Raw genomic sequence first — 143,437 nt, forward strand, 5'->3', positions numbered from 1 at the left:
ATACAATTTCCTGTAGTACAGAGCCAAAACAACACAACACAACACTGTGCTGCTGCCCAATTACTTACAGACTATAGCTGTTTCTGTGATTCAATCTAATGCAGGGCAGATGGAGAGGGAGACAAATGTTACGCTAAACATGCTGCATTTCGAAAAACATGTGTAATTACTCCTTATATACCCTAATATTATCATGTTCACTGTGTATATCATTACTACCCAAAATTAGGCTGATTAACAGAGACATGTTTAATGTTTAAAGTTTGCTTTTTGAGTTTTGAACATGAGCTATGTGGCTAATCTTGCTAATAAGTATGAGAAGCTGCAGTTTAGCATCATGCAAACTTCATGCTTAAATCATCACACACAATGTGGTTTCTGACACTTTTTGAGACACATTTTTCTATTTAAAAAAAAAAAGTTAAAAAGGGCATTGAACGGCTAAACACATTAGCAGCAGACGTGACCCTGGGATTGCTTTTTTTAAATCTCAGAACCTAACAGGAAAAACTTTGAAGTTTAAATATGATAGAATTGAACCAAATGATTATATAGTTCAAATGTTATTAATTTTTTTATTTCTAAAAATTAAATTTTTTAATGCAGACTCACTCTCCTATGTGATGAAACTGCTATTTTATCCATGCGACAATGTCTTTTCAGGTAAATGCGTGTTTATTTAGGTATGCTGTCTATACAATGCTAATGTGGAGGCTATAAATGTTTTTCATTACTTGTTAGCTATATTGGGAGGGGGTACAGTGGCTTAGTGGTTATCACGTTTGCCTTGCACCTCTGGGGTTGCGCATTTGATTCCTGCCTCCGCCCCACGTGCGTGGAGCCTGTGTGTTCTCCCTGCGCTTTGGAGGTTTCCTCCAGGTACTCCAGTTTCCTCCCCCAGTCCAAAGACATGCACTGTAGGCTGATTGGCAACTCTAAATTGTCCATAGTGTGCAATTGGGCCCTGCAATGGGTTGGCACCCTGTCCAGGGTGTCCCTCGCCTTGTGCCCTGAGTCCCCTGGGATAGTCTCCAGGCTCCCCACAGCCCTGTGTAGGATAAGCGGCACAGAAAATGGATGGATGGATGTTAGCTATATTAGCCTTGTAGTTCCAGTTTGTCTTACCTGATTGATTACATGTGTGGTAATGGAAAAAGTGTGTAAATGGTTTTGGCTATTGCTTTGAACTATTCCTTCAAAGATATCAACTTAAAAAATCACCACAAATTCTTAACTTTGTCTGGAATAAATGGATGATATGATGCTTTCTGTCAATTATGGTGTAGGTCTCCATTCCAAACTGCTTTTCTAGTGATAGTGTAAAGCTAGTTTTTGTACTGACAGACTTCCTGTTGCACTCAGTAATCAGATTTCCTTTGTCTTAAATAAAGAATAGATAAAGTAGCTGTCAGATGAAGCTAATTTGTGCTGTGCAAAGACATTCTGTCAGGAAAGAAATGTTTCTGGATAAGAAAATGAAAAGGTTCTTGAATCATTTTTCTTTCTGGTGCTCAGAGCTGTCTCACCACAACATGCAAAACTGGGTGCCAAATCTTTTTCTGCCCATATGGCTTTGATGAGCGATTAGTTTTCACTCACTTTCTCTCTCTCTTCCTCTTTCTCTCTTTCCCCCTTTTTTCTTTTCTCTTCATCTATCATCTGTTATATACATTATCTTCTACTATCGTGTCCTCATGTGCTCCATATAATCAGATTTACACAGACCACAATTTTTTATTATTATTATTTTTATTATTATAATTATTATTATTATTATACGTGGGTGTCATTATAGGCCACTACGTAAAATTCTCCTCTGTAATAACATAATGGGATATATGACAATTATCAGGAACAGTAACACAAAAACAGTTAGGAGTTTCTTAAGTTTATATCGCTGTTTCCTGAGAGTGAGTGTTAGTTACACATAAGGGAATTAATCATATGCTAGAATACAATGTAAGCAATTTGATCGCTCGCTTTGTTTTGAACCCTGCGTGTGTTCTCGCACTTTTTGGAAAAGCGGATGGAAAAGTGTTTGATTATGGCCTTTTACTGATCAAACAAAAGATATTACAATGCCAAAAGAGATAAAAACATACCAGCACCCTGTAACAAAGTCATTAGGAATAACTTCAGCCTTTCAGATTTCCAGGTGTCTGACTGCTCACCCTCATTACTCTCTCTGTGCAGTCTGTCAGAGCTCATGCATTTAAATGAGAGCAGCTAGCATTTCTTAGAATAAATCATGCCTTGAAGCAAAAAAATCAGTTTCCTGCTATATTGAAAAGTAGCTCAGTTGAACCTAACCACCAGGGGGCGATGAGAATCACCTGGATACCTTGTGCATGTGTGCATACCATGACCTTCAACATAGCCATGATGTATTGTTTGATATAAATACTGTTGTTATACTGCAATTGTTCCTTTTCTTCTTCTTGCCTTGGACCATCATGTGGGATTGATAAATGCTTGATAAACTCGTATACCATAATGATAAACTCCTCTACCATAATAACTCCTATAACATGCTGTTAGCTCATAATGGCTGCAGTGAGTGTATTCCTTGTATTGGTCGCTGTGGCTACTAGCTTGAGTAGGGTTCCGTTGTTAGCTTACTAACCTTGTTATCTATCACTCTTGTGCTTTCTGTGAGTTAGCTATGAACTGTTGTCTTCTTCAGTATGATACTCACCTCCCAGACCTTCGCGTCTTCCTTCGACAATTTTTTTTTTCCAGTGAGTTTTTTTCACATTACCCACTGTCTAACAACATGCACGTGTCACTAGTGTGCTTGAGTGGTCCTCCTACACCAATGATTTCATTCATTCTAACAGACTCTAATTTGATTAACATTTCGTCATCGTTGATGCTTGATGAAACCAGGTGTTGTGTGTATTGTTGTGTAAACAGAGCATATGATGAATGAGTTCCAGCCCTTGTTCTACACAATTTTAACAGCTGTAAGCGCTGTATATTTCAGGCTTGTAAAGCTCTAATGAAAGACACGGCCAAATGAGTAAAACCTTCACAATGACTGCACACATAAATCAGATTCTTTCTGTTTCTTATCATTTTCTCATCTAGTAAAGTGTACACAGACTTATGGAGCTGTTATACAGTTGGTGTTTATTTAGGTATGTTAATTGGGTGCCTATGCTGAGATTTATTTTTATAGAATAGTTTTAATGGTAGAGCCTTTTCTATGACCTTCACAGCATTAAGGGTGTAACCCAGTGCCAGTAACTGTATCTGCATCTGTTTAATGCTTCATATACACTCACTGGCCACTTTAATAGGAACACCTGTACACCTGCTTGTTCATGGCATTATCCACTCAGCCAATCATGTGGCTGAAGAGCAGTGCATAAATTCATACAGATACAGGTCAAGAGCTTCAGTTAATGTTCACATCAAACATCAGAATGGAGAAATAATGTGATCTTAGTTAGCATGGCATGGTTGTTGGTGACAGATCGGCTGGCTAGAGTATTTCAGGAACTGTTTATTATCTATTGTGTGCGAAAAAAAAAAAATCTACTGGTATTTTCATGCACAGCTGTCTCTAGAGTTGACCTAGAATGGTGCACAAAAGCAAAAAACATCTAGTAAGCATCGGTTCTGCAGGTGGAAACACTAATGAGAGAGGTCAGAGGTGACTGGTTTGAGCTGACAGGAAGGCTACGGTGACTCAAATAACTGCTCTGTACAATTGTGGTGAGCAGAAAAGCACCTCAAATTGCACAATATGTCAAAGGTGGATGGAGGCGGATGGGCTACAACAGCAGAAGACCACATCAGCTTCCACTCCTGTCAGCCAAGAAAAGGAATCTGAGGCTACACTGGATGCAGGCTTGCTGAAACTGGACAGTTGAAGATTGGAAAAAGATCAGGTGATATTTTGTCCAGTGTCGGTCAGCCTGTGCCCACTGTGTCCTCAGATTCCTGTTCTTTTCTGACAGGACTAGACAAAACTGCAGGCAAAACTGCGTTGTGAGTTCCAATACTCCAAATTACTGTATTCACGTAGCATCTTATACTGTGTGTCAGTGAACTGATATGATAATTCCCATAGCTATTCTATATTTTTGGCAATAAATATATTTTATATGAGACCGTTTTAGGACCACAGTCAAAGATCTATTTAGGGAACTATTTAGCATATTTTAATACTGCTTCATTAAAAAATATATTGTATAACATTAATGAATATTACAACACAATGATGGCTGTGGAATTTATACAGACCTGGCAACTCTGCCTATAGGGGAAATGGACTGAGAGGTAAGATTTAAGGCTCCTGCAGGCATTTTAACACGTCGGGTTCAAAAATATTTTCCGCTCACCATGATACGGAGTTACACATTTATCATACTGTGAATTTAACATCTGTCTATACTCATACCTATGCCTGTTCATGCACCACACACACTCCCTTGCTACATATTTATGCTCACACACCCACATTCATTCATCTACATTCATACACAATTTCATTCCACACACAGACACACACTCTCAGTGCAGGATAGGAACAAGAGAACACAATTAATAAGAAAAAGATGAGAGATGAGGAGTGCCGAGGGCAGCTGCAGTGAGTGTATGTGCACACACCCTCGCTCCGTGAGCACACGCACACACAGCAGGTTTGTATTATACACATATAAACACAGACCTCACAGGCATTCATATTGTAGTTTATGCCTTGTCATTCTTTTGTGCTCATTTCCGCAATAAGCTTCTGTCAGATGACAGATACTGCCATGAAGGACTTGGATCTGATAAAAAAAGATTAAAACGCTTAAAGTCAAATCAACCAAAATAGCTGCATTACATTTACTACTATCTGAGATCAACTTGTTTGAAGATATGAGGCACATGGGAGCACAAACAAACAGTGGGGGTTTGGAAGCTTTCCATGAATTATCATTATCTTAATGGGATGTCCCCGTTGGGTGCGTGGAGTTGCTTTGTGTTCAGGATTTTGGACGCAGCTGTGTCCGTGTCCCCAAACGTCCCCTCCCACCCATATCCACCCCAAAACAGTTTGATGATTCAACCAAGCATTGCTACCTCACAGCTCCAGGGTCCAGGGTTCGAGCTGGGTTTTTCCGGTTTCCCCCATCTCTCAAAAACATGCTGGTAGGTGGATTAGCTACTCTGAATTTCCCCTGCGTGTGTTCATGTCTTCTCCAGTTCCATACAGGCTCCGGATCTGCCATGAACCTGACCAGAGTTAAGCAGTGGATCATTCTGGTCATTTTTACTCATTTATGTAATCTTATCAATTAAAAATATCAATGTTTAATTGATTAATTGACTTTCTTTAGGTGTTTCCTGCTTGAAATGCGAAAGAAGCAAAATTACCTACCAAGCAATAAGATAATGACTCAATAAGATTTTTTAGAATGAGTAAAAATGTCTAGCTTCTTCTTATTTTATAATAAAATGTATCGCATTGGCTAATATGTTAATAATTTTTATTTTAATAATTAGATTATAAAAAAATTAATAATTATTAATCATTTACTAATTAATAATCTGATTTATTATTTTTATTCATTATTAATACATAATCACATTATAACATTATAATATATAATGTGCATTTATTTTATTTTATTTTATTTTATTTTATTTTATTTTATTTTATTTTATTGTATTTTATTTTATTTTAAGGTGTAAGTGATACCTTTGGGGGAAAAAAATACTGTATATATAAAAATATCTTAGAAGGTGGTTGGCCACCACAAGCCATAACGTGACCAAGAAAAGTGTTAAATAAGTCAAAACTATTTTATATTTTACATTCTTAACAGTATTCCTGATGAAACTTGGCACACCCTTTGTACCATCTCAACCAGCTTCATGAGCAAGCGTCACCTAAGAGGCTTGTCATAAAATTCCCAAATAATCTGAGCTCCTTATTAAAATCTCTTAAAATCTAAATGAAAACTTGCTTGTAATCAAAACCTACTTGTTTAAAGTAAAAACGTCAAAAACAGAACGTCTTTAAGAGACAGGGTGTGAGCTGTTTTGTGTTTATATATTTACCAGCCTCGTTGTTTTCATTTGCTGACATATAATTTATGCAGTGTTATAATGTTTAAGTATGTGTGTATGAATGAATAGAATACTAAGATTCACAATAAAGATGTTTTATTCTAATAACTCCATGTATGTGGCCACCTCAGACCTTTTTCTGGCCTGATACTTTATAGTGTTTGCGGATTTTAGATGTGTGTACCATTACGTCACTACCAAACAGCTCATATATCTCTCTCCACTAATTTAACAGCGGCTTTTTCTACACTCAGTGTTTTGTTGAAAATAGTCTCAGCCCTGGAATCTGTCCACAGCTCATGGAGCATCTGAAGCTTCTTGTACACTTATCTGGCAACAAGCTTCAGAATCTTGAAGGTTGCAGCTATCCACGCTTCTGTATATACACACTTCTGCAAGGTCAGGATTGAAAATAGTCACTAGATTGAAAAAAAAAATCATACTACCTCATTTGAGTTTTGTTTGAAACAGTGGTGAATAAACATGATTGGATGGTTGCCTTATTTTTATACATTTTTTTTCCTGAAAGAGAGGGAGGGCTTAGCCTTGCTAGCCCTTTTATACCAGTCGGCTGTGGAGTTTTCTTGTTAGCCTATTCATATTGGTGCACTACAAATGAAAGTTGGCATTTTTGGTTCCCTAAAGACTAAAGAACTAAAGAATAATTTCCGATCATAAAAATGTTTACTTTATTTCGATTAGGCTAAAACACATTGCGCTGAAACCTACTTCACTAAACAATGGTTCTTCTATTGCAATGCTCTCAGGAACCATTTCTGGCACCTTTGTTTAAGTGTGTGTGTTACACTGAGGCTGCAGTTTAGTTGGAAACTTCAGCAGGTTATTCTGTATGAATCCCACACACACCGCTGCATTTCCACCGACACCCTGCTGAATCTCCTTACTTCGTCACTCCCGAATCTCTCCATTGTTCTGAACTATTGTTCTTCATCCACATCCCTTTTTTCTCCCCCTGGTTCTTTAACTCCAGGCCACATCTGCATGACAGATGTTTGAGCTTATGAGTAAGCTCTCTCTCTCTCTTTTGGAACACGAGAGCAGTATTAATCCCTCTCTCCTCCACCTTGCACGGACCACCCACATGAGCAGCCCTGCCTCAGCTGGACACCATGAAATCTCTCTCTCTCTCTCTCTCTGTCTCTCTCTCACACACACACACACACACACACACACACACACACACACACTGCACACACACCATGCACCCTCCACAGGGCTGTGTGGTGGACTGAGACAGAACTGCACCTATGAGGTGCATGTAGTAATTATACTGGAACACCAGCTTCAGGTCAGTATTTTTAACCTTCGTTTTTAACCTTTGTGAAAGGCGGCCTACTCTTCTTCACCCTCTGTGCCATCTATTACACAGGAACAAATGCCCCACTGACCCAAAGCAGCTCTTTAGATTTTATAGCAATACAATTTTATTTCTTTCTAAATACCTAATCAGTCTCAGAGCAAAGTCATGGTACAGGTATGCCTTTGTTCCTCTATGTACAAACAATTAAAATATACCTTAAAAGTATAGCAGTGGACTTGAAAGTCAAAGTTTGTGTCTCTAACTCAAGGTACAAAAATATCTATCTAACCTTTAACTTATTTATTAGCAAGATAATCAACTTTTATTAAAACAGACACACAAATGCTCTTCCCATACTAGGAGATTCTCCTGATGCTGCTGCTGTGTGTGCATGTGTGTGTGTGTGTGTGTGTGTTAGGGGTGTAATGAAATGACACTCTATCTGTATCCATTTATTGCTCCAACTATCTGTATTTGTACTTGGATTTAAACCCAAAGTGGATGTGGCCTGAACCTAGAAGGCTTTATTTAATTTATTACATAAGAACCCTACCACAGTGCCCCCGGAAACACTGGAAAAATGTCAGCATGCTGTATGAATTCTGTCTCTGACAGTTCCTCAGCCTCAGCTACATCACTCAAGTTCATAATTGCTTTCAAATTGTGATGTGTGTGGGACTGTTTTTACATTCTGCTCGCACTGTTATTAATTTTTTTGTACATGCTTGTAATATATTTCTAACAAATTTAGTTGGTTCTGTTTCCCAACATATGAACAAACTATTAGCCTCATTTAAACCACTGCAACCTGACCAGGCAGTTACTAAGGAGGAATGACTGAATAATGCTGCACATTCATATTAATGAACTTGGTCTTTCTTTGTCCCTCGAGCTTCATATCATGTCACTCACTTGCATCATGTGAAAGCAAAAAAACTTTTTTGTTATGTCCCACAGAATCCCAGTCCTGATGTACACTTCTACTCACCACCAGGTGCCCTGTGAACTTTTCTGGCAAACATTTAAAAAAAAGGATTAGTGCTCTTCCTATTCATATCTGTTTAGAACACATTATGTGTTCATTCCAAATAATGTATTCATATCTGATTACATCCCTAGTGTGCTTGTTTGTTTGCTATTTTTTTGTGAGGACCAAAATGTCCTTAGGTTTAGGAAAATCAGTAACAAACAGGGATAAACTATACAGTCCTGAAAACATAAAGTGTTTTTTTTTGTGTTATGTGCTGCTTTTTTTCCAATCTGAAAGGGTAAATTTATTTCTTTGTAGATACTGAGGTTAACATTAGGGTGAGATTTAGGATCAGATGTAGAAATTATTACATATAGAATTACATACATCCAACAGATACATTACTTATGTATAATCCATGTCCCAAATGTCACAGGAACAAACTGATAGTCATTTGTAGTATATTTCTTTCATCTTTTTTACACTTACGTCCTAAATGGGTCAAATGGGATAAATAAATAAATAGATAAAGACTATACTATACTATACTATACTATACTATACAAATTTTCCCTCAGATCAAATCTAGCTTATCTTGCTTCCCAGCTTCTTTTCACATCAGTTTTAATGCTAGTGTTTAAAAAAGTTTAATAAAATTAAATCCCCAAATAGAATTCGATTATGTTTTCTCTTCTTGTCAAATAGGTGTTACAAGTTACAGCACCTCTAGCAGAGAACCCCACCTGAGGTCCTGTTTGTCCATTACAGTGTGATTTCCTCCTCTAACACACCTATTAAACCTGCTTATGAACTTCACTGAGTCAAATGAGGTGTGCATGAGCAGGAACGTCAGCAAACTGTGCTGTACACTGACCAGACAGGCTCTCACACACACGCACACTCAGACTCACACACACGCAGACACACACACACGTTCGTTCCTGTGACTTAGTGTTATGTAGTGAACTTTGTAGTTTAACTACATTATATTAAATTTATTGTACTAACAGTCGTAAACTTCAAAGCAGTACTATATAATATAACCAGAGATATACTGTATCATTCACAGTTATTTCCTCGAACATCAAATAAGCCTATAAAGCATATTCAATATACATGAAAAGTGTATTTAATTTATTTTACAGAGATAGAGTCTAATCAGCAACAGTATCAAATAACCAGCAATTAAAAACACAGTCATAAAGCATAGAAGAGTTCAATATAACACCAACATAAAGTATCTTTAGGCCACCACGAGCCTCCAGAATAATTTGTGCTCTCTGGCATAGATTCAACAAGTTTTCAGAATGATACTAGAGAGATGAACATCAATTTTCCGAAAGACATTCCGTCAGTGGGTGTTTTGATGACAATGGTACAGAGCATAGCTGCTCCAAAATCTCCCATAGGTGTTTAATTCTGAATGAGATCTGGTTTGCATCAGCTTCATTTTCAGATCATTTTCATCCAAATCATTCAGTGAGTCCATGTGTCCCGTGGATGGGGGTGGGGTCATCCATGAGACCACGCCCATCAGGATGGTAATGTTTCATCGTATGATAAAAGTGATCAGTCAGAAGAACTTTAGATTGATTTGCAGTGTTGCCGTCAAGTTTGCAGCGATGAATGAGGACTCACAATGCTTTTTTTTTTTTTTTTACTCTAACTAACTTTAGCTTTTGCTTGTCAGTCTTCATACATGATGTCATTTTCTTCAAGCTGCACAGTTTCATTTTTTGACACCTTAAACTGATGTTGCAGATGAAAGTATTTATACACCAGCATTTACAAATCACAGAAACCACTCAGGAAATTTGGGTCATTTATCATTAGGCACAGAATGAAAGTATTTTACCCCATTTCTAAATTTCAGCTCAGAAGCTAAAAACAAATTGAAGAAGTGAAGCTTTCCAGAGATCACACTGATATCAGTTAGCATTAAATTTAATGTTATTAATATTCCATTATTCCTTTATTGTCCTTATCGGTGGTAGGAAAGTATGAAGTTTGAAAAATTGACAGTTATGTAAGGAATAAAACACAATGGAGTATGTTCCTGCTATAGGAAAATAATCAAACACAAAGTAGTGTGATCCATTTTGGGTCGTTACCACCCTAAAGTTGATTATTTTCTTTTAACGACACATCTGGAAGGTTTTTTTCATTAAATTTCATTTAAAACCACAGCAACTTGCCACCTATTACAATATTATTAAAGGAATTAAAGAACAACGTCATACTGTTTTATCTGTTTATAGGTGCATTTGATATTGTAGTCTGCTAAAAAAAAATCATTTCTGTTATCAATTATGTTAAAGCAGCTATAAACACTCATTCCCTCACAAGCCTCTCTTTTTTTTCTTTATCTTGAAATTAAAACTGCAAAGCCCGATGTCCTTAAGAAGGTCAGAAAACTTAAAGTTACAGCTTTACCTGTTACAAAGCACTGACACTGGAGACTCCTTCCAATGCTAAATAAACATCTCCATACAGAAAGCTTCGCAAATTTAAACAATTACAAATCTTTTTAATCAGTTTATGTGGAGCATATGCCATTCAAATCTCGTGAGTTGTTACTATAGAAATGCCAACGTATTACAATGAGTGCATTAATACAAACCTTGCAGCTGGAACTACTCTCAGAGATGCTATTAAAGAAAATTAATCAACAACTTCTGATGGTATAAATCACTGTAGGTGTTTTTAATGAAAACTATGAGTGCATTCAACATCTGACATTAAGATCATATGAGCCGATATTATTGGTTCACAGATTTTTTTTTTTTAAATTAAAATCGATATCAGAATCAGATCAGAATCAATGACAAATTTTTCATTTTACTCAGGCTCTAGCAAATGGTATATCAGTGCTAAATGATATACGAAGTGTTGGCGTGACTAAAGCCCAGATCAGATTAAATACAACTCTGTTTCTCCATCTAGTGGCACTTTGAGAGAAATGCAATATTTACTGTCAGTGTTTGCACAGAGGAGTGAACAATTTCAATCGTTTATATTAAAATGGGTTTATGTAAAATTAGTACCATTTCTAAACCTCTAAAATTCACATTAATGGCCACCAGGAAACCACAGAGAGAAAGAGATAAAGAATGAAGATGTGGTGAGAGTGATGCGCACATGGAAAGAATGAATGTGTGACACTATAGAGTAGAGAGTGGAAAAAAGCAGAAAGAGTTGAGTGATATGAAGCTATTTCCTGTCCTATCACACAATCTGGGAAAGTCCATCGCCTTTCCAGCTCTTATTATGAAAGACAGATTCTTGGGTAATGAACATTAGCGATGTGAAAGGAGGGCAGGAACGGCTACTGTTGTTTTTTCACCATGACACTCTGACCTGAGAAGCATGACAAAGCTTTAGAACGGCACCCCTCCATCCTGATTCCCCAGCAGGTCATTGTGTTCCTCGCTGGGAAATATTTGGAATTGTGGGGAAGTGGTTTATGAGGAGTGTCTGAGAAGTCCATGAGGAGTCGTAAAAACTAGCACGTACTGCAAAGAGATATGAGAGATTGCCAAAGGCTCTGTGGGAGAGAAGGAGTACAAGTATTCCTCACTGACTGACACTGTGGCCTCTGATGCTGATAGACTCAATTAGTTGCCTGCCATTAGGTACGAGGAAATCTGATTGGTCAGAAGGTGTTGATAAATTTTCTAAAACAGCAGCTCTGTGCTGGCTGTAACTATATCTCAAATTTTATATTAAACTGTTCGTCTTATTTCTATATATATTATCATTTCATGGCGGAGGCTCTACATATATACTTTTCTTTTTTGGGGAAAAAATGACTAGATATTGAAATCTGTTGTGTTTTTTTTTGTCACCTGAGATTATCTGTTTGTTTATAAAAGTTGGTGAGGACGACACGATTGTTATCTACGTCCTGAAAAATAAAAACATAGAATTGAAGGAGGGTGTACTTTTTTTTTCCTGTGTATATATGACTGTTCACTTGCTGCCTAATATATCCCACCCTTTGACAGGTGCCACTGTAACAAGATAATCAATGTTATTCACTTCCCCTGTCAGTGGTTTTAATGTTATGGCTGATCAGTGTGTCTTTCACACACACAGACAATTTTCATAATGGATTTGAAATGAAGCATTTTACATCTTACATAAATCGTCTTCATAGCAACGAAAATAATAAATTTAATAATTTTATATATATACAATCAGATTTTTTTCACAGGCTCAAAAGTAATTGGACAAACTAATATAATCATAAATATTATGACTGTTTTTAATACTTGGATGCAAATTCTTTGCTCCACTTTGAAACCGTCATAAAACTTTCCACCATGGGAAAGGACTTTGCACTTCTCTGTAACATGAAAAATTGAGATTTTTTGTCTTAGAAAGAGAGAGAAAATAGAGAGCCTGGTGAGGGAGAGACACTTTTGCAGTGTTTTATTCATTACATTCATTTGGCCACTCTTTCTTGAAGTGAAACAAACCATATAGATGTTTTAGGTTTATAACAATATCAAAAATCTCAGAACGAAGGGTTGTAATAACATCGTAAAACATGACCATAGCCACCTTTTATGGTAATTATGGTTACAATAATCTGTTAGCATTATTAAACCCAGCACAGTGTCTATATTTAGAGATAAATTACTCTTTATGGAAATTATGAGGCGTAATACATCATTTTTGTTATTTTTCAGCAAATACATATCTAGTATTTAGATTTCTCTTAGAATTGGCCACTCTGTTCATTAATAAAGCAGTTCGTGAACAAGTCATCTCCTTGACATCCTATATTTCCTGGGACAATCCTGTATTAAAGCTTTGTTTTAGGTGTCTTGACTTGTTCCCATGTATTGATGTCCTGTATTTAAAATAAAAACACATTTATACACAATATACATATATCATAGATCAGGAAATCTTTACACATCAGGACCGTCATTAGTAATACATTTTTTTTTGCATTAATTAATTTAATATGTGACCACAGTGGTGTTAATTCATTCATTCATCTTTATTTACTGTATTTTTATTTACTGTGTTATTTATTGCATAATAAACACAATGCAGAAATTCAGGAGGTGGTAAGTAATAAAGAGGCAAAACCAATAATCATAATTTGTATTATCAGTAACTTTAGGTGAATTTGAAAAAAACAACAATAACAAAAACAAACATGAAATACTACTGAACAATTTGAACAATTCTGAGCCATTTGGGAGCCAGAAAAAGTGGATGCTTAATAGTGCACCAAGACAGTTGTCCAGAATTCACCTCACGAGAATAAATCGGCTTGACTGAGGTCTTGTGGTCTTTGCTTGAGGTCTTTGAACCTTAACCACATATTTAGCCATTTTCACCACATCTGCTGAGGTTAGTGTTGTACAAACAGGACATGAATTCATTCTAGTTCTTCGGTTAAAGTACTTTAGAACTGCCAGCTATGCACATCATTCACCATGACCTCGGCAGCACAAGGCCATAAAATCCATCCAAGGTCAGGCTCATCAAAAGCATCCCCAATGGAGCGTCCCTCATTACAGACAAGTGGAGTGAAATTTATGCACATTTTAAAGGAAGAGGACTTCAAATGGTCTGCTACTGTCAGTGCACTGAGCTCTTCTGCTGGATAGTGAATTTGGTTACAGATAAGAGAGGACTTCCTCTGAACACACACACACCCCCTCCCCCCTGCTGCTCCACACTCCTAATTGGAAGTATGGGCCCCTCAGTGTCACGTATTAAGAAATCACTTATGAATTATGAGCGTTTGTGAGCTCACACCTGCGACTGCGGCTGAGATATCCTGTTTGGAAATGGACGCTGGCCTCGCCAACGGCCCCCCACTACACCCCTTCCACTGCTTTCTCCCCCTCAGCTTGAACAGGAAGTGTGGACAGGAAACAGCTGTCCCCAACATCCGCCTTGCGCTTCTCAGGTGCATCCTGGGTACTCGAAGCCTGCAACAGATACACAATTTTATGTATCTGAATCTTTTTCTTATGAGACTCAGCATGTAAAAGATGTTGTTGATATTTTCAGTCTGGAACAAGGGCTGATTTTGACACAGAAAACCTCCACTGTGGAAAAATCCTATGAATTCCCACTGGATTCAGTCATTTACATGAATACTGAATGCATGCAGTGTAATATAGGTACAATACATTACTCATAATGTGAAAGTTAAACCATAATTGCACTAAAAGTGCAAACACCGTGCCTCTTTTTTAACACTATTCTGAAGCCGCATGCTTCATGTTTCAGATATGAAGCTAGTCGGAAAAACAAGACTGAATGCAAGTGATGTAGCTGAGGTTGAGGAATTGTAACAGCCAGAGTTCACGTCATGCTGACAGTGCTGCCATTTCTACCTCTGGGTTTTTCTCCCTACTGTTTTCCAGGGACAACGTAGTAGGAGTCGTTCAGAAAAAAGAAATAAAAGAACAAGCCCACTTTTGTTTTAAATCTGAATATAGATACAGGTACAAATATTTCATGCACTAAAGCGATACGGATACAGATACAGATAGTGGCATTGTGTTACACTCCTACTGGATATGAACTATTTCATTCATTTTCAGATCTCTGGGAGCTTTGCCTTTTATGGAGTTTTGTGGGTGTCACAAAAGTAAATAATGTAATAAGCTGTGCTGTGAACTCACTTTGTAATTTACAGTCAGTCCTCAACATTCATGAGTCAGAGGAAAATGAGCGTTACCAAAACTTTTGTATCTGATGGGACTTCAGTTTGGTATACGAAACAATTTACACAGAACTTAAGTAAATGATGAATAAATGAGGCCCATTGTATAAAAGGTTCCATTTACCACCCTTAATGTTTCTTTAGTGTGTCTCTCTGAGGTCTGAGAAAATTAGGGCATTGGACCTTATCAGCAAAGAGCCAGTGTGGCTTCAGGTTTTCATTCCAACAAAACAGGAGCTACCACCTGATTCCTACCTCAGAGGGTTTCCAGTTACGGAACCCCTATGGAACTTCTGAAGAACACTTCTTTTCTTAGAGTGTAGTAATTGCAGGCACCGTACGCCCCCTGTTGGAGTTTTTCCAAATAAACACCAACTCCTGAATGGCATATGTTTCTATGAACCTTTTTATTTAACTGAATGTCACATTTTTAAATGTTTAAATATCATACAACTATGGGTGTAACAATACACTCCGGTCACAGTTCGATTCAATGGCTTCACAAATCAATTCAATTCGATTCTCAGACATCTTTTTTTTAACAAAATTTGAATTAAGAAAAATTATGACTGAAAAGACTCCTTTTTAATTTCTGAATCAGAAACAATGCAAACAATGTCTATTTTAGTCTGTATAAAACAATATAATATAAAAATACAAAACAAATAAAATACAAAATTGCTATGAACAGGGGTTTAATATTTTAAACAAAATGTACGACAGGGTCACCATATCTTAAATTAAATAAATAAATTTAGAAATTCTCCCAAAAATTTGATCTGTAAAATTTGTAAGTCTCTTACCTGTGGAAAAATGATTAATTGAAACATAAGGAGCCCCAAAGCAGCATCATTTTACCTGGAAATAGAGCTCCAAAGTTGGCTAAAATGGCCATCCTCCACTATTGACTTCCTGAATTCTGTGTCATTTGAAAGCTATTGAAGAGCTCTTTTTAACATTTATAACATGGTTGTGTAACCATATGACTTATAATGCGTGTTGGCCATTGTGATCCAGATCACAGTGCATCGTTACGACCCTACAAAGTACAGCTTTGTATTTGATGAATGCACAGAGTAAGTGAGTCAGCTGCTTGGATACATGTGCACACACTATTTTTGCCACCATAATAAAATTTACAAGCTGCCAGATTTCTATTGTTATCCTGTAATATGTCTCAAATTGTGCACTGTGCTCTATATTCTTAGTACTTTTCATAGGGGAGTGATGTCTCAAAATCAAGGTTTTCCAAAAATTTAACATGTGTCATACCTAATGCATACTCAAGCACCAGAATACCCTCTGCAAGAACAACAACACATTTAAAACCAAAAATGCACTCATTCATCTTCAGTAACCACTTAATCCTGGTCAAGGTCTGTCCTGGGAACACTGAGTGTGAGGCAGGAATACACCCTGAATGGGATCCAGTCCATTACAGGGCACCATGCACACACACATTAACATATACAGGCAATTGAGAGTCAGCAATCCTTGTACCAGTACGCTTTTATGGAGGTGGGCAGAAACCGGAGAACCCAGAGGAAACCCATGACAACAACTCCAACTGGGAGCTTGGTACAACAGACATTTTGAAAATTTTGATGGCGCCTTCCTTTGTGCTACATATGCTCACAGAAAAGGTTGTTCCTCTGAGGAAAGTCTTAAAAGTTCTATGTAAAACCCTTCCAAGGCATCCAAGTAGAGCCTCTTTAGCAAGTTAATCTAACTGTCCAAAGAACCCTTCAGGAACCATTGTTTCTAAGACTATAGAACAAACTGTGACTGCTGAGCATCCAACTTTCCAAACTTGATTTTTTGGCAATCCTACTGCATTATCCGGGTATTAAAGGGCATTTTTGGCAAAATGCAAACTGTAACCATTGACATATTTGTTGTAAACATGCCTAGACACCTCGCCGTCTCCAGAGGGAGAATTTCCGGTAGGAATACTGGGAAAATCCCTTCTTGATGATACATCTTGGAGCCACAGGACGTATCTTTATAATGCCTGCTAGGTATGAAACATGAAACTTGTGAATTCTAACAAAAATGACGAATCTGAGAAATGCAATAGAACACTGTATAATTCTATATAATATAAAAACAATATATTAAGCACTAGCTTCATAGAAGAATGCCCATTTAACACTATACCTAAAACTGTACACTATACTATGTCATTGAATTTCCCACTGTGAACACAATATTTGGACTAAATACACATGGAGAAGATGATTTGAATGATCAGCTGCTGCCTTTTAAGATCTGCCTTTAATAACACACACGCGATGATGCACGTGCACACACACTTGTCTGTGCTGGCATGCTGTAGTGTTTGTCACTTTCCCTACAAAATAGACTGCTCTTATTGCTCTAAACAATTAGCCTCTCTGATCCCTATCACAAAACTCTCACAATAGTGTTTACATGGGCCGCAGGAAACGTGTCCATGGAGACTTTTTAGTCTGTGTGTGTGTGTGTGTGTGTGTGTGTGTTTGCAAGGACTTTCTATTTTAAAGAAAATTGTATTAAAGGTAGGGTATATGAACCTTAATGTTGATTTAGCAGAATTGTATAGATACTCCTTATTAAATACGCCACTCGATTATTGTTTTACCTTAGAGCTGTTAAATTTTTAATTCATTTATAGTATGTATACATGTACTATTGTGGAACCCTACATGGTACAGGCTCCTCTAAGAGTTCTTTAGATGGTTAATGGTTCCAGCATTCTAAAGATGTTCTACTTGGAACCTTATCCTGTTAGTTCCTGGAAATCCTTTTATCATTTCCATTATAGTAACTATGAAGTCATTCTGAAGACTGAAAAAATTGCAACTTGTCATCTTACTGACAAACTGCTAAATACTATAAAAGACTTTATTGATAAAAGTTTTACTTATAAAGGCCGCTGTCCTGAGAGAACTTCCCCATGGCCGAAAACGTAAAGGTGCAATAGTTGTTTTTTTTTTCATACTATTACAAATAACCTGGGAAATATGTAGAATATGATAAAAAAAAAATAATAATGGTTTAAGCAATGGCCTCAGAATGCATTATGTTGCTGAGAAAAAAAACATTAAAACTGTAGGTCATGCTTGTTTGTGCTTACATGGGCCTCTTTTTATAGACATGCCCCCTACACACTTTTACTCCGCCTCTTCTCAATTTGTTCTGAAAGAAAAAAACATGACTGAAACCGGTAAGAGCCCAGAGCAGCCAAATAATTTTCCTGTGATAAAAAAGCATGCTGTGCTTCAAAAGAACTGAATGACAGGAAATACAATAAAATCATAATAAACACTGGCAATGCTTTTCCAAGATTATTCCTGTAATTTATTTCTGGTGAAAGGGATTTAGCTGGATGCAGATTTAGTGACATTGCTCCTGGACATGTATATAAACACACTCTGTATAAAGCTTTGAAGTGTTAAGTGGCAGCTTTGCATAATGAATCAAGTAGATACATTATTTTTTATTAATTAGAAAGCCAGGTCAAGGAAAGCTTCATATGAACCATCTGCATAGAAATGTACGTAAAGCTAGCTAACTACAATGCAGCTAATGATGCTAACACCAGAGGTTAAAAGCTCATTACAAAGAAAAACAGGACAGTGAAGGTACTCTTTCCCTTTTTCATAAATCAACATGAGCTGAATTTTGTGAGTTTATAGTGTTAGAACTTTCAAGCAGTTGATAGGCTGAGTGTGCTTGAGAGCAATGTTATGACAGTCCTTGCCAGTGCTAACTCTAGTTGAACTCTATGATCCACTTTAGGTTCTGGGGTGGAGGTTTGTGTACATGGGTGGGAATGGGATGTAGATTCAAGGAGTAAAAAAATATTCAAATGTTGTTAAACCCACCTACTTAACCACTGGAGACCTAATCTTGAATCTTTTTGGCTAATCATGCATAATGCTCTTTAAAATAAGAGCTCTACCTCTGCTGTAGAGTTTCCTTCTATGAAGTATGTGAGCACCAACCATACAAATCCCTCTGACCAATCAGATTTGAGAATTCAACAGTGGTGTGCTATAAATCACTATTATAAAATGTTAAGAGACCCAAAATCAGGTGGATGCCCATTCCATTTTAGGAGACAATTTAACCTAAATCTATGCTAAGCTGGCTTTAGTATTTTGTTGTTACAGCCTGATGTCTTTCGCCAACAAGATGTTGAGTATCATCCCATGTTGATGCTCTGCCAGGCCTGTAGTCCAGCCATTTTTATTTCCTGCTTGCTTTTGAGTGTTTTTTGTGTCTTGCCTTTTTATTCAGGTTGGGTGACTGACATGGCCTGTAAAGAACATTTCACATTTTGGGCCTAAAAGTCTACAAAGATGTTTAGTACCATGCCTCAAGCCATTTTCCTGCTGTAAGCTGAAACCCAGTCACATGGTTTTGAGGAAGTTGGTTCTGTCTGTGCAATTATGATGCTACTCTTCACTTCAGAATTCATCAATAAAGATGAGTGATCCAGATCCAGCCATACACGCCCATGCCACCATGTTTCATAGATGAGATGATAGACTTTGGGCCTATTTACTATTCTCTGTCTGTCACTCTAATACACTTTAATCTTTGTTTCATCTGACATCATTGAGGCTTATATTTATCTACTAAACGTCTGATCTTATGCTGAACCTTTCTCATTAATGTCATCCTTCTCACATCATCCTGAAGGTGAAGGTGAGTCATTTAGCCTTTGTTACTCTTAAAAATTAATCTATACAAATACACAAAATGTGGTTAACTAGCATCCATGCTAATGGCATTGGGACATTAAAAACATTCTAAAAATATACTTAAAATTATTAATTTTTGTTATTAATTATGATCTATAATCATTGAAAATAAAAAAAAAAAGAATGAGTGAACCAATGTTCTTTGGGCAAACCCTTCTGCCATATGAGCCACACACACTCTGCCCCTGCCTGGTCAGCATTAGCTGGCTAGCCTGGGAAAGCAACTCTTAGCAACATTGCTATGCTAACAGGGTTTAAAGGGTGATTGTCAGAGGTATTGAACAATTCACATGGCTTGCTATGCACATAGCTAAGGTTGCTAGCTAGTGTTCTTTATAGTTGAATTTGTGTGGGAGTGGGACTGTGTCCATTTTGATGTGTGATTCAAAAAACAAGAAAAATGCAATGCTGTCATGAGAGTCTTGTGTAGTTGTGGCTGGTACAAATTGCCCTGCAGTTATCTGTCAGTTACTTCAGTTGACAAACTTTTAATACATATTTTTGTGTCTCAGTTCTGCACAGGTTTAATTTTTTCTGCATGGGAGCATCATCAGAAGTGTGCAACCACGCATGTGTTCAGCTAAGAGGGAACCTTGGAATGAACTTACTTTTCTTCTACTCATTAATCGAAGGAAATTCAGATGATGCAACTTCCTGTTGAAAATGTGACTTGGAATATTCCAAATTTCTTGGAATGTATTTAGGTGGCAGGGTTGAGTGAATGAATTAAAATGTTTTTCAGAATCTATAATGTATGACTCATGGAACAGCATATTTCAAGCATGAGGTGTTAAATGGATTCACGCTTTAATGCAAAATGCTTTGATTTTGCATCAATTAATTAATAAATACTTTAATTCATTTTTAAAGCATTTAAATGATGATATTTTAAGGTAAAGTGTAGTTACAGATTTGTTGTAATAAGGTTGTCATTTATTAATCTGAAAAAAAAAACTTTGCCTACACTTTTGCTGTAGACTTTTTGTTAGTGCTCTTGTGCATAAATAATTATGCAGTAAAAAAGCTGGCCGAGAAACATCTGAGCAACCAATTGCATAACTCCTTACAAGAAGGATGTGTGAAATGGGCTGTAATAACAAACATTACCTGATGTGCAGATAATAAAACTGATATTTTGCACTTTAACTTCTAGGTTTATTTTTCTTTAATAATGTGATGTAGTAGGCCTGCAACAACATAATGGCACGACTGTCTCTACATGCCAGAATAATTTAGTGTATCTCAGCTTCATTTGGCCTTATAATTAGAATCAGTTTCCTCCAGGTGTTGCTGCTTGGTCCATTGGGAATTGAAGACTATACACATGCAAAGGTCTATTGAAACCCTGCGGGCAGGCTGCTGGTCTGACCTGGGCGTTAGAGAGTCTATTATACGCCTCAAGCAGGTTATATTTAGAAATGGAGAAATGCACCTCTCAGTGGAATTGCACTTTGAGACGCTCTCATAGGCTTAATTTAACACGTAGGCAAATTCGCAGAGACGCGAAGCCACTGCACTGCAGCGTGCACTCAGCTGGAACCACAGGTGTTTAAGACCCAGCAGAAGATCAGAAATATGTGAAACCTGGTCCTCGAGTAACAGACAATAATATCAAATCAATTTAATTTTGAATCAAATGTAAAAAATGTTAAGGAATGAAAATAAATGACATTTGAAATGTAATTTAGTTTTAATAAAGCGAGAGAAAGCTCTTCTGCCCTCTGACCCTGGGGATCTCATCCGTGCAGAACCCTATAACAAGCGGTTTCCATTATAGAAATGATTCCAGGTAGAATGGCTTTAGGAAACTAGAACCACTATCACGTTTCAATGAGATCCTGATGCAAATCCTTTTAAATGTAGGTGGTTTAATGTGGAACAAATCTACACGATGAAATGAATTTCTGTAGAGGCTTATCTGGAGGCCAGGAAAGTGATCATTTTAGGTTCATTTAATGATTTTAGTAAAATAATTTTTAAATAATTGAAGATGTTTTAAAATAGAAGTTAACAAGTAACATGCTGATTCCCTAACAATTAATAATAATTAATTAAATTAAATGTCATTGATATTTTTTTTAATTTATGCACGTAGATGTATAAAAATAATTATAATATTTCATGTGTGTGTGCATTTGTGTGTGTGTGCTTGCGGGTGCATGGGCATGTTTCATATCTTGGTGGGGAACAAATACTCCCACAAAGATAGAAATGTCTGACAGTGTTGCCCTTGTGGGGACATTTGGCTGGTCCCTTTTTTCCTTTTTTTGACAAAACTGCAGCTTTTATTTAAAAAAAAAATAAATTAATAAAAAAATTTAAAAAAAAAAAATTAAAAAGCCAAAATGTTTCTTTTGGTTACTGAGGTTAAGGTTAGGGTTATGTTTAGCTGTAGCATAGCATTAAATAGCTGCCTTAATAATTATGTCAGTGGAAGGTCCTCACAAGAATACTAAGACAAACGTGTGTGTGTGTGTGTGTTTGGTGTGTGTGTGTGTGTGTTCGGTGTGTGCGGCCATCTTTGGTCTTATTCAATTGTGATGTAAAGCCAGCTTCCTTCTAGCTGTGATCCAAGAACCTCTGGAGTCCAGGACTGACCAGGGAGAGATGTGTGTGTATGTGTGTGTGTGTGTATGTGTTGGAGGGTATAACGGGGGGGCATGTTTCCTTATCTAAGGTCCGCAGGAGGTTTTTGAGTCCCTTATCAGCACTCACCATATTGTGTGAGTACATCCTCCTGTCCAGCAGAGAGCGGAAAACTGTTCCCTCTCTCCCTCCCTTCTCTCTCTCTCTCTCTGTCTGTGTCTCTCTCTCTCTGTCTGTCTCGCTCTCTCTCTCCCATCACTCTCACTGTCTCTCTCTCCCTTTTTCTGTAAAGTCCAATACATTCTCATCCAATGGAAACCAACTGGAGCACCATGTCTGCTGTGGGATTAGAAGGTAAGGGAAAGAAAGAGAAAGGAAAGAGTGAGGAACGGACAGAGCGAGAGAACAGTGACTGGAAGCTAAATCCATCACCTGCATTTACACAATAGGTTCTCAGTGACACACCAGAATACATAGAACCTTAACCAATTTCATGTTTCTTTTTGATTTGTACCTAGCCACTGATGTGACACCAGTCGTTCATTTTAGTATATTAGCACTCATTCCATTTTTGTTTTAAGGACAGGAAGGTGAACATACGAAAACTGAGAGAGAGAGAGAGAGAGAGAGAGAGTGAGACAGCAAGAGAGAGAGAGAGAGAGAGAGAGAGCGAGACTGCGAGAGACAGAGAGAGAGAGAGAGAAAGAGAGCGAGACTGCGAGAGAGAGAGAGAGAGAGAGAGAGAGAGAGAGAAAGTTAGTGAGGAGGGAATGGAAGGCGTGATGGAATAGGACATTGCGTTTATCGCCCAGAAAACAGGCGCTTGAGGACATGAGGGGACACACCAATAGTGGAGAGTCCAACGTGAGTGTGTGTGAAGGTGTGATCAACATTCTATCCACAAACATGGTAAGTACCTTAAGGAAGCTGTCAATGAGGCTATTAAGGAAGTTGACTTTATCGACATTGGTCTGTTGTTAGACAGCTATAGAACTGAACTATTTCATTTTTTATTAAATAAATTCATATTTTTACATGTGACAACCTAAAACCTTAAGTGGATGGTGCAGTGACCACATTTATCACGTAAATGGACAAGTACATGCTGAGTTGCCAGTTTATTAGGGACTACATAGTGTTCAAGGGAATGCAAGCTCTATAGATGTTTTTAAATCCAGATTAAAACACACTTTGTCACTTTAGTCATATAAGGTTCTATCTGACTTAAGAATAAACGGAAGATAGAAATTTCTAATACTAAGATCATGACTTATTCATAGTTTTTGGGCCTTTTATGTTGTTAAATATAGTTTTACTAAATATGTACTAAATATTTTATTTATGCACTTCAATATAATAATAATAATAATAATAATAATAATAATAATAATAATATAGACAGGCATTGGTAATACTAATTAGAAAAAAGTACTTGAGGTGTAGTAAACTACACACTCTTTTATACATTAAATCTTCATTAATTCATATATACAGGTTGAATCTATGCAATATTCAATCTCTATACGAATCCAGGCATGAAGGGTATTTAATTTCACTGTTAGTAGACTTTCAGTAATAAATACTTATTAACTCTGTATGTGTCAGGAGATTATTAAGTTATGATATTGTTAAATCGTGAGAATCTTTTATTACTTTATAGCTGCAGTCCTGAAAACAATCAGCATATTATAATGTAGTGTTGATACTGAAAATATCATCCCAAATTTAAAGAATTACATGAACAGATATAACCTAGGATAATCTTAGCATTAACATCAGCAGAGACTCTATAATTGATTAAATACCTGTAATGATTAATTTAGAGACTTAATTCTATGTAACAGCAAATAATTCTATAATAATTAGCAGTGAATTTAATGTTATGATGGTAAATAAATGCACCGGCATACAGATCCATTGCCTAATGTAAATGATTTGAATGTTTATAGTGTAAGTTCGAATATGACATCTTAAATCATGGTGACCTTCCTTACACACACATTTACAGTTTTATGCATAACTAAAAACCACATAATAATAAGGAATATATTTATAAGTTTAAACAGAAAGGGGAAACGCACTCAGTGAATGGAAGTAGGCATCTGAGAAAGACGACGAGGGAGGAAAAAGGGGAAGGATCTAGATTGCAAAAGCAAATCATGAATCATTCAAGGCCGGGCGAATTTATCTGTCACCAGTCCTCGCATATTTATTCTCTCCAAAACAGATGTCATCAGTAGCACATTGTTTTATTTTTCACTGGTGAAAAAAGTGAATAACTCACTTTTCCTTGATTTAAATGTGATGCCTTATTTTCACATTCATCATGGAATGTAGATTAGTACTAAATCGATCTTACTAATCAGCATATGTCCATATATATAATATAATACCAGCATATATCAGCATATGTAGCTTGCCTTGTCTCTTGATTTGTCAAAATATTAAAATAAGTTTGCAAATGATTTGACAAAATCGGGATCATACATGCAAAAATCTCCACTAGTACAAAATTTTGCTCTTGTTACACGACAAGAATTCGGAGGATTGATTAAGCATGCATGTAAGACCCAAATACTAATATACTATACTAATAATACTGTTATAGGGTGATATAACAAATAAACTGGATAAGTATTCATAAAGGATTATTTATGAAAGGATTATTACCATTTCAGTGTAAAAATATATATAGTGAATATAATAGATAACAAATTAATTAAAAATTAGACAAATGTGTACTGTGATGTTTATTTATTTATTGATGGCTTTAGATCCTGATCTTTCCCCATATAGAACCCTAACCCAAAAATTACACTGTGAAATATAGATATGAAATATTTGTATCAAATTAACGGCACTTCTGCTGTTTTATTACAATTGCAATTTACACAGATTCATGTTTACATATATGCAGATTCATATGTATACTCAAGCAGTCAAGACACTAATAGTTAGAAATGACAATTTTGGATAAATTGCATCTACTTCAACTGTAGTAATAAAAATCCCAAAATTGAACAATAATAAGTTTATTTCACTGGTTTTGTCTACTTTCGACCAAGGAATTGTCTGAATTTTAACAATTTATTTATTTCATGGTCTGAATTTGTGATATTTTGTATTCCTATATACATATTTATAGCTTATTATAGAGGAGTTGATCAAAATGTTGATAATTGCTGGACTTGTGATAGATTTTCAGTTTAATAAAAGTATGCAAATGTATGTATATTAAATTAAACAAAGCTGTATTTGCATAAAAATATTTATGAGAATATCAGCAATCCAGTGGCTAAGATTGATTGTGATAGTGTTTTTTAAAAAATTACCCTATTCAACTGTAATATAAATATAAAAATAACTATAGTAGTAGATAATGATCTACAATAATAAAACCACAGACGCATGTCTTCACTCCTGCAGGCCATGGACGCCAATTTAAGAACTACGGTCTCACATTTCTGCAACTTCTTTTGCATTTGTTTAGACCCTCTGAGTGGCGTTTGAACTGAAAATAAAACTAAATGCACCCTGGTGAGACTGACAACAAGGGATCAGCAGACTAAACATCGCAGATTCCCTGACTGAGGCATCTGATTGAGTATTCACAGGGAAGAATAAGCAAAGCTTCTGAAAGATGTCATCAACATGCACTGATCCACACAAGCCAAGACAAAAAGACGTTTAACACTTTAGAGTGTGTGATGGCAATGAACACACCTGAAGCCGAGAATTAGAGCTCTGTAGCTAGAGAGAGACAGAGAGAAGAAGACCATGATGGAGAAGTTGGAGCCCACTGTATCCCCCTCCCCTGCTCTGTCAATAACTGACCCCTTAACTCCTCCACACACTCACTCTCCGTGCACCAGCAGCCCTACAGCTAACGAGGCTAATGGCACAGAGAGTGGCGCGAGTACAAACCCCAGCAGTCCTGCTACATTGCAACTTACTGAGGCGGTCAATGTAGAGGAGAAAGTGACAGCAGCTAAACCTGCTACCTCACCCCCAAACACAAGCCTCCCTTCCGTTTCCACTTCCACATCCATGTCCAATTCCACTTCCACCATCGTCCTCTCCTCTCCTCCTTCTTCATCCCCTGCTCCACTGCCCCCTAACATCCCCGTGATCAGTCTGGCTCACAGTAAACCCCCTCTGCCCCCGATCCCGATACCTGCTGCTCAGCTCACCGCCCTCCACCCCATACCTACAGTGCCACACGGACCTGGGGAACTCCGACTGGCACAGCTAGCTGCCCTCTCTGGAGGTCCGACAGCCAGTGTGCCTCCACCTAGAGCTCTACTGCCTCACCAATACCTGCCTGGACACCCTTTACTCAACAGGTAAGAGCTCATAGTGCTATACTTTCAGATTATGTCTTATTTTATATGTCATAATATCACATGACCCAAATGTAGTCAGTCAGCCAAGACTGATATTTGGCTTCTTTAGTAAAGGAAGCATAAAGCTGTCATGGTTTGTACTGTGCAGACCTAATAATCACACGATGCTCAATCTAAAATCTATGGTTCCTGATGTTATAATCTATGGTTTGTTAAAAGTAATTAGAGGTGTGTAGTACACCATTAATAATTATGTGTCACAGAACAGTGATTGTGCATGCCTTTTTCTATGTTTGGTGAGTGTTTTGGAATTGCATGACTCCTGAATGCAGAAGAAAAACAGTAAAGAGAGTTACAGCATATCAGTTATCTTAGTTCTTGAATCTTTATTTTAATATAAAGGCTGTAATGTGTGTTATAACCTCAGTATTTACTTTTCTTGCACTTAGCTTACACTTATGTTATAATCTGTCATCAAAGAAGTCATTATAATATTCCAATTAAACACTATGGGCCAAATGTACATACATCATGGGTCACAGCACAAAGCACAACTTCTGTGGATTAATTAACATTCAGTTTTCACTTGGTTTTGGGAGGCAAGCAAAATCACGAGCAAAACTGGCCAACGCAAAATTCCGTAAACTGTAATCAGTCACACTTTCCATTTCTCCATTCTTTTTTTTTTTTGCACCGACTTTCCACTTTCCACTTTTTACAAGATCCTTCCACTTATTTGTAAGAGAAGGAGGAGCGCTTGAACATGAGTGTTTGCACATAAGATTTCACACAAGATTTTTCACACACAGAATAATTATGCTAAGAAACAGGCATAAACAGCCTAATAAATCTGGAGGCATTTTGTACAGGTACATAGTAAATAGCCAAATTGTAGAATAGAATAGAATAGAATAGTGCATTTTGTGCATTTTATCATGTGATTACAATGAAATTAGGTTTGCATAGTACATTGTTATAAAAATAGAGAATCTGTATTTCATAGAAATAATAGAATACTGTAAATAATAGGAAGAAATGTGCAATAAACAACTGTATGTATGAGTTATTAGCAGTCATACGTTATCAATCACATATTACAAAAATAGGCTTATGTTGAGACTAACATGTGTATACTAAAAATTATGAGTGCACATATTAGACACAATCATGGATACACAAAGGCTTTAAAATTCGTCTTATGAGCAGGTGAGAAAATGTTTATTGCTAGTAAGTCTTTAGCTAAAACAGCTGAGGGCATGATATTAGCTTGTAGCTTTTTCCCAGGTGTTTCATGTATGTATAGCATTATTATATCAGATTGTCATGCCAATAGTAGAGGATGTAAGCATATAACCATTTAAGCAATGCAGTGTCACATGATCAAATACCCATGAAGACCCTAAAAGAAGAATATTGCTATTGTGGACTGAATCAATGCTAAGGACTAAAATGAACATCGACTATGAACTAGCATTATTTAATTTGCTTAGTCCTAACCTACGCCTACTTTTCATCTGTTATAGTGCATTTAGGGTATCTGGAAGCATTTCTTTAACCATTTAGCACCTATGAAATTAAATAGAGGACTGCCGCTCACCAAAATTTACTCTTGTACTGATGCTGTGTGACAAAACCAAGGCAGTCTGCTTGCCTGTTACAATCAAGTTCAGTTCAAATTGACTTCAAATGTTATTGACGAAGCCTCATTTATTGACATCACCCGATAAACATGGCGGGAACAGATTAGACTGGTGTTGATCCAGCATTAGCTGTTTATAGAGGTGCCAAATTGGCTTTTCAGCATTCAGAATGATGTTCCCTTATCTTCGTGCTAAAAGTGTTTTCGGGAAATTAGGGGAAAAAAAACAGCGAACGATTACTACAACAGCAACCCATGACTTATTGCACAAGCATTTGTCTGTCTTCTTTTGTTCCCTTGCAGTGCCATGCTATCAACTTCTTTGTACTGCTGTTAGGTAAATACTGAAATTTTATTATACAATTTCTATATTGTGCAAGAGCAGTGTGCAAGCTGATTGAAAGACCATCGAGTCCAACCATATATACATACATGTATATGTGTGTGTGTATATATATATATATACACACACACACACACACACAAAACAAAAAAAAAGTACCACACTTACACTCACCATCCACTTTATAAGGAATACCTGTAGACCTGCACATTCATGTGGCATTAGCGCAATGTATAAAATCATGCAAATACAGTTAAAGAGCTTCAGTAAACATCAGAATGGGAAAAAATATGATTTCAGTGACTTCTTGGTGCCAGACGGGCTGGTTTGAGTATTTCAGAAACTGCTGATCTCCTGGGATTTTACACACAACAGGCTCTAGAGTTTCCACAGAATGGTGCACAAAACAAAAAACGTCCATTGAGCAGAAACACCTTGTTGATGAGAGAGATGAGAGGAGCTGACAGGAAGGCTAATGATGACTCAAATAAGCACCCTTTACAACCGTGGTGAGCAGATAAGCATCACAAAAGCTATGCAACAACTTGATCAAAGCATGACATTTACTATGTGAAGAAATCACACTTAGCTAGCAATATTTTCTCCTTACACAACATGATATAAAAAAAATAATAGGCAGAAAACCCCAATTTTTCTTCTGTCAGTGACATCTGATAGGTTTCCCAGCCTTCAGAAATGACAACTATATGTAGATGTAGTAAAAATTAAGCATACTTCAAAAAGTTATATGTGTATATATATATATATATATATATATATACACACGAACAAGTGCTACATAAAGTGCGTCTGAAGCATCTGAAGATTTTTAACTCTTGGACATTTGCATGTTTGGGCAAACTTATGAATATATGATCTCTATAGTCTCAGTTACTAGTCATAATAAGGCCAAGTTCCTCAAAACACTTCAAGGAAAACAGATATGTAGAAAAGGTTTAAATTTAACAAGCAGCCTGAATTTCGCAAACTGGTGCATGGTCCTTTGTCTGGAACGGGTAAAGATCTACATCGACTCTCAATCATTCACTGTACAGGTGTAATGAAGTCAGGTCCTGACTGGTCACATCATCTCAATCAAAACACAGGAACTCACACAGGAACTCATCCAACCCCAGATAATTGCTTTTTATGGATTTCTTTCCCCTCCATGAAATGGTGGTTGAACCTATGTAATCAGCCTGTTTTTTGTTTCTTGGGAGCAGATTAGAAGATTACAAATGTCCACATTAATGACAATCTTTAAAATATGGTTGGGTTTCAAATAAAATGTGCCTTTTTTGTTTTGTTAATTTAATCTGTCTTGTCTTTCTGTCTTGCAGCTCTTTTCTTAGTCCCTCCAGTAGTTATGGTTTCTTCAGCAACAACCGTGTTAAGAGAAGACCATCATCCCACTTTGAGTTGGATCTCACTGACTGTAAGTTAAAACATTGCACTGGCCTCTCTAGGGTCTGGGGAACACCAGGGGTCCGTGAAGCATAACCAAGGGGTCAACTATGATTTTTTTCAAATTTTGTTACAGTGTTGAGAAACACCACTATTATGGTTATAAATAACTGCATTACTTACATTACAGTTCCATTTACAACTGCTCTCTAAGGAGAATCTGAATCAGTTCTATGGGTGGAAAGTTCAGATATGTTTTTAATTAACCTTCCACAGAACCCATTTTTAACTCTCTGGCTCCAATAAATAGTCAAAAAGTATTGTACATCTTTAAATAATGTGTGTAATTTTTGAACCAGATTGTAAAATACATCTGTAATGACAGGGTCCGTAAATGTTTTTTTCCTTGATTGTAAAAAAGTTTGAGAACCCCGGCTCTAATCAACTTTAATGTTCATGTTGTCGTTAATGGATGAGATTAAAGTGACAGTTGGACTTGGTGAAAATAGAAATAAGATATCCAATGGAAAGAATGAAAGTCCAAAGAAATACCTTACGCTCATTAGAATTCATACAAAATTTTGCCATGATATTAAATGAATATTTAATGCACAGTGTCAGGGTGGTGGTTTTAGTCTTGGTCCAAGCTGATTCTTAGGTATAAAATTTGATTCGGTTCCACCACCAGAATGCTGCCTCATTTGGAACCGGCATCTTTCAGTTCTGTGGCACATCACACACTTAGAAGTGGTGTTATTTTGTCACCATGAAATTGACACTTGAGCAACTTAAGTGTTTTTTTTATAACCGCTATTAAAATGACAATATGTGAGTTTGAAAGATAGTTGATAAACACTTTTGAATCAGTGGTCTGAAGAAGGAAGTGTTAACTTTGATGAGTCTCAAAGTCTGAAAGTCAGCTTGTACAATCAATCATCCATCACATTTTTGTTTTTGCTCTGTCCATTACTGACACATGTAATTACGTAAGGGTTCAGAGCTTAAACTCGTAGAAACATAGCTCAGTTCTTAAAAAGGTTTACTGTTTCACTGAATCAGCACTGGCTTCAGCACCAACACTGTTTCAGTGGAAAATCAGTGGAATGGTACTTCCCTCCACTTGTACAGTTTCACAATCACTCTGCTTACCACTGTTGGCTGAAGTACGTAGTCTGTATGCACTGACAGCAGGTTAAGATATTAAATGGAAGGCTAAAATCTAATATCTAATATTAGAGTTATTGGAACTATTAGAGTTGAGCAATGCATGAAATCACAAGCTCAAATTGATGGCACAATAAGAATGATGTGGGGCAAACTATTATTGATGTCAAAAAATGAAACCTTCTGTCTATTCATGTCTTTTTTATCTTTGAACGATAGCTCGTTTAGACTGGCAGTTCCTGGCTGCATGTGTGTCATGGTTTTGATCATGTTTTGATTATGGTTTGATCATCACACAACTACACTGTATGTCATGTTTCTGTGGATTATGTATACCATGTATACCATAGCTGTTCACTGCTGTTATGTGACATGTGTTTGTGGTTCTCTATCAGGTCCTCCTCAGAAGCTGGCCAGGCGTGTTTTCACGAACAGCCGTGAACGCTGGCGTCAGCAGAATGTGAATGGTGCTTTCTCAGAGCTCCGAAAGCTGATCCCCACACACCCACCAGACAAGAAGCTGAGCAAGAATGAGATCCTGCGGCTTGCTATGAAGTACATCAACTTTCTGGTGAAGCTGTTGAATGACCAGGCCAACGACAGCACCGCATGCAGCCTAACGGACAGCACTGAGGAGGACAAGAGCAAGATGAAAGGCGCAAACGAAACGATGGGCAATGGCGACAGAGACTGCAGTCATGTCCTGCACCCAGCATGTTCCTCAGACAGCACCTTGCCGTCTCAGATCACACCGCCACATCCTGCAGTTCGCCTGGCGTTAGTCACTTCCCACCGTAACAGAGACTCCACTGATTCAGTCATCGCTTTGACCATGTCACCTGGCTCCAGTTGCTATGGCGACACGGATAGTGAGGAGACTTTAGGCTCACAGAATTCAGGGATTCTTAAGACGAGTGTTAGTGAAGGGATGGTGGAAAAAATGAAGGAACAGATACAGACTGTTATGGCAGGCGGGTACCACCGGTGACATCACCTGTGACATCATTTTCAAACACTGGAGAACAAACTGACAAAAAGAGGAACAACTGGTCAAAATATATATAGTGCCATATGTGTATGTGTGTGTGGTTTTTTTTTTTTTTTTTTTTTTTTTTTTTTTTTTTTTGCGGAATTGTTCTATTATTATTATTACTATTATTATTATTATTATGTATGAATTTAGATGTTGGTTACTTCCCTCCATAACAGTGTTTAAATTGAGACATTTTAATATTTTAATTGTTTTATTGTGTGCAGATTAATTATTAGCATCTGAGAGGTAATCATGTTTGACTCACACACACTGTCGTTGTAATATTGTGGCACTTTGAAGTTCTCTATATGGGTTCCCTTTAAGGAAAAATAAACATGCTCTGTATTTCGAGACCTTTCTACTATCGTGTTTCACAGACAGCATGAACAAATAGAAATTATGTGAAGAATCTGAAGAACTTTTTTTTTTTTTAATTGGTGAAATTATATAGATTTCTAATCAGGCTTGTAAAAATCTTTGGAAGGTCTACATCAAGCTTAGATAGCAAAGGGGTGAAGATTTAGTGCATTTACCACTTCCGAGGCACCAAAACCTTCAGTCACTTTTGACCAGAAGTCAAAGTCTTGGTTGAAATTGAGCCATTTCCAAAATGCCTACCTAACCCTAACCCAACCTCCTCATCACCAGATTTAAAACCAATATTTAGTGCTGATAATAATAAAGCTAATAAACATAGAAAGCTAGGCTAGGTAGTTAACTGATACTGATACTACCTAGGACTGGCATTGTTATGGCTACCCCCAACACTTTTTCTGTAAAAATAAAACCCCAAGTGTGAAACCACCCTTAAAAATTCCACTCTCCTGGCATAAGTTACAAGTGAGTTTATCATGTCATAAGTGTGATTCATACACTATGTTTAAATGCAAGGGAATTTCCCAGCATTCAGTATCTCAGAAATACCTAAGAAGACTAGTTAGCACCCACAAGCTATCATTCACTAAAAAAATTAGCATCTGGAGTGAGGAATCTTTATAGCACCAATTGGAAATCCATTATTCTTAAAAAGAGAGGCAAGAAACTCCAGGAACACAAGACATGTGGGAAATTCCTGGTATGATGATTGGTTCTTTTTCTGGTATTTCATGGTATTTGCTTACAAGTTCAAATTTGTAAAGAAGGAATTACAATGCACCAACAGCAAAAAGGAATTATTCGGTTAGAAAAGGTGTTGAAATAGTTTTTTTAACAACTGTCTTGTTAAAAGGATTGCTTTTAGGCTTTAGTCAGATCATAACAATGCAGAAGTACTATTTCCTGTGAATAATGAATCCTTTCTATTTCCCTTAGTAAATCTTGCAACATATTTATGACAGTTTTGAAATTTTTGCATCACATTTCAGGAGTGTGAGGACCAAAGTAACATGCTCTATATTTGAAGTTAGCTTCTTGCTTAATTGGACTTTGTTCTGAAGGGCTAAACTAGCTAATATCTACCATAAAATAATGCTAATAGCTGATGATATAAGATGAGAGTTCCATGGAATAAAAATGATGAGTAATTTTAAGACTCGGTTAGGTTGGGGATGCAGAGCTGAAAGTGAACAGGTGCATTACGTCAAGATTCATTTTCTGGAAATTTCCACTGCAACCAGAACAAGTAAAAGAAATCAACTGCAACAGCAAGAAAGTTTTTGGCCACATTTAACTTCATTAATAACTTAGTTGAAATTATATTTCTGCATTGTCTAAACATGGTTTAGGCATGTTTATGTGTAGTTTGGCTTGATAGCATGACGTTAGCCTGCTGACAAAAAATGCTAGCTAAGATTATCTGAGCAGAAAATATGGCCGAAGCTATCTTCTTGTAATAAATACGACAAATTAGTTTTGTATGACAATCTAGATTAAATTCAGACACAATTACAGTATATTTAGAGTTAACATTAAGTTACCTAATTTTTTTTTTTGGCTGCTACCTAAGTATTAATGTTACTTTTAGCTAGTTAAAAATTACCTTGTGTTTTCTCTGTAACATTATCTTTATCTCAACTCTGTAACGTTATCATTATCAACTAGTACTGGAGTCTACAGCCCCGAAATGTAATCATTTTTACCCGCAGGTTGGGTTAAAAAAATAAATAAATAAAAAATAAAAAATCGTAACCCAACCTTGCACAGTTAACACAACCCATGGATTATTCCATTTTTTTCTTTGCTATATTTGTACTATTTTTAGAGTATGCAAATTTCTTTATACATATTTTAGGTTTATGGAGGAATTTAGGTTACTACCTTTAACTTCGGGGTTATTGTTTAGGCATTCTTATTTTAGGCCAAAGGTCATAGGCCATCCAAGATGGCTGCCTGTCTAGATCTATGTACATGGTAAGTTTTTAATCTTCAAAATATCTCTTAAGTGGATAACAATCGACCTTCATTTCTTGATATTTTCATTATTTCATAGTCTTTTAACTTTTTTGCTACTATTATTTAAAATTCTGAGGTGAGTTATTTTAGTTATAGTTATTTTTGTGTCACAACTAAGAGAATGGGAGCAATTTTGTTGCTTTCTGACCTCTGGTAAGATTGACTCTTTAAGATTGTAAGATTTTTCTTTGTAGCACTTGTAATCCATGATTGTGGAAGCCTAGCTCATATCTTTATTAGTGATGGGTCTTGGGAGTTTAGGGTGTTAAAGTTTAACAATAATATATTTATTAGAGGTGGAAAAAACAGTGAGGCAGATGGTAAAGGAAGCAGGCTAAATTGTTTCAGGCTAGATGAAGCCAGTTCTACAGTCACGTGCACAAGACTACTTTGAAGATGTCTGTCTTTTTTTTTTTTTAAATAAATGTTAACACTTTGCTAACACTTCACATCGTAATCACACTCCAGCTCCCAAACAAATTCCTCCAGCAGTTATTTTTATTGACCTGAAGAGCTAATTAAATTTTGAATAAAATCCTTGCACTGTGGCAGAGTAAGGTAGTCGTGTACAGCGTTGTACGGAAGAGTGCTTTCGGAGCCGTGGGTTGCACATCACTATCCACTCCCACTCAGCTAGTTTAGAATCAGATCAGCGATGCAAAGCAGCTCAAAGAGGTGATGAACCAGATGCATTTTCAGACTGTACTGAAGCAGGAGTTGAAGATGGCAGAAAAACCTGCCATCCATCAGTAAGCTATAAGGAGCTTCTGTGTTATTAATTGAGATGTGTGTTATTTATTTATTCATTCATTCATTCATTCATTTAGCTAGCTGCTCAAATAAAACAGCCAAAAAGTAGTGATGTCCTGAAATGGAAAAGATGACTATTTTTAAATAAGTAGTCATGCAACCAGGGGGCATGGTGGCTCAGTGGTTAGTGCTGTTGCCTTGCACCTTGGTGGTTGGGGGTTTGAGTCCCATCTTTGTCCTGTGTGTGCCAATTTTGCATGTTTTCCCCATTCTTCTCTCCAGGTACTCTGGTTTCCTTTCCCAGTCAAAAGACATGCATTGTAGGCTGATTGGCATTTTCAAATTGTCTGTTGTGTGTGCGTGTGTGATTATGCCCTGTGGTAGCTGGCCCCCTGTCCAGGGTGCCTGTCTTTCCCCCGAGTTCCCTGGGATAGGCTCCAGGCTCCCTGTGACCCTGTGTGGGATAAGCGGTGTAGAAAATGGGTGGATGGATGGATAGTCATGCAACCCCTAATATGGTTAATGGTGTAGTATAAAATCATACAAGTATATTGTCACACCCCTAATTCATCTTTCTCAAAGCAAGCAGCATGCATGCTATTGTGTTTGGCAGATGAGATACGGGCGTTGAGTGACTAGTTGAAAGATTTATTGCTGTAAACTGCCAAACTTAAAAAAACAACAGGGAAATTAGCAACCTGAGAGTGAAAGATGAGTAGGAGGAAATCACTAGACGGCGTCCTGGAACCGGACATAGTTTATCCATGACAGTGCTGTGAGAATCGGACACGACTGGGAAAAAAAAAAACAGTTTTTGAGGCTGTGGTTTTTTCACATGGCTGCTAGGAGTCACGGTTGTGGTCAGGTACCCTGGGAGGTCAGCAAAAGTTACACAACTATACTGGTGACTGTACTAGTGTTCCTTACTGCCCTTTCTTCTCCTCTATCAGGTGTCCAGGAAGCGGTGTTCAGTTGGTGCTGTCTCATCAGCAGCCAGCCCACTTCCTGACACAGATCATGGGAAGGAGCTTACGGAAAAAAAAATTAAAAATGAAAATCACCACCAAGCGGTTTCTCTGACAACACACACCACATCCCACAAGGAAAGGAAGCTTGCATAAGTGTGTAACATAGGCCGCAAGAGAGCCACAGCCTCTGTTTCTCATCCTGAGTATCATTTTAGATGGGATGTTATCATTTTAGCTCAGTTGTTAGGTAAGCATCATGGACAGCGTGTAACCCTCCATCTCTAGACTCTGATATGAGAAGCCCTAGGGGGGCTGTAGTGGGGGCGGCAGAGTGGTCTGTACCGCAGAGATAAACCTCCCTGCTGGTGCCCTCTGTGCCCTGGAGCAAAGCATTATGGGCACCACACCCTCGTTGCTGGCACAGTGCTGGGCCACCTGCTACATTTCATCATTCCTGCTGTGGTTACCGCAGTTACGACATCCCTGATGACACGGAGCACTTCCTCTGGCCAGGGTCACATGCCACAAAGAGCCACACACACACACACACACACACACACACAAACATAGCGCTACATTGGAAAAACACAGTCAAACAGAGCTGGAAAACAGGGTCAAAAGGTCAGCTGTTTGTGTTTAATACGTTGCATCCCAAACAACATAAATGATATAAAATGCATATGGTACATGTTCAGCAGTCCTATATTCAGTGTATCTGAAGATATATTTAAAGCAAAATCGACCACTGAATCTGATATGACTTAGAGCTGTTTAAGTACAAAAATGCAATACATTGTAAAGGCAGGAATCTCTAATCTCTGGAGACTTGAGTGCAAAATTGTTTGTGGCTATTGCTGTCCTAAAGCTACCATAGCAATTGTAGTCCTAAGCCATCATTGCATAACTGTTCATATGTGGTACAAAGCCATCTTCATGGTTTTTAAGTGGTACCATCCTCAGTATTCTCAATGATCTTTAGGTTGTCCATGTGGGGACATCCTCAGCAGCAGCAAGTGATTTCCAATTGATGAGAACTCCAACCAGAAGGGTTAGGGTTAGGGTTCAGGATGGATCAGTCAGGTCTGGAGAGGGGAAGGGGTCAGGATCACTGGTATCTCAGGAGAAGCATGTGTAGCTCGACAGAGACAGGAAGAGAGGGGGACCATTATGTTAACCATTATGTATCATCATGTTGGTCCATTTTTGGTTAACAGTTTCCTACATTACCCACAATGCTGTCATCTCATAAATTCCCTTGGCCTTGACTGAAAATCGATGGTATATTTTAACATAGATCTCAAGTAGAAAATCAAGCTAAATATCAGTACCAAGAAAACCATCTTGTGGGCAAATAAATATACACAAATATGAATTATTGAAGTTTATGATAAAATTATGTAGATTAAGATGATGTCTCCTTAGCATCATATAGTATTTGCTTAAGCAAGCAACACAGTTTTCCACTGTCAACTAACACACTGTAGCGCTACTGCTGATAGTCTTTCTGTCTGTGGCAGTATAATATTATGGGCTTATTAATAATTAGATGGATTTAAATACTAACTTTTGCCTTTAGTGTTTATTTTTCATAATAATTTTAATAAAGTAGAGAGAATCATAATGCATCTCAAATACAACAGGATTCAGTGGTGTGCAAGTAGTTTAGACTTACTCAGGAAAAAAAAACAACAAAAGTAAGGTTCAGAGTTTCAAGTGATCATAGGGCACAATTTCAAGAGTTTCAAGTGAACATAGGGCACAATTTCCAATCTCTCCCCAAATTCTTTCTTAAAATAGTAAGCACAAAGATATGAACTAGCTGCTTTGTTTGATGTTGATAGGAGCCCATGTTATAACTAACTGGTTTATAATTATTCACAGGTGATTGTTAGTCAAAAGGTTTGTGCAGTACAACGCATGGCACTTTAAAGGATAGTTATCAAGCATTTACTTATAGAACATTATTAGAGCTTTGAGGCATTATTAGAGTTTATAAAAATGCATTACCAACTTGCACTGAATTATAATAATAGTTATAATGATTTATGAATGAGCTTCATAGAAAGTGTGACCTGTGTTTTTAATACATAATTGGAGGATGGAGAAGAGACAAAGTTGTTGTAGGATCAAAAAGGATGTACATTTAGGAGCCCAATCAAGACAGTGTCTTCAACCAGGCAGGCTTAATAAGATATTCTTGAATGTCTCTAGCAGAGACAGAGACACACCTCATTCACTAGGACTGACAGGCATAGAGGACACACCACCTTCACTGAGGCAGATCGGCATAGAGGACACACCTCCTTCACCGTGGCAGATAGGCACAGAAGATACACTTGTGCATGATACACTCATGCATTGAGACTCTGTTCTGGCACCAAGGTGGTGGAATGAACTTCCCTTAGATGTCCGAACAGCTGAGTCACTGGCAGTCTTCAAACTATGTCTGAAGACTTACCTCTTCCTAAAGTACTTAAGTTAGCACTTACAAAACCAAAAAAAAAGTATTGTCTGAGCTTGTCTGTTACCTCCCCAACAGAGTTTTTGGACTGATGGTATTCCTAGTTTGTGACCTAGTGAGCCAATATCAGAATGTAATTTGGTAGACTTCAAATCACTTGTAAGTCGCTCTGGATGAGGGCGTCTGCCAAATGCTGTAAATGTATACACCTCCTTCACTGAGGCAGATAGGCATAGAGGATACACCTCCTTCACTGAGGCAGATAGGCATAGAGGATACACCTCCTTCACTGAGGCAGATAGGTACAGAGGCCACACCTCATTCATTGGGATTGACAGGCATAGAGGACACACCTCCTTTGCTGAGGCAGATAAGTACAGAGGCCACACCTCCTTCACTGGGATTGACAGGCATAGAGGACACACCTCCTTCGCTGGGACTGATAGGCATAGAGGATACACCTCCTTCGCTGAGGCAGATGGGCATAGATGACACACCTCCTTCACTGAGGCAGATAGGTACAGAGGCCATACCTCCTTCACTGTGGCAGATAGGCATAGAGGATACACCTCCTTCACTGAGGCAGATAGGTACAGAGGCCACACCTCATTCACTGGGATTGACAGGCATAGAGGACACACCTCCTTTGCTGAGGCAGATAAGTACAGAGGCCACACCTCCTTCACTGGGATTGACAGGCATAGAGGACACACCTCCTTCGCTGGGACTGATAGGCATAGAGGATACACCTCCTTCGCTGAGGCAGATGGGCATAGATGACACACCTCCTTCACTGAGGCAGATAGGTACAGAGGCCATACCTCCTTCACTGTGGCAGATAGGTACAGAGGCCACACCTCATTCACTGGGATTGACAGGCATAGAGGCCACACCTCCTTCACTGAGGCAGATATGCATAGAGGACACACCTCCTTCATAGGGACTGACAGGCATAGAGGCCACACCTCCTTCACTGAGGCAGATAGGCATAGATGACACACCTCCTTTGCTGAGGCAGATAGGCATAGAGGACACACCTCCTTCACTGAGAAAGATAGCAAAGAGGACACACCTCCTTCACTGGGACTGATATGCATAGAGGACACAGCTCCTTCACTGAGAAAGATAGCAAAGAGGACACACCTGCTTCACTGGGACTGATATGCATAGAGGATACACCTCCTTCACTGTGGCAGATAGGCATAGCAGACACACCTCCTTCACAGGGACGGACACGCATAGAGGACACACCTCCTTCCCTGGAACTGATATGCATAGAGGACACACCTCCTTCACAGGGATGGACAGGCATAGAGGACACACCTCCTTCACTGGGACTGATATGTATAGAGGACACACCTCCTTCACTGGAACTGATATACATAGAGGACACACCTCCTTCACAGGGACGGACACGCATAGAGGACACACCTCCTTCCCTGGAACTGATATGCATAGAGGACACACCTCCTTCACAGGGACGGACAGGCATAGAGGACACACCTCCTTCACTGGGACTGATATGCATAGAGGACACACCTTCACTTGGATTGAAAGGCACAGAGAAGCATCAAGAGAGAGTATGTCAAAAGAAATTAATTTTATGAAGTTACTATTCTAAATAATAAAACCTACCAAATACTGTAAAGTAGCCTACTCATGCACAAGAAAAAAATGCATCGAGAAAAAAATTGCAGCTCAGCTCAAAATTTGAGGAACCCAGATTTTGTTTTGAAATAAAATGAGACTTGTCTGTTAGTATTTTTATTTTTTATTTTTTGCTCATTTTTTTCCCCCCTCATATGAGAATTTTTCTCTTATTGATATGGTATACCATTCTATGAATATGAGCTTCATAGAAAGTGTCACCCAAGTTTTTTAATACCTACACATACAGTATTTTGAGGATGGAGAATAGACATGATAGCTGTAGTTTGACAACAAAATTAATCTGGAACAAAAAATGATGTACATTTAGGGGCCAGATCAAGACAGACAAGGACCAGCCTAAAATGGACCAGAGACAATGTCTTCATAATTCAGACCAGGCAAACCTAGTAGCGCTAGTAATCTGTAGTCAGTTTTGATGCCTAGTGGGAATACTTCCATCACTAGAACTGGCAGGTACAGAGACCACACCTCCTTCAGTGGGACTGAGAGACAGAGGCCACACCTCTTATGCTGGGACTGACAGGCACAGAGACCATACCTTCTTCACTAAGAACAATAGGTACAGAGGCCACGCTGCCTTCACTGGGACTGACAAGCCCAGAGGCCACGCCCTCTTTACTGGGTCTTAATTGTACAGAGAAGCATCGAAAGAGAGTACATAATGTGAAAAGAAATTCACTGATAGTTACTATTCTGAATATTAAACTAATAATAAAAGAGATGCATTTTAGAAATTACTATTGCATTCACGACTGCATCTCAACTTACCAAATACTGTAATGTAATCTACTCCTGCACAAGATTACACAATTAATTGAGAGTCTGAATCAAGATAAAACTGCAACTCAGCTCAAAAATTGAGGAACTCTTCTTGTTTTGAAATAAAACAAAAGTAAGATCGGTGTCAGTAAATTTAGATGAATTTTCCGTATCTCGCAGCAAAAAACAAGGAAGAATATCTCTCGTTTCTCATTTAGAAATTTAATTTCATGAAGCCAAGAAGTTTGCTGGAAGTCCATTTGTAGTGAAGTGGTTTCTGGTAGTCTTGCCACCCTCAACACCGAAACCATAATCAGAGTTTCTGATACAAAAGACACTTTACACCATTCCAGCCAAAAAAAAGTCACACCTAAAAAGTAATTTAAAGACCAAAATTATAAGATAGCAGACCACTGCATTTACACAAGGCATACGTGTTATATAATAATACAATTAGTTTAATGATATATTAGATAATACATTAGTGGTGAATCCTGAACTGTTCAGCTAAGATTAAAAAGTCTTCAACAGACTAATAGCAGAACTTTGGTAAGAAATATCCTTTCTGACATGGTACGACTAAGTACTGAGTTTCAGAATTACATGTTTCTAGTGTTTCTTAACCTCCTTGTGCTTTCTTTTTCACCATGTTAAATCCTTATTGCATAAAGTCCATCAGGTGCTTCTACTGTGTCAGTGAAAGATACAATCGAACAAACCACTGAAATCACCGTAGTCTGTGTATAGTACAAACCTGTGCAGAAGTTCAGTTTATAACAAGCTGTTAAAATTTTGCAGGACGTAACTGTTTTAGAGCTAACTCATATTAATTAAAAACAGCTTTAGCATTGAATTATTGACTGCAGAGACTATGAGCATTATTGCGGCAGTAATTTGTCCATTACTATCCATCAGTCTGTTTTGGGTTTGCTATATTTTCTTCTTCCGTACTCTGCAGCTACAGATCCTGCTGTAGCCCCAAAAGCACCCCCTACAGGTCCTCCAACATACAGCCCAAGTACACCTCCTAGCACCGCTCCCCCAGCGACCAGCTTAGGCACCTTCTTGGCACCATCGCCCACCTTCTGCCCAACAAATCGAAGGATAGAGCCAAGCACAGAGGTGGCCAATGAGGCTGTGGATTCCACTGGTTTTGCATTTTTCTCTTCTTGCTCAACCTCCTCTTCCTCTCTCAGAGAATGTAGAGTTGCTGAGAGGGCTCGGTCCACATCATCCTCTCCCCCTCTGCCTCTCCGAAACTGCGTCATCCTTTCTCTGCCAAACTCCCCCTCTCCCTGGTAGCCGTAATGGCTTCCTCCACTCTCCTTCACCAGCTGCTCCACCTTCTCCAGCAGCTCCTCTATGTTCCCCCCATTCTTTCCTTGCTTCAACACATGGTAGCGGTCGCCACACTTCTCCACCAACTCTAACAACTCGGGCCGCTTGGCTGCGATGTATTCCTCCACGTTTCCATCCTTCAGCATGTCTGAGTGTGTAATGAGGACCAGGGTATGCCTCAGGATAGCATCGGGGCCAAAGGAATTCCTTATAGATCCCAGGTCATGCAAGTTTGAGCGGCCAGGCAGGGTTACAGGAACACACAGTAGAAAGGCGTGAGGGCCTGGGGCACACAGATCCATACAGGAGGACAGATGGGTTGCCAGATTCTCTGGGGGACAGCTGGGCCAGAACCAGTCTGGAGTGTCCACCACTGCCACCTGAGACAGCAACATGTATACTCATTACTAACTTGACCTAGTCATTGGGTACCCAATCATTCACACTATGAAAGTTGGTGCAAATGGGAATATGTGGTGTAAGGTTGTAAACATAATATGAAGCAGATAGTACTGACTCGTTTCTGTCCAATCACAGCTGTTCCTTTCACACACGACTGTGTGGTGGCACCAGTGGCATCATCTCTACGCAGCTTAAACTCGTCTCGGCCCAGAATGGCATTCCCAGCTGCACTCTTCCCAGACCCAGCCCGACCCAGCAGGACCAGTCTCAGTTCGTCTGAGGAACCACTGGAGAAGGAAGAAGCTGAGGCAGTGGTGGGGCGAGAGGATAAAGTAGTGGAGGGGAGTGAGAAGGAGGCATTGGTGCAGGGAGAAGAAGAGGAGACAGCAGTGGAGGAGGACAAGAAGGAGGCATCGGTGCTGGGAGAAGAGGAGAAGGTAGTAAAGGAGGAAGAGAAGGATGCATTGGTGTGGGAAGAGGATGAGGAGACAGCACTGGAAGAGGGGAAGGTAGTGGATGAGGAGTAAAAGGAGCCATTGGTGGGGGAAGAGGGAAGGGTAGTGGATGAGTAAGAGGAGAAGTTAGTGGAGGAGGAAGGAGCAAAAGCAGTTGAAGAGGAGATGTTATTGGAGGAGGAAGTGGAAAAAGCAGCTGAAGAGGAGAAGTTGGTGGAAGAGGAAGGTGCAAACGCAGAAGAAGAAGATGAGGAGAAGGTAGCAGAAGACGTAGAGGAGGGAGAGTAGGAGGTAATGGTAGCTGTGGGTGATGGGATGGAAGGTGGAGTAGGGCTGGTGTCACCAATGGTGCTGATGTGGTAATGGACTAAGAAAAGAGAATGAGAGAAATTTCCATGCGTTACACACATTTTAAAAGTTCTTTCAGGCAAATGCTTTTCCTAGGTAAGGATTACAGGAGATGACTTTCATACAATATAGACAAATGTGAAAATGAAACGTGCAAATGAAACACACAAAGACGTGACTGTGTAGTGGATGTATACATGACATGACAACATCAAGAAGACAAAAAAGCTGCACAGTTGCAAGATCAGGTTTCAACTGATTGTTGACAGAAATATGATGAAAAAAATCAGTAACACTTTCAGGTGTCCATAGGAAATTAATCTACAGTGCTGTCGAGTGCTTCATTCTGATTGGTCAGGTGGAAGTTAGTGATTAATTTTCCATAATAGCAGCTCAAATTGTAGTTCTAGCTGTACGGTTTATATTAATGCTCTCGTTCTAATACGTTATCGTTTCTATAGTCACAACTTACACAGGGACTTGTACTTGTGACTGATGCTCCACATTTAAAACAGATTAAAAAAAACAAAAACAGGAAGGAGTCTCCAGTAACAGTCAAAGCTGTAACTTTTTCTGAGATACCAAAGTCTTCAGGACAAAAGGCTTTGTGCTTTCTGGTTTCTCTGTAACATGACAAGCTGCATATATTTTATCGAATTAACTACAACATACTAACATAGCATTATAAGTGATAAAAGGAACGAACATTTCATGGACGCTTTATTCCTTACACATAAAATCTCCCTTTTGTAGACAGAGATAAACCTTCAGTCATGACACATTGCTGATAGGTTGCCATGACACTAGAGTGTCTTACATTAAAACGTCATTTGACAGTTTGTTGTCATCACTGGCTATTAAGTTTAATGGTTCTCAAAAACCAGTTGTTTTTTATAGAAAAAAAATTGCTGACTTGATTAAGTCATCACATGCTGTGTGTTTTATATGTTGTGTGTTTTACATGTTGATGACCAAAATATTACACTAAAGATATACTAAAGATGACCAAAATATTAAGACACATTCACCAGAAGACTAAAACTTGACTTAAAACACAGTTAACATTAACAGTAAAAGTAGGTGGGGCAGGGTGACTCACTGGTGTTAATGAAGTTCTGGTTGTTCTGGTTTCTGACTGGTGGTTCGGTCTCTGACAGCTGACTGAGAATGGCGCCCTCTGGTGGCGAGACGAAATAGTCAAGTATGAAACATATGTAAAGCAATGTCAGTACTATGATACTATAACAGAAGCAATGATAAATTCAAGTTGTTTTCATTAGTTTCCTCTGGACCTTTCTGAGATCTGGACTAATATGTTGTGTATGGATTTTGTTTCTTTTTTCTTTTTTTTTTTTTTATCTCTTTATTGTAAATAGTACTATAGAAAACTACAGAGATTAAGCAACTACATTTACTAAATAGAAGGACTCAGTGGAATAACTTTAAGATGTCATTCATGTCACCACTAAATGGAAAACATACTGCAGATATTATGTATTTTAAAATCTGTATGAGTAAAAAAATATATATACTTTATGTAATAAATCATGTATTCATAAACATACTGGACATAATCATCATATGTAGGCTCTCTTAAGCTTCTGTATGTGTATGGATAGGTAGCTATTATTGTGTGGTATGTGTGTTTTATGTATTGGTGGTATTAGGGGGGAGAGGGAGGTCGGGATTAGAGTTGCTTGAGGATGAAATTTGGGTTGCAATTAATCTTAATTTACAAAAAAAAATTGGTATCTGGTCCATGAAATGAAACATCTATGAATAAAAATAACTGTGAGGTGTGGCACCTTTACTCAGTTTGAAACTGGAATGCTTCTGCTTGAGTTCTGCAGGCGGAGAATGAAGCCCATTGGCCAGCTGATGTGATACCACCCTCCCTGTCGCTGGCCCCATGCTCCTGACTCTGATTTTCCCTCTCCTCCCCGACTCCTCCCATGTCTCCTCTTTGTACCATGCTGTCTGGGTCAGCGTGCTGTGATCTAGGTGCACCAACTCCTCCTCCCGCAAGCTGTACCTCCTCTGGAGCTCATGCTCCTCTCTCTGCATGGCGCTCGGCAGGTAACAGCCGCCTGAGGTCTCAGTTAGCTGCTCCACCTGTCGGAGGGAGTTCCATACATTCCAGTCATTACACACAAGGAAGACCTGGTCATTCTTCTAATGAGTCATTTTCATAGAGTAGAGGAGATGCACAAGCTTCGTTTAGCAAGTAATGAGATGATAAAAGTGAGGCTACTCTAAATAGTCTCGGATTACACATTATGGTTTCTTCATTACCAGTGATCTGATGAGCAACATTTTACACAACATAATGCTATTCTGAAAACTATTCCGTTTTAATCCAAAAAAAGTGTGAGCTTTGGCCACTCCTCTAAATGAAATTCCATTACTGGGACTGAGAGGCACAGCCACAAAATGTTTCTGCATTTTAGCACAGTGGAGCCGGGTTTGGTTCTTCAGGTAGAACATTCAAGAATAAAAATGAGCTCTACTTGCTCTGAAAAGAAATAACGTTGCATATTAAGTGGTCACGTCAGGAATAAAACACAACAGGACATGCTGTTAGAAATTAATCAGGGGGCGTGATGTGGCTGATGTGCAGTGGAGTTACTGTTACCACCCGGACGTTCTTGGAACAGCACACCCCAAAACATTTTGTTCATCTTATACCACAGCAATTTTGCACCTATTACAAATTATTAGTAATTTAGAAAATGACACATCGTAGGTTTTATCCTTTTGTAGTTATATTTCATGTCCGGGAAATGAGTTAGTTCCTGTTATCATTTACATTATAGCAGCTATAAACACTCATTCCCTCACCTGCCTCTCTTTTTGTTTTTTTAAGACAAAAAAAGTCATTGACACTGGAGACTCCTTCCAAAAATGCTAAATAAATGCCTCTTAACATAAAACTTCATATCAGCATATCAGCTAATATATGTGTTGTAATAGTTATGTGGAGCATACGCCATGCAAATCCCTGTGTAATGTGCTGCTATGGAAACCATAATGTATTAGTGTGAGTGCATTAAAATGAACTTTGCAGTTGGAACTACTGTCCGAGCTGCTGTTATAGAAATTGAATCAACACCTTCTAACCATTCAGAACCTATCATTCAGCAGTGCTTTGGTATAACTTGGGTTAGGTTTATGAAAAAGTTTGAGAAAGCTCACCTTCTCCAGCAATGATATGACCTGCTGTCTGTCCTCTGGTCTGCGGTTATTGATCACATGCCAGCGTCCTCCGCACTCATTCACCATGGCGCTGAGTCCAGGCTCACCTAGCTTGACGTAGTGGTCATGGTCTCGGCCTATCAGATAATCTCCACAGGTGAGCAGTACCAGGGAGTGTTCCAGTGCGCCCCTGCCAAAAACACGCTCCAGCTCAGCGGGAATTCGGCCCTCCATCTCAGTGAACTGTCCTACGGGCACCAGGATGAGGAAAGCGTGTGGCCCTGGTGCCACCAGGCTGAGAGCCCTCTCTGTCTCTCTCTGCACACTGACGTCAATGTGCTCGCCTTTCCAGTACCATCGTGGTGTCTCGACCACTCTGAGGTGCCGTCCCTCTGACACTCCACGCCGAACCTCACTCAGCCGTGATGGCATGAGGGTGCTGATGCTCGAGCTGTCATTCAGCAGCGTGTCAGCTGTCACTGTCTTCCCACAGCCGATGTTGCCGACCAGGATTAAGCGCATCTCTGGAATGCCGCCATGGCTGCCAGATGAGTCTGGAATATAGAGAAAGAAAGAGTGAGTTAAAGAAATATTCAAACAGTTAAGATTCTGAACTATATACCAGAACTACCAGACAGCCACTCATGGATCCTTGAGCAAGCCTTGGAATAGTTTGGCAAGAAAACTAATTTCCAAGCGAACAAAATGTAGCCAAAACAAATTTGTTGTCTGGGGTTTGCTTCTTTAGTTTTGCGCTGGAGCCATCACTTTTCAACTTAGCACTGTTTGGCACTATTCCAGTTAAAGATCACGGGCCTTAGTTATAAAATGATATATATGATAAGATTCAGTGGATTTGTAAAAGTGACTTAAATCAGGAGTTATAAACCTGATACAGACATGAAAATATTCTTATACATAGACAAGCTGAAAAGTATGTGTACAAGAATGACATGTACTTTTTATCCATTTATACAGTAGTTACATCATAGTTATGCGGAACATCCACGAAACAAGTTCCTGTTATCGCTGATGTTAATCCAGTTTTAAACAGCCGTTTCCTCGCTTTCTCTTTAAGTTAATAAGACAGACTTTTCATGTTACTGAGAAATCACAAAGTGCAACATCCTCCATCCTTACTTAGAAGACTTTCTTAGAAGTTACAGCTTTAATGCTGAATGTTACAAAGTGCTGAAACTGGAGACTCCTTCTGAAAATGTTACATACGTCTCATTACAGAAAGCTTCACCATGGCAACGTTTATACATTTTAATTTGTTAAACAGCAGCACATTTTTTTATCTGTATATTATGTGCAGCATTGGCCATACAAGTCCTTGTGAATGAGGTGCTACTATAGAAGCGATAGCGATAAAGATACTAGAATTAGTGTATTAATATAAACCTGTGTTTTGATTTACAGCTGGCACTACTGTTATCACTGCTGTTGTAGAAAATTGACCAAATCATGAATTCAGCAGCACTGTGATATAAAATTTTTTATAAATTATTTTTAGATATTAGTCAAATATCAGATGATTTACTGTACAAAAATATTCAATAGAACAGGTGGGTGTAATCCTGCTGAGGAAGCCTTTTTCCATCCTAACCAATACACCTAATCATCTGTATATAAGAGCTTATTAGAATAACAGGATAAACACAGTAGTTCAGTAGCTATGCAGTCTGAGAACCTCTAACCTCAAAGTTATAACATTTTTCTACATGCCTCAGTAATCTTGTAATTCACAAGGCTTGAAGAAAGCAGACTCCCTTCATTCTTTTTCCTCTCCATGAATGAGTATTGCTGAACGACCCATGTGGGGTTCACACTGGTGTGTGTGTATGTGTATGTGTGTTTGTGTGAAAATCTTCAGGTCAGGGTGTGTGCCTTTATTTAGACATACAGAAACTGCATTCTTCATCTCGTGCTCTTTCACAAACACACACACTCCCCTATTATACACCCAGTCCAGCTTGTTTAACAGCATTCAGAAATGTTGTGCCACACACACACACACACACACACACACACACACACACACACACACACACAGACACACACGGACACCCCATTACGCATTGCTCTTCTTCTTTGGAATGAATTCCCCATCTGTAAAGCATCACGTTGTCTCATCTCATTACTTGAGAAATGTTGATGAGCTTGTCATAAACACCATGCAACATTACTAACAGATCATATGAGAGTAATGTTTGGAAGATACTGGAAGTAACTGAAAATCTTCAGACTTGTATCAAATACTTCAAAGTTTCATTTAAATATAGATTGCAGACCAAAATTCACTAACATTCTTGCACTGAATCATGAACTTCCCATTCATATGTGTGTGGTATTTCTTTATATACTGTAATAGCCTGCTGCTATTTTCATATATTTTGTATTTGCATGAATGAATTAATAAATGAAAATGAACTTCATTTAAAATTAAAAAAGTCACAGTAGGTTTGTAATAGTTTGAATTATTATATATAAAATTTTAAATTTTCTGATTTGTATGTGATAATCTCATTATTTTAGTGAAAATATGTGAAGAGACTTATTAATTAACTTATTAAGATTAATGAACTAAGACTTACTACAATTCATTTGTTTATACAACAACTACAAGTAATACATATATTAGTCAGTAACAAATGAATAAATTTTTAATGAATTTAACACACTCTGAGACAGATTCCTCTAAATGAGTATAAATGGCTAAACTCAGCTTACCTCTACTAAGCATATCCATGTTTCGTGAACCTCAGCAGCCAGTATGTCTAATTCCACCAGTGTCTGTGCCTCTTTTTTGGCTGTAGCAGCAGTTTTACTCCTCCACTGGTCTCCTAACCTATGTCTCTCTCCTTAACCTCCTGGAAGGAGCTCCCGGTTATCCCCTCCCACGTGCATTCTCTCTCCTAGCAAACGCGCACACACACACTAACAGAACTGGATTCACAACAATTATTGTTCATCAGCTACCACACATTCTGTGTGTGGGTGGAGGTGAGACTGCCATCTTCCACCTGTGTGAATCACGTTCTTCTTATACCCTGGTTACACCCAACCAAACCTGCGAGACATCACAAGCAAAGACAGCACTCACATTAATTTACAACATACCAATAAGCTCATGTTTCTGGAAAAGCTGCACATACTATTACCTTATATGGACATCCTAACAAGCCGCAGACATCTTTATTTATTTTTGTTTATTATACCACAGCACTGTTAAATTCTCCAATCTGATTGGTCATAAGGTGTTGATTCATTTTCTATAACAGCAACTGTGACCTTACAAATCATGGGACCTCAGGAAGCTAGCAGAATGGATTAGGCTTTGCCAAAACATTTCCTTCAACAAAAAATATAGTCAGCCTTCTTGGGTTCCTAAAAAACAGTTTTGGCATTAAGTTCCATGCAGCATTGCCCCCATCTCCTATAATGAGTTTTACAACTTCCTTAATTATTCTCACTAACTATAGGACTAATGTGTTTTTTACTCATTAGTGATCAATCAGAATAAAATTGGACCCAATCATTAAAGCGGAGACACCCTTAACTGAATACTGACCTTTGAATTAAATATAGAAAACATAGTGACACAACCCCAGGCTGAAGCTGTCTCAGATCACTACTTTATTTCATTTAAAATGTGTCTTAGTCATGCTACCATATTAAGTGTACAATCAAGTTTTATTGAAAATCTCCCAGTGTTGTCGACCTAGATTGGTTCAACCTCTGATCAAACAGAACACGATCAGGTGGCTGAATGCCACCAGGTCTGTTTCAATCAAAACATGCAGGCTCATTATTAGTACCTAGAATAATGAATACTACAGCAGGAGGTAGAGCTTTTTCCTTTGTTGTGGAGTGGAGTGGAGTGGTGGGCTGCTTTATGTCCCAGGGTGCTCTCATGCCTGTGTTACCTTCTGACTCTCCCATTCATGCTGTCAAAGGTAGTCCTGTGAGAGTCCCTTGCACACAATGTACTTGTGCACAATGTACACTATATGGCCAATGGTTTGTTGACACCTGACCATCACACCCATATGTGCTTTTTAAACATCCCATTCCAGATTTAGTCTAGATTTAGTCATCTTTGTTGTAATAATAACCTCCACTCTTCTGGTAAGGCTTTCCACTAGACTGGAACATGGCTGTGGGGGGTTTGCCAATTCAGCCACAAGAGCTGTGAGATCAGGCAGCAAAGTCTGGTGAGTATTACAATTCATCCCAAAGGTGTCCAGTGGGGTTGAGATCAGGGCTTCGTGCAGGTCACTTGAATTCTTCCACACCAACCCTGGCACATCATGTCTTCATTGAGTATAGTATAGTATAGTATAGTATAGTATAGTATAGTATAGAAAATAAGTACAATATATTTTACATTTACATTACACAGCAAGCCTGTATATTTAATTGATTGTGACATATTGGAAATGAGAGACTCAGACCTCAGCTCTGAAGTGTGATCAAATGAAATTAATTGCACTTCTGTGGTGGTCTTGACCTCCATAACACACGTGCTGCGTTTGGTGAAAATCGGAGAAAGTCGATTTTTTCACCCAAAAAAACACAAACCATTTTTTTGGGTCCAAAATTTGATATCCTTAGATCTACACCAAATTCACAGCATACATTACAGAGGTGAAGACTAACACAGGAGTGTGCTTATTTTTATTCTATCATGCTCCAAAGCTGTGATATAGGACAGTAGATAAATCAGTTATGCTATAGTGTAGTATAGTAGGGTTTAGTAGATTGAATGGGTATAGTCAGTAAAATTGGTATAATTTAGTATAGTATAATGTAGTACAGCATAGGGTGTAGTACAGTATAGTATTCACAGCATGCCTTACAGAGGTGAAGACTAACACAGGAGTGTGCTTATTTTTGTTTTATCGTGCTCCAAAGTTGTGATATAGTACAGTAAAAGACAGGACAGGACAGTAGATAATATGGTTATGGTATAGTGCAGTATAGTATTGTTTAGTAGAATCAAAATCAAAATTAGTATGATTTAGTAAAGCATAATATATTGTATATAGCATGGTATAGCACATTATAGTATGCTAAAGTACTAAAAATAAGTATGCTATAGTGGATAAAACAGGTATAGCATAGTACAGTAGACAAAGGTTACAATATACTTTATATTGCTTTGTGCACAGGGCATCGTCATGCTGGAACTTGTTTGGGTCCAGTGAAGGAAAACTGTAATGCTACAGTGTACAATGATATTCTATACAATTGTTTGCTTCCAACTTTGGCAATACTTTGAGGGGTGACACACTGGTGTGATGGTTAGGTGTCCACAAACTATAGGACAAGTGCATACCTAATAATCTCACTCTTTTCCCCTCTCTCTCTCGCTCTCCCCCCTTTCTCTGTTGCGCTACACGTTATTCCTGCTGCCTGATGAGATGCCCGTGACCCTGATGCACTGCTTCTGCTTGTAACTCCCATCACCTGAGAATCACTTGATCTTGCTGAAGATAGCCCTACATAGACAGCCTAAAGATTGCAGTGAGACTGCTGTGGATGGTACCACATGGGTACCATAAAGATCACTGTGGATCGTCTCACTTAGATAGTCCAACAATCCCACTAAAACTATACTAAATCTTATGCTATACTAAATCTAAATCTATATCAGGCTTTCTGTTTGTGACAATGTCCATTGTTACTGTTAAAATGCTATATAAATAATTCAATTCAAATTTATTTATATAGGACAATGAACATTGTCACATGGCAGCTTTACAGATATCTGGATATAGATTTAAATTTAGATCTATAATGAGCAGAGGCACCAGTGGCCAAAACCAAAATTGGCTGTGCTCATTGGATGGGAACACTGACAGGTGACCAAAATAAGGAAATTAAAAAAAGAAGAAGAAGAAAAAGTTTAGAGCAAGTCTCTTGCCTCCTAATGAACACTGGAATGTCTGGCATTGGTGAAGACCTAGATGTGATTTGATGCATGTATGTATGTAAAAGATTTCAGCAGAACTATTTAATTAAATAAGAAACAGTTGCAGACTAGAAAAATGTTTACTCTCCCATATAGCTCATTTAATAAAACCTCATACACGTCATATGTGATGTAAAATATAAAAGCCCAGAGTGCTGTACATGATTCCATCCTGAAATTAGATGAACAAGTTAGCAGAACAGATGTATTCTACATGAGGTCACCAAAAAGAGCATGTCACATTAAGTGTAGTAGAATCATTGTTCAGTGCTACTTCTACATAATGTCCAACACTGTTATAAAGTTGCAATATGCATAATGACAACCACAAAAGAGATATCGTCATACTTTTTCTAGAGTACTGTGGAGCTTAGAGCTGGTTAATAACCTGAGGTTTCAAACTATAAATCAAGTTAAGGGCAATTATCAAATGTAAAATAGTGACCTGTCTGCACAGAGCGACACCCCCCACTTTAAAATCAGAGCAGCTGCACAGAGGTTAAAAGGGCTCACTAAAATGCTTTTAATTGAAATAATGACAAAACACAGCGACAAAAATACAAAATGGAGAGTAGACAGGATAAAAATGGAACAACAGATTAAGAAGCAGGTTAAAAGGAGACATGTAGTCTGTGGTCTGTCCAGTGCAAAAATGTGCAATTCAAGTCCTTCTCATGATGAGAACTAGGAGTACTGTCAGGGTTGACAAAGGTCCAAGGGTGAGGAGCTACCAGCTAGGCCTCATCTTCCAGAGAGAGAAGAGAAAGTCTGTACTTGAGAGACGATCCGGTAGCGTTCAGAGACCAGGCATGACGTAGGCTATGTTATCCAGAGTGTTTGACTGAAAGTGATGGAGAGAAGAGAGAAAGAAAAATCAGATAAATCAATTTTTGGAATTTAGATTTGGATTTTTTTTTTTATCTTTTATTGGGATTGAAACATGCTGAATTAACTTTAGCTACCAGTTACACTCTTGACAGTTATGTCAATGTTTCAGTAAAAGTTACCAAAAACTACCTGCTTTCAGAGAAACAGGCATTTAGACTGACATCGTTGATGACCAATCACAGATCACAGACTCTTCCTGTAGCCAATCAGCAAACACACACGATTCTCATTTACTCTCCACTAACCTCTCCAAACACAAATCTCCACTTTGAGAGACAGGTTTGTGAACTTTTTTCCCCCCAGTTCATTGGCTATATCTTGTGTAGCAGAGCTTAAAAAAAGTGTGTATAACCAAATTGCAATCTTTACGATCCTGAAGCTTGTGGCCAGAAAAGCCCTATAAGGAGCATTCTGTTGAAGGGTGTGAGCTTCTGGAGTTTCAGGATCCCTGCTCCAAACCCTCAAGAATTAAAAATTAGCTCAGGAATTTAACTTGGTAGAGGGAACCTATAGCTTTGCTGGATGAAGTACTGGTTTAGCGCTGTATTGTTTTTTAGTTATTAGCTCTCATAGTTACCAGAGACTCTGTGTTATAGACTCTTCTATGTGTTGTAAGTATATTTTACCTATGTCACTAACATCTACTGTAATCACATGTCTGTAATCACTGCATGCTTTGAGACAGTAGGATGGTGTAGTTACCAGTACGTGAGGAGGGCAGCCGTTAAGTTCTGGCACCTGAGCAGTGAGGCATGCCAGAGGGCCAAGAGCACACAACACAGAGTCCAACAGTACAGAGAGAGAGCCTGATACCGTCACCATCCCCTACACACACACACACACACACACACACACACACACACACACACACACACACACACACACACACGCACACACACAGAGAGCAAACAGTTTGATAGAGCTCAAAACTAAGCCAGGTTCCAGGACACTGGTTAAGCTTAATACACTTTACAAACAGTGACGTTATTACACTGATATTCATCATACGTACTGAGCCAACTGTCATACACAGGCTTTTGTTGTTAATAATTATGTTTAGTGAATTTTGTGAAAGACTGAACAAGCATTCAATGTCTGCATTTTAAATTAAATTTTGTGAAAATTGATTCTAATGCACTACTGGCTGGAGGAAATTCAGCTTAAAGAGTACCAGAATCTATAGCAGTGTGTCATACCTCAGTCTCCTGAAGCCTCCGGCCAATCAGGGACAGCGACTCGCCCAGCAGCTGCAGGTGTGCAGCGGCATCGATTGGGTCCACCTCGGGATCTCTGAGTGGGGAAGGCAAGGGTTCAGCTACAGGAGCCAGAGACGGTCCGTTCTGTGGCAGAGTCACCGCAGGCTCCGGCCTCTTCTGTACCGCTGCTACTGTCTGCGTTGCTGTTGGGGTCGGAGTAACCACACCCGGGAACTGAGCAACACCTGAATGGGGCACAGACAACGGATAAGAACCTGACATAACTGAAGATTTTAATGAGAATATGGCAATGACAGATTCAGCATGTACTAAGCTTTAAAACTCAATCGTCTTGGTTAATACATATGAAGATATTTTGTCTACAGTACACTACACAATACACAGCCATTCTTGTGATCGGGACAACTGTTTTTAATTATTTCTGTTCTCCATTTAATGAATTATTCCTAATGACTGATGATGTAACTGATTTATTTGCTTGTGTGTAACAAACCAGATCTGTTTGCCAGTCTGCCTGGCAATCCAACCGCCTGACTGTCTGTCTGTTCATCTGTCCACCTATTCACCCACCCACTTGTCCATCCATCTGTGTCTGTTTGGACATCTGTCAGCCTGTCTATCCGCCAATCCATTTGTCTGTCTCTCAATCTGTCCACCCATATGTCTGTCAATCTGTCTGTCTATTTATCTCTCTGGCATTCTGTCTCAAGTTGTGTGTCTATCTATGTATATCTGCTGGCGAATGAGTTCTACAGATGGGTTCTACAGATGACTCGGTGTTGAAAGCAGTGGTGGTCTATGAACCTTTAGTTTTGCTGGTGTCTTTGGCAGGTTTGGGCTGGCTGTGTTTACTGTGTTTGCTTGTAGTGGACTCATACTTCATCTGCTTGTGCTGCAGATACTCCGCCCTTTCCCTCCACACCTGAGAGATCAGGATGACACACTCAATAACACATCTCACAGCATAAAAATGAACCAACTCATTCTACCAACAAAACATCGCTTACAAGACCATCAGAACAAAAAAAAAAGAAAAGAAAATCCCACCTAGGATATGGTTAAAAAGCACTATCTACATGACTCCATACACTGTTACGTATTCAAATACTCATTCAGTATAGACACTGACCTGTTTGTCTCCCTCAGGTAGCTGCTTCCATGCATCTGCCAACTTCTTACTCAAATCTCCAAAATCTGTCAAATAATACAGTAAACATTGTCAAATGATTGGCATAATTACTTTCTCCATCATTATCTTTGGGTGTCTGATTATTCTATTTCTTAAATTCTATTTGTCAGAAATGTAAGACAAGACCAGGCAAGCGAATAACCAGTATTTGAAACCAGAGTCAGTTAATGACTCATAATATTTCCAAACCATGTAGAAACAGCCATGCATGCTGGGCCAGATGCAAAAAATGCCACAATGAACACACTGTATATCTAAATATATTTATATGAGCATCTTAGGATACTGTTATGAAGGCCATCTCTGCTCTGTCATGGCCTCTATGACAAAACCATTCAAATCCCAAATGGGCACCTTTTACTAGAACACTACATAATAGCCTTGTCCTAATCTCTATATAAACATGTAAGAACATGACAAACATTCATACTGTGGGTTTTGTACACAGTAACAGGCTATTAAATACACATAATGACATGAACTTATGATACGACTACTTACTTTATGACTTTGCTTTAGAGAGATAGACAGGCTAGAAATAAATAAATTCTGCCATTTAATTTAAAGAGGAGTGTGCATGTACTGACCGAGACCTGGCTGCTCCTCCAGGATGCTCAACCTGTACTCTTTAGAGAAGATCTGATACGCTGTGAGGACCTTCTTCTTTGCCTGCAATCCAGAGAGCAAAACATAAAGGGAGAAATGAGTTTGAATGAAACTAAGTGAAGTTTAATTGTGCACTAATAGAACCGGTAATTTACCTTCTCAGCCTTTAATCTGGCTTTTTCTTCTTTCTTTTTCTTTTTGTCACCGTGTGATCCTGACCGTCCTCCTGCGTACAACCCCCCGTCCGAGCTGCCGTTGGCTACGGAACAGATTAGAGACAGAGAAGGCATAGAAAACAATATATCTTTTCTATCAGAATAAAAATTGCAGCGTTAGCAGTTGTGTTTTTCTTCATACATTTGCTGCTGTGACGCCGCTCTTTCTCCTTGTCCTTGTCCTTCTTCTTCTTGCTTTTCTTGCTCTTTTTGCTCTTCTTTCTGTACTGGTTGAAGGAATCGTCGATGACCAGCTGACCCCCTTCTTCATCCTCCGCTGAGGAGGAGCTGTCATCGTCCAGCAGCTCATAAGATCCCCCATAATGCCCTACAGTGAAAGGAGATGTCAGGATATGCAAGATTTTGACTGAACACACAAACTATTATTTTATTACTGGAGCAACATTTCAGAGTGTGGTGGCTTTTTTTTGTATTGATAAACCATTTCTGGGTAGGATCATTTGAGCCCACAGACTGGACAAAATCCCATCAGAAAATCTGAGTTAGTGACAGGCACGTGATATTGCATCACAAAATATAAGAGCAGTCATGTTCCAATATGCAAACAAGGACCAAAGCTGGTTTACCATGTGCATGAGAGTAACAAGCTGCATTTTGAGAGCAAAATGCAGCTTGTTACTTGAACTTCATTAGTTACCTTTGTTTTGCCTCTGACACTGGAGGCTCCTTCCATAAATGTATCATCAGAGAAAACTTTACCACATCAACAGTTACACATTTTTTGTGGAATGCCCTCCATAAACGTCTAATGTTAGCTGTTACTATAGAAAAGATCAATTTGTCTTATAACCAGCACTACTTTTAGAGCTGCTGTTATAGAAAATTCATCAACAGCTCTGAACTAAACAGAAAGATTCAACTGGTATAAATGCATTTACTGGCAAAAAACCCACATATCATTCTTGAGTGCAAGCGTGTTCAATGTCCGGGAAGGGAGGAGGCACACTTTTTTTTGCTGAATTTTTCAAAAATATTGCCACAATGTTGAACAATAACTTCTAAGACAAGGAAGTAGCTGTTTTGAATTTTACACAGCTAGAGGAAGAAAAATGTCCTTACTGAACCCAGTCCATTTTGAACCACATGACAATTACAGTGATTTATTACAGCTCAGAAAATGAGCTTAAATAAACTGTACCAAACTTTACAAAAAGTCAAAACAAGATATTGACAGGCAGTCTAGATAAGAAGGCATAGCACTTGCCACTTGATTCTTTATTACTCATTTATTTTTATTTTGTCATCACCCTAATACAAAACAAAGATGTCGCTCAGCAGTTATCTTAACCGAAGAACACGTTATTCTGTCCGCCTATTTTCATTGCAAACCAAAAATGCAGAGACCTAAAGATACGGTCACACTTGACTTTCAGCATGTGAAATTTCTTCAGACACTGCCGAGAATATGGGCTGCAACTGGATATGACATCACATTCTAATGCACTGTTTTTTTGTTTTTTTTTTATCCACTACTTCTCTTTTGATGTTGATTTTATATTCTTTTAAAGCTGTGTTGTATAAAAGGGATGGTGTGATACCACTATAATCAGTGCTTCCTCCATCTTGGATTTTCTGAAGAGGTCACACCATGACATGTCGATCTTCTACTGGTCACACGTCTTCACGTGATACGAATTCGCATGACAGAGTTCTACAAACTTGAACTTTGGGAAAGCAGAGATATGCGAAACATCTTCACATTGAGCTTGTGTTTCTGGTGTCCAGCACTCACATGCGTATGAATGGAAGTCAATGGAACTGAAAAGTCCAGTGTGACCACCGCTTAAATTTTTAGATCTCAATTTTTAGAATGACACACTGTTGAATGTCATTTGTGGGCCGAAAGCCACACAGAACAGTGTGTGTTAGTCTCACTCTCAGACACTCTGCAGAGCATCTGATATATTTTGGACACCTTTCTGATCATGAGCTTCAGAATCTTTATCAAAACAAGCATTTGAACACTGTGTCACAATGAGCTTTTAGGACCAAGACAGAGTCACGAGACTCAAAAAAGTTTACAGAATCCCATCTATAAAACTTATGAAAAAGTTTGAAGAGTTTGACTTTGCAGTCAGTAAATGATATTGTGCAGATGGGCCTTAAGAAAGTTCTGTGGTTGGGTATCTACTATGTTAGTTAACTTGCTTCGTTCTGTGAAAGTAGCCAGTTCTTGACTATGCTTATTTACAAAAAGTACCATGCAAATTCTAAAAGTCTGTTTTTCAGGACTAAGTGTGCACCTGTTTGTGGTCAGCTGATGAAAACTCAGTATCACTCTCAGCTTCTTTGACAGTGCTTTACTTTAACAGCTCCATGCATTGATTAGTTTCTGCCTCACCTGTCACTTTGCATAAAAGCACCTGCCATCTGTTCCTCACCTTCCAGCTCCACTTCCTCTCCGACCATCGGAAGCGCCTCTCTCGTTACATGCGGTTTCTTCTTAGCTGGTTTGGGCGTGGGCATGCTGTCTCTCCTGCGATCTTTAGTCGAGGGGAGTGAGGGGTACGACGGTTTCTTGGGAAGCGTAGGACAGGGCTCTGAGCCTACAGCTGTAGGAGAGGTGATGGCCTGGAGCAGACCCATGGCAGTCATGCCATCATGAGGGGAACTGGAGGGGGCTGAGGCAGACATGGAGCTGCCATGGCTGTCTGATGGCCTTTTTTTCTTCTTGTGGTGATCTGGGGAAGAGATGTACACATTCACTGTTTTATGATGTTATCTTGTTTCTATACTTTTTAACAGGCATAAACAGTTTCCTTAATATATCACATAAAAACTTGCATAAGGCATGTAATTTACATGTAATTAGGGGTCCAAGCACCAAAGCTGCTGGAACCCTATTGCTTTTGTTAGGGTTTTTTTCTTTTTTTAATTATTACTATTAAAGTTATTTTTGCCAGTGCTCACCCTCTAACCCACCTTTGTAATGATAATCATCATGATGCTTCTTTTTCTTCTTGTGAAACTCGCTGCTCACTACAAATCCATCTGACTCCTTTTTCGGAAAACCAGACAACAAACCTCAGTGTAGTATTGAATGAAAAAACCACAGAGACTTGTATTAACATAACACAGTATACTACTTGTCAGGTTTCAGTTTTTTCACCTTGGGACGCTTCTTTGAGGACTTGCGAACCTCAGCATCGATGATCTCCTCTTCTCGCAGGAGGTCCTTGTAAGATCTCCTCTTCTCTCTCTGACTGCGGCCTGCCACCAGGCTCACCTCACCCTCCATCTGATAAATTATATGCAGAAATGGAGTGCATGTCATTTGATCCGGTAGATAATGTCATATAGGTGCATTTGTGGTATAAGTGTTAAAAAAAAAAATCCACAGACCATCTAATCTACACTACGCGGCCAAAAGTTTGTGGACACCTGACCATGACACTCGTATGTGGTTCTTCCCCAAAGTGTTGCCACAATGTTTTAAGCACACACTTGTATAGAATGTCTTTGTATGAGAAGTGGTAACTCAGTGGTAAAGATGGTGGACTTTTAATTGGAAGGTTGAGAGTTCAAATACCAGCACTGCCAAGCTACCACTGCTGGGCCCTTGAGCAAGACCCTTAACCTTCAACTGCTCAGTTGTGTAAATGAGATAATTGTAAGTTGCTCTGGATAAGAGCGTCTGCCAAATGCCATAAATGTAAATGTAAGCTGTGGCATTACAATTTCCCTTCACTGAAATGTGTTCCAGTGTGACAATGCCCCGTGGCACAAAGCGAAGTTCATTAAGATATCCATGGTCCTCCAAAAGTGTAGTGGAAGAACCCAAGTGACCTGCACAGAGCCCTGACCTCCCACCACTGAACATCTTTGGGATGAATTAGAAGGCTGACTCAATCCCCAGACCTTCTCACTCTACATCAGTGTTTGACATCTATAATGCTCTCGTGGCTGAATGAACGCAAATCCCCACAGCCACGCTCCAAAATCTGCAATGGGGTGTTGAACAGCATATATGGGTGTGATGGTTAGATGTCCAGGAGTAGTGTCCATGTCCAGTGTCCATGTCACTGAGTTTTCAGTATCACTGATGTGCTGAAAATGGTTCACTAGCTGAATATCTGGTTTGTAAGGGGTTCATTTCAGTTGACAGATGGGTAGAGAGAGGCTGAGAATGTGTCTGTAACACCCTGTCTTACACATTTGAGTGTTTTCCCTGCTCTAAGACACTCACATGACCTCAGGAAGAGTTTTCAGTATTCAGCTGATTAATTGGATCAGGTGGGTCAGAGCAGGGAAAACACTCAGATGTGCTGGACATTGGGTATTCCAGGATCAGGGCTGGGATTGTGTGATTTTGGAAAATTGGAAAATAAAATTGTGTAGTGCCAAATAACCACTTACCACAATGCACGAAATACACAATCATCAAATATTTCCCGTATTCTCTGGTATAAATGGAACCGCAGTTGAAATCGGATTAATCTGGTTTATTGATATGTGCACACATTTCATTTCTTCAAGTGATCTCGCTGATCAAACTGCACCAAGAAAGCAGATGATTAAACCTCAGAGCCCACTGTGATCCTATTCACTTTCTCATTTCCAATATCACACTCATGCTGCGGGAAATGATGCGGTCTAGGTGAAATCCGAGAGGCGGATCCGAGGGTCGCCCGCTGGATATAAACACCACTTTCCCGCCTGTGTTTGAAAACAATTTCGCTACTTGGCTAACACACACTTCTCTTTAATGTTTGCCGGATAGCTTTAGCTCTCTTTTAGCTTACTGGCTCACGAAAATGGAGCTGAATCCCAAACGGCTTCCTATTGGATAAATAGTGCACTACATAGGACATGAAAGACATTACTACAAACCCTAGGTAGGGCACTTATCTAGGGAGTAGAGAGCTATTTGACATTCAGCCTCGGTAATCGAAGCTAAACGAAGCTTTAGCAAATACCTAAAACTAGTTAGCGAGCCGGCTAACTTTCAAATACGCTAAACCATATTATAAATGCTGAACTTATTTCTCTAATATGCATTATTTAGATGCCACTAGTCATCACCGTGTATTTAAGAAAAAAAAGTAATGTTCATTCAATAAAATGGAGAAATTACCATTAACTAGCATTCATAAACTTCAGGCTATCCTCGCCGCCATCTTGAACACTGATATTCTTCTTACTCCACCGAATAGCTGAATAGAAGAATGCGTTAAAAGAGCAACAGCGCCCCTAGCGGTTTGGGTGAACCGTAACTTATTTAATAAACATGAAAATATGTATTAAATAGATTTACAGAATATTTCATTTGAAAAAGTATACATCTTAAAACTTCTTAAACCTTATTCTGCAGACATAGATCCCTTCAAGTGTTAGAAAAAAATCCACAGACCCTCTAATCTACACTATGTGGCCAAAAGTTTGTGGACACCTGACCATCACACTCATATGTGGTTCTTCCCCAAAGTGATGGCACAAAGTTTTAAGCACACAGTTGTATAGAATGTCTTTGTATCCTGTGGCATTACAATTTCCCTTCACTGGAACATGTTCCAGTGTGACATTGCCCCTGTGCCACAAAGCGAAGTCCATGAAGATATCCATGGTTTGCCAAAGTTGGAGTGGAAGAACCCAAGTGGCCTGCACAGAGCCCTGACCTCACACCACTGGCACTTGAACACCTTTGGGATAAATTGGAACTCTGACTCAATCCCAGACCTTCTCGCTGGACATCAGTGTGAACACAAATCCTCACAGCTATGCTCCAAATCTAGAATGGGATGTTCAAAAAGCATATATGGGTGTGATGGTCAGATGTCCACAAACTTTTGACCCTATAATGTACATAATTTAAGCACAGATTTATTTTATACATTTACAACTATGTAAATGTTATGCAAATAAAGCACTGGAAAAAATCCCAGTGGAGGGAAAATCAATGTAGATTGCAAAATAATTTACACATACATTTTTTTTATTTATCAATTAGTTAATAAATAATAATAAATAATTAATAAATTAGTTCCCCATCAGAAGTCACATAATTAGCTGAATGAAGTGCTTGAAGACCCCAAGTAGAGAACATACCTAACAAACAGCATCATGAAGACCAAGACGCTATTAACCACTAAAGCTATTATTAAAAAATGGAAAGAATATGGCACGACTGCCACTGACAGTGGCTGGCCACTTTATGTCCCAGAGTGACCTCATGTCTGTGTTACCTTCTGGCTCTCCCTTTTAGTTATGCCGGAGTCCCTGCTTACACTCTGCACACAACGTACATTGTCCTTAACCATTACATGACAACTAGCATACCCACTACACACACACTCTCTCTCTCTCTCTCTCTCTCTCTCTCAAGCTACACATGCTACTCCTGACTGAGATGCCAGTGATCCTGACCCCTTCTGCTCTCCAGACCTGCCTGATACATCCTGATGTCCTACATCTGGTTGGAGCTCTCATCACTTGGAAACCACTTGCTACTGCTGAGGATGGACCCACATGGACAGTTTAAGGTTAATAGAGAATACTGAGGATGGTACCACTTAAAAACCATGAAGATGGCTTTGGACCTCAATTGATATGAACAGTTTTGCAAAAATTTCTTAGGACTACAATTGCTATGATAGCTTTAGGACTGAAATTGCAACAAACAGTTTTGCACTCAAGTCTCCATCAGTGAACAGTTGATAACTTCAACAAAACAGACTTCATGTGAAAGCTATAATGAATTTCCTGTTTACACAATTTCACTTTTTGACCACATATTATGCAGTTATACAAGGATTTTATTTATAATCACACTATCCATTGTCACCCAGATGAGGATGGGTTCCCTTTTGAGTCTGGTTCCTCTCAAGGTTTCTTCCTCATATCGTCTCAGGGAGTTTTTCCTCACCACCGTCGCCTCTGACTTGCTCATTAGGGACAAATTCATACATTTAAAATTTATATCCTGGATCCTTATATATTTCTGTAAAGCTGTTTTGTAGCAATGTCCATTGTTAAAAGTGCTATACAAATAAAGTTGAATGAATTGAACTATGCTTAGAGTAGATTGTCCACCAAAAGGTACGGAGGGTATTAATCAGAGAGGCAATCAAGAGACCAAAGGTGAAGTTCTACATGATGCTACCACCACCATGCTTCACTGTGGGAATGGTGTTCTCAACTTAATGGGTAGTGTTGGGTTTCTGCCAAATGTAGCACTTTGTGCCATGGCAAAAAAGTTCAATTTTGGTCTCATCAGGTCAGCAAAACCTTTTCCACGTTTCCTGAATCTCCAACATGACAAACTCACCACTCTTCCTTAAAGCCAAGCTTTACGGAGTGCCTGGACTATGGCTGTACTGTGAACAGCCACCCGCATCTAAGATGGGGATCTTGCCAGCTCCTTCAGAGTTACACTTGGCCCCTTGGTTGCTTCTTTCACAAATGCCCAACTTACTCGGTCACTGACTTTTGGTGGATGGCTTCCTATAGGCAGAGTCGTGGCTATGCTATATTATTTTCATTTTTTAATGCATGGAAAAAAGTATGGCACAACTGCAATGCTCCAGGAGCTTTAATTAAAGTTCTCATTTCAATTTATACATTGTAGTTGGCAGGAAATTTTTGTTTAAACAGTGACATATACACACAAACACAGCCTTTTAATAAGTGAGTGATCTGTCTCCTGAATCAGCCTCCGTATGTTTCAACAGGGGAATGATTCAAACCTGCTGAGCTGTGATTTGAATACTCTGATAACCCTGCATTCAAGTCAGAACCATGACTCAGCAAGGGCATGTAGAAGTGACTAGTTTACATTGAGTGGAGCTGCTAAACGTGAGTAAGCAGTTCCTCCAGGGCCAAAGAGCAGTGGGACACCTGATAGGATTACTCCTGTACATGCATAATGTACTGAACTGTTTTGTCTGAGAATGGTTTATCTGAATGAATGATGATATATTTGTATAAAAAACATACTACAACTGGTCTGCATTTTTCAGTCTGCTGCTCCTCATATGCACACATTTGTAGTTTTACACACACACACACACACACACATGTAATTTTTAACCTAAACAGTGATAAAGGGATGTTTACGAGGTCATACAGGTTGATGATGTTGATGGGCTTTTAGAAGGAGTCAGTAACCGTAGAAGAGCATGAGAAAGACGTGACCGTACACTGATTGATATGGTTAAGTAGAGAAATAAAACATGATAGGATGTGCTATTTTAGAAAAATGTACAATGACACCACTCTGAAGTGTTTAACAAGTGTTTTATTCTTCTCACACAACTGCAATTTACCAACAGTTACAATTTTTAATTTATTAATGAAGAGCGAGTCATCCACTTATTAAGTTGTAGCCACTATTAAGCTTTTAACCACTTATTAAGTTAATAAGACAAAAAACAGCTTGTCATGTTACAGAGAAACCAGTGCAAAGCTCTCTGTTTTGGAGACTGTTATTGATAATACTGAAAATAACACCTTCTATTTAATGTAGGTCACTTTCCCTGCATACATTTTTCTATTATAACGAAAGATCACACATTCTGTTTAATTTTGCTTCAGTGTTTTATTAAAAAAAGGCAAATTTTGTACACCTCAGTGTTCTCTAAATATTTACAAGTATTTAACATTTTTATCATTTCAGAATGTGCATTAAAGGTACACACACTTTGTCTTCTCTCTCTCTCTGCCTCTCTCTCTGCCTCTCTCTCACACACACACACACACACACACACACACACACACACACACACACACACACACACACAAAAACACTTGCTACATCCAGTACAGGTCATTGGATAATATGGTACCTGGACAGTGTTCTTATTGATCTTGATATAAACATGTGAATGCTACATAAAACACATAAATAATTACACAGTATACAAAATAAGACCTGTCTGAATCAAAAGTGCATGCTGGAAGTGTACAGAAATTTTTCCTGATCCGGGAGTTTAACCTCGACTCATCACTTTATATTTACATACTACACAGTATTTTACATGTTACACAGCCGTAATATTTAAAATGCATACATTCCCATTCCGACTGCCAGAGCTAAACACACTCCGAGCAGCATCCTGAGCAGCTGAGAGGTGGACGTCGGTGAGGAGGATAGCTCTGAGCTCTGGCTCACTCTGACATCTGAGGAAAGAGAGACAGTCAAGGCTTTAACATGCTGGATAAGATAAAGATTGCTGGATTTGTGCAGCTTGTGTCTGTGTTTGTTTTACCTGGAGTCTTGAGGGTGTGTGCTTTGTGTCTCTGTCTCAGCTCATTCTTCTCTGAGATGCTCACCAAGTTCTGGAGTTCATCAAACACCTGGACAACAAACCACACACACGTTACCTCATCTCGCAGAGATAAATCTTATAAACGGCTTTTCTAAAGGATCCAACAAAATGTACTGAATCCTCTAAGAGAATCTGTGTGAAGTGAAGAAGTTTTCTAACCTGGATGTTGAACTCGAAGGCTCTGACAGCTTCCTCCAGCACTCCCTCTCTCTGTGTCTCCGTCAGCTCGATGCTGTTCATCCTGCTTCTGTACAGCTGCTTGAACAGATTCGGGCTGTTGACTGTGGGAAACGAGAAGAACGCCAAACCCTCTCCGTTCTTCAGTCCTAAAGACTTCTGGACAATACGGCCCAACACCTGGCCACCTGACAGGTCACCCAAGTAGCGAGTGTAAGCGTGAGCCACGAGGTATTCAGGATGCTCGCTGCCAATCTGGAATAAGAGAGAAACAACATGTATATTTAATTATAAAGTACCAAATTCCATTAATTATTTAGTTTAAATTATAACAGTGTATATAATGAGGCTTGAATCCAGCTACACTTGCAGTAATAGCACAGTGCAAGCATAGAAATCTTCTAGAAGCTTTAATATCTATACAAAATCTGCTTGTTTGTTAAATCTTTTGTGGTACCTCTCTCAGGCTCTGAGCGTATCTCAGTGTAGCAGCTGGTACAATCATCTTCTGTCTCCAGTCCTGACCATGAAAGTATTCCAGATCTTTCTTGAGTGCCTCCAACCTGCCCAGTTCCTGAGGGAAGTAAATTGGTGCGACACTGTCATGAGAGGCGTTCCTGTCCAGTTCCTCTTCCAGAGCTTCGTAGATCTTATACAAGGAGCACAGAAGGAGCTGAGGAAAGAGACAGGGGAAAAATATTAACCCTTATTCCATATGCAAGGAGTCATATCAAGGACATTCTCACAGTATAAAACAGTGAGTGCCATTTTAAAAACACTAAAGTCTGATTTTAAAGGTAATTGGAATGAGAGTGTTGATAAAGACCAGGAAGATGGCTGACCTTATACTGCTGCAGGTTGATGTTTCCTCTCTGGAAGGCCAGCATCAGTTCTGTGTTCTCGGCTCGGACGTGGCTTTCTTTAGTCACAGCCTTTATCTGCTCAGACAGATCACTGTAGAGAGAGATAGAGTGAGAGATACAGTGCTGTGTTAACATAAATACTTATGTAGAGCCTTCTTAATTACACATGATTACACTTTCGTTGCACGATTCAATAGATACATTTGACAGTTTGTAGAATACTAACAAAAAAGTAATATTTCATTGATTATATTCTCATGGGTTAAAGATTCAATGTGAACGTCTAAGATTTGTTTTTGCACTTACCGGTCTGTGACCTGAACCTTCTCAGTCTGTACTTTCTGCTTATCTGCTTCCATTTCTGTGAGAGAAAAAAAAATAGCTACTGAGAACAGATGCAGTGTATAACATCTGCAAAAAACATGTTGTAGCATCTCATAGAAACACTACATAAGGAGTGATTGTAGAGCAAAATCTTAAACAAGTCAAAAATGCATTTAAAAGTAATCATTACTAAAACGTTTACTCACTCAGCTAGTCTTTGAATAGTTTTCTGTCAGGGTTGTGTAGTTTTCCTGTTTTCTCTGAAGAGAACCTCTTTGCTCTATTGTAGGTTGTGGAGTTCACTCTGCAGCTGCCTCTTTTATACTCACTCTCTCGCTCCCTCCCTCTTTTCACAACGGGATGAAAACAGGAAGCAGTATTCAGGCCAGCAGAACAAAGCGAGAGGGAGGACCTACAGCTAACCATGACATGGCAAACAGGGTGAAAGAGAAGCAGGAGAAACACTGACAGAGAGGGAGAGGAAGAGAGGGAGGGATCAGGACTAACCATGACTTAGTGGATTTCCTGGCCTGGAATTGTGACTCGTTCAGTCACGTGATCTTTTCTGCTAGTGCATGTTGACATTGTGGGGCGAAAGTACACATGTGTATGCTAACAAAGCAATAGAGAAAGTGCTTGATAGGCAGATATAATTCATTTGTCAGGGAGTTGAACATTATGAACACTTAATAACCTGGATTAAATAGCAAGCCTTTTGGTATGTTTCTACGAATATATATAACTATATTATATTCACCTATGATTGACTGTTTCACAGTTTTTGCTTTCACCAAAAGTGATTGGGCAAGAGTCTTTCTGTTTACAACACACACACACACCCACACCCCCCCACATTATATTGAGATAGAGTTAGCCATTCCTTCATAACTGTACAACACGTACACAGACAATGGTGAACAATACTGTTTTGTAAAAAGTATAATAAATGCTCTTCTTATACTTAAAGGGTTCCACAGAATTTAACATGGAAATATATTTAGGACTGTTAGCATGTTTTTGTTTCTGTTTGCATGTTTTTTGTTTCTTATGTTCTGTAAAGCTGCTTTGAGACAATGTTCATTGTTAAAAGCGCTATACAAATAAAATTGAATTGAATTGAATTTATTTATTATTAAACTTGCTTATTTTCCTGCAAAGATCATGTTATGTAAGAAGCCAGTCTATCAAATGCAGTAATAAAAGCAGTCAGTCTGCATAAAGATGACTAAAACCTCGCTAGCTAAGTGTGATTTCCTCACTGCAAGCCTAATCATTTCAGAAACTGGCTGTCTGTTATTAAATGTGGTTTTGTGCCTTTGCAATTTTGAGGGTTAGCAGAATTTAAAATGCTAGAATTTTACTTGTGATTGAGATACATGCAAAAGCATTTCATTTCCCCATGTGAAGGGTTTTCCCAGGCTGCCCCACACATTGCATATACACAGTGTATAGTAAGTATTACAGTATTAAAACACAACAGGGTGTGCTGATATAGGAAAATAATCAACAGCAGCTGCTGTTACCACCATAAATTTTCCCACGACAGCACATGTCAAATTTTTTTATTTATTAATCAATGACATGTCATACATTTTATCTGTTTATAATTAGATCTAATGCTATGGAATGTCCACAAGATAAGTTATCTCCTCTTATCACTTAGTCTGTTATAACTGCTTCTGTTTTTTTTTTGTTTAATTTTTAATGTTTATTATTAATCTTAGATCAACTGGAGCGTTCACCATGCAAGTCCCTGTGAATGAGTTGTTACTATAGAAACAACATATCAGAACAATATACCTGTGATTTGCCTTGCAGCTGGCACTACTCTTTATATAATTATATTACTTGTTATATAATTCAACAGCCCTATAAATCTCACTTCTTGTTACTAATTAGAAACTGGTTACCCCAGACTGCTGAGCTGTGATTTGAACACTCTGATAACGCTGCGTTCAAATCAGAACCATGACTCAGCGAAACGCCCAGCAATCAGTGAGGGAACGTGGAAATGATTAACGTGCAATCCAGCCGGCAGAGGGAGGACGAGTGAAGAATCTAAACGTGATTAAGCAGTTCCTCCACATTCAAAGAACAGTAACAGGACATTACCTACGGCAAGGAAAAAACTTAAGTGAAGCCATATGTGCATAATGTTTAAAGAACGTTAAGTGGTGTACTATGTATATTAAATTCAAATCTTCCTGCTTCCATTCTCAGCATGGAGAATGTTGTGTGTCATGGTTAGTCCTAATCCCACCCTCTCCCTCTCTGTCAGTGTTTCTCCTTCTTCTCTTTCACCCTGTTTGCCATGTCATGGTTAGCTGTAGGTCCTCCCTCTCGCTTTGTTCTGCTGGCCTGAATACCGCTTCCTGTTTTCACTCTGCTGTGAAAAAAAGGAGGGAGCGAGAGAGTGAGTATAAAAGAGGCAGCTGCAGAGTGAACTCCACAACCTACAATAGAGCAAAGAGGTTCTCTTCAGAGAAAACTACACAATCCTGACAGAAAACTATTCAAAGACTAGCTGAGTGAGTAAATGTTTTAGTAATGATTACTTTTAAATGCACTTTTGACTCATTTAACTTTTTCTCTACGATCACTGAGGGTCCTCATATATTGTCTCCATGAGATGGTGTAATTTTATTTGCAGATATTATACACTGCAACTGTTCTCATTAGCTGCTCTTATTTTTCTTCACAGAAATGGAAGCAGATAAGCAGAAAGTACAGACCGAGAAGGTTCAGGTCACAGACCGGTAAGTGCAAAAACAAATCTCAGACATTCACATTGAATCTTTAACCCATGAGAATATAATCAATGAAATATGACCTGGTTTAATCGTTCCACAAACTATCCAAAATGGACAAACAACAAGAAGTGTAATCATGTGTAATTAAGAAGGCTCTGCATAAGTATTTATGTTAACACAGCACTGTATCTCTCACTCTATCTCTCTCTACAGTGATCTGTCTGAGCAGATAAAGGCTGTGACTAAAGAAAGCCACGTCCGAGCCGAGAACACAGAACTGATGCTGGCCTTCCAGAGAGGAAACATCAACCTGCAGCAGTATAAGGTCAGCCATCTTCCTGGTCTTTATCAACACTCTCATTCCAATTACCTTTAAAATCAGACTTTAGTGTTTTTAAAACGGCACTCACTGTTTTATACTGTGAGAATGTCCTTGATATGACTCCTTGCATATGGAATAAGGGTTAATATTTTTCCCCTGTCTCTTTCCTCAGCTCCTTCTGTGCTCCTTGTATAAGATCTACGAAGCTCTGGAAGAGGAACTGGACAGGAACGCCTCTCATGACAGCGTCGCACCAATTTACTTCCCTCAGGAACTGGGCAGGTTGGAGGCACTCAAGAAAGATCTGGAACACTTTCATGGTCAGGACTGGAGAAAGAAGATGATCGTACCAGCTGCTACACTGAGATACGCTCAGAGACTGAGAGAGGTACCACAAAAGATTTAACAAACAAGCGGATTTTGTATAAATATTAAAGCCTCTAGAAGATTTCTATGCTTGCACTATGCTATTACTGCAAGTGTAGCTGGATTCAAGCCTCATTATATAAACTGTTATAATTTAAACTAAATAATTAATGGAATTTGGTACTTTATAATTAAATATACATGTTGCTTCTCTCTTATTTCAGATTGGCAGCGAGCATCCTGAATACCTCGTGGCTCACGCTTACACTCGCTACTTGGGTGACCTGTCAGGTGGCCAGGTGTTGGGCCGTATTGTCCAGAAGTCTTTAGGACTGAAGAACGGAGAGGGTTTGGCGTTCTTCTCGTTTCCCACCGTCAACAGCCCGAATCTGTTCAAGCAGCTGTACAGAAGCAGGATGAACAGCATCGAGCTGACGGAGACACAGAGAGAGGGAGTGCTGGAGGAAGCTGTCAGAGCCTTCGAGTTCAACATCCAGGTTAGAAAACCTCTTCACTTCACACAGATTCACTTTAAGGATTCAGTACATTTTGTTGGATCCTTTAGAAAAGCCGTTTATAAGATTTATCTCTGCGAGATGAGGTAACACGTGTGTGTGTGGTTTGTTGTCCAGGTGTTTGATGAACTCCAGAACTTGGTGAGCATCTCAGAGAAGAATGAGCTGAGACAGAGACACAAAGCACACAACCTCAAGACTCCAGGTAAAACAAACGCAGACACAAGCTGCACAAATCCAGCAATCTTTATCTTATCCGGCATGTTAAAGCCTTGACTGTCTCTCTTTCCTCAGATGTCAGAGTGAGCCAGAGCTCAGAGCTATCCTCCTCACTGACGTCCACCTCTCAGCTGCTCAGGATGCTGCTCGGAGTGTGTTTAGCTCTGGCAGTCGGAATGGGAATGTATGCATTTTAAATATTACGGCTGTGTAACATGTAAAATACTGTGTAGTGTGTAAATATAAAGTGATGAGTCGAGGTTAAACTCCCGGATCAGGAAAAATTTCTGTACACTTCCAGCATGCACTTTTCTGGAATCATTTTTATATGATAGGTGATAGGAATATTCTGGTTATATTTTGTACACTGTGTAATTATTATTATTGTTGGATTTATTCTGATTTCTTAATAAGAGGATCAATAAGGTCATTGTTCAGACATACTGTATTACCCAGCTAATGTTCTGTACTGGATACAGCAGTTCATGAGTAAATCTAAGTAAAATGTTAAATACTTGTAAATATTTGTTGAATATTAAAATATACATATTTTGACTATTTTATAAAAATAAAACATGAAAGAAAACAAAAAAAAAAATCTACATTGCTCTTTATTTGTGCATATCATCTCTGGCCTTATGGTATAATGGAAATATGGGTTTGGTAAAATCCTGGACAGATCCTGTAACAGAAACCTAATATTTGGGTGGCCTCCTAGTGGACATCCAATAAGAGGACAAAAACAGGATTTAAAAGTCAAATGTCCCTCACCAGACACAGGGACAGTAGGCTCAGTGGTTAAGGGTCAGTACTAGAGACTGGACAGTTGAGTGGTAAAATCCCAGGACTGCTAGAGACACAATGTTAGACTCATTGGCAAGAACTCTTAGCCCTCAGCTATGCAAGTATATGCTCAGATTGTATTCTTACTTGTTAGTTCTTTTGGATAAAAGTGTCTGCCAAATGTCAAGGTAGGTGTAAAAAGAAAGGGAGAAAAAATGAATAATTTAATAATTTAAATACTCTATGGTTTGCTTAGCAGCCATGTGGTCTGTTGTGCATGCATACTACAATTGTAAAATCAAATCTCTTAAAACTGCCCTTCCAGACGCATTTTTGGCTGACAATGGCTGCTTCCACACTTGGCCTTTTTTATCAAGTGCCAGCGCACATTTCACATGTAATCCAGGAAGCAGTGGGAGGAATGGGACTGCTTTTAAAAAGTGTTGCCAAAAATGTGTGTTCTTCATAGTGCACTTTTTCCAATCTTAAATAAATTTAAAGTTCAGAAAAGCATCAAGTGACCAAGAGGTTTTTTTTTTTTTCTTTTAAACTTCACAACCAATCATGTTTTGAGCGCATGTTTTGAGCCTTAACCACTGAGCCACCACTATCCTGGTCAATACTGCAGCGGATAAGGAGTCTATCATGGAAACATTGATCACAAGGCAGGAGAACATCCTGGATTGCAGAGCACCATGCACACATACATTCACACCTAGGGGCAATTTAGCATAGCCAATCCACCCATAGGCATGGTTTTGGGAGTTGGCAGGAAACTGGAGGACCCAGAAGAAAACCCAGGAGGACACAGTGAGAACATGTTAAACAGCCTAGACAGTAATCTGAGCTCAGGAACAAACCAAGGACCCTGTAGGTGTGAATCAGCAATGCAACACACCCTTATGTAAATTTTTGAAATTCAAAACCGTGAAAGATTCATTAATTCTAGGTAAACAGGGGAAAAAAAACACAAATTGCCTTTCAACAAATTTTCTGGACATTTAATAACAAATGCGTTTGCTGACAAAATGATAGTGTCCCTTAAGGACAGTATAATAAGACCAATGCTCATAGTTATAATATAAAAATCATTATGCCAAATGGTTCCCCAAAAGCACTGCATGTTAACCTTAAACATATCATGTCTTGGACCAGTTAGCTTGTTATCAATTAGTGTTTATATGTAAGCTTTGGTTTATATACAAACTCCCTAACAACAGGACTATGCACTTTTCCCCAGTATATTAATACGAGAGAGTAATTAAGGTCCTGTGACTGAACTAAAATGATGACTTCAAGCCACATAATGCCCCCAGTCATGGTTAGTTCTGATCCCTTCCTCTCTCTTCTCACTGCCTCTTTACTCTCAGCTTTAGGAATGTCATGTGTCATGATTAGCTCTGGTCACTTCCTGGATTGGGCACAGTGCCATGTCATGGTTATCTGTAAGACCACACTCTCTCTTTATTCCGCTTCTGAGTGCTGCTTCCTGTTTCTCACAGCTTTACAGTGAGTAAGCAAGAGTGACTATTCCTCTCCAAATGCATGTCAATAAAAGTGAGCTTCTCAGCATGCTAGGACCAATTGGAGAAACTTTTCATTGACTCCATTCACTTTGCTATTTATTTTTAATCACCATAAATCTGAAAACTCCATCATGTTTACCAGAAAAGTAAGAAGTTCATCCATACAAACTATTTCAGCAAATTATTGTAAGTATATGTCCAATAATTTCATTCACACCACAGAGCTATTGAATTCTCAAAGCTCAAAATTAATTTTCTATAAGAGCAGCTCTGACATTTAATTCTGGCTGTAATTTAAATCAAAAGTTTTATCAATGCGTTCATTCTAACATGGCAAGTTGTTGTTGTATACGAGGAGTAAAGGTCTCGAATGATTTGTGATGATTTGTGTTGAATTCCAATCAAACCTTTCGTCCAGAAAATATTGCAACACAGCTGCTATGAAGAGTACAGCTTTTTGCGACATTAGCCAGGACTTACGTCATCTACATACAGTACCTGCGCAATCTTGGAACTTAGTATTTACTGGCAATGAGAGTGTGAGTGAGAGAGTGAGTATAAAAGAGGGAACATTGAGGACTACTCCACAACCAGAGCAGATCTGGTCTAAGGAAGAGGATAGTTTCCTGAAAAACTACACTGAGACTGAACACTGAGTAAGTAAACAGAAATTTTAGTAATCACTTTTTAAATTGATTATAAAAACTAACTTTTAGAATGACTAACTTCCCCCATGAATCTTCCCTATGCTTTTGCATCCTATGCTTTTGCATCCTATGCTTTCGCACAGAGATTATATACTTCAGCTGTTCTCTGTGGTATAAAAAAAAATAACTGTAGATAATTTTCTTTTTTTCTCTCACAGAAATGGGAGTGGATAAGCAGAAAGTAGAAACAGAGAAGTCTCAGATTACAGACTGGTAAATAAAATGATAATAATAGACAACTTCTATATAGACATATAGAGGTGTATACTGATGATTACATGGAACTGTATCTCTCTACAGTGATCTGTCTGAGAAGATAAAGACTGTGACTAAGGAAAGTCATGTCCAAGCCAATAGCACAGAGTTGATGCAAGCCTTCCAGAGGGGAAATATCACTCTGATGCAGTATAAGGTGAGTCATCCTAATCAAAATTATCTCCAGCTGTGTTTAAAATCAGATTATGAAGTTTCATCATTTTGGACTGTTATCGTAAATATCAAAAATTTTAATAATACGCCCCCACCCCCCTCCGTTTCTTTCCTCAGCTCCTGCTGTGCTCCTTGTATAAGATTTATGAAGCTCTGGAAGAGGAACTGGACAGAAACGCCTCTCACGACAGTGTCGCACCAATTTACTTCCCTCAGGAACTGAGCAGGACGGAGACGCTCAAGAAAGATCTGGAACACTTTTACGGTCAGGACTGGCAAGAGAAGATATTCGTACCGGCCTCTACACTGAGATACACTCAGAGGTTGAGAGAGGTACCACAAAAGATTTAACAACAAGCTAATTTTGGAAATAGAGTTACATTTTAAAAGCACACCTACAGTCTACAATTATGGATCTCAATCCCAGCGCTCTGTGAAACCCACTGGCACACTCAGATTTCTCTCCTCTCTCAGATTGGCAGCAAGCACCCTGAATACCTCGTGGCTCACGCTTACACTCGTTACCTGGGTGACCTGTCAGGTGGCCAGGTGCTGAGCCGCGTTCCCCAGAGGTCTTTAGGACTGAAGAACGGAGAGGGTTTGGCGTTCTTCTTCTTTCCCGCCATCAGCAGCCCGAATCTGTTCAAGCAGCTGTACAGAAGCAGGATGAACAGCATCGAGCTGACGGAGACACAGAGAGAGGGAGTGCTGGAGGAAGCCATCAGAGCCTTCGAGTTCAACATCCAGGTTAGAAGACTTTACTTCACACAGATTTACTTAAAGGATACAGTACATTTTGTTGGAAGAGCTGTTTGTATGACTCAACTTTTTATATGAATAATATGATTCAAGATGACATAATATGCAGGTGTGTGTGTGTGGTTTGTTATCCAGGTGTTTGATGAACTCCAGAACTTGGTGAGCATCTCAGAGAAGAATGAGCTGAGACAGAGACACAAAGCACACACCCTCAAGACTCCAGGTAAAACAAACACAAACACAAGCTGCACAAATCCAGCAATCTTTATCTTATCCAGCATGTTAAAGCCTTGACTGTCTCTCTTTCCTCAGATGTCAGAGTGAGCCAGAGCTCAGAGCTATCCTCCTCACTGACGTCCACCTCTCAGCTGCACAGGATGCTGCTCGGAGTGTGTTTAGCTCTGGCAGTCGGAATAGGAATCTATGTATTTTAAAATGTATGCCTGTATAACGTATTTTTATTTATTTATTCGACTCAGCTAGTTGAACTCACTTTGCCTAATGCGCCAGATATTAGACAAAGTGACGTTTACATGTGTTAATCTTCTTTCTCTAAGCTGACGGAATTTGGTGGGTGCACCCTATAGTCTGTCCTGCTAAATTTTTTGAATCATGGTGAGAAACCAGAAACACATTCTGAGGTTTAAAATGAGCCCGTGTTACTATATTATGTGAGAAATGAGCCAGTGTTACTACATTATGTGAGAAAGGAGGACAGCACCTGTACAGCTCTCAGGGAGAGCCAGGAAGTCATGATGTCACTGCCTTATTTCTCACAGTTCTTTCTCATTACTGCACTTCCTGTGAATACCTGGAAGACATAACCTCTAAAAAAAATTAAAAATAGAGATGTTCTTTGCAACTGCTTAATATAAATTAATAACCTGCAAAGATACAAACCATGCTTTTCTCATGTCAGGAAAATTGCTCCTGTAATAAATGGCATTATGATTTTCTAATACTAGTGCAAACACAGTCAGAAGTCAGACAGTACTTGAACCAGCATCGAAACTTCGAAGATTTAGTAACAGAAAGCTTCTGAGATGCCCTTTTCATCATTGTTTTGTGTTGGAAGGTTGGCACTGGAAACTATTACTTGAGACACCAAATGGTTTCCCTGTACTCTCACAGTTTAAAGAAATAAAAAGTCAAATGTACAGACAACCAGCAAATCTTTTAATTTACCATACATAAATCACAATATTAACTTAGATCTGGTCATAGTAATATTCATTTAGAATCTATCACAGACTTACAATAAATTTAACTTACAGTTTGATAATACAGCACAATACAACAGTCTTGTAGTCTACATGTCATTCATTAACCATTTCAAAAAGAAGTACATCACAGTGTAACCCATCATATAGTGATTTTTCTACACCTCATAGCCCAGAGAGCTGATCTGTAATCACAGTAAGCCGGTTTACTTAAGTGATAGTCAGTACTTAAGACTGGCTTAGATATCAGAACATGACAAACACAGCACAAGCGAGTAAGGCACTTTAGCAGTGCAACAGAATTAACAGTAACAACTGTATTATTAGACACGGAATGAAAAATTACGAAAGGCCCTAAAACAAATTTGGTATCTCACACAAACTATCACACTCTCTCTAACACACCATCATATTAATAAAAAAGGTTAGCACATTATTAAACCTCTTAGACACACTGTTAAACTGTAATTTAGGTTCGATAATGTGTGTAAAAGAGTATGTGTTTGAGAGAGTGTGATGGTCACGGTTTCTCATTTCTCATTGGCTCACTGTCTTGTCATTTATATTTCCGTTACCCGATTGACAATGTGTCAGAAGTGAGAATGTGAGACAGTATGATAGTTTATGAGAAATTACAGGCTAAAGGGCCGCTCTTAGAAAATCTCCTAGTACTGGGAACCTGTGTTTTGTCTAACAGCAATCATCTTTCACTAGTTTCTGATCGGGGCTTTAATATTTCATACTAAAATATTATACTTTTTTATGGATATTCTATAGCTAGATAGCTTTATCTGCTACGTGATAAACCCACAACCTATGACATTAGCTATGTTTACATACAGTTTATTAATTTAGTAAAAAAATTGGAATATTTGCATCCAGTCTTTTGTGTAATGATGCAAGCTAACAAACATGGCATGGCCTGATGTTGCAAAGGACAAATCATTCTTGCCTTCTGTTTAACAAGTACATTTGTTGAATATATATTTTGTGGGAAAGACATAACTGAAAACTTGTTAAAAAACACAAGCGTTTGAACATTCGGCTAACGCAAGCTGCGTATTACATTCTATACTTTACGAGGTACTTCTTGTTGCTATAACAACACTGACACTAAATCATGTTCTTTGCAATGCGCACACTTTTTTTGGATTACACGTAATGTATGTAAACGAAGATTGCAGAACTTATGCAAGATATAGTGTACATTCTGTTGGGACTCTATAATCAGAATTAATTCATTTGACTGACAAAAAAAATCTCTACATGTAAACAGCCACTGCTGGTTAGTTTAAAAAAGGTGTATGTGAGGAATTATGCATTTAAATACAGTAAAGCAGACACAAAACATTTTACCTTTTCTTCAATGGCTTTCTTACAGTTAATTGGATGAAATTATCATAATGCTTAATGAAAAGGCACGGTACACATAGCAGTTCTGTACAAAAAGCTAAAAGGCAGTTAGGTGAAATTCGCCACTTCTGAGCAGTGCATTTTGTGCTACCTGTTTCTCTGTTCTTCATCCATTAACCTGAGTGTGTTAGAGGGTAAAGAGCTGATCCTGAGTGCTCTCTTGTTTCTGTGCTGATTGTTGAGAGTTCCCAGGAGTCGAGGAGCTTTTTTGCACAGAAGGGAGGTGCTCCACTGCTTTCGCCCTCTGCGCTAAAAACTTGTCAAACTCTGTCAGGAAGAGACCAGGATCCGGTTATGAAATGAAAGACAGATGTGTATGTTAGAGAAAGAGAGAGCTAGAGAGCTAGAGAGTGAGAGAGCGAGAGAGAGAGTGAGAGAGAGCGAGAGAGAGCTCACCTTCACTGGTAACACCTTCTTCATCATCATCATCATTAAACTGAAAAAAAGAATTTACTATTGTCATTTAGAACAGCAACGAAGGTTCGAAACAATTTAATTATCATTATAAGATCTGAAGAAATCACTTTTTAAACATTAAATTAATCACTGTTTCTTTCTTTCTGTATTTGCACATTTTCAAGTAAGGGATGTACCTGAAAAAAAAAATACATTATTCGAAATGAACAGATCGTGCTCTAAACAGATGTAAATAGGAAGAAACGTATCCTGCGGAACTCAGCAAAATAAGTCACACAAGCGGGAGGTTTTTACTTTTGTACCGGCGTAAGCGAGTGGTCAGATATGAAGCTAGCAGGACAGACAAAGTCCACGTTTGTGGCTCTGTGGCAATGCATTTACAGCATTCATAGTAACTGCCTGGCCAGGGTCATGATGGTTTGATTATATTTTAGAACTAAATTCCAAGTAACCAACTAAAATACCACAGGAATGTACAAACAAAAGCAATACTTGTGTAAGCGGGATTAAAAAAAAAAAAAAAAAACAAACAAAAAAAAAACAACAGTCCTGCACCCATCTCCAGACCAATTATGAACTGGAGTGATGTAGCTGAGGTTGAGATACTGTCAGGGCCAGAATTCACACAACAAAACTTTGCTATTAATGCTATTGCTATTAGTGCCACGCCCACTTCGGGTTTAAATACAAATACAGAGAGGTTCACTGTGTTACACCCCTATTACAAATGTAATGATCACACTGATCTGATGCTTGACTGATAAAATTGTAAAGGCAGTTACATGTATTATTGTTATTCATATTATACATTTTTTGTGTTTATGAACATAATCTATGATATAAAGTTCTTTGTAAGAAATCCTCCAGCTTGCATTAATTTTTAGGATCTCTAGATGGCGCCAACGCACTAATATAGTCTCCTTTGACTCCCCACACTGTTCCTGGAGGGCTACAGAATTATGAGTGTAGTTAAACTGTTAGATATAAAAGATTATATCTACAGTAGAAAGATTGATGACCACAGGTGTACTCCAATCTCCATTACGAACACAGCCAAGAGCAGTGGAGACCCTGTCCTACAGTGCTAAAGTTTGTATTCCTCATGGTTTTTCTAATAGGGGGAAAATGAAGGAATGTTTTACAGTTTATTATCAAAGAAAAAACAGAATTTCGAAATGTTAAAAAAAGAAATGGGGGTGTATCCTGGAACAAGACAAAAAAAGAACATAAGGCAAAATAGCAAAAAAAAAAAAAAAAAAAAAAACATCATGAAAAGGTTCACGAGTGCCCTCTAGCTTGATTTAAAGAAGGTCATAATTGACACCTTGCAGATTTATAACGTAGATGTCAAAAAGAATAGGCCAAGATTTGGCTAGCAATCTATCACAGTTAGAAGAGTTATGCCAGAAAGAAGGTGTGTCTGCTATTGCCAGGCGTGTTAGGGTTTAAGAGTGAGAACCAAAAGTGGCTCAGAGGATACAAAACAAGTTGGAAGCAGTTACTTATCAAATTTCTTTGCTCTTCATTTTGTCCTAAGTGTTTAACATGTAAATGTAAATTGTTTAATGTCTTCTTCCCCCATTTTTCATGTTACTTGTTTTTTGTTTTAATTTACGTCAATCTTTATTTTGTTTTTATTTCAATCAAGCCGACAGTAGGCAGGTGCACTTAGTATAGGTCTCTGGCATGTAATTTACAAATTCTGCTTTTGAAAAAGTTACACGCCATTTTAATTCATTCTCTTTGGCAGGAGTTCATTTGATTGCCTGTAGCCAATGCAATGATTTTGATAATGACTTGCTGTGTGTATTATCAGAACACCCTGTTAGAAAGTGGAGAGGTGTAGACGGCTAATAATCAGCACTGTTTAATGAATCATACTATGCTGGCCCCACCACCGACAAATTTAGAGAGTTCAAGAGATTGCCAATGCTGCCTACTAGTCACGAGATAAACTGCATGGACTGCTTAGACTGTAACTCATGCAGATAAAGAAATCAAGGTCTAGAATTACCGGTTCTGAAGATAACCACTTCTCAATGTCATCCATAGCAGCACTCTGTGGTGCTGGTATCTGGAAAAAAAAACACAAGCACAATTATATAATGAGATGTCTTGACAAAATGTATTATTTATTACATATTGCAATAGTGTTTATATGACGAATCATGATTTAATCAATTATGTATCAGTAAAATGAAGACCAAGAACTGTGCAAGTGTTGATTTTCTGACAACCTGATAGCATGACAACCACCTTACTTCAACATTTCACACAAATCACTAATGACACACTGTTCACTGATTCACCACCACACCACCATGGAAGCAGGGAAACAATCATGCATAATCATTCAGTGAAATACCTGTCTGTGAAATCTCTCCCCTTTCTGACGTAATGCCTCTAGCCCTGTAGCTAGTCTCTGTCTCAGTGAGCTGCATTCAGCTAAAATCATTTACATAAATGTATGTGATTGGCTAAAAAAAGACGATGCACTACAGTCCAGCTGGCTCAAGTCAAGCAAACTAGAGTTGCAGAACTATGGCCACCTTTCCCCCCAAAACGTTTCATACGGCTCTGCTACAGCATTTTTTCTAGCCCATTTTCACTAGAGAGCAAAAATTGTGATTTTTTTTAAATTTACATTAAAATTGTTAATGTTTGGGAGGCTTCATTATCACATAATAATTTATTCAATTTCTTCAATACCTTAGTTCTACCACTGATCTGAGTATTGTTTCGTGCAAGCGCAGGATCAATCGCAGAAGATGGATAGCGGAGTATACTTTATACACACTATATGGCCAAAAGTATGTGGACACCTGGCCAAAAAACTCATATGTGCTTGTTAAACAACCCATTTCAGATTTAGTCCCCCTTTCCTGTTAGAATAACCTCCACTCTTCTGGGAAGGCCACTAGATTTTGGAGCATGGCTGTGGTGATTTGGCCATTCAACCATAAGAGCATTAGTGAGGTCAGGCACTTGATGTCAGGTGAGGAGGTCTGGGGTGCAGTCAGCGTTCCAGTTTATCCCAAAAGTGTTCAGAGGGGTTGAGGTCAGTTCTCTGTGCAGGCCACTCGGGTTCTTCCACACCAACTTTGGCAAACCATGACTTCATGGAGCTCGCTTTGTGCACAGTGGCATTGTCATGGTGGAACAGGTTTGGGCTCGATCCCTTAATTATAGTGAATGGAAATTGTAATGCTACAGCATTAATGACATTCTATACAGTTGTTTACTTCCAACTTTGTGGCAACAGTTTGGGGAAGAACCACATATGGGTGTGATGGTCAGGTGTCCACAAACTTTTGGCCATATAGTGTATATAGAGATGCATCATAGAGATGCATCATAGAGATGTGTATACATGCATGCATCCTAAATCTCATGATCGTTGGAACCCACCAGTGCCTCACTGTATATCCACTGAGACTGACGACACCAGCCACCTGCCTCATCCTTCACACACTCACGCTGGCACACACACAGATGCTGGGTTAGTATGTTAGTGTATCAGTAAAGAGCTGTTGGTTGGTCCATAAATTAAGCATTAGAATAAACAAAAATCAGTGTATCATTCATTGTTTTTCTTATTCTCTGTCTTACTAAGTGACAGCTATGCTGAAACTTTGGATTTTTTTTTTAATTTATTTAACAAAGATCCTTCTATACCCAAAAGCAGCATATAGTAAATGTGTGCAGTATTTGGTCCATGATGCAGTTTGAAAAGGCTATATACACAACACAGTTACTTATAAAGTGTGTTTTGACAAACACACAACTGACAGACTTTGTTTTGTAGAAATTCTGTTCTGTTACATAATGCAAGTAAATACATTTCAACGAAATAAGGCTGTGTTTTTGCCATTAACTAAGGCAGCAGCAGCAGCTTTCAAACGATTAACTATCATTTTGATTTAATGTCTCTATGCACTCCACTGGTTTTGTTTTCAGGTTAAAATTATAGCTGTCAGCTTTCAAAAATGCCTTTCTGACAAACATCTGCGTTCGGCAGAATGGATTTCATACTTGTCTGATTGTTATAAACATACAGTTGAGTAGGTATTGAGTACTTATTGCATCATGTATGGAAAGTTTCTTATGAGATTATTACAGGCTTGTCAGGGTTGCTCAGGAGTATTAGATTATAGTACTTTTTGTCACAGATTTTCTTTCCTTTTTTTCAATTTTAACATAAAATTTTATGCACTCTAGCTTTAAACATTCATTTCCACTTCCAATGACAGTCAATGTCAAATTGACCAGAAAAGGTGTTCCAGAAAGTCAGAAAGTATTTGTTCCACGAAGTTAGAATAGGAACATTCAATAGGTTTTCACCACACATCTATTGTGAACAAAAAAGAGGAAAATTGTATTATAAATATGAATTTGTTAAAAATGCAGTTATTTATACTGACCCCTGCTGTGACCTGGAGCCGAGTGTCCAGCGCTTCTGCTAGCCCCTCTACTGCACCAGGGTCCTCGTATCTAACACTACACACACACACACACACACACACACACAAGCATGTGAGAACACAGGTGCACAAACATACACACACAAACACAGATCTTGATACTGTGCACATATCAAACTTAGCTAGAAATCTCTGATGTTTGTGATTTATCCAGCCAGGCATATGAGGTGGAATTTAATAGTCACAAATAACAAAAGCTGAATTTAAATCACATGCGCCAAATTCAATAGGTTTATCATAATTATTCATAAAAGTTAAGAGCATTTATGTAAAATCTAATGTATAAATGTTCAAATCTGTGTAAGACCTTTCCTTAGTTCACATAGTAACTGAACTATAATTGATCATATCTTTTTGAATTTTAGACCATATGAGGAATCTTTAATGAACCAAAGTCACCTCTGTTGAGTATGTTTGATTGATTGAGGAAGCCAAAAATTTAAATATGATTAATTGTGCTACTCTACGTAGTGTTTAATTACATGTGGATCTGTATAGTATATGAATATTGTGTTTATATGGCAGTGCTCCTCAGTTCCTGTTGAACTGAAATGCAGATTTCCTGAGTCTGAAGCATCGCAACACTAGATTTTATTGTTTTATCAACTCTTCTATGCATTCAACTCGTTGTCTCAGGATTCATCTTTATCTCAGCATGAGAGAACAGAAATGTACTACTAGGCTGGAATAGGTAACAGTGGGTGACTGTAGTTGAACTCTTGCCTCTTTCTCTGCTCAGCCAGTGAACTTCCTCTCGTCTGAGCAAACATATCAAATTCATCATCATCTCCTGAAGCTAGGAGGGAGACAGAGAATATATAAGAGTGAATAACACAACAGTGAAACAAAATTGAAAGAAATGAAAACAAGACAACGAATTAAAGTACAGAAATCACAGACCTGCACTCATTGTGGGATTATTCGTAGGCCGGGTCGCTGGCTGACTGACAGGTGGAAGTAACGTCTGATTGTCTGCTGCTGAAACTGGGCCAAGGTCTATAAGGTCTCCTGCTACCTGCTTCAATATACAGAGAATCCCAACATCACATTTAATAATTTATATATATATATATATATATATATATATATATATATTTACAATATATTTTTTGTGAATCCATTTATTTCTGCAAAGCTGCTTTGTGACAATGTCCACTGTTAAAAGCACTATACAAATAAAATTGAATTGAATTGAATAATTAGTAAATATATGACATTAATTACTGTAGAAACCATTAATGATCAATGTAGTATTTAATAAATTGTAAACATATCAAATAAATTATTATTTTACTAAGCTTTTAATAATGAACGCAGTATTAGAGAATTTGAAAGCTGAACTGTAAATTTACTTGTTCTGTGGGTGTTCTTTGGACAGTGCTCAGCCTTTCAAACCTGAAAAAGAGACATCAAAACTGATCAAAGCAAGACTGAGTCATTACACAATGATGACAAAATGTTTCAATTTTATATATGTTCATCAAACATAAAAATTAAACTATGTGTGTGTCCTAAAAGTGATTTGCACATTTAGGATGTGCAAGTATTAGAAAAAACTAATTCCTTACTTACTGGAGTCAAACTTTTTCTGTGGCTGAATCTCAAATTGTGTTCTGTCGGGCATGTAGTGCACTTTGTAGGTACTAGCACATTATTTGAGATTTGGGCTTTGTGTGAAAGCGCTTACATTAACAAACTGGATCGAGTAATGCAAATGAATCAGAAACAAGTTAATAATAAATTATGATGATGCTAGCCATAACTGCAAGCAACACAACGTTCACCTTCTGTGTTTTATTCAGTACAAGCTCCTGGTGTAGCACTAATGGTCCTGCATGTTTCAGTATAGTGTAAATTTGACAGTAGTACCTCTCATAGCGTATGAAAGCATTGTTAAGATCATCGTTGATAACGAGCAATTCTCCAATCAGCTCTTCCTCACACAGACTGGGGATCAGCTCCACTACACGCTTCTGCATGCTCTTACACACTGAGTACAACTGCTACTCAAACATGCACACACGCACACACACGCACATGCACACACACAAAGATAGAGCTATCAGGTTTATGTCTGTTATATAACCAGATTATTTATTATTACAGAGAGTAACAGAAGAGACAGAATGACTGTGGGGTGATGAGTAAGGTGGGGTCAGGGAACTCAAAGAGTAAAATCATGAGTTAGTGATGAATGGACTGAGAGAATGAGTGAGTGAAGGGATGGGGGTGAAAAGGTTAGGGAATGAGGGGATGAGGGAGTGGGTGAGTGAGTAAAAGACTGGAAGAATGAGGGGGTCAAGGAGTAAAATAATGACTGAGTAAGTCAGAAAGTGAATGAGGTGCTGAGTAAAGCGCTGATATGAGTGTGTGAGTGAGGGAGGTAGTTACAGAGTGAGGAATGAACAAGTGAGATAAAAGGGGTGTTTAGAAAGGAATTTCTTCGGGTGATTTAAGAGAGTGAGTTGATGAGTGAGGAAGTGGTCAGGGATTGAGCTAGTAAAGAGATCATAAATGAGTAAGTCAGTGATGCACAGAGTGAAAAATACCTGCAGTAGCTCTGTGTCTGATGGTGAGCTCTCTCCTGGTCTGAGCTGGTTCAGCATCTCTGTCATTACCATCAGGTTTCCCTTCACCAGGTCCAACTCTGCCCTAAGCTTCTGTTTCTGAGACACACACACACACACACACACACACACACACTATTCACTACAGCTCAAAAGCTGCAATCATTAACAGCATAGATATAAAGTATTATAGCAAGAAGTAGGACACTATTTATAGCTGTACCTGCTCAGGTGAGATAGGTGCAGGTGCCCCATTTGTCTGGGGGATATGTAAAGTGTGTGTGTTTGCAACGTTGGGCGTGTGCGCTGTGGGTTCTGCAGCAGGTGGGTTAGGTGTACTGTCTTCTGGAATGCTCTGGGAGAGGCCACAAAGAGAGATTTATCTTTCTCAATAAAACAGACCAAAGTACACATCAGATCTGCTCCAGATGGCTGGACTGGAAACTATTTTTGCTCTACAAGCATATTAGACTGATTACATTGTGTAACTGACTCAAGTTTTAAGATGAATTCTTTCAAAATTATTCTACTGTGGTTTCTAGAGCTACCTACAAGAATACAATTAAAGGTATCTAATGTAACCTTTGACCTGTAGGAGGTTACAAGCACGTCAGCTGAAGCCAGGAACAAGCAAAGTACATTTGGAAAGGAAAAGAGACAGTTGTGGTGGAGAAATTAACGCACAAAGGTACATTAATCCTGGAAAGTATTCTGAACGCTGATGCAAATTTGGAACTGATATTATTTAACTGACAAGTCTGTAATACTTGAACTTGAGTGAGCATGTCATTCAAACAAGGGGGGGGGGTTTCCCGTAGGAAAATCATTACTTAAGTAGAAGGTTCCTACTGACTTCTTCCTTTTTATCACGTTTGTTGTCTACACCAAATTATATATTCGGGCACCATTTTAAGCCATTGTATCCTTTGTCTGTATAAATTGGATTAGACTTAGAGTTAAGTGAATTCTTTACTGTACATACGATAACACTATCCCAGTCTGACCTTCCACCTGCTAGCAATGTTTTTTATGATGACAGAGGTTATAGCAGGTTAAAATTCAGGGAAGTATAAACAGTCAAACACAGTAGGGATTTACCCTGATGGGAGTGTGTATGGGCGACAGAGCATCCAGGTCAGTCATAGGAAACTCCAGGCCTCTCTTCTTCAGATCGTCATACACACACACCACACCAGACAGTGACGGAACGTTCCGGAAAGCATCGGCCCACGCCTAAGAAAGTGAAACACAGACCAGAAATTATGACAGAAGGAGAGCGTTTGCAGAAATATAATTTAGGCTAATTCCAACTGAGCCACTATTAAATTCCTATAATCAGCCCAAATCAAAAACAATGCGCCTTTGTGTTGTGCTGAAATTCAGAACAAACCTGAATGAGGCTTAAGACTCGGTCATGTAAGACCATAGGGGGATTGTTTTTGGGGAGAATGGTTCGGACCAGCACTCCCTCTACAAAGTTCCGGGTGCACACGTGGACGTGAAAGCGATGGCCGCAGTTCTTCACACACGTCTCGAGAACCTGGACAAAAACAAAAACAAAAAAAAGAAAGCATAAAAAACAGACTATGTGAAATTAGTGATGTACGGTATTATGTTAAATAATAAATATTAATACATGCAATGCAATATTTAATACAATATAATCTATAATATATTTAATATTATAATATATTAAATATTAATTTTTAATACATAAAAATACAATAAAATTATATAAAAACTATTGACAATTTGAAACAAAATAGTTTAATTGAAATTCACCATTTTATATATTATTAAGTATTAATAAACTTAATACAATGTTTATATAATATAATATAATATAATATAATATAATATAATATAATATAATATAATATAATATAATATATCATTTTTTGTAAATATATATATATATATATATATATATATATATATATATATATATCTCAAATAATTTCATATTAACAATTATTTAGCCAATTTAATACTGGTTTACTGAAGTCCATCATTTTAAATGAACATAAGACATTAAATATCTGCAGTTGTTAAAGACTTTGTTCAGGAACAGGGGGGAAGAGAATGAAAAATGTTTTAAACAAACAAACAAGTAAATAAAAATCTTACAGTCAGTGACAGCATGACCTCTCTGAAATTTTTATTTCCCACAAGCCGCTTCTTTATGGCTTTCACTGCATTTTTGGGTCTGTAAGGACATGCATTAAAGGAGTATAAACACTGTCATTAAAACACCTTATTAAACACACAGAAGTACACTTGAAGGAAATGAAAAATAAAAATAAGACTGATTTTTTTTACCTTGCCTTGAGAAAATAAATAAATGAAAACACTACCAAAGATTCAATAAGAAGAATGAATGAACTGTAGTTGCTGATGCCCTACCCATCTTCTGTCTCGTTGATGATGTCACAGATTTCCATGTTCATGCCCCAATCCTCGCCCTCCAGAGAGCCCCTGGTGGCTTTCTCTGCACAAAAACACAAACAACAACCACAGCTGAACAAATAAGACATAATGTGTTTCAGTATTCATTAGACAACATCACATTTAGTATTTCATTATGACTAACATCCATTCACAGTAAAATAAACCTGAGCTTGCAAGTCTGAAGCATTTAAATGACTCTAAAGGTGAGAGCAGGACTGAGCAATTATACAAATGTAACTTTGTATAATGTGGTGGCAAAGTCATTCATTCTGTCAATTAATCATTTATTTAATTAATTAGTTATTGATTTAGAGTCTGATTTTGTGACATCTAGCAAGTATTCAAGTATATTAAAATGAATTAAGTCAAAGAAAAGGCTGCTTTTTGATGATTTTAAAATAAATCAAGTACATTAAAGCTAATTTGTTCTTCAACTGACTGAATAATTGCGATTACTGCACTGAACAAAATAAATACAATTAACATATTAGCTCAAACAAAAAAACTGGACTTTAAAAGAGCAACATTTGTATTGAAATATTTGAATCAATATCAAACATTCTTAAAAACACTGTGGTAAAAGATCCTTGACTTGCTTTGTTAGGTGACGTTGATTCGTATATAAAGAAAATTGTTTTGATGTTTACTACAGCTGCCAAGATGTGTATATATTGCGAAACTGGAAAATAGTGAAGGCACCATCACTAACCCAGTGGTGGAGTTATTGTTATATAGTCACCCAGAAAAAATCATGTATAATGTAAAGGGACAACCAGAAAAATGTGATAAAATATGGAATCCAATTTTAAATATAGCTAAGGTATATATGTGATTATTTGAAACTGATATAGAAGTAACATCGTGCATGAAATTGAAGATTTATGGATATGTAGATAATTAAGTCATAATCTTCCATGGATATGAGATGGGGTTGTGTTTTACTGTACTACTGAATTTGTAAAATAAAGATTAAATAATAAATAAAGTAACTAAATAAATAAAAATAATAGAGCAACATTAAAAGGGAAACCATGAACAGATGTTAAAATAACAGAGAAACACTCCTACAGTCATGTACTTCCGGCCTAAAGAAAGGAAGTCACCGAGTGTGTCAGTATGCGCTCCACTGAGCCAACAAGTTTTTTTTTTGTTTGTTTGTTTGTTTGTTTGTTTTTTTTTTACTTCAGCACACATTGGGTAATATAGAGCTTAAACTGGAGTTTAGTGATCAGACAAATGTGAGTTAAAATCCCTGAAGCAGGCTCTTAACCCTCGACTACTCAGCCCTATACTGACTGTTAGCAGGAATATACACAGAAAGTCCTCTAAAGCATCAGAGTAATCTCAAGACTGCAGAACAGCCATCGTCAGGGCCCATGAGGAACCGCAGAGCTCTGTGCTTGGAATGGATTCTAGATTTTTTGCAAAAACAAGTAGAAAACGCAAATGGTGTCGATGTGGATGTCTCCGCTGCTAGTCCTTCTTGCTCCTAATTTGTGCTCCTACAAACATTCAGCCACTCGTTCTTAAGATATTGCACTAACAAGAATCTCAGAACACGCAGATAACCTGAAAGCATATAATGCCGCCACCACGTAGTGATGGAGGCATAAAAATCCAAATAGCCAGATGTATGGTATGAGAATTTGAGCTCAGAAATCATTTGTTTAATAAATGTGTAGCAAAAAAATATTTGGCATTAAGAACACCAACCGCCGACTGACAGTGTACCCATATGAAAATCACAGACTCATTGCGAAATTTTTATGTTATGTGGTGAGGAAGTTGCCACGACTGAGCAGGAACAACATGCCAGCCTCTGGCGCAATTTATTTAAACAAATGCCTTATCTGTATTTTCCTGGTGACCAGTAAAAGCTTGGTTTAAGGACAGCACCTTATCAGATCTTTCAGTTCAACCCGTCCTCATGACTGATTACTAGACTGCTGAAAATGAAGTCTGTATGAGAACTCATGTGATCCAAACCATCATTCACACAAGTTCCTCCCAGACGAAACCTCTACTGTGTAGGTCTTTAGCATTCACTAAGTCCCTCCTTCTCTCTCAGTATTTTCATGTGACTGTCAGGTGGCCGTGCACACGTTCTCCCTGAGCAGCTCCAAGCATTTCTGACATCAGTGTGAACAATGGGAAGGGTGTGTGAGAAACAGACCTTAAATCTAATAGCAGTACTACAAAATTATTTGATATGAACATCAGTAATAGTACAAGACAGTGTGGGAAGAGTTACATAGGTAACTCTATGTCTAACACTGTTTTGATAAACTACTGCAACAAGCATCTTTTTAAAAATATATATTAGAGGTTTTTTCAAGTTCATTAACGAGATCGGATTGGATGTGGCAGGTTGCTTCTGTGGTGCTGTGGGTCTTGTTTTTATTCAATTATCTTCGCTCATCTTTTCTGCTTTGTTTATATTTTGAGAACCATCAAAATTCAGTAGAAAAAAAATCATGGGCACAAAAATTACAAATAAAAATTAGGCTATAGCCGCAGGAGCAAATAGGATTGGTCAAGAGTTTCTGTATCAGTGGACAGGATTGGTCAGAATTTACGAGCATGTAGGAGCGGGAGGGAGAGTCCCGTGCACGTGAACTCTGGATCTGAAAAGATATGAAGCGCTTGTCGGTGAGACAAATAAAGTGTTTGTGCAAGAACAACCTTTAGCACAGGAGTGCTCAACTCTTTCCTGTGTGTCCAGAGTTCAGAAGAATGTAGTAATTTCCTACTAAACAGGTCTGAAATGAACATCTGAACCTGTCACAAGCAACCAACGAAATGTGGGGAAGTTAAAAATGATGAGTGGAAACACCAAGAATTCAACATTTCACTCTTTCTAAAAGTCTTGGTATCAGCCAATTATCATAAATATCAAACAAAAATGCCTCTATGCTTAATGTAAATGGTGTACATTGTGAAAACAAGGTTTGTTTTTTTTTTTTGAGTGTGGTTTCTTCAGCTGAGAGGTGACAAAAACTCCCTCCTTTCACGCCATTCCAAAACACAGATTTTATTTACATCGCAGAAAAGATTCATTTGAATAACTCACTACTGGGCCATGGTTGAAATTACCATACAGAACAAGTGAGTGCGTCACACGAGACTCATTTAAATCACTCAAGACGTCTGCGTGTATTGAAGTAAGGAAAACCTGTGTAAGTTAGAGAGACAGAAGAGCACTCAACTGGAATAAAACAAAAATGCTTAAAAACTAATAAGATATTGCACTTTTAAACAATACCTAGGGGAAAAAACCAAGAAGATGAATTAGAAGTGACAATATCTTCCATATCATTTGCGTCAAATTATATATAGGACAAAGTTACATTTGTTTCTTGGTGCAAATTGAAAGATCACATGATGACACATACACTCAACAAATTCAGTCAGAATATCTACAATGCTACAACTCATCTTCAGTAACTGTTTTATCCGGAGATCCAGAGCCTATCCTGGGAACGCTGGGTACAAGGCAGGAATACACCCTGGATGAGACGCCAGTCCATTGCACAAACATATTCACACGCTCATTCACACTTGTGGCAATTCGGAGGTGCCAATCCATGTACTGGCATGTTTTTGGGAGTTGGAAGGAAACTGGAGAACCCGGCGGAAGCCCTGCCATGGGAGAACATGTAAACCTCTGCACAGACAGTAACCTGAGCTCAGGATTGAACCAGGGACCCTGAATGCTACCGGCACCGTGCTTTCACAATGCTACTTAAATTGAATTATGATGAGCTAGACATGATTCATTACACTGACATGAATTTCAGAGAAGTAACAGATGTCTCAGAGAGGCGTTTTGAGGTCAGAGTTGAGGTGGCAAGGCTTTTTTAAGGGTGGTATCTGCCACCCATGTGACTGCAGCCTTGGGATGAAATGATAATTGACTTGTGAGCTGAAATGATCAAAGCTACCTGTACTGTATCTGTACAAATATCAGAACCGGACTACGGCACTGAATCGGTCCACCAGTGATAAGCTCTCAAGCTGTAGGTGAATATTAGTTGTTCAACCAACCACAGCTTGTTGAATTCTTGATTCTGATTGGTCAGAAGGTGTTGATTAAATTTCTGCACCAGCAGCTCTGACAATACGTACAGTTTCTACTTACACAGCTTGTTACAAATGCATGTCATTGTTGATATGACGATGTTTTCTGAGGAGCAGCATGGCTTAATCATTAGCACGATTGCCTCACACCTCCGGGGCTGGGGGTTCGAATCCCACCTCCACCCTGTGTGCATGTTCTCCCAGTGCTTCGGGGGGGGGTTTCCTCCAGGTACTGTGGTTTCCTCCCCAGTCCAAAGACATGCATTACAGGCTGATTAGCATTTCTAAATTGTCCGTAGGTGTCCCTGATTTCCCCGGGATAGGCTCCAGGCCCCATGTGTAGGATAAGCGGGATAGAAAATGGATGGAGATTTTTGGAAGGAGTCTCCAGTGTCAGCGCTTTGTAACAGCCAGTGGTAAAGCTGTACCTTTATTTGGGAAACAGGAAAGTCTTCAAAATGGAGGACTTTTTCAGTTTGTCGATAACATAACAAAGCTGTGTGTGGAGGGGGGTCTTATTCTTTATATAAACGTGTACAAAATATGAATAGCAGCAGTGTTTTCTGTTCCTTAATTCTAAAAACAGCTCGCCCATCAACAAGACAAGAAAAAGAAGAAGAAAAAAAGACATACAAAGACAAGTTTAAAAGTGAAACAGTTTCACAGAGATTATTCTGAACTAAAGCACTTTAAGTGTACAGTGTAAGTCTAAGTAATGTTACACCTCTGCTCTGCTAGCACCAGCTTTTAGTTTCTCCACGCTCAATAACCTCAAAAATATAGAGAAATTTAAAGTGTAATAAAATAAACAACAGTATACACAAGTACATACAGCTCTGTCAATTCTACAGTTAAAGACAAGGTCACCAGTCCAGGAAGCTAAACGTTAGCTTTGTTACAATCTTGCTAACAGTTTCTTTTAAGCGACAATTCAATTGCAGGAAGTTAAATATGTTTAAAAAAAAAAAACACACACACACACACACACACTTACGGATAAGCTGGCCAACCGGAGAGGAGAACGGGCTCCCGATGAGAAAATCCATTTTTCCTTCAGACTATCAAATAACACTATTTTACACATTCATTTATATTTGTGTTTTTGTGTATATGTTCAGCAGTTATTTCAGCCGGTTTGAACAGCGCTGTAGAAGCGCGCGCGTGCACGAGTACGCGCTGAACTGAAGCGTGAACGCGCAGTCACGTGAGAGAGAGAGAGAGAGAGCGAGAGAGCGAGCGCGCGCGTGCGCGAGAGAGAGAGAGAGAGAGAGAGAGAGAAGTAAAGCACACACTGGATCCCAGAGGGCTCCATGCTGCTGTATTGCTTCAGTTCGTTTTGTTTTTATGTGCATAGCACTCTTAAAAGTAGACAAAACACTGTTTTGGGCTGTTTAGTACTGTGCAAAAGTATAAGGCTCGTGCAAAGAAATGCTGTAGAGCAAAGATGCCTTCAGAAATAATGAAATTTAATGTTTCTACATTTAAAAAAATACCATAGAGCAGTAAACAGCCAATATTTGGTGTGACGATCCTTTGCTTTTAAAAAGAAAAATACTAGTCTCTGGTGCAATCAGTGCAGTTTTATAAGCAAATGAGCTGTAAGTGTTACTGAGCGTCTTGCAGAAGCAGCCACAGTTCTTCTGGAGACTTTGACTGTCACACTTGCTTCTTATTTTTGCAGCGAAACCCAGCAGCCTTCAGTATGTTTTTTGTCTGAAAAGTGTCTCTTATGTAACATGCTGCTTTCTTTACTGACTTACAAACAGTTTTCTGTAACATTTAATTTTGTGCTGGAAAACTAATGTTTGGAATCTTAAGTGTTTTTGTACCGAATCAATAATATAGAAGTCAAAATAAAAAAATAAAAATAAAAAATAATAAAATAAAAATCTATAACAAAGTTTGTACTAAAAAAATAGGGTGCCTAAGACTTTTGCACAGTACTGTATACTCCTAATCGCTGACAAGTACACAATCCCTGAAATGGCAACCAGGCTCAATAAGGAATCCATCTTCTTTTGCCAGACACCTAATGCTGGGGTTTTGCTAATTACAACCTATTGCACTGCATTGAAGCAATGACTTCTAGTTCTTCACACTGTTATAGGTTACTAGGTACAGAAGTCCCTCTGAGAGCACAACCCCCCTCCCCCCAGCCCCATTACTGTTTGCAAGATTGTCTTTTGTAAAAACTAACTATTAGGTTTGGGTCAGTGCCCTGAGAATGACTAGCATCCCATCCACAGTGTGTTACCGCCGTGTGCTGAGTGTTCCTGGGATAGGCTCTGGATCCAACACAGCCCTGACTAGGATAAAGTGGTTACAGTGGCTAGCACTGTTGCCTCCCACCTCCAGCATTTGGGGTTTGATTCCTACCACCACCTCTGTAGGGGGTTGGCACCCTATCCAGGGTGTCCCCTGCCTTGTGCCCAAAGTCCCCTGGGATAGGCTCCAGGCTACCTGCAACCCTGCATAGGATAAACAGTACAGAGAATGGATGGATGGAAATTATTATAATGTCCTTAGATAATCGGCATTGAAAGATAGTTAAACACATTTTGTGTATTTGCTAATTCCTTGCTAAAATCAACTCACATTTTGAAAGAGATAGGTTTTCTCAAAGAGATTTGAATAGTTAAATGCTTGTTCTCTAAGATGCAAGATTTAAAACATTATTTAAAACAACTGTTTTTGTTAGACATTGTTAGAAGTTTAATTTTTAAGAGTTACAAGCACTAAATGGCCCCAATCATGGAATCTCCCAGTTACTATTAGCTCCGTTATATCTGTCTGTTCATAATAGTTATGAAAATAGTTAACGCTAAGATATGAGCAAGTGTATTTAAGATAATGAACAACTCAACCCAGTGTGTGGTGAGAGTGTAACACTTTAAACACACACCCAGCATTGTGGTTCCATTGCTGAACAAAGAGACAAACTTTGAACATTAACTTATTGGCTTACTGGTATAAGGGGAAAATTGTGTAAATTACAATATTATACTATTCCTCAGCGTGCTACTGACAATGAATAAAATGCACACATGATTTTGTTCTGGTTTCAAATTAATTTAGAATTAAAATCTTACTGCAAATATAGGTTGTTGATAGGCCTAATATTTGTTAAATATCATTCAGTCAATCAAACGTGATAAATTGAAAAAAAAAAAATCACAGTACGATTTCACAATTGTACATGTCAAAACATTTTTATTAAAACAACTTACAAGCATTTTCCATATCATTGAGTCACTAAAAAATGCAATGTGTATATTTTAAAAAAGACTATCCACAAAGAGACAAGTCCTAGATCAAGTCCTAGCAAATATAAGTGAGTGAAGTACAGTTTATGATTTTATCTCCCTTCATTTCGAGTGTCAAATAGGGAGGTTTAGCACCTTTGTGATGAAATATGGCATTGAGCCTTCAAGAGAACATAAACTCCACAAAACAATAATAATTTAAGACTACATAACATGAATGATATGTTTATTGTTTGCCTACTAATGTGCTATTCCTTGATCTATGCAGATAAAGCAAAATAGCTCTACAATGAAACACTACATTAGCAGATGTGGCACTTTACAGTCCCTGTGACAGTATACAGTTGTCAGGTTGATCACACCACAGAGAACGTGTACATAGTGAGATACTCATGCTATTCTTAGCCTACTACATAAATGAGTTGTCACTGTGGTTGCGGTCACCTCTGATACAAAACCAGAAACTCTCTAGTGGTTTCAGTGAAAACATACAGCAAAGCAAAATCTGGAGCTGTTGAGGGTAAAAGCCAAAACAGTCATTTATTTTTCTCCCTTCACCTCTTTGCAAAGCAGGGGAGGTAGTGAGACCCGTTCAAATACCGCAAAGCTGATTTCTGTTCCATCTAAATCTGGATTAGCTTTGAGTCCTTGTAGAAGCAGCTTCTCTCTGAGGCCATTTAGAAAGGGATGGGGCCGTAGTATGCGGTGTAAGCCGCAATGATCCCATCGGTGTCAGACATGTGTTCACAGGCCACGTTGGGCTCACACACCTCCCTCAGACTGTTAAAAAATGGAAATGTTTAGATTTAGATGATAGAAAATATTTTTCTATAATGTTTCTATAATATAAATATAGTTAATATTCACATATTACTGTTAATATTCACATATTACTGTAGCTGGAAATTTGCACTTTCAGTAGAATAGTATAAATGAATAATATAAATGAATAGACTAGGATAGAATAAAATAGAATAGAATAAAGTCTGATACACTCTTCATAGCATAGAATAGAATAGAATAGAATTTAGGAAAGCATGACTTTAGCGTGAAGCAGAAAGTGTACCTCTCCAGCTGAACTGGCGTCAGGTCTGCTGCTGGCGTTCCTGCTCTTCTGTGTCTCCTCAGCAGAGCCGTGGCTAGAGATCTCTTCACCATCACATGGTCAGGTGCACCTGTGGCTGCAGGATGGGAAACGCCAGCGTCACACACACTAAACGCTCAAAGCCGGTCCTGTCCAAACTAGTGTTTATATGTAATGAAGTGTCTATGAAGAATGAAGAATATAGTTGAAGTATCTCACCTTCAACACTGTTAGAGTTGGACTCAGATGAGGAAGAATCAGAGGCAGAATCGGAGGCAGAATCAGAAGCAGAATCAGAGTCTGATGCAGAATCAGATGCGGAGTCAGACGCAGAGTCGGATGCAGAGTCAGAGGCAGAGTCTGATGCGGAGTCTGATTCAGAGGAAGAGTCTGAGGCTGCAGCGGCATCAGCTGCAGGATCAGCTGCAGGATCATCTGCAGGAGCAGTGTCAGGTTCAGCAGCGATATCTAGTACTGCGCACAGGACAAACATGGATGCAGAATGTAAAGACATGTATAGCCTTTGTAATGTCCTTGAAACTGCAATTTAAATATACAGAGAGAAAATGTCTTTATTTGTCCATCTTACCTCCTGTAGACATGCAGGCAGAGAGCACAGCAAAGAGGATGAGGAGAGTGAAAGTCTTCATCTTTTTGTCTTTTGTAGCTTCTCTCTTCTTTAGAGTTTCGCTTTCAGTGTCTTGTTCGTCTTCAGTTCTTCTTTCTCTGTTTTCTCTTGTTTCCCTGAGCACCTTTATACTGTTCTAACCCCTTCACAAGAACTGTTTTCGAAGTTCGTGATTGGTTTGAGAATCAAGTGACACCAAGCCTCTTTCTGCTTTTCAACACACACCCTCACACACGCACACAGACAGACAGACAGACAGACACACACACACACACACACACACACCCTTGCACATATGCACCCCAAACACCACTTTCTAAAACAGTCGTACATGTACTGAGACTATATAATTCAACCACAAACGATTTTGACTTGACTTTCTTGGAATATGTTTTATAAAGATTGGTTTATGTTGAAAGTAATTGAAAGGTCGATATATTTAAAATTTATACATCTGTTTTTCTCCAAAACATTTCTATAAAAACAACGATATGTGACCCCATTCACCTCTGTACACATTTGTCCACATTTGTCCACATTTGTAATTAAAAAAAAATAATTGTAAACAGCACAATTATAAAAGGACCTGCAGTAGCATGTGTTAATTCAGTAGCAGCAATATGTGACAAGGTATCATCTGGTATTTAAAGTTCATTGTATGATAACCATAAAATGAAATATCATGATTTTTGACCAAAAAGCAAGGTCATCAGCGCCAAGCCTGGAGATTCTGAGCAGAGCACTGCACTAAATCTAAAGGTCTAAAAACAGAATTATTGGGATATCCACCAAAAAGTATAAAGACAACTGCAATTCCATTAATTTACAAATACAGATGGCAGACGTAGGTTCCCAGCTCTCTCAGCTTTAAGAGAAATGGAATCGAACTGAGGTAAAGTTGACTGAGGTACATTCAAACTGAGGAAATGGTCAAACTGAGTTAAGTGTGAACTGATCTAATGGATGAACTGAAGTAAAGTTGGGCTGAGGTCAATTCAAACTGCAGAAATGGTCGAATTAAGGTAAATTCAAACTGAATTAAATTTAAACTGAGGAAATGGTCAAGTTGAGGTAAAGTCAAACCAAGGTAAATGTGAATTAAAGGTGACGGCCGAACTGAAGAAAATTTGAGCTGAGGTAAATTTGAACAGCGGTAAAGTCAAACTGAGGTGAATTCTAACTGAGGTAATGTTTGAACTGAGGTAAAGTCAAACTTAAGTAAATTTGAACAGAGATAAAGTCAAACTGAAGCCAAGTCAACCCGAGCTAATGGTCAATCTGAGGCAAAGTCAAACTGAGCTAATGGTCAATCTGAGGTAAATTAGAACTGAGCTAATGGTTCGACTTCAACTGAGGCAAAATCGAACTGAGCTAATGGTCAAACTGAGGTAAATTCGAACTGAGGAAATGGTTGAACTGAGGTAAAGTCAAACTGAAGTAAATTTGACCAGAGATAAAGTCAAACTGAAGCCAAGTCAAACTGAGCTAATGGTCAAACTGAGGCAAAGTTGAACTGAGCTAATGGTCAATGTGAAATAAATTCGAACTGAGGAAATAGTCTAATTGAGGTAGAGTCAAACTGAGGTAAATGTGAACTGAAAGTAATGGTCAAACTGAAGAAAAGTTGCACTGAGGTAAATTCGAACAGAGGGTAAGTCAAACTTAGGTAAATTTAAACAGAGGTAAAGTGAACTGAATTAAGAGATCGAACTGAATTAAACTAGAACTGATTTGAAATAAGGTAATGGTCTAACAGAGGTAAATTTGAGATTAGGTAAATTCAAACTGAGGTAATGGCCAAACTGAGGTAAATTTGAATTGAATTATTGCTTGAACTGTGGTAAAGTTGAGGTTAGGTAAATTCAAACTGAAGTAAAGTTGAACTGAGATAAAGTTAAACTAATTAAAGGTTGAACTGAGGTAAAGTCAAACAGAAGTAAAGTCGAACTGAGGTAAAGTTAAACTGAATTGATGGTTGAACTGAGTTGATATTAAAGTTGAAGTAAAGTCACTAAATAATAGCTAGCTAGTTAATTTTCTTAGGCTTAGCTTTGGCCTAGTTATCACCTTTCTGGCTAGGCCTATACACAAATCACATTCGGTGATTACTTGGATCAATTTAATTTGGGAAGACTTGCTTATTATTTTGTACTTTCTGTCTAGTTTTTAATTTAATTCATTAGAGCTGTCTGGTTTGAAAATTTACTGCCATGCTATCAGGACTTTTTTTTTCTTTGATTCATACTAGGAACTAATCATCTGTAATGCATCAGATTTAATGTAAAAAGTCGTTAAATATTTTACCTTTTCTAGAGTGTCCCCTTAAAATGATTACCACAGAACTGCAGCATATTTCAGTGCGCATATTTCAATATACTATGTCCAAACCTTGATACAGTATAAACAAATGAAATATATATGTCGCACACATGATCATTACTTTTTATATGACACATAATCTGATAGATTTCCCCATGCACTTCTTCATCCGGATGGACCAATAATCCGTCCACACAGACCAGATAATTGCCGTCTGTGTGTGTGTGATCCGTCTGTAAAAGACCAGAAGGTCTCATTATGTGCCAGATTTAATTACAGATTTGTTCTAGACTAACCAAAACCACAGTCAGACTAAACCACACAAGATTTTATGGCAAACTTTGATGCATGTTAGAGCATTTCTATATGTTTGCATTTTTGGTGCAACATATGAACTGACAAATATTTTTTAGGGGACTGCAGCTGGATTTTTGTTACAGATATAATAATGGGCATGGACAAAGAGCTACACAGAGACCCAGAGAGACACATCCACACATTATATCATTCATCCATTAAACCTTCATTAATATATAGGTTTTATAGTTATATCTACTATATCAGAGCATGTTTTTTGACCTTTCCCCTACTGCTGACTTATTGTTTATGCATGTTTATGATATTCTTGAGGGAAGTGATTTATCTTGGCCAGTCTGGTATGTAATTTCAATGTCTGCTGCACTGACTATTTTGTGGAATTGTCCCAGTGTGAGGGAAATTCTGGGAAAAAAAAAAAAAAAACATTACCACATTGAGTCCTTGGTAAATCCAGTAGATGTATCCGGTCAGTGCTACCCAGTCAATGCTGTAATTTTCAAATCTGAGTGCTGTGTTTTTCTGTATTTTACGTGCAAATAGCTCTTTTCCTCGTTAGTCATGGCCTACAACAAACGAAGCAGGTGACTAATGAATGTGACTAACCTCTTGATGCACCATTAACCATGTTTACGAGGATCCAGTTTAAAAGAAACATATAATAATCCTGTTGCAACTTCCCATCTAACCTCACTACCATTATAGTAAGATGCACAAATTTGCTTTTTGACATACTGTTGAAGAATTCAGTACTGCGAATTCACCCAGGTATGCAACCTCATTTATTTATTATTGTCATTCCCTTTTTTAACCATGTGCAGATAACATGATTATAAATAATCATATTTCAGATTTTCACAGAAAAAGTATTGACCGAATTGACGCCTACAGCCCTATTATTAAGTACATGATAAGTACATGATTGAAGGAATAAAACATGACAGGACATGGCGTTATAAGAAAAAAATTTATTTAAATTATACCAAATCAATCGTTCCAACGATTGTTAAGTATTGGTTCTCTCACCAGCTTTTCTTGTTTTCTTTCTCTTGAAGATAACAAGACAAAAAATTGTAGCTTGTCATGTTACAAAGAAACTGTGAAGTCCTTCATTTTGAAGACTTTCCTCTGGTGGAAAACCTAAGTTACAGTGACACTGGAGACTCCTTCCAAAAATGCGAAATAAATTTCCTCACAGAAAGCTCTAAGGCAAAGTTGAACAGCACTCTTTAGTTAGTCTGTTTAGTGTAAATGTGTACAATATTTCCTTCTACATCAGTTTCCTAACCTATTCTTACCTGTTTTTTCTTTTTTTATGCAGGCATTGAAGCAGTGTGTTAAGGCCAGGGGAGGTTAGATGTTGGGTGGAATTGGCAGTCTGGGGCCAACTGTTGCTTGTAGCTTTTGCAGTGTGTCCTGCGGTGGCCCTTATCAGGGACCATCAGCACTGATTGAGCCTGCTAAATTGTCATCTGAATGCAGTGGTGAGAGACTTCTCTGATTGGCTGTTCTGATACCACTTTTAGCTAGAAGTGTCATACTATTTAGGACAACAGTTTCTGCAAGACTGGGCCTTCTGTTTTTTTTTCTTTTCTTTTTTTTAAAATTATAAATACTGACTATTACCACCTCCTGTTATGGAGAGGTATTTTGCATCATGCATTCACAAAAAGGACGAATATGTCAGATGACAGTTGTCATCTTTGCTGAGTATTCGAATGAAAATATACACAAAATGTGAACCATGGTTGGTGCTAGTTCTTCAACACGGGATAGGTGTGTCAGAGCCCTTAGAGTAGGTGAAAAAAGCAAACTGAACTCCTGATGACTATATGGGTGCGATATTCACAAAGCTGTGGATAACAGTTGTAAAAGACTCAAATGATGAGAACACAGCTTGGACTTAACTGCAGCCACACAGCAGGGGAGAAGGGAGGAAGAGAGAGAGAGAGAGAGGGTTCATGGAAGAGGGTTTACGGAGCACAGCAGGGAAATGTGGCCTCACCGCTGGCATCCACCATCACGGGCAGACACCACAAACAAACCCAGCCGACCGCTGTGTGTACGTTACACAGAGCTATAGTCCTGCACACAGCAGAGGCCGTTTGTTGGAAGGATCGTACAGGATCAGGCATAATTATAGTGAGAGTTTATCTGTTTTTAGTGCATAATGCATTTTCCAGGGTTGAGATTCTTTCTCTATGGAATTTCCCACAAATTCAGTCTAACACAACAGGGTAGTGTTTTATGCATAGCTTCTACAGAATATACGGGCCTTGAGAGAATTCAGCTGTCTCTCTGCCAGCAATATGATTTGATTGACTGATTCACCACCCCACTTCCTCTCTCTCTCTCTCTCTCTCTCTCTCTCTCTCTCTCTTTCTGTCAGGTCATCATTTCAGGCTATCATTTACACTACGCCCAGCCTTTAAAGGAAAAATCAACCCTGAACTACTACTTATAATCAATATGTGATCTTCAGTTGTGCAAAACATTTAGTTGGCTTTTGGCTTAAACATCTTTCATAGATATGTTGGTCTGTTTTTACTTTGTTTAATGCTATTCAGCTGCCTGTTAATAGTGGTGCCAATGGGATTTAGCTCTTGCTTCATAATTAAACTAAAGAGAACAATGCAGCAGAGCTTTATTCCTTTATTCTGTCCAGCTCTTTCACTTCCTCATCTTTCGAATCTGCTCAACTTGATCAGCTTCAACCTTCATGCTAATACCAGCGTCAATGCCATCACCCCATCCTCCTGTAGCTCACTGAGTCATATAGCTGCCTTACAACATCTCCACTTCTATACTGGTTTTCTCATTAATATTACATTTCAGGGTAGCGTTTTCCTTTAAATGCTGCAAAGTCAACAATGCAATTGTTGCCATAACCACTGAGCTACTCCTGAACAAAGCCATAACCACTGAGCTACTCCAGCTAGCAGAACTAGCTTCTACTGATTCATTGCAATCTTTTAGTGGCCTTATTTCAGTGCTAGAAGTAGTTGAATCAATGCAAGCTAGTTGGTGATGTTGTGGTGGCTCTGGTGTAGTGGTTAAGGCTTTGAGTCACAACTCAGAAGGTTGTGTGTTTGAATCCCAGTACTGCCAAGCTGTCATGGTTGGGCAAGACCTGTAACCTTCAACCTGGCTATATCCTGCATCAGTCAAAACAGCAAGTGCGCTGGGTTATGTGTCATTCTATACAACATTACACTATTATAGTACTTTACTGTAAATATATTTTACAGTAGTTTACTGTAGATTACTGGCAACCAAAACTGCCAGTAAATTACTGTAAAATTTACAGCAATTTATTACAGTGTAGGGTGGGTGTTGGAATTTTGTACCTTCTAACGATGTCATTGTGAAATCAAATAAAATCCACTCCTTCATATTTATATACATTTCTCATGAGCTTAGGTGCAACGTTATACGGTATATTGGCTATCAAGAGCAGCAAGCTTGTACAATGTATAATTACTAACACTATCTTAAAGGAATGGTTTGGCGAAAAATAAAAAGAGATTTTCACAACATCATTATGGGTAAAGCCTTATGGAAACCTGGAATCATGTTTTTTCTTAGCAAAAGTTTGTATAATTCCACTTAAGCAAAGAAATTGGGTTGTTTAAATGACACATTAAGAATTTTAACAGAACATAGTTGATTTTTTGGATGGATTTTAATTCATAAATACGGACTATCACTGCTTATTTCGCTTATCCTGAGAAAACAGTTACAATACCAATGCCATATGGAGGAGGTCATTAAAAATGTAGGGGAGTATTGACGTATTTAAGACTTTGAGTGGGATAAGACTTTCATTACATGTTAGCGTCATTAGACTTGTAGGTCCATTAAAAGTAAAAGTAAAGAAGCAAATATTGATCACTGAACATGTCTTGCCTGATTGACTACATTTCCTTAAAACTAGGGGGAAAAAATAAAATATTGAACCTGCTATTATGGCCTTGACCACATATTTGTCCAGCACTGTTGCATCCTTTCCCTGTCTCTCTGTCTCTCTCTGATTCCTGTAACATTTGACTCAGAATTGTGTCTCACTGGCATCTCAGTACATCACCACACACACACACATGCTGGCTGTGCTTGACAGAGACTCACACTCTTTCTGCTTTCTTGTTGTTTTTTTTCCACAATAATGCTGATTTATGATCAGTTTTGTGATTTGTTGAGAAGGTCGTGGTTTGGGTGGGAGTTGCTGTTTTGGTAACATTTTTTAATATCATCATAATACTGCGGTAACAAGCTGCAATTATCCACAAATAACATGTCAATAGTAACACACTGTACCAACAATAAAGGGCAGAACAATTTCCTAGTTATAACTGTAGCAAGAACAAACTGGTAATAAATCATTTTTGGTTTTTTAATGCAAAATATTAAGAGCTCCAACAGCAGATCGTTTCAGTATAATTACAGTCTGTGTGTACACCATTTAAAGACATAACAAGTTCAAAATAAGTAAATGATCAGTTTACAGCCACATAATTTCAGTAAAATGACTGAAATTGAATTGTTTTTGAATGAATGAATTGTTTTTGGGGGGCAATAATTCAAAATATATTGAATTGAATTTATAACTCTGCACATATTTGAAATGATAAGAAAGATAGAAATATTGGAAATATTTGCTTTGAGAACTGAACATTTTATCCAAATATGCAAAAAGAAAGAAAGAAAGAAAGAAAGAAAGAAAGAAAGAAGACAAATTGTTTAGTATTAGTAATAAGTATATACACTTACTACACAACTACAAACTATTTTAACAAGTGAAGATAAATATATTATGGATTATTATGATCATTATTACCATTATTTACAATTTTATCACTAACTTATTATTTCTAATTACTAACATATTATTTAGAATATTGACATGTTGTTTGTGGCTAGATATTCTCATGGCTTTTTCTGTCAAGATAAAAAAAACATTTGAACTGATACATTAGGCTTGTAGAAGTATGTTCTGTCAAAATAGGACATGACAACTTTTAAACTAATTGCCCAATAACAGGAAACAGAAATATTCTTCTATTAATTATTCTATTAATTTTCTGCTGCAAGTGTCTAGTTGCAATGCCTCCTTTACTGGGCTTTCTTAATCATTAAATCATTCAAAAAAAATGCACTACAGGATGGGTAAGATATAAAGACTTTTATAACTCACTTCACTGTCTCACAATCAAATATAACATTGATTTTAAAGTACTTTTATTTCCTTACAAAGGCTGTAAAGACATTTCAGACTTGCTCACTGTGGATAATCTGAACAGTGTCTTGGTCAGACTGAAAGAAGTGTGTGTGTTTCTGGTCATTATCGTAGCTTAAGAATCACACTACTTGATTATCTGAGATCTGAGAACAACTTTATTACAAAAAATTTTAACTAATGTATTTAACTGGCTAATTTTATGTTACTTTATCAAATTTCTTTTTTTAAAAATTTATTTATTTATTTTTACTTTTTTTTTGTTGTTTTTACTTTTTTCACAGTTTTTTTTTACTATTATTATTTTACCTTTGCCTATTGTTTTTACTCTTTTATCTTACAGTATATTTAACTTCTAACCCTTTACAGAAAAAGAAACGAGTGTGTTACTGGACTCTCATATGTGAGATGATGTGACTTATATAAGATAAATAAGGTTTAAAAAGGAATACAGGTAGTGACAAATATACATGACATGGAATGAAAAAACATAACATCTGAAATTATGGCACGAGATTTTTTTCAACAGTGCATTATCACAATTTCCTGATATTTTTCATTAAATTAAATTATGCGAATATTTTCTAACAATCACACATGAAATATGTGAAAATACATGTGGAAAAAAATATCATTTTTTCTCACTTAGCGTTGTAACTGATTTTCCTTTTAAATCTCACAAATTCATTTTACGTTTTTTTTTCTCTCTAATATCTAATATTACACATTTCACTTATGTGAACTGTAAAGAATTTTATTCTTATTCTTATGCGATAAACTAACCAGACACGATAGCAGCTAGGTAATGTACACAATATTGGCACTAATTTAGCCTAGACTGCTTATGTGATCTTGAAAAAAATCTCTCTTATCTGAAAGTGAGAAGTAACTAAATAATATCTCTTGAGATAATAAAAAAAAACCCACATTGTCTCTCAGGATCCTTTATCACTTTCTCACTACAGTTTAATTTAATTGCAATGAGTGACATTTTTGTGAGGCCTCCTACAGTCTGGATTAAATGATGTTTGAGGCCAGTTTATTTTTGTTACTTGCAGAGATTTTTAACAGTTTGCCAGCGTCTGCGGTCTGAGAGAAAGCCACGCACCAGTGTAAATAATACAGTATAGAGATTCGTCCTTGAAATAGAAAACACTGCAATTTCTCTCAGACACACAGAACACACAGTTTTATACTGGTTTTCAGGCTATCTGGCCTTCTGCCTTTCTCACACACACACACACACACACACACATACACACACACACACACACACACACACCATCAAACAAAACACTAAGTCTTACATGTTGTAAAAAGGTTTAATGAAGGTGTGTTTGGTGACACTCAGAGTTCAGACTTCACTTCAGGTTCTGCAGTCTCCTTTTCCTTCTGAAGGGAAAAACAAATCATGATGATTCGTGTAAATTTGAGCCCTTTACATACTACATATTTAGCCTGCAGTAATAAGTATAGTTAGTAAGACTAGGAAATTTACACTCTATAAATAAAAATAAAATAAAATCCAGTGCAATTGCAAGGATACATAGTACGTATGTCACCTGCAATAACAACTACAGTTAATCACACTAAGAAATTTACCACTGTGTACATTACCACTGTGTAACTGCCATTATTATTGTGCAATTATCATTACTGTGTGATTACTTTTAACATTGTGTAATTACCATTACCAGCATGTTATTGTGTAAAGAATGACATGTGTTACAACAGTGCTATATTTCTCCTACTCTGACATTTGATTGGTTACATGATGCCCAATCCATATCAAAATGGCCGCCGTACCTGTAGCTCTCCACTGAGGAAGGAGTCACAGAAGTTCTGCACACGCTCAGTAGAGATCTCGCCTGGTCCCATGAGCCACGATTTATCCGATTCAGCGTCATAGAGACCGACCCGTGGGAGGTCACCTGATTTCAGGTTGAAGTAATCCAGTGCACGAGCGTTGGCCTGATCTTTCCCGTTTATCTGCACGAACAGCATCTACAGAAATAAAAGCCAGACTTGCTTATATAAAAGTAAACATCTATTTACTTATCTACTTAACCAGCCTGGATGTAAAGCTGAAATTTAAAGGTGACTTACATCAGATAAACATTTAGAGTGGTAAACTAACCAGACAATTATATTAATTCTTTCATCCATCCATTCATTCATCTGCTTTATCCTGATCAGGGTCCAAGACCCCACACAATTATATATTTCTGGTAATGCTTTACATTAAAATTCCCTTAACTAACATTATTTACTGCATTACTTAACATTAAAAACCATTAACCTCAGCATTAATAAACCATAAGTAGTATTATAAAGTAACAGTGTAAGTTAGCACATGTATTATTTGTCTCTTAAATGTTCAATTTCACTGAATAAAGTTCATTAAATCCACATAAATTAGAAAAAAAAATTATTACAGAATGTTGATAACTTACTAAAATCTGGTGTTTAGGTGTAAATATTGGAATTTGCTTCAGCTTCAGCTCTGAATTTTACGAGTTAAGAGCCGCAAACATGTTCATTAAGGTGTTGTTCATTGTGGCTTTAATTGAACTCTGGTTTATGGTTCATTTGCTTTATTATTTAAAAAAAAACAATTAAATATAAGTTGCTTTGTTAATGTTACTCATGGTGTATTAATGCTGAACTTCATGGTTTATTCATGTGTTAAATAATGTCAATTAAGGGAACCTTAATGTAAAGAGTTATCAGATTATCAATGTAAATGTTTTTCAAAGGTACTGTAATCAGTGAAGGTGAAATACTTTATTTAAAGTCTGTATTTAAATACAGCTGAGTACTTGTGATGTATGTACTGTGTATGTAATATATACTGTACCATATATGTCAGTGGCTCTCAAAGAGGGGTCCTGGGATCCCCAGGGGTCCGTGAAGCATATCCAGGGGTGGAAATCAAAACCCATATTATCTAGGTTATTATATTTAGGGGTCCAAGCACCAAAGTAAACTCAGGCCTAATGTGTTCTATCGGTTCAGCAATAGAAGGCTCTAAAATATTATTTGACATTATTTAATAATGTTCATGAAATAAACATATACTGGGGGGTCCGTGGAATTTATTTTACAGTTAAAGGGGTCCCTGGCTACAAAAAGTTTGAAAACCACTGGAATGTATATTACACACATGTGTACATACTACATATATGGGCTTGATTTGAGGGCAATGCCAAGGTATGCCATGTCCCAGTAAAAAATATTATTTATTCATATTTCAGAGATGTGCAATAGTTTCTTCCCCCATGCCATCAGACTCCTCAATACTCAGAAACTGGACTGAAGGAACACACACACATACCTCCAATACTCAGAAACTGGACTGAAGGAACACACACACATACATATATATGTACACACACACAACTGAGCATCCTCCATCCTCTCTGCAATTTTTTTGCATGTTTTTGTACATGTTTATGCTGCTACAATACTCACTATATTATACTGTACATAGGCTGCTACTCTTATGTTTACACTATTTCAGCTACTTGTACTCTTGTACTATTTGGACTATTGTCACTAGGTTCACTTTTAAACAGAACTGTGTACTGGTCGGCGCTGCACTGGGACTCACTATGCCCATTGTCTGTCCCAGTAGTCATTGTACTGTCTTGTACTGTTTTGTGCTGTCTGTTTGCACTTGTTTGCACTTGTGCACTTTATGTATAAATTATGTAGTCCCTTGTAGTTCTGTGTTGTTCTGTGTCGTCTTATGTAGCACCTTGGTCCTGGAGAAACGTTGTTTCGTTTCACTATGTACTTGTATATGGCTGAAATGACAATAAACTCCACTTGAACTTGAACTTGAACTTGAACTTGAGATGTCTTGAATGTTCCAGGTTCATGAGAGCATACTTTTGTAGGTTTATAAACTGACTCAGGTTATAATGCTCTAAACCTCATTTATTCAGAAACACCAAGCCCATTATATAACGTGTGGTTATAACGAATGTGCTAGCCTATAACTGATTGGGAATACCTTTCCTGCGTAGTGAGGAGCCAAAGCCCCGACTCGGTCCTTAAGCTCGCTGTAATTATCACTCCCCCTGTTGGCCAAGAGCACAACATGCACCTTCACTTTGGACTGAAACAGACCCACAGCAGACTGAGAGAGAAAGAGAAAAGTGTAAGTGATGAGGGTGACACATATAAGAAAAAGCTTTACTTGTAAAAATCAAAGAACAAGCGATCATTTTTTTCTCACTCATGAAAAATATAAGAATTAAGATTTATATCCTGCTTATTTTAGGACATGATACACATACAGCTGTATGCACAGTATATGCAGTGTATTACAGTGTACCATAGCTTCATCAATACTGCAACTACCCTAATGAATATATATTTTGTAATTAATAATATATATTTCAAGTAATCTTAACAGCTCACAGAGAACAGTGAAGAGGCAGTGGAGAATTGTGTAAATGAGTGTAATATGTAAAGTATAATGTGTTGCAGTAATATTTGAAACTGCATGTGTGTGTGTGTGTGTGTGTGTGTGTGTGTGTGTGTTATATGTTGCCGTACCACTTGATTGTACTCTGTGATATAGCGGATGTTCATGATGCTGAAAAAACGAACAACTCCATCCTTGTCTAGCTTTTCCATTTTTGCTGGTTTGAGGTTCTCCTGATGCAAATCTGCCTGAGGAAACACACACACACACACACACACACAGACAAACACACATACAGGCTCGTTACCACATAAGGGGATTTTTTTTTTTAATTCTTCCTGCTTAGACAAAATAATCAATTCAGTCTCTAAATATTTTCCTATAACAGCTCATCTTTTGTGTTTTATTCCTTTTATACCACAGCAATTTGCCAATTGTAACATGTTTGTATTTATTAATGAACATTTTATGACATGTACGTTTTATCCATTTCTAGTTACACTTAATGTTGTTGAACATCTGTGAAACAAGTTAGTTCCCATGTTGTAGTAACTATAAACAATTCCTCATCAGCCTCTGATTTTTTTCCTTCTCACGAAGTTAATAATACAAAAAAGCACAGCTTGTCATGTTAGGAAGAAACCAGAATGCACAAAGCCCTCTGCGCTGAAGATATAAACATACTGTTACAAAGCGCTGACACTGGAGACTCCTTCCTCCTTACACATGTTCAATCTCCTTACTGAAAGCTTCACCGTATCAGCAATTACATCTCAATGTTAAATAGCAGTAATCTGTTCATTATTAGCCTTAAGATTTGTGAAGTGTCACATTTTAATAAAGCTGTCGAAGGTACACACGATGCCTCATAACAGTGTTATAAATGCTAATTTAATTAACCCTTCAGGACAAGAGCATTAAAATCGCTCGCTTGGCTGAAATGTGGGCATAAATCTGTGCAGTTGTGTTGAAATAGTGCTTCATGATAGTTCTGAATGCAAAAGTAGCACCAGTTCAATTTAATGCTCCTATAAGTAGCTGTCATTAAATATACCTCCCAAGAATGCTGATGATAGAGTGATCTTTTCATAGATGTCTCAATACCTCATGAATGTGAATGCAAAATGAGTTTTAAAAACAATTACAGATAGAACAATGCTAAACAGTCAACCCATAATGGTAACTGTGGCTTTTTCTCTCTTCTCTTTTTAATGCAAAGATAATGCACCTAATAAATACATCAAAAAATCCTCCAATATTGCTTTATAAAATATGTATGCAATGGTTAAGAAAACCTTCAAATCAAGTGTTAATGGATTTCTTGTACATTGTTATGCTCTCAATTTTACATCTAACAACAGTATATTACTGTCGTTCTTAGAGTAGCATGCCTACTGAACATACACTAACTAAGTAAACGGGCATGTAACAATTAGCCTAATGTAAATATAACATATACATCACTTCACTGTATAAGTAACAGGAGCTGCTAGAGGACCAAAACGTCTTATAGTCCAGAAAACATAGTAAGTGAGCCCCAATTCAAGCCCACATGACAGAAAAACACGTGTCTACCTTCCTGAAGATGGAGATGCTGTCTGAGTCGATGCTGTATTTAGCCCACACCTCCTTCTCATTGCACAGGGCAGCTGGAAGGGACTTCACCTCTTCAACAGCAGCCAGAAACTCCTTAAAGCCAAGCCCTCCATCAGCCTGATACACACATCAATATGTAACATACTGTATGTAACATGGTGATTTTCGTGCACAGAATAAATTTTACTCTTTTATCTCCAAAGGTTCTGCAAGCTCCATGATTGCAGAGACAATGTCAATGTGCTTCTTGGTCTTTACTTGGTCAAATGTTCACAGGCCTAACTGTAAAGATTTCATGACTCAAGTTTATGACAAATTATGTTGTTTTGTTGGTTATGGAATTTATGTCATGTCATGAAATTCACAGTATTGCTTTTGTGATCAGAAAAACCTTTACATAATAGCATGCCATTATGCATTTAATGGCAGATAAAATGGATTTCTTCAATAATATCAACAAAATTAAAGGTATTGTTGTCACTTTGGTGCACAAAATGAATAATTGCTTTTCAATTTTGTATACACAATCTGTTACCTTTAGTATTTTATTTATGTCACAAGCCGTTCATTGGTTTTTCATTCTGTGCAAAAAATGAAGATTGTTTACATCGCACACAAAATGCATACACAATACGCACCATGAAATTTAATTTTTCTGAGATAATTTGAGATAAATTTTATGTCAATATCTAATATAAGAATCAATTTTGCTAAAGATCAGAAGGCAGAATCAGACAACCAGATAAAAATAAAGCCATAAGCCATGAAAGGGCGTTCATTACAGTGATATTATCATGGATAAGGGTGTTCTTAGGCACAACGCAAAGCAGAGTGCCTTAAAACTTTCATACCCGTGATAAGATCACTGTAATGCACACTGTCGAGTGTGTGTTAGGGTGATAGGGCATCAGGGCATTCCGGGACAGAATAATAGCTAACATTGTAGTGTAATGGTTTTAAGCTATTGATTTAAAACCTGCTGCACTGATACAGAATTCAATTGTGTTGCAGGACAGGTGTGCACATATCGACGATTGTATAACAGCTTCGAACCTGGCTCAGCCAATCAGATTTTAGAGCTGAAAAAATTTGTTTTCTAAATAAAATTTTAACATGCTCTTGTAATTGGTCTAATCTCTCTCTCTCTCTTTTAATAAACCAGTTGGTCATGATTCTATAAATATGTTGATGTAATTATCTCTATCATTAATACACCATTTGATATTACTGCCATATACTTGACCTTCAGTCATAGTTAGATGGCATTTTTGGGTAATATTGGCCCAGAAAAATAAGGTAATGAGGTGAACATGTCTGCAAAAGAACAGCCAAACCTTCTACAGAGTTTTACATTATGTCCTCGACTGAAGTTTTAAATTTTACTTAAATTTGAGGTCTGTGTCCTCAGTCCCAGACAATGTTTAGGTTCATGTTAGGTTGTTTATAGAGTCCAAAGGCAGCCAATCCCACAACGTCTCAGATGCACCCTTATTTCCGTCTTTATTTCCTCCTCCGCCTGGTGAGTTGTGCCAAAAGCTCAGCATTCTGGGCTCGCAACACACAGGCATTTCCTGCGGCCAAAATTTCACCCAGGAGCACACATTGAGGTTATGGCACTGAGAACAAAGCTCTCCCACAGCGACGCTATTTTCTCTTCATCAGTCTGCATTCCTAAGCGTCTTCGCTGGTCACTTTTGCCTTTCTTTACCCCGTCACGCACGATACGTAATACAAGCAAACCAGACAGACACACCCGTACACACAGTCTCTGACCTCAAAGAACCCGATGATGACAACTTCAGCCGAGTCGATGAAGGTTTCTGCTGCAGAGATGTTCATCAGTCTGGGGAGGGTGATCTCTGCAGGGGGCACATGAGCTGTCTGTCAGGGACATTGCTAGATTTTTTTTTAAATCTGTACTGGCTCAAGAAATAACCAGCACAGCACAATTCTTCACTTAATATTTTTTTAAAATATCACCATAACTGATCTTGAGAAATAGAACACAATGGATCTGCATTATATCGACTCCAAGGTTGGTCTTCATAAAGCATGTACACTTAAATATTAAATTTGAAAAAGTCTAAAAAAAAAAAAAATCTAAATCTTTTTCCCTATCAGAAAAGGAAGGAAGGTAGGAATCCTTAAGGACGCTATGAACCCTTAGCTATAAAAAGAACACATTGAAGAACACTTGAAGAACGTTATATGAAATAAGTAAGGAATAAAATACAGGAAAATGTTGCAGGAAAACAATCAAAGATGGGGTGGTCAAGATGCGGCCCAATGTGAATTTACTGTTACCACCTTGAAGTTGATTATTTGGCAGCGCAGCACATCACAAAGTGTTCTTTTTATTCCTTTTATATCATAGCAATTTGCCAACATTTTTGTTATTTATAAAGGAAAGAGAAGTCTTAAATTTTTTCCCCATTTAACATCTGAGAAACAATAGCTGTTTATAGCTGCTTTCAACAGTCCTTCTGTCACTTGAAGTTGCAACTTATCATGGTTTTGAGAAACCTCAAAATGCAAACTTCAAGGATCAGCTTTACCTCTGACAGTTACGAAGTACTGACACTGGAGACTCCTTCCAAAAATGCTAAATAACTGTCTTCTAAAAATATAAATCATTTTGTTTAGGAAATAATGAGCCAGAAATAAATATTCAAATTCAAATATTCCAATAAATATTCAAAGATTTTGCTGTGATGTCATAATTTGAATAGGAACAAACATGCTAAACATTCTTGAATCGTACACTGAACCCTACAGAGCATTTTAGAATTGCTCCGTTGACCCCACTGAGCATTCTGAAGTTACCTAGTGGACACCTCTGATGTTGCCACTGAATACTGTAGAATCACTGAGTAGAACCTACAGTCACTCACTGAACATACTGTAATTGGAGAATCCCCCATTCTAGAACCACAGAGTAAATATGAATTAACATTCTATAACTGTAGATTACCCCATTCTAGAACATCCCCATAAATCCTATTGAACATTCTATGATGATAGATCCCCCATTTGAAAACACCAGAGTAAATCTGACTGAACATAACACACTCAGTGTTCTATAATAATGGATTCCCACATTCTAGAACCCCTAAGTACATCCTACTGAATGTTCTAGACTGAACACTCTATAGTAATAGATTCCCTATTCTAAAAATACCCAAGTAAATCTGACTGAGCATTCTATAATAATAGATTCCCCCCATTCGAAAATGCCTGAGTAAATCTTACTTGACATTCCACATGAATGTTCTATAATACTGGATTCCCACATTCTAGAACCACTAAGTACATCCTAGACTGAACATTCTATAATTGTAGATTCCCCTATTCTAGAATACTTAAGTAAATGCGACTAAACGGTCATAAACTATGATTAATAATAGATTCATCCATCCTAGAACCCCACGTAAATTGACTGAGCATTTTATAATAATTGATTCCTCTATTCTAAAACACCTGAGTAAATCTTACTCAACATTCCACAGTAAATGTTCTATAATAATGGATTCCCACATTCTAGAACTCCTAAGTACATCCCACTGAATGTTCTAGACTGAACATTCTTTAATAATAGAGCCTCCATTCTAAAATGCCGACTAAATCTGACCGAACATTCTATAATACTGGATTCCCTCATTCTAGACCCACAAGTACATCCTACTGAACATTACTGACTGAACATTCTATAATTGTAGATTCCTCCATTCTAGAATACCTGAGAACATATGACTAAACAGTCTATAATAATAGATTCAACCATTCTAGAACCTCCAAGTAAAATGAACATTCTATAATACTGGATTCTCTCATTCTAGAGCCCACAAGTACATCCTAATGAACATTCTCTAATTGTAGATTCCGCCATTCTAGAAATTCTAGAAAGTCAATCCAAATGAACATACGGATATAGAATTACCCACTGAATATTCTATCATTATCCAACTAAACTATCATTATCCCACTAAACATTCTAGTCATCTGTCATTAAATGTGTTAGAGATCCATTAGAGATCCAAGAAAGCTGACCTTTATCCTCTGCTCTGCTGCAGGTGACCAGTAAAGAAACCACAAGTAGGAGCAACATTTTGGCAGATCAGCAGCAGAGGACCAACAGAAGGCAAAGAAGGAATATAAGATCTCGTTCCTGTTCTTGGACCCCCAATGCGAATCATGTGACCTGGTTAAATAGTAGTGATTGGTCTTGTCCGTGAGAACCAGGCAGGTGTCTGTGATAATGTTAAGGTCAGAATGTGTTGGATTACGTGTCACAGCGCTAGTGAGGGACTTTGGGGAACAGAAAATGTGAATAGAGACGATACGTGTGGATGATATAGCCCTTGTAGAACCTAATTACATACATTAAGGAAAATTTATAGAAAAGACGTTACTCGCTTCATATCAGATGCTAAAACACTTTACATGTCTGTATACAACATTCATTTCATTTCATAGGATATTCATACATGTTTAGATCAAATTATTAAATATTAATAATATTTTATATGAAATTATTGTGGACTGCTGTCTTTACGTAGGAAGCTATTAGCATTCACACGTGAATATTTTTCACAGATTTCCCTGCTAAAAACACTTCCTAATGGTTCATGAAACTCATTAGACCAGTAAGAGTATTTTTTTGTTGCTGTTGTTCAGCAACGTTTGTTAGCAATTACAAATTGTTCATCATTTTTAGTGCTAATGCTAACTGGCTAGCCCACCTGAGCTAACCTGACACAATTTCTGAGAGGATTTTACTTCATATCTGTAAATGTTCTACGCTAAAGATTATCCAGCTAGCTAATATAATCTAACCTGGCAGGATTTCTAAGAGCATAGTTACATTAATAGATGTTTAGAAACTTCATAGAGGATGCTAGCTAGCTAATATGAAGTAACTTAAATTTGGCAGCAGGATGTTACGCACTTGTACAAATGAAATCTGGAGAAATGCTCAGATATCTGAGTGTGAGACATCATTTTCCTCATTTTTTTTTTACCCAAATGTGTATATCATTGAGAGATTCTAGTTTCCTGAGGAGTTTGTATCATATTAATACATTTGTCACTAATGCTAATCAGCTAAGCTATCTAAACAGACACAATTTCTGGAATGATTTTAATTCACATTTATAAATGTTTAGAAATCTCACTGCGAATGCTAGCTAGCTAATATGCAGTAACTTAAGCAAGGGCTCCGATCTAAGCACTTCTGAGAGTGTATGACTTCATTATCCTCATTTTTGACCCATATGTGTATATTATTTTGGGATCCTCACATCAGTAGGGTTTTTCTTGCTGTTTGTACACATTGTTGGGCCTCATAGTTATCAGGTGCTAGGAAAAAGAAATAGTAAACAAAAATTCTAATGCACAAATCATAGTTTAGGTCTGAAGAGAATATGAATGCTTACAGGATTGCAATGTTTATCTGCATGGCGATCCCTAGTGGAACTCTGAAGTTACTGCAGGACAAAGCTACGTCAAGCACACGTCAGTGTGAAGCCATGTTGCTTCCGGGACTGTGAGGTGGGGATAACGGTTACTTATGACTACATGCTTGTGTGTGTGTGTGTGTGTGTGTGTGTGTGTGGTTTTGTGTACTTGAGGATGAGCTGTCAGCTCTGCTCATGGTGTGAGGACAGTGTTCTAGTTTGTTCCAGTTTCAGACCCTTGGTGCTCTCACATACTGTAGCAGATGAGTAACACATGAGATGACTGATTTATAGCACCATAATCAAAAATGCAAACAACAACCTTGGTTTAAAATTATAGTTCACCTGAGAGTTCATGGAGTTCATACAACGACTAAGTAATTCATTTTTTTTGGAAGAATATGATAAACAAATCAAACACTCCATTATTTTAAGGATGATGTTATCATGAAATTATGTAATTTCTTCTTCTGTGAAATGAGTATAATTACATTTATTGTACAAAACTAGTACAATAATAACTCCTAACTTACAATGTAATAAAACTGTCCAGATGATGACAATGATGGTTTGTACTGGAGTAAACAACATAGTCAAAGAGAACAACAGTTCCTCTGCAATTACTTAATTACTTTTTAATTAATTCATAATTCTACACACCTCAAAATGCCAGCTTCTGGCAATTATCATTCGGGAAATTAAAATAAAAGGAAGAATCTAGATGAGACATGTTTAGTGTCTGAAATTCTATCATAAATTGGCCAATCAACTACATTTGGGGGAAGGAAAGAATTCTGTAAATTTTATGTTCCATGGACCCAGCCTAGCTCTGAACTCCCTTAATGGCTTCATTATGTTATTTTGATGTTATTTTAATGTTTCTTCAGGAAAGGCATCTTTATGCAAGTTTCAGGCCATGGCCATTCGTATATAGATATTTTGGAAAACGTCATTTTTTTCTCTGCGTTTTGGCCTCATCCTCATCCACATGAAGCTTTTTGAAAACATTTCTCAAATATTTGTGGTTTTGTGTGTACATGTTTTTTCCCCACCTTTTCTACTATTCAATACACAGCCCTAAATGTTATTCTTGAGATATTTTACATAACCGCTTATAATATACTATCACTGAGCTGGTGTGCTCATGTGAGTGTTTTCAAATAGTTTTTGCATTTTAGTGTAATAGTGAGAAGAAAAATTAAAAAAAAAAAAAAAAAAGTTTGTGTGGACAGATGTTTTTTTTAATGGATGTCTAAAAACTACATTTTCAATGTGGTGGATTTCATCACAATGAGGTTTGCATAAAACCCTAACCTAGCATTTGTCAGACATCTGGCCAGAACCCTGTTCCAATGAAGAAGGCAAGGCAGAACTGATGAGCAGACAATAGAGAATTTACATGTAATAAAAATTACATGTACACATGGGAAATATAGGACCATGTTTAATATGTCGTTTATAGTCATTAGTGATATTGGTATGTCAAGGGACCATTTCTTTATAATAACAGGAGGGGGAGGGGCTGTTCTTAAAAGGTCCCTCTCAAGATATCTTTGTTTTTTTCATTCCTTATCTTCATCAGGGGGCTAAGGCTGAGATGCTGAGAGGTTCTTGATTGTTTAGAGTCTCTAAAACACACTGAGACATGCTTGTGATTTTGGTTTTTATAAATAACCTTGACTTGATTTGACTTGTCAGACTGTTCCAGTGTGCTGCCCCTCATATACAGCAGTTACCCCATATTATCCCATCAACAGACAAACTCCTACCATGCTGTGAGTGTGTTTTCATTCTAAGTGTGTCTAGGACTTCAGGTTAATTAAGGGTGCAGTGCATTTGGTATAAATATAGAGCAAAAAGCACAACACAAGCCAGATTTAGCTGGCTAATCTTTCCAGTGACGATCATGATAATTACGTAAGGGCATGAGTGAGGGTGAACCACAACAATGACAAAAACTGATGGGAAATCCATATGAAAACCAGATTTTACACTTAAAGACTGTTAGAACCTTTAGTTATGCATTTAAATCAACCATGCTGCAAGTGCTGAAGCAAAACCTACCACTTAAGGCCTCCAAGATAATAAAGGATTTGGTGCCAGATACCCAAGAACAGATTTTTACAGCCGTGTCAGAGCCAAAACTCATCTGATGTGAGAGCATCATGACATCACAGGTGAAATCTAGCACCAGAGTATCTTATTACCTATACAGGTCGTTGAACGTTGAATCTCTTCTACGTTGAATCTCTTATCACCAAAATTTGGTGTTACACAAAAAATCTCTCAGTAACTTAGGATAATCAGACCAATTTTGAAGCTGATTTGCTCCTGAGATGTCTTCATTGTAGGCTGGTCTTAAGCGATTATCTTCCCACATTATCAAGTGGTGTAGGGTGTGTAGAATCCAATCCCATCCTATCTACCAATCTCCTCACAGTCCAGACATGGCCACCTCAATTTAAAATGGAGTTATAAAATAACTGAAGTTTGGGAGAAAGTCCATGCCTTCATCTTCTTCATATTTAACTTCTCCACTAGTGACATAGTTTCCACACCTACTGCCTCCACAAATCCTCTCTACTATACAACAACTACTCAAGATTCTTTGGGGGTCTGGCTATCAGGTGCAAATTTAACATGGAAATCATGCAGAACTCCTGCCTAGTTGAGGGTGTAGAGTGTACTCACAAAAATATGGTCAATATTTACAACTAAGCATCACATATTGAGTTTTTTGGATGATTGAGGTTCTTAACTTCCTAAGCGATTCTATGTGGAACCATCCCTGTTGGGGTAACAGTTTGTTTTACATGGAAATCAAAGAGCCCCTTAGGGTGCTAGTTGGAACCTTTTTCAGTGTAATGAGTGCAGTATACACTATATACTCATTTGTAAGGTGAAGGCACTGTTGGTACTTTTGGTAATGGTTCTGGAGATCTTGGTGTGGAACCCAAGCACCATTGATATCAGGTGTTCGAGGGTGGCATTGTTTTGTTAACATGACAACCACATGAGCAAGTCAATGTTTTTGCCATGGCAGCCATTAAAATAAGATGTGGTCAGTGTGGGAAGGTTTGAAAATGATAACAAAATGGTTCTGCAAGGGTTCATTGGATGACTAATGGTTCTAGGTTTCAAATGAGGTTCTATTTGGAACATTTCCATTTTCTGAAAGTAGAAACCTTATGTTTTAGGTTTCTACATTGAACCTCTATGGGAATGTCGTTGAAAAAAATAAGATTATAATGGTAAATTAATGGTTTGAGTATAAATAATTAATTTAAGTGCAACTGCCATAAACTAAACATGAACTAATAATGCTAACAACACTTTGAGCATTTAACATTACACACTCAAAATAAACACACTCAGAAAAAAAGGGTTTCTCAAGAGTTCTTATAGTTATGGGTTAGAAATGGGATTCCACTGGTAAACCTTTCTGATAGGAGAACATCATGTTTTGCCAAGATGGACAGCTTGGCTTTAGGGTTCCAGATTTAAGAGTGTGTTTCTTACCTTGTGATCCCTGAGCTGTGTATTGACATTGACATTGAATGACATTTGATTATGTAATCGCTTAAATCCATCTGACAGAAACTGGATGGAAACCTGAGCTGGGTTCATAAAAAGATCTGCTGGTTCCATGTATCAGTACCAGCCCCAGCACTCACAGCATGAAAGGGCATAAGTATAGTATTCCCTGAAAGAACGATCCAGAAAGAGTCCTTATAATAAAAAAAAAAAATCCTATATGAGGTACTGTGTATCCAAAAAAAGCACAAATTGAATAGATGACTCTAAGAGATGTCTCTAAAAGGATGTATGGTGAGGTTGTTATATCACTAGACCATCATTAGATCATTGGCTTCCATTAAATCATGAGTCATGAGAAGCTTTTGGCTGCTTAACCACTGCTGATGCACTAAGCTCACATCAGACGTTGTGTACTCAGTCCCATGAAACCTCAGACAGCCTTTCTCTCCTGTAAGCTCTCCTTAAAATACACCTCAATCTTTTCATCCCTCTGCCCATTCTCTTTGAAGGTGGGGATGTGTGTGTATGTGTGTGTGTGGCAGGTAATGAAAGAGATCAGAAAACTTCTGGAAGAGTTGTGAGAAGTGGGTGGGTAGCTGCAGGGGATTAGAAAGATGAGTATAAAAGAGGATGATGGGAGACAGATGAAAAGTAGAAGAGAGACTGCAGAAAAAAAGAGCTGAGGAGTCAAACTCATTTTTGTTTTGCATCTGCAAGCAAGAAATCATATCCTCTGAAAAGCTCACCACTGTGAAACGAGGTAAGCGGCCAGGCATTCTGTCAAAGCCGAGCCTATAGCGAGTGTACAGCAGTGGTATTGCAAAAGAGGTAGTTCCCTCAGTAGGGTTTGTTCTTCATGAGATGATATTTTATCTGGTTGATGAAGACAGCTAAGAACAGGCGATAGAAAGGGAGCGAGAGAAAGGATGGCACACTGCAAAAAAAAGATATATTAGCAAGTAAAAATATCTTGAATATAGTCAGATTTTGTAGTATTTATCTAGTATTATCTCATTACAATATTACAACAAACCAAGTATAAGATTACAAAAACCTATACACACCATCCACTTTATTAGGAACATCTGAATATGACGAAGTGCAACCACAGAACTGTCGCTCACTCAATGTTTTTTGTTTTTCGAACCATCCTGTGTAAACTCTAGAGACTGCTGTGTGTAAAATTCCCAGAAGTCATAGTTAAAGTCACTGAGATCACATTGTCCCCCCATTCTGATGTTTGATGTGAACGTTAACTGAAGCTCTTGACCTGTATTTGCATGATTTTATGCATTGTGCTGCTGCCACATGATTGGCTGATTAGATAACTACATGAATGTGCAGGTGTACAGGTTCCTAATTAAGTGGACAGTGAATGCATTTCTAGATCTTTTTTTTTTTTTTTTTTTTACTTATTTCAAGCTTGTTTTATTGGCAGATAATTTTGCCAACTGAAGCATTTATTTCTTAGAAGAAGTAAAATTATCTGCCAATAGAACAAGAAAATGTAAAGTTTGAAATGAGTAAAAATATCTAGAAATAGGTTTAATAATCTTATATTTGGTTAATTGTAATCTTATATTAGGAAATATTAGATAAATCTGACTATATTCAAGATATTTTCACTTGCTATCATTTTATTATTATTATTATTACTACTACTAATACTATTATTATTATTACTATTATTATTGCAATGTACAGAGTTACAGTTAAGGACAAGTTACAGTTAAGCATCCCATATGCTGTTTGAATGGGGAAAAAAAACTATTTTACAATTTATCTAAAAAAAGACATTTTAAAATGTTAAAAAAGAAATATGGATGTATTATGCACCAAAATACCAAACCAAATTATAAAGGAAAATCAACAAAAAATGTCATGTAATTTAAGCAATTTTATGTAGCCAATCCACCTACCTGAATGTTTTTGGGAGGTGGGAGAAAACCAAAGAACATTGAGGAAAACCCACAAAAACACAAGGAGAACAAACATAAAAACTCCGCAGACTTAGGATCAAGAAGTTTTGTTTTGTTTTTTTTTCTTTATTAATATCTTAGCATACTTCATTTGACACCTTTTGGTACTTACAATTAGGAAGGAACATCTGTGAAACAATACACTAAATGCCCTGTTGAGTTAAATTTCATCTTTTCATCTTCATTTTGTCTTTAGGGTGTACAAACTTTTGCCCTTGCCCAAATTACATTTACATTTCATTTATTCAGCAGTGCTTCTCATAAAAAGCCAAGCAATTGAAGTATAGAAGTGGGGAAGGTCAGAAGTGGGGCCTTAACTCTGCTGGGAACTCAGAACCTATCAGAAGCTTAGAACTTTAACTGCTAAGCTACCATTACCCAGCATGCTTTGTGTTGAGAATCAGGGTGCAGTTATGGTCTGATAGAGAGGGACTCAGATAATAATGCCCTACAGTGTCAGAACCTTTATTGCTGAATTGTCACTTCCCCTGGAAGCAAGTCATCTATTTTGAAATCCCTTGCACAGAATACAAATTAGAGCTCTCAGTCTAAGTGGCCTACATTAGCTCACTGAGGTCAGGGGTTATGTAAACATACTATAAATAGCCCAGTCTTTAAAAATAGCCAGGCTCATTTGGAATTGCAGCAACAGAGTCAGTTAAATGATTGCACTTCCTATTTTGTCAGGAGCAGTAATTGACCTGATAAAGTGGTGTGGAAGAAATGAATTAGTGAAAGAAACATTAAAATGTCAAAAGACAAGAAGAAGAAAGAACCAGAAGAATGAAAATGGCACTTAATAGATGTTGGATGAGGAACAGCTGGAAAACATGCAGGGGTTTGCTTCATGTGTCTCAGATGAAGCATATGTTACCTTTCATCCTGCCAGACTCAGCTTTTACCCAAAGCTAATGACCTCAATGAGCTAATGTAGGAAAGCTAATTGAAGCAAAGCTAATTGAAGCAGAATCAAATCAATATTCATGCATATAGCTGAGGATGAGAGACTTGATCAAAGGCCAAATGTGGTACGCTGGCAGAACTGGAATTCGATGATCACCACCTTCCGGTCCTTAGCGCAGAACATTAACCACTGGGCTAACAGTATTTGTTGTCATAGCTAAGATGATAGTGATTTCTAGCATTAATTCATAGTATTTTTAGTAGCAATGTCATATTTCATATTAGGAAATGAACGCAATGGATGCCCCAGCCCCCACAGACAAGAAGGGACCCCCCAGGTTCAAGCAGAGAATAGTCCGGACTTTCAAGAGCAAAGCACCAAAACCGGGTCAGAAGGGTTTCGGAGAGGACATCCCTGGAATGGAGGGTCTCGGCACAGGTAAACAAACACACCGCAAATACCAAACTGCCTCCATGTCTTTTTTGTGCTGCAAAAGCACCACTTTTTATTGATCTCTCAAAATCAGGATCTTTGCGGATGTAGTGTATGATACAAAGTTAAAGGAATAATTTTGAGTCATTATGTTAAACATGTGCAGTAGTAATAGTAAAGACCAGGCTAAGATACACTATATGGCCAAAGGTTTGTGGACATCTGACCATCACACCTACATGTGCTTGTTGAACATCCCATTCCAGATTTAGTCCCCCTTTGCTGTTATAATAACCACCACTCTTCTGGGAAAGCTTTCTACGAGATTTTGGAGCGTGGCTGTGGGGATTTCTGCCCATTCAGTCACAAGAGCATTAGTGAGGTCAGGCACTGATGTTGGGCGAGAAGGTCTGGTGCTCAGCTGTTGTCACAGTTCATCCCAAAGGTGTTCATTGGGTTTGAGGTCAGGGCTTCTGTGCAGGCCACTCAAGTTCTTCTACACCAACTTTGGCAAACCATGTCTCCATAGATCTCGCTTTGTGCGAGCTACTGTCATGCTGGAACAGGTTTGGGATAGGCTTTAATTACAGTGAAGGGAAACGTTAATGCTGTTGCAGACAAGGACATTCTATACAACTGTGTGCTTATACCTTTGGGGCAACAGTTTGGGGAAGAACCACATATGGGTGCGAAGGTCAGATGTCCATATACCTTTGGCAATATAACATACTGTATATTTAATTTCTGTTTCTCTCTTCCCCAGACTTCACTGTGATTTGTCCGTGGGAGGCTTATGGCGACATGGAACTAAGTGATCTGGCTAAATATGGAATTTTGTAATTTTCTGTTTTGTAGGTCTTCCTCTCTCTCTTTTGGATTCCTCTCCTTTTACAAGTTCTCACTGTTAGGTATTTCATGGTGGTACAATTCAGTAACCTGGACAGTAAAAATAAATAAGCAGCATTCTCCTCAGCCACCCCCCCACCAATGAATAATTGGTAAGTCCAAAAAGATGGCACACTTCAGTTGATTTCCGGACCATGGATGTAAGATTGAGGAATCAGGAAGGCATTATTTAGACGCACCCCATGCTGCACAACCTAGATTTGCATACTGAAACATGATTGGTTCTTATATTTTATGATGCAATTATGCTGTCACTCATAATGCTGTTGTGTTCCAATGAGATCTTCAGTTCTGAATTTCTTGAATGTAGCAGGTTAATTTTTTTGATGAAAACTAAGATATATATTTTTTCATGACAAAAACTAATTAGCAATTCAACCTTCTGCTCAGTGTATGTGTGTATGTGGTGAAATGTGATGACTTCTTCCTTGTAATAAAAAAAAAAAAGAGAAAAAATTTCAGAACCAGTGGAATGAACTTTTTTTTTTATCCCCTCTCATCTTGGAAACCACTTATACAAGAGTTTTAAGAAACACTATTTGCTACATGCTCCGGTGCATGTGGCAAGACCTGAGAGGAAACCGCTGTGGTCTTACTGATAACTTGTTTGAGTGAATTAGCTACCTTATTGACGACAATGATGTTATATTGTGATGTTTCACTCCCTAAGAAACACTACACGGGTCTTGTTAGACTATTATAGTACTAACCAACTAGAACTTGATCCAAGTCAGTAAAGTAAACTTAATCAAATGGAACTAAATGTGTGTATTGTCTTATTAGCTTTTTAATAGACTCACGACAGTCACATGACAGTTTCAGTCTGTTCAAAGAATATCAGAGGAGTATGTAGTGGAAATGTGCATTTATAAAGCAATCTGGTGTTCAATCTATGGAGGAGTTAATCTTAGGAAATAATAATATTAGTAATAATAATAATAATAATAATGTATTTTTAAAACTTAAAGAGAACATGTATAAGGGAAGAAGAAAAAAAAAAAGACTTTCCTAAACTGAAACATGCTTTTGCATATAGCTCAACCACAAGTTCTAGCATTTTAAAGTCTGTTTAAAAGTGAATGAGAGAAAATTGTAAGTAAAGATTTCATTCTGACTGTGGCACAGCAGCATCATGGATATGGATATGGAACGGAATTAGGCTTATGTCTATTTTGCTACAGCATGTAACTATCAACTTGATCCACGCGTGACATTCACTGTGTGAGGAAATCACACTTGGCTAACAAGGTGTTAGACCTATTCAGGCAGATTAACTGTTCGTAGCTCTGCATTTATTACAATGGATTCTTACCTCGGGATCTTTTATCAGGTCTGGACAAGACTAAAAAAATAAATTAAAATATTTCAACACCATTTTGGTGGAATATGTACGTTTTCTTGAAGTAGATGTGTGGGAGTATGTTACAGGCAGAAAAACTATTTTGGCCAAAACCATATTTTTCATAATTCAGGCAATGTAACATTTGACTGGTTTCTCCAGACCACCACACACATGAAAAAAAAAAATTATATTTTCTTCGAAAGACTAAAACTAAATCCAAACTAGAAATCAAAATCAACACTGGTGCAATTTGAACCCCTTTTTTGTTCTGCACACGCAAATAAATTCTCCTAAAATGATTGAATCTTAAAAAAAAAAAACATGGTGGACTTTAATACTTGTAGCTGAAATAAAACTCAATACACAACTTGATGACTTTGCTCTCCCAAAGACAAAAACCCAAACTCATTTGTGCATATATTTAAAAAAAAACAGTTTATATGGACATTCAGATACAAATTACATCACAAATGGCATCCGAGTATGCAGAGAGGAAGAGTTCAAACCGAAAACACACTCACATTGTAAACTAAAGGATAATATGCACAACATGTATTATATAATAATGTGCAAAGATGGAAAGGAGATATAGGATAGGATTGGGACACTGCTGAAGGTTGCAGCTTGTTTCTTTCCCATCCTGACTGTACAGCTGGACGTCATTGGAAACCTGTGCTCTATAAGATGATCCAACAAATCTAGACTCGCACGCCCTTCGCAGGTTTTTGAAGTATTCCGACCCGAATTTCCAATCAGGTCCACGAATTCCTATCTCAGTTTGATTCGCAGGATGGAATTCATTAATAAATATCACCGGACTGAAATGAGTCTAGTCGTGTTTGGCTTTAGACTACTGTTTTAACAGTAGTACTTTAGCCACTACACACATTGGAAGGCTACAGAAATGGACAAACCCATCCTTATTTATCTAACACAGATCTTGGAAGAGTCTAAAAAGGCAAAGGGGGGGTTGATCGCAGCTAATGATGTCTTAATTTTCTTGATAACACTGAGAAACGTAGTGCATAGGCTGCAAAGTACCTAATGGACAGCAAAAAGTTAACACCCTTCCATCTCAATGAGCTTTCAGAGAGAGGCGGGAAATTCCTTAAATCTTAATACACGTTCCACTTCCAGGACTCGGAAGAGTGGAATATAATTCAACCCCTACATCACACAAAAACAAAACAAAAAAAAAATATGTGAGCTTAAACTAAAAAGCTTAAGTATGAAATGTTTTCTATTATTTACCTACGGTATAAGTGTTGACTGTTGATAAGCAACATCGCTGAAATCATTTTTAAACGGGTGAATCCATACACAATTAATACCCAGTAGCTCAGGTTTCATGCTTTTCCAACATTCCAGCACGGAAGTACTGATACACGACTCGGAACGAAGCACGTACACTGATAAATCCTGACCACAGAATAACCTGCTTATATTCGACTGATAGGTTTGTTAATAAATTACGGTGGAACCTGGATGTCGATGGCACAGCAGACACTGCAAAATCCATTTCATTTCAAACCATTTTTTTGAAGACACTTCAAAATCAAACAGTAAAATCTATTGATACAAAAATAAAACAAGGCAAACAACAGAAATTACCATAGGCTCATACATTTAACCAAAAAAAAAACCAAAAAAAAAAAAAATGTGCTTCACAAAATCTTTGGAACCAAAATTCATAAGACATAATATCAATATTCAGAAGATAAGAGTAAATACATGTAGAGAAGCGAGAAAAAAAATACTATGTAGTTTAACGTTTTTAAAATATCCAAAGTTTTCACTTGCTGCACACCCTGTTGTGAAATGACGCAAGTTGCATATCTGACAGCACGATTCTTGTAAAAAGGGCTCGAAGTCCCAAAATCCAATAAGGGTCTTAACAAATTGTATAAAAAAAATTCTTAGTGTGCATTTTTTTTCTAAACGTAATCATTTTATGTAGTGTTACATTTCGATAATTTCATGATTTAACCTCCACACTTAAATAGGAGTCAACAGGTCACAGGGACGGCATGTTAAAGAAATTGTCTAATAATAATAATAATAATAATAATAATAATAATAATAATAAAGATTGGTAACATTTTTGTTCTAATCTAGTTTATTTGCATATTGTTACTATTTAATTTTAAAGGTATGTCTTTTCAAAAAGACCTCGAAAGCAGGAGGTAATTTTAACACAAACAAACGAAAAAAAAAAAATCTAAGCAAGGTTTTCCGTAGGTTATTTTATGACACATCGTCCCATATGCGTGCGGAAAATTCTGCCGATACGTAACAGCTGTCAGTTTCGTTTTACATCCCAGTCCTTTCTTTCCTTATGAGAAAAAAAAAAACACCACTTCGAACAGTCGCCTCCTTTCATGTCGTATTTTCTCGGTTCCTCTACTAAAGAACGTGTGGGTTCTGTTTGTTGGTGGCTTGTGTGGCCCGTGTCCTCTTACAGTCAATGTAATGGTGTGGGCAGGCTTCTTCGTTAGGGCTAGGTTTAATGTAGTGTGTGATACTCTGAAGAGCGATGTACAAACTTTGTCCGTTGGAGTCCAGACACTCTGTGCACATGGAGTTTGTTGGCCGCTAGAACGGTTCCTCTAGAGCCATTACTGCATGCATATGTGCAGAGAAACGTGCCAAAGAAGGAAAGAATAATTTTTTTTCAGCCGTGCAATTCCTCAGTCAGCATCTCGCTCGTCTTGTAAAGTTACTTTTAGGTATGTAATTTTATTTTATTTTTTTTTTTAAAAACCCACTTGTAGTGATGGTACTTTCCTTTCTCAAGTATTTATTCTTAAGCGGTGTGTTTTTGTTTTGTCCACAAAAAAAAGGACTTGTGTGCTCCTAAGAGACTGGCTGTTGGTAAAAGTTTGGGCGAGTCGATGGAGCTGAGAGGTTCGGGAGTTTAGTAAGGAGAAAACCTGCTGTATCCGCCCCTATAGAGGGTGGCCTGTGGAGGGAAAAATAAACCGCGTCAGCACAATGTGACTGATAGGGAATAAAATTTTCCTCAGATGTGATGAACAGACAATGCGTGAACTAGTAGTGAGTGGTATGACCAAAAATATGCCAGTATAAATCACGTCCATTTAATTTCACAAGGACATACATATATATATATATATATATATATATATATATATATATATATATATATATATATATATATATAAATATAAATATGAAAGGAAAATATTTTTAGGGGGCCATTTAAATGTGTAAATATTTTTAGGGGGGCATTTAATTGTGCATACCACTCATTACTAGTTCAGTACTGCCTCGAAACAGTAGCATATACAGGGCTTTATGGTAACTTGGGTTTTCAGGGTGTTAGCTTGAAGGCTGCGTGAGAACTAACGCAGATGATTAAGTATTACTGTATGTGTAAAGAATTTCTTTATTTTTTCTTTGCTCTGATTTGCACTGCTCTCTCATAGTATTAGGACCTTTATCTCGAAATATTGTGAATTTTTTTGGTAATATTTCTTGTACAATGGCCATCATACAAACATTGTACCCAGATAGACTTTATTTGAAATTAATCGCTGAAAATATTTGCCATTTACCTTGGCAGAAAGCGCGGGTGAAACTTTTAAATGGGACAAGAAAGTCCTAGTGTTAGAAGGGAGGAAGGGGGCGGAGCTTAAAAGGTGTCGGTTCATATCAGAGTTCAAAACACTTACGCAACCATTCATTAAAAAAAACTCAATCATTCAAAAAAAATCGATTGAGAAGATGACTGATCTTTTTGCGTATTTTTAAGTGTTTACATGTATTACCGCACTCCAACGTAAAAAAAAAATTAATAATACCTAAAAAATATAAAATAAAAAAACCTCTGCATGTCTACATTATCTCTGTAATGCCTCGTCACATCACACAATACTCTGGATGTGACAGTATTGAGTTGAAAGTGACTGACAAATAAAAAGAGAGAGCTTTTTTTTTTTTTTAAATAATGAGCAAGACTTCGCTGTATGTTTGTCAAAATCAGTGGTAAAGCAAATCCAGCAGTCATACCATGCACTGCTCATGCACTGCTCATTTGCATGATATACTCAGCTAAAGATAATATTAAAGCATTGCTAATGTCACGGAAGAGCTAGCCATACCATTGCGCCCACTCCATATGCGGCAGCCGTGGGGGCTGCTAGCGCTGTAGCGTAGGGATCCGCCGCATACACGCGACCATAACTGAAATACAAAAAAGCACGTTTTTTTTCACCCTAGAATCTCAGTATGATGGATATCAACTGTGTTACAAATAAAGAGACTGGGGCCAACATGTGATAACGTTCAAAAACAGCTGTACAGATGCTAACCTGTCGCTATAGGCTGCTGCGGCAGCCGCTGCTGCTGCTGCTGTCGGACCTGCTACGGCGGTGGGCTGGGCGTAGCGATACGCCGCATAACCACCCTAAACACAAAAAGAGCCAGAGACACAGAGAGAGAGAGGGAGAGAGAGAGAGAGAGAGAGTATTATATAGATCAGATAAACTCCAGGAAGCACCCACAGTAATTTAAATAGTGTAGCTTGGTAGAAGGAACACACATTAGGCGTTAGGCATGATACAATATCAAATAACAAGCAAACTGCCATTAATGATCAGATGCAAACCACATTCTGAGAACGTAGCTGAATTTTGATGTTTTAGCTGCGAGTGTGTCTCTTCCTCACTGGCAAATCACGGCCATGGGATTACCTCAAAACTCGATTACATCATGCCAAAAAAACAAACACCATGTTGACTTTTTGTCGATGAGGAAGACACAAACTGAAATCAGTCGTAATTACGTGTGCAGCCTGAGTGCCATATCTCACCCTCCCCAAACCCCCAATGCACGCTCCACACAACGAAGGGTGAGCAAGTCATTTTACTGGTGCCAGTACACACAGACAGTCAGAAACAGTGAGATTAAGGGAAACGTTCATTCACACTCGTGGCACCACAACCACACAGACAGACAGACAGGTAGACAGACAGACAGGTAGACAGACACGCATACAGACAGCATGCACCCCAAACTGAACACAAAAACAAACAAAACAAAACAAAAAAACAAAAAACAAAAAACAAGCGATTTCTGCCAATCACACCACTGCATTCTACCCTAGAGCCAATCAAGTAATACTCCCACATTCCACCACACACCTGCAGGGATGGTGGGGAGAGCAGGGGTACAGGGAGAGAGGGAGAGAGAGAAGAAAGGAAGGAGAGAAGGTAACTAAATAAGTAAGAAAAGAAGGAAGGACAAGAAAGTAGAAAAGACAAAGAAAGAAAGAAAGAAAGAAATATAGAAGCAATGAAGAGAAGAGAAAAGAAAACAGGAAAAAGAAAGATTACAAAGAAAGAAAGTGAAAGAAAAAGAAAGGAAAGAAAAAGGGAAAAAATACAGAAAAAAATAAAGGAAGAAAGAAATGCAGAAAATCTTTAAACAATGAAAAGAAGAGAGAGAGAGAGAGAGAGAGAGAGAGAGAATACGAAGGAAATAGGAAAGAATGAACGAAAAAAAGGGAATGTAGTGCAAAGTCTAAAGCAATAAATAGCAAAAAGGGAGAAAAGCAAGAGGCTAAGAGAAAAGGAGTGCTAGAGTGAGAGAGAGCAAGAGCAAGAGCAAGAGAGAGGGCAAGAGATAGATGAGCTAGGTAAAGGAGAAAGGCAAGGAGGGAGGGAGAGAGAGAGAGGGATACAGGGAGGTGAGAGCAGGTATCTAAGGGCGGTAAGTGTGCCTGCATGCCAACACTGCTCCAGTCAGCATGCCACAGTGAGACAGAGATACGGGGAGATTCTGGGAAGGGGTCAGAATCACAAAATCATTTCTCTACAGCTAATGAGCTAATGAGCTAACAGCGTGGTGGACCCAGATCTGATTTCTGCTGGAAAACTCCACACATCTGGAAAGATGTAGATTTGGAAATGGTGCTAGAATGGGATTGAGTGTGAAACATGGAATTAGGCATGTGCTGATAATCGCTCATACGGCAGCGTCGCTGTGCGTTTAAGAGAAACACTACTATCTGGAGGACACAAAATGAACTCTACAGAATAATGTGAGTATAAATACAGGGGGTGGAGGAATCAGTAGCTCCCAGGACAAGCTGATTTCAGGTCCAGAACATTATTTTTTTTATTTATAGTTGTCCGATGTATGTGTAGGTTCAACAACCAGGAAAAAAAAAAATCCTTACTGACTTTCACAAAACATAAGCTTTATTTGGTATGTATGTCATCTGAATGACGGTAGAATAAATGTTACTACATGATGACTACGCGGAAACATGACAAGATAATATGACCTAACTTGTTTTGCGGATGTTCCACAACATTACATGTAACTATAAATGGATAAAAAGTATGTGTCATTCTTTAATAAATAAAAAATTGTATTCATCAGCAAATCACTGTGGTATAATAGGAATAAAACATTTCAGGGCATGCTGTTATTGGGGAAAAAATTTTGGATGGTAACAGTAACTCTGCGGCGTCTCCATTGGTGATTATTTTCCTATTTCCCCCCAAGTATTTTATTCCTTAGTTAATATTTATAGAATTAGTGTTTGTAGATTTCCAGAACCTGTTCACATGGCCAGCCAGTGAATAGTCATGTGACCTGACAGGCAGCATGTGCAAGTTAAATTAATAGCTAGTTGTGTTTATATGAACATCTTGGGTTTTAATGCACTCTAAGTTGATATGCTAGCAAGCGATTATGAGTTAACAGACATCTACAAACGTCACATGAGTGATGAGCTAGATGTTATGGCAAAAGTAGGAGTCCTGAATAAGATTCAGCGCAGTACAACTGAGTTCAGAACAATTTAGTTAAATATGATTCAGAACAGTACGATTCAGTAAACTACAATCAGTTCAGTACGCTTTGGTTCAATGTGATTTAGCTCAGTAGGACTTCAGTAGGAACCAATTTAGTATGATTCAGTTCAGTACGATTCAATTCAGTACGTATTGGTTCATTATAATTCATCTCAATATGATTCAATTCAATTCAGTACGCATCAGGTCAGTATGATTCAGTTCAATACAGTTCAGTTCAGTAGAACTTGTATTATGGCCAATGAGTGAAATTGTAATTTTTTTTATATATAACCACAATCATAAGGTTCATATTCTAAAAAAAATGCAATAAAAAAATACAATATCGGCACATGCCTACCGGTAAGGGACTATAAACTAAGGTTTCATTTTATAAAATTTGTTATAAAAATAACACCACATTTGCTTTTTTTTAGACCTTTGCACAGAAATGACCATAATCTTTTTTTTCTCGCATGAGAGGAAAGGCAGGCTGAAATCAACTCTTATGCTGGATAATTTTCTCCCCCTTCCCTTCACCCATGTCAGATTGCAGTGAGTTAGTAGGGAAACAGAAACGCATTAACAATCTCAAACAATCAATATGTCAAACAAATTTATTAATTGATAAATCAGTCAGTCAGAACGAGAGATGCACACTATCCGTCAGAGAAACCCTACCTGCGGCAATCTGCTACTAACCACAGAGTCCTGAAACACTATTCTACGGGGAGAACAGAAAGAGCTATCGTCAACCTGGACACGCACACACTCGTACACACACACTCACATACTCATACACACAAACACACAGGCAGGCGCTCATTCACTCATTTACACACTCACACACACACACACACACAAATACACAGAGACGCTCAGGTTCATGCCACTCTCGCACACACGCACAGAGCCGTCTATTCGTCCACCTGCAGTTTGACCTCGATTAGTGTGAGGATCAGATTTATACATTTAATAAATTGCATAGAAGAGTTTGCTTGTGTTGGTGAATTAGCAACATGGCACGCTAAAGTTATTCTTTAAGAGGAAAAAAACTGCTCATCTGGTGTAATTCTGAATGAGACGACTCCGTGCCGCTCGCCGTCACACATCCTGCAAACCACTCTGACTCAGAGTGAAGGAGAAAGAGAGGAGGATGAGGAGAAAGAGAGAAGGAGAGAGGGAACGATACTTACATAGAGGTCTGCGGGCCCATAGAAACCATCCTGGTACACCACGCTGGGAGGGAGAGAGAGAGAGAGAGAGAGAGAGAGACAGAGAGAGAGAGAGAGAGGGGGAGAGAAAGAGAGAGAAGGCAAGAGAGACAGAGATAGAGAGACAGAAGGAGGGAGTGCAAGAGTGAGAAAGAGAGGGTGTGAGAGAAAGAGGGAGAGAGAGGGAGAAAGAGGGAGAGTGAAAGAGAGAGAGAGAGAGAGAGAGAGAGAGAGAGAGAGAGAGGGAGACAGGGCAAAAAGAAAAAGAAGAGGACAAGGAAAGGCAGGAAGATGAAAGGATGAAAAGAGCGGAAATAAAAGCAAACGCGAGGAAAGAGTGCCACCGAGTGGCCGTGTGAGGAGAGGCAGGAGATGAGTGAATGATGGACAGAGGAAAAGAAAAACAGTGTGGGAGAGAGAGAAAAAGACGTGAGGAAATTAGTACACACACATGCAGTGCACAGTGAAATGCCACTTTCATCAGTCAGGTTTAGGGTCAATCATTAATGTCGTTACTCTAACACACAGCACTGAGCTGCAACTCTGGGAGGGAAAAAAAAAAAAAGATAGTGAGAATGATGATGAAACTGGCATTTTTGGTGTCATTTCAGTGATCAGCATTTGGTTTGAATTTCAAAAGCACAGCACCCCAAAAATAACACATGCAACATGCACAAATCATCAGAGTGCAAGTACGTGGAAAACACAACTGAAAACCTGTTTTAATCTGTATTATTAACGGTTAAGGGAATGCATAGTCTGGTTAAAAATCCCTTTTATACAGTTTTCCACTTACCTCAAATGTAACTGCTATGTTTACTTCAGTTTTACGCCAGAGCTACAAGACTAACCTAGCCCGTCTATCTCACCCAAAATATTTTCGTAAATACAAAACAGCAGCGATAGTCTGTTTTTAGGCATAACAAAATTATGCCAGGAGAATGTTATGAGGTTTTGTTCATGTTTATAGATTACAGTCACACTTTGTGACTGTAATCACAATGCGATTCAAGGTGAATATTTACAAAAAAAATTTAGGTAAGAAATTTCTTACCCTACGTTCACACTAACAAGCAATACGTCGCTCATAGCTACTTATCAATTGTAGCTACTGTTGTCACGTGTGGGCGTGGCCTGTCCAGCACAGTAGCTGTATATGACTACTAAAGCTAATTAGTTAAGCACAATTTAAATAATGCACTAATCAGTGTGAAACATGGCTGTTTGATTTACTTTGTACTAGCTTTGCTAGCAAAGCAAGCTAGCTGTACTAGCACTAAGCGAATTCCTAGCTGGAACTAAGAGAGCTTTCACACTGGCAGTTTAGTCCGAAACAGAGCACGGTTTGCGTGAAACTCGTACTCAGATCCGCACTTGCTCAGGAACTAAAGTAACCTTCACATGTGTTTTAGCCAATGATGACATCATTAGTTTCTACAACACACATGTACCACGAGTGGCAATGGAACGTTGTGGGACACAGAAGAGGTCCACTGCTGCGCATAACAGCACCAAAATAATAATTAAAAACAAAATATGGTGAGTTGCGCTGTGTTCTCCTTGCATGTCTGTGATGACCCAAGATGAACGCAAATGCACCAGGGTTCAACACAATCAACTGAGTCTGAAACCAGACCAACGCTGCGGGGGGTGCCAGGAATTATCACACTCGGATTCGGACAGCAGCAAACGTGCCCAGTGTGAAAACCACATAAAACAGGGAACTGAAAAAATGTCAGGCCACACGTGTCATACGACATCAGAATCAGAACCACATGACATATGGTCCGAGGAAGCATTTGGCTTTGTCGCTTTGGTGTGTCATACCTAATTTGCATACAATTCAGAAAATCACGCTGAAATCGTGGCTCTGTTTCGTGCACACACATATAAAAACTAATAATCTGCTTAATGGTTTGTCACTTGCTAGTGTGAACGTAGTGTTACTTGTTAGCTGCATTCACCTTAGAGCTCTAGTGCTAAACCAAAGTAACAATTTACAGACTGTAAAAATGTCTCAGCTGATCAATTACATTTGAGGTAAATGGGAAATTGCATACACTGGACTTTTTTGTTAAACGATTCCTTTAATTAGTTTTCACAAGTTTGAATGAATTAAAAGAGTTGGTCGGTGTAACTACTAGCGCACTTATGAACCAGCTATGTGGATGGTCTAGGGTAAGATGTTAGGATTTCCTGTACAGCACTATCTATATCCTGTAACACACCTCATTCAGCTAATGAAGCACTTAGAGTGTGTGTTACAATAGCGAGAACTGTGAAAACTGTTGGCCCTTCTAAACTTGTAGAAATTAAAGCTAATAAACCTACAGGGAAAGTGTGTGTGTGTGTGTGTGTGTCTTACCCTGGGTATGCTGGAATGGCAGGTTGTGGTATGGCCGCGCGCACAGCGCCGTAAACGGGCCGGCCGCGACCCCGCAGGTGAGCGCCCCTGAAGGTGGCGGCTGTAGTGGCTGCCGCCGCCGCCGCTGCTGTGGGGTACGGAAACCCTGGAACTGAGAGACAGGAAGTCCGTTTATTCATAAAAAAAACTGACAACAGAGCAAGGGTTGTGAGAAAATCAGAAAAAAATCAGTGATTCTAATTGTGTAGCAGTTAGTCAAGCCTACGGGTTTAATTTCGAAGGTGTTGAACCGATGAAGCCGTCAGATGAGATCAGATCTTTGCGATTAAGAGACTGTTCAGCAAAAATTACATTTACGCAAGGCTCCCTTTAGCCATAGTTTGGTGCCTGACATTTTCTTTTTTTTTTGTTTTGCACTCAAGCTACATGACTAATGAATCAGCAAATTTGAGATGAGATTTGCATTAAATTTAATCTGTAAAGAATTTTTAACAATAGACATTGTCACAAAGCAGCTTTACAGAAATCCAGATGTAGATTTAGATCCCTAATGAAAAAGACATAAGTGATGGTGGCAAGGAAAAACTCCCTGAGAAGACATGAGGAAGAAACCAGAGTCATAAGACCTTCTTCTAGGTAAAACCAGTTAGTAAGATACAAATCTTTTCTTCTAAAAACTTATACTATAAAGGTAAGCAGTACTAAGTGTGTATTAAATATGAGTCTTGGAATGATGCAATGAACAGTCTTCATGATTACAGCAGCGGTTCTTAGGTACAAATCTAAAGTATCCACTGAAGCAAATATGAGTCTTAGGTATAAACAGTTATGCAAATCTTTAGAGTGTCCATGTGGGAACAGAAGGTTGTGCCACTCCCTGTTAGCTTTATTAGCCTTATAGCTCTAAAGCAAATGTTGGACGTCAATCACATTTTGGATGATACATTGGGGTAAAGGGAAACTGTGTAAATGTGACTTTATTGCTTAACTAAGCACCTCTCTCTCTCTCTCTCTCTCATATATATATATATATATATATATATATATATATATATATATATATATATATATATATACATACATATACATATATATATATATATATATATATATATATATATATATATATATATGAGAGAGAGAGAGAGAGAGTAATACATAGCAATGGCTATATTAGTATATTAGTAATTAGCTGGACAGATAATGTGTAATTAGGCAGCACATACCCAACGCCTCACCTGCGTAGAGTTCCGGCCCATACATTGCTCCCACCATAGGGCTCAGCTTCCACCCAGCTACTAGGGACAAGGGGAAAGACAAAAAAAAAAGGAGGGAAAAGAACTTGCTTTTAAATGCCGGTTACATTTTTAGAAAAAGCATTCACTCTACTGTCATATCAGGAGATCTCGAGTTTTAATCTCCAACAATCCCATAGCCATCCATGGCCAGGAGATCAAGAGAGCATAACTGGCCATGGTGGGAGGGATAGCATTCTCTTCCCCCCATCAATCAGAGCAACATTAACCAATCACCCTTCCTAGTTGGTAGCTGTTGTGGGTGGAAATTGGCTTAACTGGAAGAAAATGGGGAATATTTATTAACAGAAAAATTACATTAAAAAAAGCCAATGTGAGGCCAACATATTGTCCGTAAAAACGTTGCTCATCTCAGAACTGCTCAGTGTCTCAGTGAAATAGAGTTTTTAGCCTGCGGATATCCACCTAAAGAACACTTCTTTAGGTGGATATCCGCACTTCCTGAACTGCCGAGTGTTAGCAGAATCCTCAACATTTACTAGCTAACTAGCAAGCTAGTTTCCGACTTGTAAAAACGTTCACATCTTTGCCAATTAGTTAAAATGAAATACTGATAGGGAATACAATCTATCAGCGATGGCAGGGTCTAGGCGTTTGTGGTGGCATTGAGTGGGTTCTTGAGAATGTGATGGAAATGTCAGTGACGTTAAATTAAATTTTAACAATATTTTTACGAGTAAAAAATGAAATTACTTAAAAATCATTAATACTGTAGCATGTTACTGTAACCTCATAAGTAAAAAGTGATATTGATAGAATTGATTCAATTACTCATAGTTCATGTCATGAGAAAGTTAAAAGTAAATTACAGTAAGCTAGCTAAATCATTCTTTGTGGCTAGAAGTGTTCACTTTAGAACTTCTTTAAAATTACTCAGAATGGACAGACACAGTGTCAGTAAAAGAAAATCACTAGAGGAGGAACACCCAAAGTCAAGTTAGATACCAAAAGCTCCAAAGCAGGAAACCTTCTGTAAGTACAGCGAGGAATAGTTAATATTTGGATTGACGTGTACGGACAGTGAAGAGCCCAAACCCTTTCCCTAGTGTGTGATATGACTGAAGCAGCTTTCTCATGAACGTATGAAGCCAGTTGAAACAGAACATGACATCCTGACCACAAAATCAAACAAGGCAAGTCCACGTAGATTAAAACAGCAACAGAAGCTGTAAATGAGTTTACAGCTCATTTTCAACGAGCAAAGATTCACTTAATGTTAACCTGCTAAACAACTCCAGGGGTTACTTATATAGGGGACATATAATTTAGGCAGAAGGGGATTTAGCAGACAAAAAAGGTTGGAAATCTTTGAATTAAGCGATGCTTGCCTATCCAGGCTCAATTTCTCAGACCGAAGATGTTACTAAATTGTGACTGGATTAATGCACTGGATGTCATCCGTCAATTGAACCACTATGCTTTAGTAAAGCCCACGACACTGAGAAATGCTCAAACTCTGATGTGGAGCAGCTCTGCATGCAATAATACATTCAGGCTTATTTGCATATTGTAGCCTTCTATAATATTGGTATTCCAGTGGCCAAAATATGACAATCATGGCACAGAAATACACACTGTACAGTCCGAGGCTTCAAGTAATGCTGTTATTAGGTGAGCAGAGGTGTCGCAGTGCGAAGATGAAAATCTTAGCAGAAAAAATACAGAATTGAACCACAAAAGCTCTAGAATGTGTCAGAGGACGAGATTTTTTTTAAGACCAAGAAACCATAAGAAAATGGCAAGGCAAAAATCAGGGTCCCACCCACTTGGTTTCTACTGGCTCACAAGAATGCTACCAGAAGAAAAAGCACGGTTTTTCACGTCACGCCCCCTGTCCCCTTCAGTGCACTGTCTATTTGTTGGGCGAATTTTGGTCTTCAGCTAATCTGTATATATTATCACCTCTAAATAAATAAACCGCATGTTTTTGCACATTGTATTTGTGTGTGTGTGCGTGTATACTTTACCATAAGGCAGAGCGCTGAGTCCCTCTCCGTTAGCATATGGACTGACCAGCTTCTTATTGGTCATCACTCGAGCTGTAGCGTTGTTCACCTGGCCGCCGACAGACAGACAGAGGAACAGCTCAGTGTAACCGCTCTGATTCACCTCCAGAGCCATAACATTTAACAGCATTATTTACATATTCATTACTGTTATGTACTAAAATTTAATATATATTCATTAATTTACACGTTTTAATTATTTCTGAGCGTTCGTGTTATGGAACTGATGGGAATTTCACACAAAAGTTTTAGTATTTAGTTACTCTTTCAAACAATGAACTAAGCTGTGCACCTGATGCAACAAAAATCAACTGAAATGTTATTATCCTGTGACATTCGTTGGGCTGGGGATGATATTTGGAGTTTAAGAAGAAATTGTGAGCTCGATGATATTCCCTTATATTGCTTAAAGATTTTCCCATCATGCATGGCATCCCCACTGATCATCCAACACAGAATCAATAAACAAACACAAAAACCCAGAAATAAATCAGCATCAAAGCAAAGGAACAAACGGTGCATTCCGTCTCTAAAAAATGGGAGAGGAGAGAGAGTGAGAGAGAGAAAGAGAGAGAGAGAGAGAGAGAGACGGAGATTCAAACATGATGAGATTCAGAAAATGCACACCATTCAGCGCAATCACATTCAGCCAATTACGTTTCGGTACACGACCGGGAATGAGCAAACGCCAGCCAATCAGCAAGCATCGGATGCAGCATATGGACCAATCAAAACACTTCGCAGCCCAGACCTCACCCCCTTTCATAACGCTTCAATACAGAGAAAGAGAACAGGAGAGAGAGGAGGGGGGGAAAGGGATGCGGGAAAAGAAAAGAGACGCAGTGCACATTCAGAGAGAAGGGCAAACGAAAAACAAGAAAATAATGAGTGAGAAAGGCATAGAGAGAAAGAGCGATAGATTATACATAAATAAACTATAATGCCAAAGTGTGTCAAATGAAAGGAAGCATGTGATTGGTTCTTGAGAGCGAGCAACAAAGGGGGAAAAAAGGTGAGGAAAAAAGAGAGAAAAAGGGAAAGACAAAGAAAGAGAAAGAGAGAGAGAGAGATGCATATGCCACATGACACAACAAATCAAATCATGAAGGCCAAACACTGGCAGGCATTGACACTGATCCGTCACACACCAAAGACCAATATGCAAACACCGTCATCACACACACGCACACACACACGCGCGCACACACACACACACACACACACGATCAAAACACAAGCTCTGGGTTTAGCCAAAAAACAAAACAGAAATCACCCCTCTGTGAATATAAGGGGAGCAATATCGCCTGAGAGACAATTTCACTGAGAGAGAGAAAGAGAGACAAGAGAGTGTGTGTGTGTGTGTATATATGTGTGTGTGTGTGTGTGTGTGTGTGTGTGTGTGTGTATAGAGGGGGGAGGGGAGTACACAACTCTCATCCTACACAATAATCAATATCTTCACCGGCTCCTCGGTTGGCAGAGTTGGGCAGATGGATGATGGGTAAAAACATCCCAAATGTGTCTTTGGGGAGGAATCGACTCGCTGATGTGTAGAGCTCATTAGAACATACAGGATGGACAGACGGACGGATGGAGAGACGGAGGGAAGAAATGGACAGGGCGGGCGGGGGATGAAAGAATTTATTGGAAGAATCTCATCAGCCGTGTCAGTGCGGGGGAGGAGTGATTATGTGTTAATGGTGATGCGAGTGAGACAGAGAGAAAGAGATGGAGAGAGGGAGGGAGGGAGGAAGGGGGAGATGGAGTAGGAGGAGGAGCAGAGCACATCATTTCTGTCAGTAGCCTGTGGTCCTTGGCGGGTGGTCGAGACGTGAGACATGGCTGTAATTTAATAAAGATTCCTCTTTTTGTTCGCGATCTTCCACTCTGTTGAATAAAACATCGCAGCAGGACTCGACTCAGAGAGGCGGCTAACGTGCGAATGTGGAAGACATGATGGCACGACGCCCACTGAGTTCATCGCAAATAGCTGCTGCAGCGGTTACTAAAACCGAGCTGCGCTTTTTAACAGCGACCCACGTTTAAGCTAGACAGCTGAACAGTTACATAACTGGATTTATGACACTTTAAAGGGGTTCTTTGTACACTTTGTGCACTTGGAAAACATAACCTTCGTATTAATAAAATGCAAAATTCAGCCATTAGGTTATAAACAGTGTTTCATACTACTACTGATAAGCTGGATGTCTATTATATATGCTACAGCATGCTAGTATAATAGTATACCATGCTAAGAGAAAAAAAAAAAAAAAAAAAAAAAGTACATTACTGACATTATACCACAGCAGTGTTGACTTCTCAAATCTGATTAGTCAGAAAGTGTTGATTAACTTTCTATAACAGCAGCTCTGACAGTATTATTGCTCTAAATAATAATATGATGTTATCGTTTCTATAGTAACAACAAACACAGGGACTTGCATGATGGGCATGCCCCATAATCCACGTTTAACAATAAAGAGACTAAAACATGTTGTGATTTAACAAAAATAAACATATGATCGTTGATATGGTGATGTTTTCTTTAAGGAAATGTTTAACGTGTGTGGAAGGAGCCTCCAGTGTCAGCACTATGTAACAGTCAGTACATTTTTCGCCATGGGAAAGCCTTCTTAGCAGAGAACTTCGTGCTTTCCGTTTTCTTGGTAACCATGGCAAGCTGTGTTTTTTTTTTGTAATCATTATCTTTAAGAAAAAGTGCAGGAACGACTGTTTATTATAGCTACTATAATAGTGTAAGTGATAACTGGAACTAACTTGCGGACGTTACACATAATTAACTGTATCTATAAACGGATAAAAAGGTACAATGTGTAGCTCTTTAATAAATAAATGATCAGTACCACAGGCAGCTCGCTGTGGTATAAGAGGAATAAAACACTTCAAGACGTGCTGTTATTGGAAAATAAATTGGGGTGGTAACGGCGACACACCGCCCGGTGACATCATTTTCCTATAACTGTCGCGTTTTATTCCTTAACTAAAGATTTACATATTTGAAGGAATGTGAAAGAAAAGGTTGCTTTCCATTTTGGCTGAATATTTGTGATGAATAATAGTTAATCTATCCATTTTCATGCAGTCCAAACCTTTACTATTTCCATGGGCAAATCTTTGTCACTGTAAACTTGTATCATAAGCATTATCACTGTAGTTACGCACATGTTTACTGGCAGTTAGCGTTATTACACCTCCCCCCTGAAACTCCCTCAATCCCACATCAGCTGTTTTACAGAGTGGGATGGAGCTGATTTTGCTGACTGAGTGCCAAATTATTACTTTGTGGTGGACCTTTGCGTGATGAAGCACACCGTGTGGGTGTAAAAACCCTAACTACAGCGAAAGACCACAGAGAAGGTCAGGTGGGTTTTAGCAGGTGGTGAGGGGGAATGGGGGTGTGTGTGAGGGGAGGAGGTTGAGTTTGGAGTTTGTGGGGTGGTTCAGGAATGAAGCCGTACATACACACACTTACCATGTGCCAGGAAA

The 143,437-nt window shown here is 38.2% G+C and overlaps 11 protein-coding genes across 28 annotated transcripts in view; 4 read left to right on the forward strand and 7 right to left on the reverse strand.

Annotated features, from left to right (window-relative positions):
• The first annotated feature begins 22,578 nt into the window (after positions 1-22,578).
• On the forward strand, positions 22,579-32,662 carry lyl1 (LYL1 basic helix-loop-helix family member). Of its 2 annotated transcripts, none has more exons than XM_026933268.3 (4): positions 22,579-23,294; positions 25,812-26,728; positions 30,051-30,145; positions 31,674-32,662. In XM_026933268.3, the coding sequence occupies exons 2-4, from the start codon at positions 26,163-26,165 to the stop codon at positions 32,264-32,266; spliced, it is 1,254 nt and encodes a 417-aa protein (XP_026789069.1). In that variant the 5' UTR covers positions 22,579-23,294; positions 25,812-26,162; the 3' UTR covers positions 32,267-32,662. The 2 variants fall into 2 exon arrangements, with proteins under 2 accessions (XP_026789069.1, XP_026789068.1); XM_026933267.3 differs by having other exon boundaries at positions 25,876-26,728.
• An 8,850-nt stretch (positions 32,663-41,512) lies between these two features.
• On the reverse strand, positions 41,513-50,099 carry LOC113538290 (uncharacterized). Of its 2 annotated transcripts, none has more exons than XM_026933234.3 (6): positions 49,780-50,099; positions 47,047-47,600; positions 45,666-45,966; positions 44,954-45,031; positions 43,167-43,873; positions 41,513-43,029 (listed from the first exon to the last, which is right to left on the reverse strand). In XM_026933234.3, exons 1-6 carry the CDS (start codon positions 49,796-49,798, stop codon positions 42,223-42,225), a joined length of 2,466 nt encoding a protein of 821 aa, XP_026789035.3. In that variant the 5' UTR covers positions 49,799-50,099; the 3' UTR covers positions 41,513-42,222. The 2 variants fall into 2 exon arrangements, with proteins under 2 accessions (XP_026789035.3, XP_026789034.3); XM_026933233.3 differs by having other exon boundaries at positions 45,660-45,966; positions 49,780-50,093.
• A 3,423-nt stretch (positions 50,100-53,522) lies between these two features.
• LOC113538299 (HMG box-containing protein 4) lies at positions 53,523-62,355 on the reverse strand. 2 transcript variants are annotated; one of them, XM_026933251.3, is made up of 12 exons: positions 62,234-62,355; positions 60,269-60,397; positions 60,082-60,157; positions 59,541-59,840; positions 57,281-57,466; positions 57,079-57,182; positions 56,905-56,986; positions 56,258-56,322; positions 55,933-56,050; positions 55,108-55,352; positions 54,614-54,736; positions 53,523-53,864 (listed from the first exon to the last, which is right to left on the reverse strand). In XM_026933251.3, the coding sequence occupies exons 1-12, from the start codon at positions 62,234-62,236 to the stop codon at positions 53,820-53,822; spliced, it is 1,476 nt and encodes a 491-aa protein (XP_026789052.3). In that variant the 5' UTR covers positions 62,237-62,355; the 3' UTR covers positions 53,523-53,819. The 2 variants fall into 2 exon arrangements, with proteins under 2 accessions (XP_026789052.3, XP_034167421.2); XM_034311530.2 differs by lacking the exon at positions 62,234-62,355 and adding an exon at positions 61,516-61,959.
• Positions 62,356-65,372: 3,017 nt separating this feature from the next.
• LOC113538320 (heme oxygenase) lies at positions 65,373-68,094 on the reverse strand. The gene is made up of 7 exons (XM_034311534.2): positions 67,993-68,094; positions 67,769-67,823; positions 67,442-67,553; positions 67,057-67,272; positions 66,582-66,854; positions 66,363-66,450; positions 65,373-66,273 (listed from the first exon to the last, which is right to left on the reverse strand). The coding sequence occupies exons 2-7, from the start codon at positions 67,819-67,821 to the stop codon at positions 66,152-66,154; spliced, it is 864 nt and encodes a 287-aa protein (XP_034167425.2). The 5' UTR covers positions 67,822-67,823; positions 67,993-68,094; the 3' UTR covers positions 65,373-66,151.
• Positions 68,095-70,210: 2,116 nt separating this feature from the next.
• LOC117599200 (heme oxygenase) lies at positions 70,211-72,556 on the forward strand. The gene is made up of 7 exons (XM_034311535.2): positions 70,211-70,314; positions 70,488-70,542; positions 70,750-70,861; positions 71,031-71,246; positions 71,449-71,721; positions 71,857-71,944; positions 72,034-72,556. Exons 2-7 carry the CDS (start codon positions 70,490-70,492, stop codon positions 72,153-72,155), a joined length of 864 nt encoding a protein of 287 aa, XP_034167426.2. The 5' UTR covers positions 70,211-70,314; positions 70,488-70,489; the 3' UTR covers positions 72,156-72,556.
• Positions 72,557-74,796: 2,240 nt separating this feature from the next.
• Positions 74,797-77,326, forward strand: LOC113538311 (heme oxygenase). Of its 2 annotated transcripts, none has more exons than XR_008301026.1 (7): positions 74,797-74,923; positions 75,133-75,187; positions 75,275-75,386; positions 75,521-75,736; positions 75,878-76,150; positions 76,272-76,385; positions 76,475-77,326. XR_008301026.1 is itself a non-coding variant. In XM_026933279.3 (7 exons), the coding sequence occupies exons 2-7, from the start codon at positions 75,135-75,137 to the stop codon at positions 76,594-76,596; spliced, it is 864 nt and encodes a 287-aa protein (XP_026789080.3). In that variant the 5' UTR covers positions 74,819-74,923; positions 75,133-75,134; the 3' UTR covers positions 76,597-77,326. The 2 variants fall into 2 exon arrangements, 1 of the variants encoding a protein (XP_026789080.3); XM_026933279.3 differs by having other exon boundaries at positions 74,819-74,923; positions 76,298-76,385.
• LOC113538298 (target of Myb1 membrane trafficking protein) lies at positions 77,318-93,977 on the reverse strand. 2 transcript variants are annotated; one of them, XM_026933249.3, is made up of 16 exons: positions 93,780-93,977; positions 88,664-88,748; positions 88,388-88,466; positions 87,651-87,800; positions 87,359-87,493; positions 86,484-86,615; positions 86,243-86,359; positions 85,563-85,696; positions 85,046-85,088; positions 84,594-84,711; positions 84,417-84,489; positions 83,634-83,709; positions 82,621-82,689; positions 81,227-81,286; positions 79,192-79,231; positions 77,318-79,062 (listed from the first exon to the last, which is right to left on the reverse strand). In XM_026933249.3, the coding sequence occupies exons 1-16, from the start codon at positions 93,829-93,831 to the stop codon at positions 78,923-78,925; spliced, it is 1,503 nt and encodes a 500-aa protein (XP_026789050.3). In that variant the 5' UTR covers positions 93,832-93,977; the 3' UTR covers positions 77,318-78,922. The 2 variants fall into 2 exon arrangements, with proteins under 2 accessions (XP_026789050.3, XP_026789051.3); XM_026933250.3 differs by lacking the exon at positions 82,621-82,689 and having other exon boundaries at positions 93,780-93,976.
• Positions 93,978-95,975: 1,998 nt separating this feature from the next.
• On the reverse strand, positions 95,976-97,879 carry bglapl (bone gamma-carboxyglutamate (gla) protein, like). Of its 2 annotated transcripts, none has more exons than XM_026933283.3 (4): positions 97,722-97,879; positions 97,352-97,606; positions 97,115-97,229; positions 95,976-96,828 (listed from the first exon to the last, which is right to left on the reverse strand). In XM_026933283.3, the coding sequence occupies exons 1-4, from the start codon at positions 97,780-97,782 to the stop codon at positions 96,726-96,728; spliced, it is 534 nt and encodes a 177-aa protein (XP_026789084.2). In that variant the 5' UTR covers positions 97,783-97,879; the 3' UTR covers positions 95,976-96,725. The 2 variants fall into 2 exon arrangements, with proteins under 2 accessions (XP_026789084.2, XP_053087475.1); XM_053231500.1 differs by having other exon boundaries at positions 97,352-97,567; positions 97,722-97,874.
• A 9,056-nt stretch (positions 97,880-106,935) lies between these two features.
• Positions 106,936-115,840, reverse strand: LOC113538313 (endoplasmic reticulum resident protein 27). Of its 2 annotated transcripts, none has more exons than XM_053242374.1 (7): positions 115,703-115,840; positions 113,429-113,514; positions 111,635-111,772; positions 110,191-110,307; positions 109,643-109,768; positions 107,434-107,631; positions 106,936-107,016 (listed from the first exon to the last, which is right to left on the reverse strand). In XM_053242374.1, the coding sequence occupies exons 1-7, from the start codon at positions 115,758-115,760 to the stop codon at positions 106,975-106,977; spliced, it is 765 nt and encodes a 254-aa protein (XP_053098349.1). In that variant the 5' UTR covers positions 115,761-115,840; the 3' UTR covers positions 106,936-106,974. The 2 variants fall into 2 exon arrangements, with proteins under 2 accessions (XP_053098349.1, XP_026789082.1); XM_026933281.3 differs by having other exon boundaries at positions 106,936-107,019.
• A 5,350-nt stretch (positions 115,841-121,190) lies between these two features.
• On the forward strand, positions 121,191-125,137 carry LOC113538318 (retinal cone rhodopsin-sensitive cGMP 3',5'-cyclic phosphodiesterase subunit gamma). Its single transcript, XM_026933287.3, has 3 exons — positions 121,191-121,405; positions 123,813-123,966; positions 124,724-125,137. Exons 2-3 carry the CDS (start codon positions 123,816-123,818, stop codon positions 124,798-124,800), a joined length of 228 nt encoding a protein of 75 aa, XP_026789088.1. The 5' UTR covers positions 121,191-121,405; positions 123,813-123,815; the 3' UTR covers positions 124,801-125,137.
• A 1,443-nt stretch (positions 125,138-126,580) lies between these two features.
• The window catches only part of rbfox2 (RNA binding fox-1 homolog 2), a 62,486-nt gene continuing 45,629 nt past the window's right edge, over positions 126,581-143,437 (reverse strand). For 4 of the 11 annotated variants that reach the window (XM_026933255.3, XM_034310574.2, XM_026933258.3 and 1 more), the window contains 7 exons: positions 139,892-139,979; positions 137,835-137,906; positions 136,609-136,759; positions 134,226-134,268; positions 130,540-130,634; positions 130,330-130,411; positions 126,581-129,167 (listed from right to left, as the gene is read on the reverse strand). In XM_026933255.3, coding sequence (XP_026789056.1) covers positions 129,123-129,167; positions 130,330-130,411; positions 130,540-130,634; positions 134,226-134,268; positions 136,609-136,759; positions 137,835-137,906; positions 139,892-139,979 — 576 coding nt within the window. In that variant the 3' untranslated portion in view covers positions 126,581-129,122. Of the gene's footprint in view, positions 129,168-130,323; positions 130,412-130,539; positions 130,635-133,710; positions 133,754-134,225; positions 134,269-136,608; positions 136,760-137,834; positions 137,907-139,891; positions 139,980-143,437 lie in introns of those variants that run through there. The other 7 variants (XM_026933261.3, XM_026933262.3, XM_026933256.3 and 4 more) reach the window with 6 other exon arrangements.

The sequence above is a fragment of the Pangasianodon hypophthalmus genome, chromosome 2, assembly GCF_027358585.1.
Source record: "Pangasianodon hypophthalmus isolate fPanHyp1 chromosome 2, fPanHyp1.pri, whole genome shotgun sequence".
Taxonomy (NCBI): domain Eukaryota; kingdom Metazoa; phylum Chordata; class Actinopteri; order Siluriformes; family Pangasiidae; genus Pangasianodon; species Pangasianodon hypophthalmus.

Coding starts and splice junctions, on each gene's coding strand:
- lyl1 (XM_026933268.3), top strand. CDS start 26,163: ATGATGGAGAAGTTGGAGCCCACTGTATCCCCCTCCCCTGCTCTGTCA. Junction 26,729..30,050: donor GGACACCCTTTACTCAACAG/GTAAGAGCTCAT, acceptor TCTGTCTTGCAG/CTCTTTTCTTAGTCCCTCCA. Junction 30,146..31,673: donor TGAGTTGGATCTCACTGACT/GTAAGTTAAAAC, acceptor GTTCTCTATCAG/GTCCTCCTCAGAAGCTGGCC.
- LOC113538290 (XM_026933233.3), bottom strand. Junction 45,967..47,046: donor TCATATCATTGCTGGAGAAG/GTGAGCTTTCTC, acceptor TCCCTCCGACAG/GTGGAGCAGCTAACTGAGAC. Junction 45,032..45,659: donor CAGTTTCAAACTGAGTAAAG/GTGCCACACCTC, acceptor TCTCGCCACCAG/AGGGCGCCATTCTCAGTCAG.
- LOC113538299 (XM_026933251.3), bottom strand. Junction 60,158..60,268: donor CCTCAAAGAAGCGTCCCAAG/GTGAAAAAACTG, acceptor TTTCCGAAAAAG/GAGTCAGATGGATTTGTAGT. Junction 53,865..54,613: donor GCTGCCCTCCTCACGTACTG/GTAACTACACCA, acceptor CATCACTTTCAG/TCAAACACTCTGGATAACAT.
- LOC113538320 (XM_034311534.2), bottom strand. CDS start 67,821: ATGGAAGCAGATAAGCAGAAAGTACAGACTGAGAAGGTTCAGGTCACA. Junction 66,855..67,056: donor ACGCTCAGAGCCTGAGAGAG/GTACCACAAAAG, acceptor CTCTTATTCCAG/ATTGGCAGCGAGCATCCTGA. Junction 66,274..66,362: donor ACACACCCTCAAGACTCCAG/GTAAAACAAACA, acceptor CTCTTTCCTCAG/ATGTCAGAGTGAGCCAGAGC.
- LOC117599200 (XM_034311535.2), top strand. CDS start 70,490: ATGGAAGCAGATAAGCAGAAAGTACAGACCGAGAAGGTTCAGGTCACA. Junction 71,247..71,448: donor ACGCTCAGAGACTGAGAGAG/GTACCACAAAAG, acceptor CTCTTATTTCAG/ATTGGCAGCGAGCATCCTGA. Junction 71,945..72,033: donor ACACAACCTCAAGACTCCAG/GTAAAACAAACG, acceptor CTCTTTCCTCAG/ATGTCAGAGTGAGCCAGAGC.
- LOC113538311 (XM_026933279.3), top strand. CDS start 75,135: ATGGGAGTGGATAAGCAGAAAGTAGAAACAGAGAAGTCTCAGATTACA. Junction 75,188..75,274: donor AAGTCTCAGATTACAGACTG/GTAAATAAAATG, acceptor ATCTCTCTACAG/TGATCTGTCTGAGAAGATAA. Junction 75,387..75,520: donor TCACTCTGATGCAGTATAAG/GTGAGTCATCCT, acceptor TTCTTTCCTCAG/CTCCTGCTGTGCTCCTTGTA.
- LOC113538298 (XM_026933249.3), bottom strand. CDS start 93,831: ATGGATTTTCTCATCGGGAGCCCGTTCTCCTCTCCGGTTGGCCAGCTT. Junction 88,467..88,663: donor ATCAACGAGACAGAAGATGG/GTAGGGCATCAG, acceptor ATGTCCTTACAG/ACCCAAAAATGCAGTGAAAG. Junction 87,494..87,650: donor GAGTCTTAAGCCTCATTCAG/GTTTGTTCTGAA, acceptor TCACTTTCTTAG/GCGTGGGCCGATGCTTTCCG.
- bglapl (XM_026933283.3), bottom strand. CDS start 97,782: ATGAAGACTTTCACTCTCCTCATCCTCTTTGCTGTGCTCTCTGCCTGC. Junction 97,607..97,721: donor TGCCTGCATGTCTACAGGAG/GTAAGATGGACA, acceptor TCCTGTGCGCAG/TACTAGATATCGCTGCTGAA. Junction 97,230..97,351: donor CAACTCTAACAGTGTTGAAG/GTGAGATACTTC, acceptor CCCATCCTGCAG/CCACAGGTGCACCTGACCAT.
- LOC113538313 (XM_026933281.3), bottom strand. CDS start 115,760: ATGTTGCTCCTACTTGTGGTTTCTTTACTGGTCACCTGCAGCAGAGCA. Junction 113,515..115,702: donor CAGCAGAGCAGAGGATAAAG/GTCAGCTTTCTT, acceptor TGCCCCCTGCAG/AGATCACCCTCCCCAGACTG. Junction 110,308..111,634: donor GCATCTCCATCTTCAGGAAG/GTAGACACGTGT, acceptor GTGTTTCCTCAG/GCAGATTTGCATCAGGAGAA.
- LOC113538318 (XM_026933287.3), top strand. CDS start 123,816: ATGAACGCAATGGATGCCCCAGCCCCCACAGACAAGAAGGGACCCCCC. Junction 123,967..124,723: donor AATGGAGGGTCTCGGCACAG/GTAAACAAACAC, acceptor TCTCTTCCCCAG/ACTTCACTGTGATTTGTCCG.